At 41.6% G+C, this 136,882-nt stretch overlaps 2 protein-coding genes across 6 annotated transcripts; both read left to right on the top strand.

Moving 5' to 3' along the window:
• Nucleotides 1-42,869: 42,869 nt before the first annotated feature.
• On the top strand, nt 42,870-130,464 carry DHRSX (dehydrogenase/reductase X-linked). 3 transcript variants are annotated; one of them, XM_035114815.3, is made up of 7 exons: nt 42,870-43,005; nt 66,765-66,872; nt 71,825-71,893; nt 100,013-100,114; nt 108,196-108,403; nt 117,842-118,049; nt 129,972-130,464. In XM_035114815.3, exons 1-7 carry the CDS (start codon nt 42,891-42,893, stop codon nt 130,158-130,160), a joined length of 999 nt encoding a protein of 332 aa, XP_034970706.2. In that variant the 5' UTR covers nt 42,870-42,890; the 3' UTR covers nt 130,161-130,464. The 3 variants fall into 3 exon arrangements, with proteins under 3 accessions (XP_034970706.2, XP_088523817.1, XP_088523816.1); XM_088667690.1 differs by lacking the exon at nt 42,870-43,005 and adding an exon at nt 48,206-48,339; XM_088667691.1 differs by lacking the exon at nt 100,013-100,114.
• Nucleotides 42,877-59,350, top strand: ZBED1 (zinc finger BED-type containing 1). Of its 3 annotated transcripts, XM_035114806.3 has the most exons (3): nt 48,203-48,339; nt 48,874-48,929; nt 50,455-52,868. In XM_035114806.3, the coding sequence occupies exon 3, from the start codon at nt 50,465-50,467 to the stop codon at nt 52,592-52,594; it is 2,130 nt and encodes a 709-aa protein (XP_034970697.3). In that variant the 5' UTR covers nt 48,203-48,339; nt 48,874-48,929; nt 50,455-50,464; the 3' UTR covers nt 52,595-52,868. The 3 variants fall into 3 exon arrangements, with proteins under 3 accessions (XP_034970703.3, XP_034970701.3, XP_034970697.3); XM_035114812.3 differs by lacking the exons at nt 48,203-48,339; nt 48,874-48,929 and adding an exon at nt 42,877-43,005; XM_035114810.3 differs by lacking the exon at nt 48,874-48,929 and having other exon boundaries at nt 48,202-48,339; nt 50,455-59,350.
• Nucleotides 130,465-136,882: the final 6,418 nt, after the last annotated feature.

The following is a 136,882-nucleotide window of genomic DNA, read 5'->3' as shown; positions in this document are numbered from 1 at the left end:
CCGAAGTTTGGGGATGCCTGGATTAATATAAAGTTACGAGGGAGTCACACTATAAAGGAGCCATTCGTGTCTCCATTTTGGGAAAGATAACGACAGAAACAGCAGACCAGCTCTCATAAAAAATTCAGAAGCAAAAGAGTCAAAATAACCTTTGGCGAAAGAAAGAAAGATTATACAAACATGCCATAAGGTTATTAAAATCATTCATAACAAGCTGATCAAGTGGGAAATTTCCACTTTCACATCATGCAGTGAAAACATCAAAGTAATATCTCTAATTTATCTCATCTAATGCTGTAAGAAGACATTTTTAAGGCACAAAATTGGAATCAGGTGCCCAATTATCTCACAGGAAAAGCAAATACAGAACAGCTGTTTATCTTGTCATGTAATAAGTAAAACTAAGGAAACACTGTGAAATTAATATAGGTTATAAAATGAGTCAGTTTTTTGTTTTGTTTTTTGGCAGAAAACACCTGGAGATTTCTGTGTTATTTGATGGGACTATGGCCAGCAACATTGTTGTATAAAAACAACAGGCAATTTGATGTACAAAAAAAAATCAATTGTAGCTAAGGTAAATCAGACTGGGCATTTCTTATGTTCCACATGTACAGCATGAGACTGTTAATCTCAGGGTTGTGGGTTCAAGCCCCACGTTGAGTAAAAGATCCCTTCATTGTGGGGGATTGGACTAGTTGACCCTTGTGGTCCCTTCCAACTCTACAATTCCATGATTCTGTGTAAGGCCTGACCTTCTTAGCAACAGACCATTAACACTAGACAGTACACTGGAATGTTTGGCTCCATTGAGGTCAATGGAATATCTTCCCAGGTAAGGGTATATAGGAATTAAGACCTGAGTGTCTAGCACAAGTGAATGGGCAAAGCAGTCACAGGACCAGAGAGATTCTGTTGTTATGTCACCACACTCAGGGCCAAATTTAGGTTTGATGAGGCCCTAAGCTACTGAAGGCAATGGGGCCCTTTGTATGTCCAGCTGTCCTTTGTCAACAACAAATTGTTGCTGTTTTTTGTTTTGAATATATGCTATATGGTAATTTATGGATCTAATAGGTATCTAAAGCCATCTAATAGGTATCTGAAGCCTTCAACTATGGCCGCTGCCGCTGCCACCGCCACTCCCTCGCTGCAGCCGCCACTGAGGAGCTCACAGCATGTCCTCCATAGGCGGGAGGAGCGCAAGCCAAAAGAGTTCAGCACCTTCCCGCCTATGGAGGGGACGCTGTGAGCTCCTCAGCGGCTGCAGCGAGTGAGCGGTGGTGGCAGCAGCACCAGCGCTCATAGCTGAAGGCTTCAGCTACGGGTGCTGCTGCCGCCACCACTCGCTCGCTGCAGCCGCTGAGGAGCTCACAGCGTCCCCTCCATAGGCGGGAAGGTGCTGGCTCTTCTTTTGGCTTGCACTCCTCCCGCCTATGGAGGGGACGCAGGGGCGTCAGCAATGCGTCATGACATGCAACGCATGCGTCATGACGCATGTGCTGGGAACGCCAAAAGGTGTTTTGCCTAGGGCGCAAAAAGCCCTAGCACTGGCCCTGCATGTTTGGTGAAATGGTTCGGCCATGGTTCCTAGAAGATGCTACACCTTGTTTAAAGAGAATGACTAACTTAATTTAATCACTTCAAGTGTGAGAAAAGCCTATTAGTTTTATCTTTGCTTCATGCAAATGTAACACTTTCATAATGGTCTATTTTCAGCAGAGCTTAGTCTCTCTGGATTTCATTTAGCCTGGGTGAGAAAAATCTGATCACTTCATGACCATTGGTGTAGGTTGTTTGGGAGTGCTTTTGTTCTAATTTTCAATAGGATGAGCCTTGCTCCCTGTCTGTAATAATGCTTTTTGCAGACATGGATATGTTTAAAATTGCTGTTGTCCATCTATTCCCTTGTACTCACAGTAAATACAATCTCAGTTGCTGTGTATTTTTCTCCAGTGTCTTAGATGGTAAGATTCTGAATCCCAGTTGCTGGAAATGAACCAGTCCCAAATCTGATTGGCTGCCCGAACTGAGTCTGTGCTCATGCCTTGTTTGTAGGCTTCAAAGAGAAGTACAGTTGCTCACTGTGAAAATTGGATGCTGGACTAGACGATTCACTGCCTTGATCCAGGTGAGCTCGTATGTAAAAGGTAAAGGTAAAGGGACCCCTGACTGTTAGGTCCAGTCTCGGGTTGACTCTGGGGTTGCGGCACTCATCTCGCTTTACTGGCCGAGGGAGCCGGCTTACATGTGGCCAGCATGACTAAGACGCTTCCGGCGAACCAGAGCAGTGCACAGAAACGCTGTTTACCTTCCTGCCGGAGCGGTACCTATTTATCTACTTGCACTTTGAGGTGCTTTTGAACTGCTAGGAGCAGGGACCGAGCAACGGGAGCTCACCCCATCAGGGGGATTCGAACCACTGGCCTTCTGATCGGTAAGCCCTAGGCTCTGTGGTTTAGACCACAGCACCACCCGCATCCCAAGCTCGTATGTGCTTATGTTCAAAGATTGTAAACCTCCAGGCAAGGCTACTGTCCTCTTTTACCTAATGGCAGAATCAAGTTCTTTTGACTTCTTTTCTATGACTTTTCCTCCTCCCTAGCAAATATTACTTCCCTAAGGAAGTGAATGTGTGCTGTAATCCCGTCCATTGGCACATTAATAATAATAATAATAATAATAATAATAATAATAATAATAATAATAGAGATGGAAGATGGAGCAAACTTGTTTTCTTCTGCTCCAGGGGGTAGGATCCAAACCCATGGATTCAAGCTACAAGAAAGGAGATTCTGACTAAACATTAGGAAGAACTTTATGACAGTAAGAGTTGTTAGACAGTGAAATAGACTCCCTCAGAAGATAGTGGGCTCTCTTTCCTTGGGGGTTTTAAAGCAGAGGTTGGATCTGCCATGGATGCTTTAGCTGTGATTCCTGCATTGCAGGAAATTAGAATGAATGACCCTTGGGGTCCCTTCCAACTCTTTGATTCTATGAACAAAATATAGACTGCATGGTGTTCTATAGGTAGAAGCTAGAAGCGTTTACATATAAGTAGCAGTCAGTTGGTTTCCAGTGTAAAGTGTTGTTTATATCAATATTAATCAGATAGAGGCACTGTGGTGTCCAGAAGGTAACTTTGCTGTCTGAGGGTATTTTAAAGGGACTGTTCCCCCCCCCCTTTGCACCCATTGTTAGATCTCAGATAGAGGACAGGCTTTGGGGCATAGGAGCTGAAGAAACATTTTTCTCCGTCAGCTAGGAATATGTATGGATGCTATGGAGCCATGCAGATATCTATGGCAATGTCATTGGCCTGAAAGCACAGACTGCCCCCAAATGCCTGGAAAGCTTCCCAGTGACTCCAAAGTTGACTTGTCATCTTAATTCAAGCGCCTCTGAATGATTTGCCTATCTACATCATGTCTATTGTCTGTGTTTTTCAGTCACTGAACATGCTCATCTGTTGTTTTGGCACATTCCCAAAGATAAGGGAAAATGAGTGCTCACCCTAAATTAGTTTAACTTTTTGAAAGATTAAAACTTTGCAGTTTCTATTTTTGGGAAATGGATATTTGTTCCTCCTCCATACTCACCTGTGTCCATTCTGATAAAGGCTATTAAATCTTCCTAATTGTTCCCTTGTTGATATGCTTCTAGCTTCACCATGCTGTAAGTCAGACATATATGCTTCCCATATTAAGAACTTAACCTTTCTATATCTTTTGTTGCAGTCCTTTTCTATCTCAGTCCACATCCCTAACGCAATATTAAAATAGCAACACCGGGCTAATTTGCAGAGTTGGCTCAAGCCATACTTTCTCAACCACAATACCCCTCTGCAATATGGGTATGCTAGTGATGGCAGTGGAGGAGCTTCATGCTCCGGCATCGTGGGCGGGGTGCGCCTCCCGGAGGGGCGGCGCATACCTTCCGGAGGGGCGGGACACACATTTTGGGGGCGGGGCAGGCGCCCGCGATGGCGCCCCTTGGAGCCTGCCACTCGGGGCGGCCCGCCCCCACCGCCCCTATCTTCCTACGCCCCTGAGTGATGGCTCTTGTTTGCAGTGCATTTTTTAATGTTTACATACGCAGGGTGGGAAATGATATTTTGCATGAAATCAATCCAGAGTTAGAAAGCACATATCTTTGCTGCTACCTTTTGCTTTTGGGTGGACATGCCATAGCCCACTCATAGATGCACAAAAAATCCTGGATTTCCAATTGTTTTATCTGGTAAAGATCACTTATATACCAGAGAAGATTATAAAAAAAAACACTTTAAAATATGTATAAATTATTATTGGAATGGCATACTAAAGATGAGGAGGTAAAATCGGTAATGATACATTGGGCTAAAGATATTGGACATAATATACAGTTAGAAGAATGGGAGAGGTTATGGAATGAAGGTATTAATTTTACAGCATGCAGTATGCTTAAAGAAAATGTTATGAAAATGATGTATAGGTGGTATTTAACACCAGTTAAACTGGCCAAAATGTACAGAACAAAAAATGAATGTTGGAAATGAAAGGAAAATGAATGTCCTTTATACGATATGTGGTGGACATGTAAAGAGGTAAAAGCTTTCTGTGATGATGATGAAGATCACAGGAAAGATAATCACCATCAAAACTACACTGAAGATAATAGCAACAACAGATAACATTCTTACAGATAACTAAACTATTGTAAGAATGTATAAGAATGCATATTTGCATTTATAAATGCAACTGTATCCAGAAAAACTGCTTGGGCTAAGGAGAGAGGCAAGCCTATTAAAAGGTTAAATATAAAAGTTTTACAAAGTCATCTGAAAATAGAAGTTAAAGAAATGTTGTGGGGAGATAATACCCAGAGAATTAATACCGGCAATGTACTATTTCAGGAACTAAGAGTCTATGGTGATAGTGGATTATGAGAAATGTATTCTACCTCTGTGTAGACTCAGAGACTGAAAAGATTCATTGAGTTGTTTTATCTGTGTTCCCGACTGTGTGAGAGTATGACTTCATTAACTTAAAAGATCATTTTTCTAGGCACTTTTGGAAGAACCTGATTTTCTGGAACCATTTCAAATGGGGATTAGGGCTGGTTTTGGCACAGAAACTGCTTTGGTTGCCCTGTCGAGAGAGAGACAAGGGAGACATGTCCTTGTTAATTCTTCTCGACCTCTCAGTGGCTTTCAATACCATTGACCATTGTATCCTAGAGGATGTTGCTTGGGGAATGATTTTCAGCCCCCTGGAACCTTCAGTCTGGGGTTTCACAAGGCTCAATCCTGTCCCCCATGTTTAACATCTACATGAAACCACTGGGTAGGGTTATCCAGAGGTTTGGAGTACTGCACATTGTCAGCAGTATGCTGATGACACTCAGCTCTATTTCTCCTTTACATCTGCAGGTGAGGCAATGGAAGTGCTGGGCCAGTGTTTTGCCTTGGTAATGGACTGGATGAGAGCCAACAGACTGAAGCTCAATCCAGATAAGACTGAGGCACTGTTAGTGGGTGGTTCCCTAGACCAGATGGGTGGGAGGTCACCTGCTCTTGATGGGGTTACACTTCCTTTCAAGGAGCAGGTTCCTAGCTTGGCTCCTGGGTCCTTTGTTGTTGCTCGAGGCTCAGGTGGCCTCAGTGGCCCAGAGTGCCTTCCATCAGCAACTTTATTTAAAATTTTGAATTCCCAATTCCCTTGTAAGTTCTGACTTCTAAAAACATTTCCTTTTTAAGAAGACCTTTAAAATTCCCTCCTCAGTTTTTGTCACCTTATGTTACGATTGGTTAGAGTATGGTGCTTTTAGTGCCAATGTTGCAGGTTCGATCCCCTGCATTGCAGGAGTTTGGACAAGATGCTCCTGTAGAGTTGCTTCCAACTCTACAATTCTATGATTCTATGATTTCAGAATATAGGCAGGTAGATTACATTTAGAGCAGAGAAACCCCTTTTGTCATAAACGAGAAGAAAAGCAAACAACTTAAAACATCTGGCCCTTATATTGGACAAAATGAATGTATACCAACTTATCTGACAGGATGTGTGCAGGATCAATATTTCATTTAGTTTGTTTTCCATTCAGCCTGATACAGATATACACATTTTCTTTTATTTGTTTATTTAAACTATTATTCATGGCTCTTGACAAATTTGTCATTTTTGACTATGTATTGCTCATATTTTCTAGTCACATGGTATATACAGTGATACATCAGAAACAACTGACACTCTGGCTCCTCCTCCCATATATGTAGAGCAAAAATGTCATTGCGAAGCAACATGTATTTTGTGAATAAAATATATGCCACAGACATTGCATTCTCGTCTCCTATCTGTCTGGTTCTCGCTTTCAGAGCTGAAACATAACATTTTAATCTTGAGTTTCATACAGTGTATTCACGCCGCAGAATATCTGGATTTATATCTCTTTACCATATATTGATATTGTGTTTGATCTTCATTTGTGTTATCCTGACCTGGCTGCCCTCAGAAGTTTCTGGTCTTGCTTCGTGGGATTCTGGATGTTTCTGTCAAACACACAAGGTATTGTTTGTTGTTATCAATGAATAGCTTAGCTGAGGATACTGACCACTAAAGTGAAATTATTCTAGCTGTCCTTGCAAAAACCATTGTTGTAGACGAACCAAAAGCTTGTTATTTTGTCCTGCACTGGTCAAAGATATCTGGGAGGGGGAGGAGGCGGCGACCTGAAACAGATTGACTTCCCTACAATTAGTTGTTTCAGATAGTTCATTGCTTTATTTTCCCATTCTCTGCAAAAGTCATCAGAATAAATCCAATTCAGGCTTAAATTATGACAACTAGTGTCTCTGTCTTTAGATCTGTCTGCATGTGGACAATTCCATAAGGAATCTGGTAGTGCATTGGCACCTCTGAACCACAGACCACAAACAAATGAGCCTTTTCTAACATAACACAAGTAATGCTCTACTCTTATGCACACTTACTAATGGGTGTAAAATAATAGGAACTCCCAAATAAATATGAATAGGCCCAGGCTGCACAAAAACTGGTGTTTGGTACTTCTTCAGCCCACACCTCAGAATAACAGATAGGCACCATACTGAGATTTATGTAACTGCTCCATACAGTGCCTGTTATAAGGTGATAGATAACCTGTATTGCAGCAGGTTTAGTGTGTTCTTTGTGCAGCTTGTTTTGGGGCTTTTGTGCTGGTGCAGAGGAAATTTCCTCAACTACAACCCAAAATGTCTTATTTAAGGTAAAGGTAAAGGGGCCCCTGACCATTAGGTCCAGTCGTGACCGACTCTGGGGTTGCGCGCTCATCTCGGATTATTGGCCGAGGGAGCCGGCTTACAGCTTCCAGGTCATGTGGCCAGCATGACAAAGCCACTTCTAGCGAACCAGAGCAGCACACGGAAACACTGTTTACCTTCCCGCTGTAGCGGTACCTATTTATCTACTTGCACTTTGACGTGCTTTCAAACTGCTAGATTGGCAGGAGCTGGGACCAAGCAATAGGAGCTCACCCCGTCACAGGGATTCAAATCGCCGACCTTCTGATTGGCAAGCCCTAGGCTCAGTGGTTTAACCCACAGCGCCACCTGGGTCCCAAAATGTCTTATTTACCTACCACATATTGTCTGCCTCTTAGGTACAAAAGAAGGTGGCAGTCCTAATACCTAGACTGGGCCTTTGCAGGATCAGATGTCATGGCTTTCCAATGAAGCTGCATTGAAGAACATTAATGGATGAGATAGACTGTGGGGGGTGGTTGTTGTTGTTTTAAAAATGTTCTTATCCAATACTTTCTTGTACATCCAAAGTCTCTGTATTCAAGCCACAGAATCCTTCAAACAAGTCAGTCAGATTCAGAGTGGGACGTTACTATTCTAGGCAATATAGGGTTGGAGGAAAAGAAAAGTGGGAAGAAGAGAGAGGGAAGGAAAAGCGGAAGACCTTAACATTTCATTCATTGGTATAGTACCATATGTGAGCTTTTGTGTCAGCATCAGGTAAACAGGTATTTTATTTTTGTTGGCGGTGGGAGAAACTAGAGGGCCCAGGAAGTGGTGGCTTGCAGGATATTTCTTGAAGCCATGCCCAGGCTCTGTCTCTGGTGTTTGATATGAGAGGGATCCCCATGGCTGTTCACACATGCTAGGCAGCAGTGCTTTTCTTCTTTTAAAAAAATATTTAGGGGTACTCTCATTTACCTGCTCAGATTGAAATACCCCCCTAAATGAGGCCAAACTTAGATGCACAAAATGTTTGGGGTATGCGTCCCCATGGGAAAAAGCACTGCTACCGGTAGGGAGCCATTCTCTGCCGCAGTCAACATGTGGCGATTGTGTGTGTGTGCGCGCGCGCCTAAACTCTAGTTGCACGCACGCTCCGCATAAGTCTTTCCTCGGCGGTCGGAAGTGGTGCCCTTTTTGTCTGCCACTCTCACCTGAGCGTGAACCCCCGTTCTGCCCCCTTGAAAGGAGAGGACAGGACTCTCCACAGTCAGGCTTCTCAGGGGAGGCGTCAGTTAAGCAGGAGGTGCCCCCCTTCTGCTACACACTCCCTCAGCATTTCATACTCCCTTGTAATTACAGTCAGAGGCACACAGAGAGAGAGTCAATGACAGCCGAGGTTTCCCCGGCTACACTTGCGGTATGAGGGAGAAGAAGGACTAGACGAGGCGCGAGGGGCGGGCGGGCGAGTGGAAAGGAGGCGGGAAAAAGAGCGAAGGCGCGCTGCTGGGCGGAATACTAATCAGGCGGGTCTCGCGTCTGCGGCGAGCCGCCGGCTGCCTCCGCTGCAGAAGCGCGCACAGACGCACTCGGACAAGCGCAAGCGAGGACACCGCGGCGGCGGCGGCGGGGTGGCCAGAAGGAACTTCCAGGCGCGCGCCCTCCGCCGCTCGCGCCTCAGAGCCGCCCGGTTTTTCTCCCCCTCTTGCGCTGCCCTTTCATGGCTTTCCTCACGGAGCTTCCCAGGAGGAGCCTGGCTTTCCCCACCTGTCCCCATCACCACCACCTGCGGGCTGTCGCCTCGCCGCCGCCCAACTTTGAAGGCGCTCGCTCGGCAGCCGCCGCCGCCGCCGCCCCGCGGCGCGCCGCCTCACCTCAGCCCGCCTCTGACTGAAAGGGAAGGCGACGCGCGCCGGGCAGAGCATCCTTCTTCTTTTAGCCCACCAAAACCCACCGAGGAGCCCTCCCGGCGGCGCGCGCGGGGCGCCCATGGCCGCGCCGTTGGGCGGGCTAACTTCTCGCCGCCTGCCCCCTCAGCTCCCCAGCCCCTTCGCGGCCGCGGCTGCCGGAGCGGGCGAGCGCCGGCTGGTGAGAGCCCCGCGGGGTCAGTCCGTCAGCCAGTCCGCCTGCCTCTTCTCCGGGCGCCCTGACGAGGAGGCGGGAGGGAAGCCCGCTCGCCCGGCGCCTCAGCCTCGCGCCCTCGCCTTGTCTGCTTGGCACGAACTAATGCGGAGGCAGCCCAGGTTTTAGCGGGGCTCTTTCAGGCGACGGGGGGACTTCGGTGTGGAGCCTTTCGCCGCCGCCGCCTCCTCCTCCTCTGCGGGAGAGGAGAGCCTGTCTGGTCCGTCCTCGGCGGGCTTGTGCCTCACTTCTCCAACGCGGGCTGCCGACTGGCGAGCGAGCTCCTCGGGCGGCTCTCGCGCGGGGGTCATGCAGTCCCTCATCTCCCCGGTGACCAAGGCGATTCTGGTGGCTTTGTTCATCTTCGCCATCCTGCTCATCCTCTATGTGATCCTGTGGTACATCTGCCGCGATGTGGATTGCGACCATGGCATCTGATCGTCGGCGGCGAGGCTCCCGGGCGAGGAAGGCTGAATAGAGGGACGCCTTCGTGTTGCCGCACACGGATCAGGAAGGACGGCCAGGAAGGAGAGAAGGCGCGAGACAGGGGAAGGGGAGAAAAGGAAGGGCATCGGACCCGAACCTCCCGGAGCCCCTCGAGGAAAACTGCCATCCAAGCTAGCCCGGGATTGACCTTCAGACAGAGATCAGGACGACCCGGTGAGTTTTCCCACGCATCTCGTTTACATATGGGGGCGAGAAAAGTTCTGAAACAATCATTTGCAGCAGCAGCAAAGGTGGGTTGTTGTTGTTTTGAGTGGGGGGGGGGGCAACCTCAACCATGAGAATAGCTGTCTGTCTGATCCTCCAGAAAGCACTGCAGTACCAAGCTGTTTGGGCTGCTGCTGCTTCATAAATGTCTGTGTGTGAAGATGGGGGGCACGGGTCCCTCGTCAGCTCTTCCTCTACTCGTGTGGTCGGTCTCCCGATGGTTTTCCTTGCGAATTAAATCTGTAGAAAATGCGAAGTAACCTCTTCGTGTCTGCGCTGGCCCCTCTGCATCATCTTACCTGTAATTCAACAAATGGGGTGTTTGGGAGAAGGGGTGTGTGTGTGCTAAAGAAACACAGAAGTAGATGTCTGAGCAAGAGAGGAAGCGTTAGTTGCTGCTGTCTTTTTTTAAAGTAGGGTTTTAAAATGCACACAGGATCTATGTGTGACTGGGAAGGTGCGAGGCTGCGATCAAGGACTGTTAGGTTGTCTTTGCAGCCCCTAAATTGGTATGCAGGAGATAGCTGCACTGCTAAACAGACCATAAAGGTAAGCTCGTGTGACAGAAGGAACGAACGCTTAGTGAATTCAAAAGGTGGAAAATCAAGAAAGTAATTGAAAATTAGACCTCGTGTGTGCAAGATTCCAAGGGCAGAAAATATCGTTCATGGCATGAACACTTGGGAATGATTTTGGATATTATACATTTCACCTTGCATAGATTTGCATTTTGAAATACCCATTGAAGGTTTGGGGGGTTTTTTGGTGGGGTATTTACTATTTAATGGCAAAAGCATTTGAAATAGTCTTGAGGCTGGGATAAGAGGAATATATATGCATCCTTTTTAGATAATAGCTCTGCATTTAAAACAACTCCCCCACCCCACCCCCCTAGCTTTTCTGATAGTGGATGGAATCCCATTCCATTAAAATAAATCAGTAGGGAATTTCCCCATTGAATTAAGTGGGAGGTGGATTGCACTCAATGTGTTTAACTGCAAAGCCAGTAAATGTGTGTGCTGCTATATTATAAATATCAGGAATGCTATAGGAAGTGCAGTCTGCTCTCTTCTTATACAGTATTGCCTGTACAGAGAAGACAGAATGTGGACAGCCTCATAGGAGATTAAAATGATGATGACAATGTGTCATATTGACCTCTCTTACCCTAGCCTTCTGTAAAATAGTGGCAGGGGAGAATCTAAGACACACTGACTAGATGGAGATGATCGAACTGAGGTGTCTTTCTGAAATGGAGAGGGGAAGGCAATAAACCTTCAGGCTGTACTGTAGACAGTAGAGGGTCTAGGAATGAGAGCAGAGACTACATGATGTATTCACCCATAATTGGTATATATGCTGTGTGAGACAGATACACTACCTCTATCTCACACTGCATATGCACCAATTAAGAGGGACACTATGGGGAAGGGAGACAAGAAGGAAATGGATTTTCCTTCTTGCATTGCCTCAAGGTGACTTCCTATCCATAGAGCCTTGTTTATATAGTCTGGAGAGAGAGAGAGAGAGAGAGAGAGATGCCCTTCTATAGTGATATTTTGTTTCTGCTTGCATTGCACCTCAAAGATCTTCTGACCTGGCTAGTTGATCAGTCTTGGTGTTATTGTTAATGCACCCTACGAACTAATGTGATTACAGCAGCAATGTCATCCATGTTTACATGCCTGGCAACTATATTGCTGAATCCATTTGTTTATCATCTTCTCCTCTCTTCAACTGAAATGCCTGCTGCTCAAGACTCTGTGAGCAAGTAAAAGGTCACAAGCAGATGTCTAAAACAACTAGACCATTTTTGCTGAAAACTATTCCCTACAATGGTAGGCTCCTTGTGCCTGAACACTATCTAAAATACCACATGATTTTCAGTAAATCTTCAACAAACAACTCTATTTCTCTCTCTGGCATCTGAAATGTGATGCACATTTCTTAATAAATAAATAAATATAATAGAATCATAGAATCATAGAATAAATGGAGATGCAATTCATAGGGTTTTTTCTCCTGTGCATGCTCACTTCAAAATGAATGGGAGCTACTGAAGAGCATGTTGGTGTTTTTGCATTGCTCTTGTTCATTTCAATTAGGGTTGTACATAACAGATTTCTGATGTATTGTGCCTTTGGTGTTGAACCCCATTGCAGGAAGGATAGTAGGGCTAATGTATGTAGAAGAAAATATATATCAAGCTTTTTCACAAAGTATAAGTTTTATTAGTATAGTTCATTTATTCTTGTGGATGAGCGGGTGTAAAAATTCATATACATGACACATGATTAAACAGCATCACATTTGTACAGGTTGTGAAATGGCAGGTTTCTATATGCAGTATTCATAGCTCTTATTACTTCAGTACATGGTGAAGTCTCTTTATATAAGTTACGCAACAGAATATATTCAAATTGAGAGAAATAATTTGTAACTCGCACTAACTGTACCTCAGCCCTCCAGAAATTTATAGCGTGACACTATGTATAATGAAATATAGGATTTTAATAATTAAAATTGCTGTGTATCACTGAACACCTAACTCCTAAGCAATTATTTGGAAGCAAATTCCAATTAAAATAAATGGAATTTATTGTCCAGGTAAATGCATTTAGGACTATGGTGCTATGATTTTGCAAACCCAATTCTGTGAAATGCTTCCTTGAAAGTAAATCCATGGAACTCAGCAGGACTTACTCCTGAGTGAACCTACATTGGATCAGGCCATTACTATGAATACACAGCAATTTCAGTTTGCAAATGAATATAACACCTTATATAACTTTAGTATGTAGTAGGAGGAAAAACTCAAATGAAGTTCTGCTTTGTCTCCCTGATACGGAAATGTTGTAAGAATGTATATTTATGTCATTTAAAGCAGCCTTTGCCAATGTATCCTGTGCTGGCTGGGGTTGATGTGAGTTATACTCCAACAGCAGCTGGAGGGCATCAGGCTGGTGAAGCCTGCTTTAAAGTCTAAATATATAGTTGCTGCTGTCCCTAGGAACAAGCAACTCTTGAACACCAGTCTCTCTACTTTTCTCTATCATTATTGGGGAGGTGAGTTGGAATCTGGCGCCGGCACTTTTTCTATTCACCCCTGACTGAACCATTAAAGGGCATGTTGATTGAGAGAAGCATACTATTCAGGGTACTTACATTCTCATTTGCATGCATCTTTTTTTTGTAAAATACCAGATGGTATGTGAACCACTCATGTAATGTCCGCCTTATACCGGTTCCTACTTTTTGTCTGTCTTTCCTAGTATTGTATAACAGGTAGTAGCACTCCAGAGTCTTAGGCAGAGAGGTCTTTTTCATCACCTGTTAACCTGGTCCATTCTACTGGAGATGCCAGGGATTGAACCTGGAACCTCCTGCATGCCATGTTCCTTCCCCCGATAGGTGGGATATTATATCTTAACTGACCAATCCTTGACATTCCACAGACAACATACAGTACTGTATTTTTCCGTCTATAAGATGGCCCCTATTTTGGGGGACTCAGATTTAAGAAAATGAAGGGAGATGGCCCAGAGTATAAGACGCCCCCCTAATTTCCAACATTATTTTTTAGGAACAAAACCTAGTCTTATACACGGAAAAATACGGTAAGTGATCTGCTGGCATTTCTAGTTTCTGATTTCTCCCATAGATATAGGGATAAAATGTTGCACTTATAACAGGGAAAGTTGGGTTCAGGTACAACTTGAGCTAAGAAAGTCATGGCTCAGCCATGAAGTTCCTGAGATAAATTTGCCAGCCTGCATCTCTCAGGGGTAACCCATACTATTGTTTAATGAGGATAGTAAGTTTCCTGTACAGTGGTGCCTCGACTGTACCTGCATTAATTCTCCATTGACCACATGGCACCTACTTCCAAATCCCTGCTTTTCTACACTTTCCATTCCTTCAATCCAGATTTTCTCATACCAGGGATACTCCCCCCCCCAAAAAAGGAGAGAGCATGAGAAAATATGGACTGAGGGAGGGGGAGGTGTGAAAAGGCAGTGATTTAGAGAATATGGATAATGGAGAATTAATGGAGGTACAGGAAGCTTACTATCCACATTAAACTACAATATGAATTTGCCCTCAGTCTAACCCTAATTTACAGGGTTTTAGTGACAGTGGGAGTGGGGAGCAGGAGATGCAAAAAAGTGAGATGCAAACGTAATTAATTCAAGTAATTGTTAATGATGCTCTAGCTGAGAAATGAAACGAGTGTTGGTTTCCCCCATCCTGATTCAGTAAACAGAGAGAGGGAAAAGCTGTACCTGTTGTTCCCCTCCCCTTTGTCCCGGACCTGTAAAAGGTACAGAATGTTTAAAACAAAACAAAACAAAACAAAACCCTGGTAATTCTACAATTCCGTAGTCTGTGCGTTGCTGTATGAACTGGAAATGGAGAGAGAAGTTAATTAGATAAGTGCAAAGTAATGTTAGGATTGGGAAATGCTAAAGTAAGCTTTAAAGGCAACTTTTTCTAGTTTTATGAATATGCAGCACTAATAATCAGCCTGGCCTCACATGGATGGAAGAGACTTCAGAGGTCATCTAGGCTAGCTCAGTGAAAGTCCTGCCATGCCTGATGTAACTTCGGCTAGTGGTGGCTAGGGTCCATTAAGACCAGCAGCCCAGAGTCAATGATACCCAGAGCTACCCTGTGACTGGTTGTAAGCAAAATAGCAGAGAAGACTGAGATTCATAGCTGCCAAGTTTTCCCTTTTCTCGCGAGGAAGCCTATTCAGCATAAGGGAAAATCCCTTTAAAAAAGGGATAACTTGGCAGCTATGCTGAGATTGGTGGTTCAGTGCTCCCTTTGCCCTAATGAGCCAGCCTCCACTGACTACAGAAACCCTGTCAGATATTGTCAAGCCTCTGCTTAAACACCCCCAAGGAAGGGGCTGCCACTATCTCCCGCAACAGCCTCCCCCACTATTGAACAGCCTTTACTCTAATGTTTAGTTCAAATTTGCTTCCCTGCCATTTCCACCCATTTGAGGTTCTTTCCCTGTTCTCTGCTCACCTTTTGCATGACAGCCTGTCAGATATCTAAAGGAAGCTATCATATATTCATCTTCTCTAAAACTCTGCTGTGAGAATGATTAAAGCTTAGGCTCTGAAAATATTAAGCATTTTAGCAGGCATTTCTTGTGGATATATAGTGCTGCTGCTGATATACCAAACCTGTGGCACATATTACTTATATATCCACTCACACCTCCACTTTGGACTAACACTAATAATCATAGAATTGTAGAGTTGGAAGGGACCACAAGGGTCATCTAGTCCAACCCCCTGCAATGCAGGAATTTTTTTTGCCCAAGGTGGGGCTTGAACCCACGACCCTGAGATTAAGAGACTCCTGCTCTACCAACTGAGCTATCCAAGTAATCAATACTCACAAACAGGAGTGTTTCATACCAGAAATGTGCCTTGCCTTTACCACTTGTACTTAAAATAGCTAAGTACTTTAGAACTCAATTTTATCCTTCAGTTATGCTAGCAGAGGGATTATCTGTAGAATAGGAAAGAAGCACCACCAACAGCAGGAGAACATGAAACATGCTGCTGCATATCTTGTATACCAGAACAGCTCTGCTGGCCTAGCAGCCAAAATGGGACGGGGACACTGACCATGGAGCTGATGTAAGGAAAATTCCTCCCATTCAACTCAGTGCAACAAAACAAAACAAAACAAAACAAAACTTCCTGTTCCCCTACCCATCTCCTTCCTCATTCACATCATTATGAGGGTATGTAAGATATGGTGCAAATCAGCACTCAGTCACAGCATACCACTACACATACAGAGAGACCATAAATCAGATAATTGGGTACCTAGCATGGACCTATATCTTTCAGGCCTCACTCAGATCATGTACACATAGGGAAAACTCTGGTGATAGGAAACATAAAGAAAGTGCACTTTGAACAAACAGAGAGTGTTTCGTTAAATGGCCTGTCTCCAGAAGAGACAGAGGGACTTGAGCACATTGCTAACACTTCTCTATCTAGGACCCTAACAGGTACTTCACCTTAGGACTCCAGACACAAACACCAACCTGCAATTCCCACTATACTGCCACAGCTGGAACTGCAAGAACAGAGCACTCCACACAGGTAAGAGAGGGGAGATGGCAGCCATCCTACAAAGTGGAATTCCTGCAACAGTTTCTCCCTCTTTGTGTATGGATGCCTTGCCTAGATTGCATTGCAGTAACGCTTGGTTCCCCCAAACAGGCAGGAGCTGTCACTCTCAGAAAGGGCAACAGCAAACACTCCAATCCAGCCATTACCACTGCTGGCCAAAGACTCGTGAGCTCTTTTGCCTGACAGGGCACACGGAGCAGAATAAGCTGTTGCTCCACACAGAGAGTTGCACTGCAGCCCACCAGGGCAAGTATGGCCTCAGTCACTTCCCTTCCCAGGGTGAAGGAGACTGAGTTCTGGCTAAGAACTCAGATACTCCACTCCCACTCCTTCTTCCTCCTTATCTCCTCACAAACACCTACTGTGCACCCACATTCACGGAGTCTGTGTTGCATCTGTTACCTATTGTTTATTACTCTCTGTCTTCCCTTGCTCTCCATAGACTGCGGTAAAGGACCTTCTCCCACACTGCATCCCAAGTGGACCAGGAAGGAGGCCCAATCCATCCTTGTTCCTCCTTATGTTGGCCAGCCCACTTGCACTAGACAAGCTCCTGATTCATTGCCAACTCCATGCCAGCTATGCAACAGGTAGTCAAGTAAGTGTCCTAATGTGGACCTGGACCCACGAGAGAAACAGATCCTGCCACCATCCTGCTGACCATTGTGCTGCTTTCTGAGGCACAGGAGCTCTGCTTGGATGACTGGTTGGCAATCCTCTCCCCCACCCACTTCTCCAACTCGAATGCTGTTCAATAAAGCCTATGATTATGCCACATTCATTTTTTTTTTTTGTTTTCCATTGCTAGGGCATAGTGGATGGAAATGCCTTAGTAGATTGGGCTTCAGGATGGGACTCAATGCAAGGGAAGGCAGGGAACTGGATGCTATCAGGTCTCAGAGGGGCAGTGGCTCTTTTGGCACTGACAGCAAAGGGTGGGCTGATATAGGGCTTCCTGGGCAACCCATGTGCTCCTGGTATACACAACTGAATCTTGAAGTGGTATGTGTGTGTGAGGAGAGAAGCCCCATGATGTTTCTGTTTCCTGTCTGCTTCTATGGCTGAGTGAGTTGGGAATTGCTCAGTTGTGTTTCAATGGGGGGCTTGAGTCCAGGAAGGTCTCTTTCATTTGCCTCTGACTTGACTGCTGCTGGCCAAGCAAGCAAAAGATGAGTGGCATTCTATGCTTCTATACCTCCTGGGGGTGCTTCTTTCCCCCCCCTTCCCTTCCCTAGGAGTTATGGAGTATAGGCTTGCTCTTCCCAGCTGCAAGCCTAAACATTTTGCTTCTAAGTACAAGCTTACGATTGCACTGTTACTCTTGAATGGGGCAGGCCTCTGGTTAAGCTCAGTGGAAAAACATACATTGATCAGAGATGGAGCCTTAGTGAAGCATTTTTAATAAACCTGGACTACTTGTTATATTGTTGGGTAAGTGTGTATGAGTGGGGGGCACGCATTTGATGGAAGGTACAACGCGGGTGGCGCTGTGGGTTAAACTGCAATCAATGGACTTAAATTAGAGTGTAATCCTAACCATGTCTACTCAGAAGTACTATTGAATTCAGTGGGGTTTATTCCCCGGTAAGTGGTGTTAGGACTGCAGTCTTATTACTAACTTGTCCATTGATTTCAGTGGGTCTACTCTGAGAATTACTTAGTTGCATACAACTCTGAACTACAAATTGACATACAGGAATAAAAATCAGCAAGCATTTCTCACATGCATAGTTGGCTTTGTATACCTTTAGGGTTGACATGTGAGTTTTATTCAATTTATAGTCTTACCTTACAATTATACACAAGTCCATGGTCTAACATGTGTAAACAGCCTTCTGTGCAACGAGTAAATTCATGTTTAGCTTCACAATATCCAAGCCCTACTGAACTGACTCCATGGCTGCAGTTACTCTTGTTTGTTTTAACCAAGGTTTGTTGAACAAACCATGATGTCTTGTAGATGACCAAAGTAACTATGACTTATTTTAGCTAATTATAATTTTTTAACCATTTTTGTCTCTGTAGCTTTTGGAGGAAGACATCAAAACAAACCAGGATTAAGCCATGATAGAGGGTTTGGATGTTCTGTTTTGTTGGCCACATTCTGTTTATTTGGCACTGGTGAATTCAGATAACAGTTAAAATAAACAAACCATGGCTTAATGTTACCTGCGAACCTGGCCACTACGTTAGGAGATAAGACCTGATCTCACTTATGTTTGTGGCACTCCAGGTGCACGGAGGTCATTTGAGTGTAAAAAGGTGGTGAAACTGGAAATGGATCACTTTGTAAAATGGGGCTTCATTGCTTTTTAAAGATTATTTACCTGCTGCTATCTCAAAAGATTAGTCACAATATCCTCAAAAGCTCAGTTACATTTTGGAGGTAATATGTTTGTCCTCATAACACTCTCAGTGATAAAGTTTTAGGTTGGTAAATTGTATTGAGACATTCTGACCTAGCAATCCTCATGGCTGGAAATAATCTGGATTGCCAACATAATCTGGATTGCCAACATCCAACTGCTCTGCACCACATGATCTATAGTTCATGACTTGTGAGTTAGAAGTTGTGAACCCAGAGTTCTAAGATACATAGGAGAGAGAAAGTGTGTGTGTGTTTCTCTCTGTGTGTGCCTTTTAAAAATAGGAAATCAACTAGGTATACTATTTCAGCACATTATTTTGTATTCTTACAAGCCACCTGTTGTCCTAAAATCAGCCCACATTGATATCCCAGGTTTCCTATCAGCAGGTGCACTCAGCAATGTCTGCATATTTTGAATTGTGTTGACATAACATTTTCTCAAGTTTTATTATAATTGTTTTATGTCTCCCTCTGTCACTTCTAAATGAACACCAGCAATGCAGTACTAGACAAGCCTGCTCAGAAGTAAGTTCCATTGAATACAATTGGTATGTGGATAGGACTGCAGCCTAAACATTAGGCCCTAGAGCATCATAGTAATGAGAAGCTTCACAGCAGATGAGTTGAGACAGAAAGAAAGGGAACACAGTATCAGCTGAGGAGCTAGAACAAAAATAAATGCCACTGGAAAAGATACATGGAAACATTGATTTAAGAGACATACAAGAGAGGGATTGTGCAACAAAAGTATCTCACTATTTACTGTAGAACTATTAAAAAGCAGACATTTGAACTTTAGTTTTCATAAATTCTTTTTTTTAATAGAAATTGTGCAGACATTTTGTCTGAAAACAAATCTTAAGGCTGCTTCTTGGAATCTGTGATGTATCTCTTAGATCTGTGGAAATGCATGATAAACTTAGTGCATACATAATACAGAACATGCAGTTTTTTCTCCATTTCCACTGTCGGTCATATGTTCATTGAGCCACAATGAACAAAAACATGACAAATATATTTGAGAAATAGACTGACTATACCTACAATAATAATTAAGTAAGGCCTTCATTAATCATGGCCTTTAGGGAAAATAAATTGACACAATTAGCTAACTTGTAGAGCAGATTTCTTTTAAAACCTCTTTTAATTTAATTGCACTTAGAAAGATAACAAGTTATCACTGCCACCCTTATGAGATATGTATATTGAACAAGGATTAAAACCAAGTTGACAATCAGTCGCTGTTTTAATGACTTGTTTTTATTTCATACAGTAATACCATTCTTTTAAGCCTAGTGGGGATTTCAGCTAAGTGGGAGGTTAATGGAAACATGACATCAGTGAAGATAAAATACAATGCTGGGAGCATACAGAAAGACACACACTGGCTTAACTTTACAGCTGAAATAAGTGTTAAGGAATGTGCATTTAGCCACTAATTGCCATAGCAAATCACAACTCTGCACCACCTGCTAAATAGCTGAAGGTTATGCTGAGAAGAATGGAATGGTTATCAGTAGATATTCTTTGTGTAAATATGCTATAAAAGGGGGCCAGATATGAGACTGAGAAATGAGATGTGCTCATTTGCATCCGTACAAGGCTTGTAAATTTACTGCCCTTATAGTGGGCACTATAGTGAAGCTTACATTATTTAAAGCGAGAAGATAGAGCTGTGGCGCTAAAACTTCCCCTAATTATTATTGACCACCAAATTATTAGATTAATAAGGATATTTTGGATACAATGCTTACTGCCTTTAACATAACCATCTGCTCAGTCTCACCATAATCCTTACCAAAGAGTCCAGGAAATAAATGGAAGCATGTGGAACCTTAAAAACAAAAACAATAAGCTAAATACCTAAATAGCTCTGTAGGCATCTCAGCACATCCACAGTCATTAGCTTGACATGCACCTGTGCATTGCTATACCTCACTCTTTGTCTGAAGCAATGAAGATATGCGTCAACAGCACTGTAATAAACCTGTTTATGTAACAAAGTACAGTATGCAGGTTAATGCTGCTACTAGATAAGACAGTTCTGTGGTAGTGGTTGTGGTTCATTCCCCGTTATGGAAGAGGAGGAAGAATTTCCTTTCCCAGCAAAGGAGAGCTTAGCATGAAGTTACGTTGCAGATATTCTTTCAGATGGAGCACCATGGGAATCATACAGTGCCTTTGAAGAATTGATTATTTATATTTGTAGGAAGGGAAACGGTTTTCAGCACTGAGACGGTTAGCTGCCAGTCAGAATTGGTGCAGATTCAGAATCCAACAGGCTCAGAGCATGTCATCAAACTGTCCTTGCCATCCGTCCTGCTTCAGGTTCCAGTATAGCTAATTTTGTAATGATTAATTCTCACTCCTTTTACTCGCAGATACGTACATTCCCAGAAGTAAGTTCCATTGTGCTCAGTGGAATATACTGTTGGGAGGCCTTTAGAGGACAAACCAGGTTATACATCCACAGAGTTCATAGTGCATGATCTTTGATTTTAGAAATTTCTTCATAGACTACTTCCTTGAAGCACCTAATGAGAGATTTGCTGAGTACATGGAGTAGGTCTGTGTTTTGTTTTTGAACTATAGTTGTACCCATCTAGGCTGTCACTTGTGGCATATAAAATAGCTGACTTTGAACCCTGTGTGCTCTCCTGTAGACCTGGTTGCTCAATAAGGTACTAGTTCGAATTACTACAGGGGTGGGAGACTATGGCCCTCCCAATGTTGTTGGACTCCTATTAGTCCCAGCTAGTGTGGGTAATCGTCAGGGATAATGGAACTTGTAGCACAGCAACATCCGTAGGGCCACAGTTTCCCTGACCCTGAACTAATAAATTGCATCCCTAGAAAGTTACATTAGTACAACACTAAAGCATTCAGATTCACAAGCCTTTTTTTGAAATCATTTTTAAAGTTGCTGCCCACAAATTTATATAAAAAAAGTTTGAAACATACCAATATTTTCTTAGTATACTAGAATCGTGATTGGGCCAAATCATGAAAAAAAGATTGCTTGAAGTTTCGAGCAAAACTGTCAGAGCTTTTTATTATTTAATTTGCTTGGACTGTAAATTAGAAAGCGTAAAAGTTTTAAATGCCTGCTTGTCAATGAAAAGACTGGGTTTTCTCATTCCTAACATGGGGCCACTGAAAACCTTTTAAAATTTTGCAGTGTGTAACCTACATAGATTTTTGTAAATTCTGTCCAAGACGTTTTTGAACTTGGTAGACTCCGAAGCTTATAAATGCTTCATCTCCGTGGACTATCCTGAATTAACACATGCCAACTCCCCTCTTGATGTGTATGGGGCTTAAAAGTGCTTTTCACTGGTTGGATCATGCCTCAAGTTCTGCCATTTTAGATATAACAGGAACTCTCATGTTGATAATTGTTGCATCATGCAGAGATAGATCTAGATTTGATCATAGGAAGATGATAAGAACATGTGATTTAAGAATATGCTCTCTTCTTCTCTGTGGCATCATGATTTGAATTAAACTAATGTGAATGGGGTAACCCTGAGAACCAAATTATGTGCTATTCCACCATTTGAAAATGAATAATTTCATTGTTATACTTTGCGTATGTACAATTACATAAGTATTACTGTGACAAAGCCACAAGGACAGTTGCTAGTGTTATTTGTTATTTAGTTTGAAACTGTGAATCAGGGGTCAGAGCTCTTGTAAGGCAACTTCGTTTTAAGAAAAACAACACTGCATTATTCATGGCCCAAAGTGTCCCTGAGTATGAACCGAAGGCGTGTAAACAGTGTTAGGAACCGAGATATGAAAGCTAGGAGCTAAATGGCACCTTAAACCTAGGTTATGGGCACAACAACGGAATGTCTAGGAGCACTTTTTTAAATAACAAGAATACAAATGCAACATTATGTTCATTTTTCACATGGTCTAGTCCTTTCCCTGCCCACCCCCCTAATATTCTTAAGAGGGTCTCTTCTCCAGTCTTCAGAAAGTAGCTGGAAGTGGGAAGGCAGAAAAGGGCCCTCCTTTTCTTCCACTCTGCAGTTTTAATCTGAAATTTTAGGCACAGTACTGTACCCCAGAGTTCAGAAACTGCTCACGCTAATGAAAGTCCTTGTCGCAAAATGCGCCTAGAACAATGGGAGGTTGGTCTTCACGTACGGTCACCACTACATTGCTGAAGCTAAACAGATTTTGGTCTGATCAGTGCTGGAAGGATGACCACTTGGGAACCATAAGTATTCTGCCTTGGGTTCCAAGATGGAAAAAAGGCAGGATATAAATGTAAATGGGAGTGGGGAAGATGCCGTCATCTTTGTGCTACATATTTGCACTGCTGGTGCAAGCAATCTTCATAATTGTAGTGACAAAAGCATAGCTGCCAAGTTATCCCTTTTTTAAAGGGATTTTCCATTATGCTGAATAGGCTTCCTCGCGAGAAAAGGGAAAACTTGGCAGCTATGGACAAAAGATCAACTACCAACCCCACTGTTGTTGTCCATCTTGCATATTTATTTACTAGTGCAATCTGCATTGTCTTTTAGCTATTTATTTGCTTTCTTTTAGGCTAGTTTTAATGTATGCATTTGTTTGTTTGTTTGTTTGTTTGTTTGTTTATCTATTGTAAGGCGCTTTGAGTTACCTTGGTAGAGAAGGGACCAATAAATACAATAAAAAATAAACAATTCTAATTCTTGCTTTGCTTGGGGTAAATCATAATCTTCCAGCCTAAATGCCACCCTGGACTCTTTTAGGAGGAAGATCGACATAAAAATCCAATAAGGATTATAGTCACAACTAAGCTGAATTCTGTAATTTTACCACTTACCATTTACAGCTGCTTTCATAAAACAAAGTGAAAATCTGACCTAGTGAAATAAAACTATGATAATTATGGTAACTTGGGCCTAATTTACACATGCATGGACCAACGAGATAGAATTCTGAGGTGTTAGTGCAGGCTTCCTCAACCCCAGCTCTCCAGATGTTTTTGGCCTACAACTCCCATTATCCTTAGCTAGCAGGACCAGTGGTCAGAGATGATGGGAATTGTAGTCTCAAAACATCTGGAGGGCCGAGGTTGAGGAAGCCTGGTGTATGGTGTGCCATTTTAGAATGCCCTAATATTAACAAAGCAACACTTGCCTGCAAGTACATAATTAGTACATCTGATTGAAAGGTTCCAGTCCAGACCTTTCCCCATTATACTGGTTTTCTATAGAGCGGAAATGTTATCTTCATCTGCAGCCTCAAGTGGCATACTTTATTTTATTATCTCAGCATCCTACCATCTTATTCTGCAAAAAAAACAAAACCCAACCCTCAATGCAATTAGAAAACCAGAAAAGTTTGTATATAATGCTTCCCTCTGATGTGGTAGTTTTCCATTTCTTTTTTCACCTCTTTCACATTCAGAAATGGTATCCCACCCCTCCCACCCCCACCTGCAGTCTAAAGAGGTGGTTATTCTACCAGAGCTCAGCCTGGCACTGTTTCTTTACCATTGCTAAACCAAATAAAGACCAACGATATCATGCAGGCTTTATCTTAACTAGCATCATACAAGTCAGAAGCTATTTTTAAAAATATATATATTGTGTTTCTCCGAAAATAAGACACCGTCTTATATTTATTTTTCATTTTTTTAAAAAAATACCACACTATGGCTTATTTTCAGGGGGTGTCTAATTTTTTTTCCTTCTCCTGCTGCTGCTGCCGCGGCCGGCATTGCTGCTTTGCCTATCACTATGTCTTATTTTCGGGGTATGGCTTATATTCCTTGAATGTTTAAAAATCCTGCTACGGCTTATTTTATGGCTACAACTTATTTTCGGAGAAACAGGGTATATGCAGTTGTAAATGTTTTTCGGTTTTAGTTGGCTGTTGCCTCCGGGGTTGCTCCTGGCTAGCCCACACTGTACGGTTCCATATGAAGAAGACTCTAGTTCAGTGTTTCTCAACCAGTGTGCCTCCAGATGTTTTGGGACTACAACTCCCATCATTCCTGACCACTGGTCTTGCTAGCTAGGGATGATGGGAGTTGTAGTCCCGAAACATCTGGAGGCACACTGGTTGAGAAACACTGCTCTAGTTTACAGTAACAGAGACATCATCGTGTGGGGGTGTGGGGGTGTGGGGGAGAGAGAGAGAGAGAGAGAGAGAGGGAGGGAGGGAGGGAGGGAGGGAGGGAGGGAGGGAGGGAGGTACATTGCTGCTTTCCTTTATATCTATAATACTGTTTTTATTGCCTTGTTGGAAAGGTGTCGCTGTGTCTGTAATCCAGTGCAATTTTTCTAGAAAATGAGGTGCTGGAACTCACCATGAACACTTCCCTCGTTCTCTTATAATGGCAATGGTTGAGGGGTGCCAGAACTGAGTTCCTGTGAGTTCCCCCTGAAAAAAGCCCTGGAGGAATCTGAGGTAGAATGAACTGGAGGCATGCATCAGAAAAATAATCTCAGGAATGTATTAGTTTATCAATCAGCATAAGCTGGAGGGTGCTGGAAGCAGGTTGCACAAGGATTTATGCAACCCTATAATAAGTGTGTTTGCTGAAAGTAAGCTCCTGCTGCACTCAAAGTCTCTCTTAAACACACTTTAATTTGTGGTGGGAATAAGCCCCCATGGTTTTTTTCTTTTTTCTTTTTGAACAAATATAGGATTGAGTTACCACTACATGGCTGCTATACTATAAGAGTGCCCACCACCACTTCCATCCTTACGATCGTGGGCTGCTACACAGATGTCGTTACATGTATATTTATTTGGGGCTAAACTCTGCTGAGCACAGTGGAACTTCCTCCATGAATAAATATGTACAGGGATCTGACTGTAAAGGCTGACATTTTGTGCAGGCTTATTTGGGAGTAAATTCCATTGCAATCAGTGGGGCTTACTTCTGAGTAAACACACACCAAATTGGGCTGGGAGTAACATTGAAGTCAGTGGGACTTAATCCAGAACAAAAATGTTGTTCTCTCTCCATGCCCCCACACCCTGCCCCAACTGGCAAAATGGCGTTTCCATTAGCAATTGCAACTTCAGCGTGAATCTGCAAAAATAACAAGCGTTGCATGGAAAAGGTGCATGGAAACATAATATTTCCATCACAGTACAGTGGACCCTCGGGTTACGTTACCTTCGGGTAACGTAACTTTTGGGTTGCAAACGCGGCAAACCCGGAAGTGTATACTTCCACCACGCGTGCATGCACAGAAGTGCTCTATCGTGCCGCATGTGTGTGCAGAAGTGGGGCCTCATGTTGCGGACTTTTGGGGGCATGTAAGGACCCCCGGAATGAATTAGGTTCGTATCCAGAGGGTACACTGTATAGGATATTGTCCATAAAGCCACAGTTTCATATTCTCTCCAGCTTTGCATGTTTCTTGTTTTTTCCCCTCTTGCAGAAACTCCAGCAAAGTCTGTTGAGTGGATCACTATTCCACCTGTAAATAGTTCCTGCATGAATAAAGCCTTTGAATTCCAGAAACTGTGCTTGCTCCAACATAATTTACTCAAGTTGCAAGGTCTGCTAGCATGTGTGTGTGTGTGTGTTGTGCATGTAGCAAAGCGACTGATAATAAACATTTCCACACCTCTGTGTGTTAATCTCATCAATGTCCACTACTAACACCCCCCTAGAGTATCCCAGTAAGTATAGAAATGCAGCAATTGCCTTATATTTAGCTAGTACATTGGTCCATCTAGCTCAGTCTACAGTCACTATCTAACTGGCAGTGGCTCTCCAGCATTTCAGAAAGAGCCTTTTTCAGCCATACTTGGAGATGCTGAGGACTGAACCTGGGGCCTTCTTGTATTCAAAACAGATGTTCTACCACTGTGCTAGAGCTCTTCCCTGTGTCGGGGACTAGAAGGGAAGTGGTTCCCCCACTTCTTCTTATATATGTGTGTGTATGTACATTCAAGTGGCTGTGAATTTTCAGTGGAGTGGCTGGGGTTGTTTATTTCCTCATTTTATTTGCATGCAAATTGTTACCAACACCTCCACCCCCACCAAAGCTTGCTTTATTTTGTTCAAACCTTCCCTCTTCTGCTATGCAAAACATCATGGAAGGCTTTTGCATCCCAGGCATGGCTCTTTAAGTAACAAGGTAACTTGTGAAATACCAGGGGGAATCTTCTTGCCTTCATCCTTAATTACTTTCCAAAGGGTTCTCTGATTTGTCCAGGAACTGGCCTCTGAGCAGCCACATGTTGCACCTGCAGCAACACACCCAACATTCCCAGCCCTGTTACCACAAATTATGTTCCCCACATTTGGGTTGTTATTCTCCTGCAGGGTGCGGTTTCTGCCACCAGTTATAACATTGCAGCTCTGGGAAGATATAGTGATGCAGCAATAGCAGCACATTTACAAAGCTAAGCAGGGTCTGGTCTGGTTTCAAATTGGAAGGGTATTGAGATTTCTGCATTGCAGGGGATTGGACTAGATGACCCTCGTGGTCCCTTCCAACACTCTGATTTTATATAGGATACTGTTTTTAATGGTGTTTTTTTTTGGATTTTGGTGTCAGCAATACAAGATTAAAGGACACATGCAATATATGAGCTAACTTATGTTTTAAAAAACCCATAACTTTAAAAAGGAAAAAGAGGTAAGGAACCCTCTCTCTCCCAGCCAACTCCCCTCCATACCTCCATTCCTTGCTGGATTTGCTCAAACTATTTCTCCCTTCCTCCTGCTAAACAGATTACCATAGCTTGAGTTTATATATCATCATGTTTGGAGCTATAGGCAACCATTTCTCTTCTTTCTTATTGCCCCATACAAAGTTGAATGTATTTCTAAGTGAGTTCAGGTAAGTGAGTTCAGGGAGACTTTGGGCTTGTCTACTTCTGAACATTAAGTAGCTGCTAATCCACCCCCCCTTTGAATTAGAGCAGAGCAGTCCACACCCCCACACATTTGAATTAGTACATGAGGAGCAACTTCTGTCCTTCCCGTTCATACAAGTAGGCATGTGGTTTTCTGCCGCTTCACAGGTAAGCTTCACCTTCAGTTGTGTAGGCTGGGCGGTCCCTCCCTTTACCTAGCCAATCCCCTGGCAATGCCTCCCCCAGGTGGGATTGGGTGTATGACTGAGGTAGGCGGAGACCCAGGTATCCAGCCTGGGGAGGATGAAGCCAGCCCGAACTACCAGGAGCCACACTGGGGTCCAGGGGGCTGCGCTCGACCTCGCAAAAGTCATGGGGAGCAGTCATTCTCCACCTTCTAATTTGTTGATTCTATTCTGCCAATTAAGTACCACCACGGCTTGCCTGGAGACAGCTGTGCACGCACCTTGTTCTTAAGAAACTTTCCTCACCCAAGAAATGTGCAAAACCACATGAGCAATTTTAAATTTACTTGTGCAGTTTTCTTGTTTGGTGCAAATCTAAGGGATCAAATTTAAAAAAGCCTTGGCTGGTAGGTGCAGAAGAAATTAAAGGAAGTGTAAATTCTCGGCACAGATTTTTCAGATTGCTGCCCAATATATCTGGTGTAGATTTTTTTTTTTTTAATGCCGTTTGCTTGTGCACTGTTCTGGTTTTCTGCAAATCTGTGGGATCAAAATAAAGAAAAAATCCTCCATCCAGGAGCACACAGGAAATAGATACAAGCACAGTCAGAAATTAAATGAAAGCGCTGAGGAGGTAAAGGGCATAGAGAGATGAATAGCAGAAGGTGACAACTGATCCAACCACTCCAAAACCAATCATCTGTGATCTCCAGTGAAGTGGTTGGGCACCCAATATCCCCCAAGGTGGGAAACCTTGAGATGGTTGTTGTTGTTTCGACACTAATGTAATGTGGACCATGCATATTAGACAGGAACGCAAACAGCTGCAAAATCACAGTAAACTCTGGTGTGGACAAGCCCCATCTCTCATATATATGTGCATAGAGTTGCCCCATTGTATCCTTCAATCCACCTGCCTTAATGGGCAAAGGGAGGATGGGAGGGATCCGGAAGGAGTACTTGGCCCTGGAATTTACTCCCTGCTTCAAAACAACATGAAGCTGAAGAAAATCATCCAAATCCAGCCATTATGCTGAGTGTTTGACTGGGAAAACTAGAGTTTTAAATCCCTTCTTGGTGGTGGTGCCACTTACAGGAAAGCAAGTCTCTGTCTCAAAGCTTGGGTTATGCTGAGCATGATGTGGAGTAGCTCATGTGTGCTAACTTAAGCCATTTTGTGGGGTAGGGTAAGGCAAGGAAAATGAAATAAACGTTGAACAGGAAGGTGTTACGTATGTATTTTTCTTCCTATTCAGTGACAATAACCATGAGGGTCTTAGGTTAGCCTGAAAACACTGATGAATGTAGCCACTTCCCTAAAAGGGCAAATCCTTTTGACTTAGCTAACTAACCCAAATATATAGGATGTGACATTTCCTGCATTAATCCTGGATAAATCCACTCAGACATAGGATGGATGGCTTGCTAACAAGGAAATAACACATATAGTTCTGCCTGACATTCTTCTTAGTTTATATTAAAACTATTATGAAGGTTGTTAACCACCCTAAGCTCTTGTGGATATGAAGTGGATAGTAAGATTGATGAGCATAAATGATGCAGCCATCAAGTGTTTTAGTTATGCCTAAAATAAAATAAAATAAACTTGCAAGCGGCTTTAGTTTACCAAGAGCTTTCTGACTTGAAAGGTTGACTCACCACAATATTACATATGATAATCCTAATATCTGACAGTTCTAAAGATGGTGTTAAATGCTTTCTGAGGCCATTTCCTGGATTTATTTAACAGCTGAGAAGCACCTGTTATCTTTAAAAAAAGGAAATGTCAGCCTGCTTACCTGAAGGAAATAGATAGGGTTTAAAAGGGGGGGAAAGCACTGAACACGAACAAAGTGAAACTATAAGATTTGTTGTACTGCTCTCCTGTTGACATATCTTCTTCTATCAATGTACACAGATATTCCCATGGTGTCTGGTATAATTTTGTTTTGATATTTTGTATAAAAGCAGAATGTGGCTGTTCAGTTGCAGGGAGACATTGATTTCAGGAAGTGTGAAGTGAGTCAATGGCTTCTATTTTATTTCTGAGATTACTAGTTGTTCAGAGATTCCATCTTTTGGAAGAGAAAACTTCCTGGTAGTTTCTGTGAAAGGGTCTTTTCCATGGAACCCAGAAGGCATTTCCTGAGAATTGCATGCTAAATCTGCACCTAATTAATGGAACTTGATGGGACTTACTTCTGAGTAAGCACATGAACCTCCATTGTGTTAATTTTACTCAGGGTGAATATCCATTATCTTATACTGTATTGTGGCTGTGGGCACATGTTCTAGGTAGAGGAGGGAGAGAAGATAGCTAGATATGGGAGGGGTGTGTGTTTAGGGAAAAGGGCATCAGCATGAAGGAGACAAGGGGGAAATAAACTCTGGTGGTGGGATGTATTTTTATTTTTTTTAGTATGTATACAGGAACGAGTGGGACCTGCATCAAAATGTTGTGTCTCCTCACACCTTATTAGGAATACTCAGCTAAACACCATGCTGTTCTCTAGGATACCATAAACTGTGAGGGACTTAACCAGGCCAACTGACACTCCCATAGCTCCTTGAGGCCACTGACTGGCTCAATCCTCATTAGCCTCTGCGTGTTTAAAAATATTTTGTATTTCTAAATACCTTGGAGTTTGCTAGAACATGCTCATACCTCTCTATTGTTTCTCAGTTGCCTCATTTCCGTCAACACACAACCGCCTGAGTTTGCCGGTAGGGAATGATAGCCCTCATTTAAACATATTTTATTAATTTTATTAGACAGCTTATTATTCTGTCATTAAGTTAGTATTAGATTACAGCAAATAAAAATATTTCAAATAAAGTTATTTTTTTGCATTTAGTTAAGTTTTTTATTTGGTTGGGTTGACTTACTATGACATGAAAAATAGAATAAGAATGGTGTTATCAACAGGCTCCACATATTAATGATCAGAGCAACTGGAAGCACAACTTGACAGCTTTACTCAATATAGGAAGGCAGCTGAAAATGCACAGCAAGGTGCTAATAGCAAGCAGTGGGAGATATTTCTCACTGGCTTTCAGGTACAGAAAAATTATTACAGGTGTTCCATAATGTAATTTTGGAACTCCTAACCAAACAAAAACCCACAGAGAATAAAAACCTTACCTAAATCTTGCTGTGGAAATATGACTCCCACAATGAAAGTTTGCAGTTGTCTTCAGCACTTCCCTTATTACTGTACATACCTAAGGGGATATAGCTTTTATGAGGCTCAAAGTGACAACCCTTTCCCAAAGAGGGCAATTACAGCATAGCTGCCAAGTTTTCCCTTTTCTCGCAAGGAAGCCTATTCAGCATAAGGGAATTTCCCTTTTAAAAAGGGATAACTTGGCAGCTATGAATTACAGTATATTTTTATTTTTAGCAGACTTACACCCTAATCCTAAATATGTTTTCTGGGGATATAAGTATGACTGATTTCTGTGTCTAGGCCATAGCTGCCAAGTTTTCCCTTTTCTCGCAAGGAAGCCTATTCAGCATAAGGGAAAATCCCTTAAAAAAAGGGATAACTTGGCAGCTATGGTCTAGGCAAGCAAGTTTAAAATTGCAGCCAAAATATAGAATGCATATAAAATGGCCTTTATACTAGGCTATGCCTAGGTAAGGCAGCTGTTTGCAAAGCACTTACTCCAGAATGCTCAATATTGGGTATTGAAGTCAATGAACATATTTCAGGTAACAGGAACAAAATAAAACTGCTCTCTCCACTCTGCCTATCCCAACGGAAGTTTACAGTGTGTGCTTATTGTCAAATTGCAATAGCACTGTGAGAAAATTCGTGATGAAAATTATTTGCGCAAGACTAAAGCTATGAAAGTGATCTTCATGATTAAATCTCGGCCTCCCCTATCCAACACAATGTTCCTGGTTTATGAAAGGAATGCTACCTCAGGTAATTTATCTCTGCGATAACCAGCAGCTATTGCAAGTGGCAAGTGCTACAACCTATGTAACTCTGTTTTCCATTTAATGTGGAACGTTTTGTCATATTGGAGTCATTACTGAAGCACAACATGTAGGACTGGACATGCAGGCTTGGGTATTGGAACGGATCACAACAACTCCTCACCTAGAGCTGCCTTTGATGCTGAATTAACTATGTTCTTTTCATTGAGGGTGCTTCCAGAGAAGGGTTTAATATTGCAAACAGGTTGTTCATCTACTGCAAGTAGGTCATTGGCACTCACTACACAGGTGTGGAATGCTCTCCTCAGAGAGGTTTGTTGCCTGCAAATTTTACAAGAGAAGCAAAAATAAAGGATAAAAACATGAAATAAAATTAAAGAAGAAAGAGAGAGAGGAGAGAAACAATAATGTACAAATAATACTAACAACAGCATACCACCATCAGTTCACATTGCAGATGCAATGATTGTTAGGGCATGTATATTAAGCATATAAATTAATGTAAGCCTTCCAGATCTCAGCCTGATAGTCCTTTCAGTGCTGCATGAACACCTTAAAAAAATTCCCAGGCATTTTAATGTTAAGAGCTTTTAGTGATTACGCTGTGCTATATTAATGTTTTGCTGCTGGTGGTTTTATTTATTTTAATTCACATGTACATTTATTACTTGCTCTCTCTCTCTCTCTCTCTCTCTCTCTCTCTCTCTCTCTCTCTCTTTTGGCTTTTTTATTTAAAAAAAATCTTTTGTGTTTTTAGATTTTCTTGTTAACCACCCAGAGAATTTCAGTTATAGGCCAATATGCAAATACCGTACTTCAGATAAATAAATAATAAACAAACAAATGCAGAAATACACGTTGACATCAACAGGACATTCTTCTGAATGTTGATGCTTAAGCTTCTGCTGTGGTTGCAGGTACCATCTAACATCAGCCGGTGGTCCAGTTAACCATCTCCCCCCCCCCCCCGCCGCCCTAGGCATCCCTATCTAATTAATCTTCTGACTTGCTGATTTAATGGTGCATACCATGAATGTTTTTTCTTAATTTTTTTTTTTTGCATATTTTGTCAGCTACTTTTTTTTTTAAAAAAAGGAACTTGTTGGGGGAACAAACCAAATGTCTAACATATTTGATTGACCTTAGTAGTTTGCTATGAATGTCATTGCCAGAAGATCGACCCCCCCCCTCCCCCATGCAAGTTAAAGGAAGGGGGAATATCTTGTCTCAAAAATTCTACAGAGATTTTTGCTGCTTTCTGCTTTGAAGTACAGCATGAATACAGGGTACTCCCCCGTCCCTTCTTCATGCCTGAGAAGAGTTGAATGTTGATCCCAACTGTTGTGCAGAACTTTGAAGCCACTTGGGAAACACTGAGAGCCTTGCTGCTTTCTCAGTGACTATAAAAGCTTGCAGTGGATGTGTGAACTTTCCGCTTATTTTTCTCTTACAGTGTGCTTGCCAGAGCAAAAGATAAGTCACCACTGAGAATCTGGCAAGTGCACTTGTGGACTACTGGAAACTGAGGCTTAAATCATTATTGAATATTATGGAAATATTGAAAATAATCAGAGACATACAATTAAGGTCTCTTTTGTAGCATGAAAAGCCCCAAGGATACATGAGAATAGGATATCCCAATGGAAGACAAATGTTATATCTGTGTCAGCTACATTGCAACATTGGGTATAGAAACATGAAATAGCTAGCCAGGGAGCAAGGGAATATGTGCTAAGTGGTGCCATTATCCAGTGCATTGATCAGGAAAAGGATTAGGAGGTTATTTAGGGAAAAACACTGAAACCTATCAGACTACAATAAAAAAGGCAAACAAGATAATAGCTTATAGAACAAACATATGCAATGATGCCATGTGAGAAGGAGCACTTCCACCCTCCCCCCCCCAATGAAATTTGCAGTGCATTGATGGCTAGTACAGAATCATACCTGTTGTCTTTGTCCATGGAGTTTGTCCATGGAGTCTTTGTCCATGGAGTTTGTCCATGGAGTCTTTGTCCATGGAGTTTGTCCATGGTGCTGGAGGAGACTCTTGAGAGTCCCATGGACTGCAAGAAGATCAAACCTATCCATTCTTAAGGAAATCAGCCCTGAGTGCTCCCTGGAAGGACGGATCGTGAAGCTGAGGCTCCAATACTTTGGCCACCTCATGAGAAGAGAAGAATCCTTGGAAAAGACCCTGATGTTGGGAAAGATTGAGGGCACTAGGAGAAGGGGACGACAGAGGACAAGATGGTTGGACAGTGTTCTCGAAGCTACGAACATGAGTTTGACCAAACTGCGGGAGGCAGTGCAAGACAGGAGTGCCTGGCGTGCTATGGTCCATGGGGTCACGAAGAGTCGGACACGACTAAACGACTAAACAACAACAACAACAGAATCATACAGTGAGTGCAAGAGGCCTTTGCTAATTTAAATACAATCAGATATATTCGATGTAAGGCTGGCAGAAGTATTGTGGTTGGGTAATCTCAAGTAAGCCATCTGTGGTTGAGTTCCTTGTGTAACATATAAGAGCCAGGGCACACTGTGGGAGTTGTGAGCTCTAAATCCAAATCTTATTGATCTACGTAAGGTTCTCAACCCCTTCATGGATCCTTGCCTTGTTGTGGCGAAGCGGTTTGAATAACTCAGAGAAGCTATGAGCTATGCCGTGCAGGGCCACCCAAGACGGACAATTGACTAAACAACAAGGTTCTCAAATGTGATCTGGGATATACGGTATACTACATTCTTAATGCCAGGCAGGACAGAATGCCAATTGGCCTGGAGTAACCCCCCCCACACACACTTTGACAGACTGTATACATAGCTCAGTTGGTTAGAGTTTGGTACTGATAACGCCAAGGTTGCAGGTTCAATACCCGTATGAGAAAGCTGCATATTCCTGCATTGCAGAGGGTTGGACTAGAGGACCGGCAGGGTCCCTGCCAACGCTATGGTTCTATGACTCACAATATATGCATACACTGGCCTCAATTAACACTGAGCCTGCCCTGTTCTTTTCTGTGCCAGGGAGTGCTCCCTGTCCTTGTCACATGGAGTACAGTTACCTGTTTGTGCAGCACATTTTCTAGCTCAAAACAGCAGCCCCTAGAAAGGTGAGGCTGTAGCTCTGTTGTAGAACACCAGCTTTCCACGCAGAAAGTCCCAAGTTCGATCCCTGGCATCTCTACGTAGAGATGATAATGTCCCCTGTCTGAAACTCTAGAGAGCAGCTGTTTTGTGGTTCCTGGAACCATGCCTTTTGAGATCCTGCTTCATGGTTCCTAGAATCATGCCTTTGTAGAAGTTTCTGCATTAACCATTACTGCACATGTTTCCCCATGGCATTCAACAGCTTCTCTGAACTGCAGCCAATGTGTTTGTTTAAAATAATCTTTAAAGGCATTCATTAGCATGCATCTGATAATCTGGTGAAATGATTCTGCAGAAAATAATATGCAAGATTTTCCCCCTTCCCAGCAGGAGTAAATCTTTATGCCTATAAATTAAAAGAGGTTATTATGGAGCTCTCAAAGCTCTGTAAGTCCTGGGTAGCAGCAGAAGATAATTAAAAGGTGAAGGCATCAAAAATTAATTGCAAGGCCTCTTTCTCCCTCAAGTGTCATAAATAAATAAATAAATTAGAACTAGAGAAAGTGTCAAAAATTACATGGAAAAATATGTTGATGGATGCAGTGGGTGAAAAGGACATGCAGTCCCATGATATACACATTCATAGATAGGTCCAGAGACCCCATATTCTAGTACATAGCTGACAGATGTTCTCCAAATAATTGTTCCATATTAAATAAAACACAGCTTCACCTCCATCTGGACTATTATGTACATTGTTATCAGTCATCATCACACAGAATAGCTTGGCTTTCTGAATGAATAGCAACGATACTACATCTGATAGCTATGGAAAATTTAATGGATGAATAATGTTAGGCAAGCATTTAGAGTATTTTTATTCAGCACTTGTGTGTGTTTTTTCATGCGATTTAGAAAAAACATGAAATGTTAGAAATGTTGCAGGGAGGAGTACTTCCGTTTAGGGAGTCAGACCTCCAGTCATCCATGCTCTCTTCCAGGATACTAAAATTGCTTTCCCCTTCCACCTAGTTTTCCTTTACAGTCAGCTAGCATTCTCTGTGCACTGAGGATATTCAGTCCACATTGACATGTTTGAGTTCCTACTAACCTTCAGGGTTTATTTGTGTAAGAAACTGCCCGCCCCCATTGATACCTCCCTCTTGTGAATGGGTGTTGTTTGGGGTACCTTAGGACCCACACTGTTAGTTCAGTTGCCAAGGCTGATGGGTGTTGTACTCCAAAAACACCTGGAGGTTTGGGTTGGGGCAGGCTGATATATCAGATATGGAGGAAATGGTTATGAATGGTTATGTCTGAACAAAAATGTTGAGTTTTGTTCTCTGAGCTACATACTGTGCAATTGCATTATTCGTTCAGATTTTTGAGTTACTGTACCATTTCCTCAGGGTGGGTGTAAACGTTCTGGTAAATGAAGTGGTTTGACTTGAAATGAAATATATCTCGCAAAATGGAGCAAATTGGTTAATATGGCACCAATGAAACATCTTCCGAGCTGTGGTGAAGAAGAACCATATTGGTTTGCTCTTTCACCTTGATTGCTTTCTCTTTTAGTAAACGGCACACCACGGCAAATGTCTCTGGATATTAGATCACGGTAGCCAATGTGGTGCTGCCCCAATTTTGTTGGACTGCAACTGCCTTCATCCTAAATCATTGGCCATACTAGTTGGGGCAGCACAAAAACATCTGGAAGCACCATGAAAGCAATGTTGTTGTTGTTGTTGTTGTTGTTGTTGTTGTTGTTGTTGTTGTTGTTGTTGTTGTTTAGTCGTCTAGTCGTGTCCAACTCTTTGTGACCCCATGGACCATAGCACGCTAGGCACTCCTGTCTTCCACTTCCTCCCGCAGTTTGGTCAAACTCATGTTGGTAGCTTCGAGAACACTGTCCAACCATCTCGTCCTCTGCCGTCCCCTTCTCCTAGTGCCCTCAATCTTTCCCAACATCAGGGTCTTTTCCAGGGAGTCTTCTCTTCTCATGAGGTGGCCAAAGTATTGGAGCCTCAGCTTCACGATCTGTCCTTCCAGTGAGCACTCAGGGCTGATTTCCTTCAGAATGGATAGGTTTGATCTTCTTGCAGTCCATGGGACTCTCAAGAGTCTCCTCCAGCACCATAATTCAAAAGCACCCATTCTTCGGCGATCAGCCTTCTTTATGGTGCAGCTCTCACTTCCATACATCACTACTGGGAAAACCATAGCTTTAACTATACGGACCTTTGTAGGCAAGGTGATGTCTCTGCTTTTTAAGATGCTGTCTAGGTTTGTCATTGCTTTTCTCCCAAGAAGCAGGCGTCTTTTAATTTCATGACTGCTGTCACCATCTGCAGTGATCAAGGAGCCCAAGAAAGTAAAATCTCTCACTGCCTCCATTTCTCCCCCTTCTATTTGCCAGGAGGTGATGGGACCAGTGGCCATGATCTTGGTTTTTTTGATGTTGAGCTTCAGACCACATTTTGCGCTCTCCTCTTGCACCCTCATTAAAAAGTTCTTTAATTGCTTCTCACTTTCTGCCATCAAGGTTGTGTCATCTGCATATCTGAGGTTGTTGATATTTCTTCCGGCAATCTTAATCCCCGGCTTGGGATTCATCTAGTCCAGCTTTTCGCATGATGAATTCTGCCTATAAGTTAAATAAGCAGGGAGACAATATGCAACCTTGTCGTACTCCTTTCCCATTTTTGAACCAATCAGTTGTTCCATATCCAGTTCATAGCTGCCAAGTTTTCCCTTTTCTCGCGAGGAAGCCTATTTAGCATAAGGGGAAATCCCTGAAAAAAAGGGATAACTTGGCAGCTATGATCCAGTTCTATCTGTAGCTTCTTGTCCCACATAGGGATTTCTCAGGAGACAGATGAGGTGATCAGGCGCTCCCATTTCTTTAAGAACTTGCCATAGTTTGCTGTGGTCGACACAGTCAAAGGCTTTTGCATAGTCAATGAAGCAGAAGTAGATGTTTTTCTGGAACTCTCTAGCTTTCTCCATAATCCAGCACATGTTTGCTATTTGGTCTCTGGTTCCTCTGCCCCTTCGAAATCCAGCTTGCACTTCCGGGAGTTCTCGGTCCACATACTGCCTAAGCCTGCCTTGTAGAATTTTAAGCATAACCTTGCTAGCATGTGAAATGAGTGCAATTGTGCAGTAGTTGGAGCATTCTTTGGCACTGCCCTACTTTGGAATTGGGATGTAGACTGATCTTCTCCAATCCTCTGGCCATTGCTTAGTTTTCCAAATTTGCTGGCATACTGGGTGTAGCACCTTAACAGCATCTTCTTTTAAAATTTTAAATAGTTCAGCTGGAATATCATCACTTCCACTGGCCTTGTTATTAGCAGTGCTTTCTAAGGCCCATTTGACTTCACTCTCCAAGATGTCTGGCTCATGGTCAGCAACCACACTACCTGGGGTGTACGAGATCTCCATATCTTTCTGGTATAATTCCTCTGTGTATTCTTGCCACCTCTTCTTGATGTCTTCTGCTTCTGTTAGGTCCTTACCACTTTTGTCATTTATTATGGTTATCTTTGTACGAAATGTTCCTTTCATATCTCCAATTTTCTTGAACAGATCTCTGGTTTTCCCCATTCTATTGTTTTCCTCTATTTCTTTGCATTGCTCGTTTAAGAAGGCCCTCTTGTCTCTCCTTGCTATTTTTTTGGAAATCTGCATTCAGTTTCCTGTATCTTTCCCTATCTCCCTTGCATTTTGCTTGCCTCCTCTCCCCCACTATTTGTAAGGCCTCATTGGACAGCCATTTTGCTTTCTTGCATTTTCTTTTTCTTGGGATGGTTTTCGTTGCTGCCTCCTGTATAATGTTACGAGCCTCCATCCATAGTTCTTCAGGCACTCTGTCCACCAGATCTAAATCCTTAAACCTGTTCCTCACTTCCACTGTGTATTCATAAGGGATTTGATTTAGATTGTATCTTACTGGCCCAGTGGTATTTCCTACTTTCTTCAGTTTAAGCTGGAATTTTGCTATAAGAAGCTGATGATCTGAGTTACAGTCAGCTCCAGGTCTTGTTTTTGTTGACTGTATAGAGCTTCTCCATCTTTGGCTGCAGAGAATATAAGCAATCTGATTTTGATGCTGCCCATTTGGTGATATCCATGTGTAGAGTTGTCTCTTGTGTTGTTGGAAAAGAGTGTTTGTGATGACCAGCTTGTTCTCTTGGCAGAACTCTATTAGCCTTTGCCCTGCTTCATTTTGAACTCCAAGGCCAAACTTGCCAGTTGTTCCTTTTATCTCTTGATTCCCTACTTTAGCATTCCAATCCCCTGTAATGAGAAGAACATCCTTCTTTGGTGTCATTTCTAGAAGGTGTTGTAAGTCTTCATAGAATTGGTCAATTTCAGTTTCTTCAGCACCAGTAGTTGGTGCATAAACTTGGATTACTGTGATGTTAAAAGGTTTGCCTTGGATTCGTATCAAGATCATTCTGTCATTTTTGAGATTGCATCCCATTACAGCTTTCGCCACTCTTTTGTTGACTATGAGGGCAACTCCATTTCTTCTACGGGACTCTTGCCCACAGTAGTAGATATGATAGTCATCCGAACTGAATTCGCCCATTCCCTTCCATTTTAGTTCACTGATGCCCAGGATGTCAATATTTATTCTTGCCACCTCATTTTTGACCACATCCAGCTTACCATTATCCATGGTTCTTACATTTCAGGTTCCTATGCAATATTTTTATTTACAGCATTGGACTTTCCTTTCACTTTAAGGCATATCCGCAACTGAGCGACCTTTCGGCTTTGGCCCAGCCGCTTCATCAGCTCTGAATCTACCTGTACTTGTCCTCCGCTCTTCCCCAGTAGCATGTTGGACGCCTTCCGACCTGAGGGGCAGATCTTCCAGCGTCATAACTTTTATATGCCTGTTGTCTTTGTCCATGGAGTTTTCTTGGCAGGGATACTGGAGTGGCTTGCCAGTTCCTTCTCCAGGTGGATCACGTTTAGTCAAAACTCTCCACTATGACCTGTCCATCTTGGGTGGCCCTGCATGGCATAGCTCATAGCTTCTCTGAGTTATTCAAGCCCCTTCACCATGACAAGGCATTGATCCATGAAGGGGATGAAAGCAATAGCTGGCTTAGATAAACATTGGGCCTTATTCAACTCCCCAGTTCCATTAGTGGAAGCCAATGCATGGATTCCCGCTAGTGCAACAGGACTCCCTCCCACTCTCTCTACAGCTCCCTCCATTCTGCTCTGGAAGGTCAGGAGAAACCCCCAGAACAGCAGGCAAGAGAAGGAAAGGGGAGATCATTTCACTGGTCAAGCAGAAATGCTTGTGCTGATGGAACAATCTCCTTAGTGCTATGCTGAATTCCAACCATTGTCTTCAGGTTCAACTGCCCAAACTGATTTGGTATCATGGAATACTGTGTAAGCACTTCAGGGACAGGTCTTCAGCAAATCAACCATGTGAGCTAAAGACCCTTCTGGGCTTTGTTTGGCCTGCAGACCATGTTTGCCAAAAGTCAAAGACCATGGGGAAGAGCAGCAGGAAAAGAATAACCCACTTTCTGGGACCAACCACCCAAAATGGACCCCAGCTGCTGAAAAACAGTGTCTCTAAGCCCCAGTCTGGACACCTGCCTCAGAAGGATACAATGTTCAGTGGTACTGGAAATCAATGAGATGTCAAGCAGAATCCAAAAAAGTCACACTCCCCCCAGTGAAGATCATTTTTCAGGGCTACTGAATTAGTTCCCCTCCCAAACTCAGACAGAAAACCACACTGGAATGGTCATCCAGCAGCCCTTGGAGTTGAGGCCAGCACACACTCCAAGATCTTGCTTAGAAAGGGCAAACAGTAATTGAAGTCCCGGATTATCTTTTTAAAGAAGAAATCAGCTTGCACCACTGCCTCTTTTAACACAACAAGGAGTACACCTCTCAAAGAGACATTAGTCACATTTGTGACTCAAATATTTAAACTTCTTTTGGTAGCTTTAATTAGCTACATGGTGCAAAGATCAAGGGCACATATGGTAGCCCGGCCACAAACCTCAAAGTAGGTTGTCCACTTTCTTACTCAAACTACTTAAAAAATGTATCTATTGTAATAGGACAAGACTAGCTGCATTCATCTCAAACTCTGCTACAGTCATGGAATCTAAATTGCCATGAATGTGAATGATTGTATTTTCAAAATGTGTTACAAATTGGTCACCATGAGCTACCCAGTTATGTTTGCAATTGCTGTGTGTATGGGTTAGAGGAAGTGTTTTCCTTTAATAACGGAACAACCAAAGGGACATGCAATGAAAAACATTCTGCAAATATACAATTCCAGTTTTATAATAGAGAGTTTTTGAACAGGAAGATAATTTATTCCATCTTGACCCAAACAGTCAAAATCACCGTATATGCTAAACAGCATTGGGGAGAAGATTGTACCTTGTGGCACACCATAGCGCAAAGACCATGCAGCTGGAACCCAGTCTCCCAGTGCTACTTTCTGGACACAACCCTCTAGGTAGCAGAAAAACCACTGTAAAACAGTGCCCCCCTCCCCCGAGTTGGTACAGGAGGATACCATGGTCCATGGTACCAAAAGTTATGGAGGTATCAAGAAGCAGAGTTGCACTCTCCCTGGCCCTCTCCTTGACACAGGTGCACCCCTGCCTGTTTAAGGACAATAGGCACCACCCTGTCACATAGCGATGTATCTACCGCATTCTGGACCCATCCAGTCAACCCCTCCTGACTGCCTTTCGCCAGCCAGGTGAGGCAGGGGTCAAGAGAGCAGGAAGCTGGCTGCATGACTGCAAGATTCCTGCCCACATCAATTCCTTCCAGGGGCGTACCCAGGATCAAAACTAGGGGGGGGGCAAGAGAGGGGAAGAGAGGGGGAAGGAAGGAGGGAGGGAAGAGAGAGAAGGAAGGAAGGAAGGAAGGGGTGGGTGAGAGAGAGAGAGAGAGAGAAGGGAGGGAGAAAAAGGAAAGAAAGGGGGGGGGAAGGATGGAGCTCCCGTCCACCCAACCAGCTCAGGCTGCTCCGCCCCCCCTCCCACGTTCCTATCGCTCGCTGCAGCCGCGGAGGGGGCGAAAACAGCCCGATTTCAGGCTGCTTCTCACGCTCCCCATGTTTCTGTCGCTGGCTGCAGCCACGGAGGGGGCAGAAACAGCCTGATTTCCATAACCCACAGCGACTTTTCCCCTTCAGTTTTTGGAGGGAAAAAGTGAGGGCTATAGTCCGTAAAATACGGTAATTTTTTTGCTTCGGGGGGAGCTGCCCCCCCGCCCCTCGCTGGGTACGCCCATGATTCTTTCTATTTGTTACTGAGTCATAGACTCTACTGAATGAATGCCATGAATGTGTGTGCTTTGAAGGATGATTTGGGTACCACAGGCACCCTTGATGGATTGAATACAGGGAGTAAGAGCAGGCAAATACAATTCTTTTAATTTAAGTACTTCTTTTCATGGGTTCTTTTAACCAAGCTTTGTCTTCCCAGGTCACCTTATCCAAGGGCCGCAGCAGCAATATATATTCTAGTCAGGGCCCTCCATCCTGGAAGATAATTGATGTAAATAGATTGTGAAGGAGCCAGTGAAAACATTTTAACAAGAGGTCTGAAACCTTTAAGGGAGAATTGCATTAGAAACACCAGACTTTAAAATAAATATACCCTCCCTATTGCTTGATGCCTTTCCACTGGGCAGAATTGCAGGCAGATTTGAATGTCACCGTTGAAAGGTATTTTTCAATCATGCATTTAACCAACGTTTATTTTATTTTTAAAAATCTACTAGTTTCTTTATTACTTTTCACCGTAAGGTAGTCAGCGGCTGCTTCCTTTGAATTAGAAATGCGTGTTCCAAAGCAAGTGAAAAAAGCGTTATGTTCTCTATTGTTCCACATTCCGGCAAGTGACCTCATTTCACAGCCTAGGTGGCTGAGAGCCCTATTTCAAAGCATGCAAATTCTTACTGCCGAAATTAGCACGGGGTAGGAATGGGAAAGTGTATGTAACCGCAGCCCAGTTGCACGCATGGTGTGGAAGGGAGGGTGTAAGAAAGGGAGAGCGAGAGAGCCGGATCGCGAGCGAAGCGCGCACATGCCCGGAAAAGGACTTCTCCTCCTCCTCCTCTTCCGCTGGGTGTAGCTAGCGAGTGCTCTGAGCCGAGCGCTCCGGAGCCCGGGAGGCGTGTCGCTTGTTCTCCTTCGAGCTGAGAAAAAGCACAAGGAAGAGCCGGAGGCGGCGGCGAAGAAAGAGCCATGTCGCTCCTCTCGCTGGCGCTGCCTGCCATACGAGTCTATTGGATCGGCTTCCGCGTCGTGTTGCACCAGCTGCTCCGCCGCCTCCTCCGACCAGGCTGGCCTTTGAAGCCAGGTTAGTAAGGGCTGCGGGTTTCTGGGGAGGAGAGGCTGGGCAGAGAAGCACCTCGCTCAGCGCCTGCCACCTCGCCAAGTGGCGCGGGTGGCGCGCCGAGCTGGGGAAAGGAAAGCGCGCGCGGGGGGGGGGGCAACACGAGCTCGCTTTTCTTCCGCCCGGGGCGGCGGCGGCGAGGAAAGGCTCTTCCTTCCTTCCAGGGATTATCATTATGAAAATCACACACCCAACTGGCAGCGGTGGAGGGAAGCCAAGCCAAATTTTTGCTTCCGCGGAAGGAGGGCACATCTAGGCGCCCGCTTCCCCGGGCTTTGCTTTGTCGCTGCCCGGAGGGGGATCTTATTCTCTCAGGCCTGACATCGCAGAGCGTAGGCTCGGCCGTGTCAGTGTCCTTCCAAGCCCTCACCCGCGGCTCTCGCCCCCCCCCCGGAGGCATGCAGACCTCTAGCAAATGCGTACACGCCCCCTTCCAGCCGCAAACCTGTGTCTCTTAGGTTGGACCGACCTGTTATAAGTGCATTCTGTTACAGTTGATAATAGGCTACAGGTAGTAGGAACCGCGGACAGTGTCAGGGTTCGAAGTTGAATAATACCTAGTGCTGTGGGCAGAAAAGGTACGTTGCAGCAGGCGGCACACCCAAGTCAAGAGGATCACCTTGTCCTAGTAAGCCCAATGGAAGCAGTAGGCTAACTTCTGAGTCAGTGTGCTTAGGGCTAGGATTTGTTTGTTATCTAAAGAGAAAAAGCAGATCGTCCCTGCCCCAGTGATGCATTTCAGAGGTGCAGTGTGAGGCCGCAGGATCCAAGAAACTACAGAAACCAAACTGGACACCATCTTCTTAAAAGTAGAGAAATCCATAGCTTTTGAGTTTTCACTTTTCAATCTGTATTTTATGAAGCTCAATACAAACATGCCAGTTTTTTTATGTACTTTCTAAAAATGTTGGAGTAATATATTTTGACTGTACCAAGGGGGTGGAGAACCTCTTAAGTTCTAGAATTGTTAGCAGTTCAGATTTCATAATGTGTCTTCATTGGATAATGTTGCTCTGTTTTGCTCAATTTCTGATTGCTTTTCATGATCTACTTATTTCTTTAAAGCAGACAACAAAAATGCAATAAAGTTCACAAGGTAGATGTGACTAATTTTTGAGTCAGAACGTAATGTTTTACTTTTCTGTAAGAATAATTAGGGCTAAAAATACATTGTGCTGTCATTGTTGATACAGTGAGGAAAAAAAAGTATTTGATCCCCTGCTAAATTTGCCTGTTTGCCCTCTGACGAAGAAAACCCCCAGAAACTCAGAAGGCAAAAGTCAGAGATTGGTGTGCATTGTAATGAGTGAAATAAGTATTTGATCCCTTTGCAAAAGATGCCTTAGTACATGGTGGAAAAACCCTTGTTGGCAATTACAGAGATCAGACGTTTCTTTTGGGTGGCCACCAGGTTTGCACACATCTCAGGAGGTATTTTGTCCCACTCCTTTTTGCAGATCCTCTCCAAGTCAGTAAGATTGCGAGGCTGATGTGTAGCTACTCGAACCTTCAGCTCCCTCCACAGATTTTCGATGGGATTAAGGCCAGGAGACTGGCTAGGCCACTCCAGGACCTTTATGTGCTGCTTCTTGAGCCACACCTTTGTTGCTTTGACTGTGTGTTTTGGGTCATTGCCATGCTGGAATACCCATCCTTGACCCATTTTCAATGCCCTGGCTTGAGGGAAGGAGGTGCTCACCCAAGATTTGACTATGCATGGTCCTGTCCATCGTCCCTTTGATGCGGTGAAGGTGTCCTGTCCCCTTAGCAGAAAAACACCCCCAAAGCATAATATGTCCCCCTCCATGTTTGACGGTGGGGATGGTGTTCTTGGGGTCGTAGGCAGCATTCCTCCTCCAAACACGTCAAGTTGAGTTGATGCCAAAGAGCTCGGTTTTGGTCTCATCTGACCACAACACTTTGACCCAGTTCTCCTCTGGGTCATTCAGATGTGCATTGGGAAACTGCAGACGGGCCTGTACATTTGCTGTCTTGAGCAAAGGGACCTTGTGGGCTCTGCAGTCCTTCATGGCATAGTGTGTTACCAACTGTTTTCAGCTGCCCTGAGATCATTGACAAGTTCCTCCCATGTAGTTCTGGGCTGCTTCATCACCGTTCTGATCATTGCAACTCCACGAGATGAGATCTTGCATGGAGCCCCAGACCGAGGGAGGTTGACAGTTATTTTGTGTTTCTTCCATTTGCAAATTATTGCACCAACTATTGTCACCTTCTCACCAAGCTGCTTGGCAATATCTTGTAATCCAGTCCAGCCTTGTGCAGGTCTACAGTCTTGTCCCTGACATCCTTGGACAGCTCTTTGGTCTTGGTCATGGTGGCAGCTTTGGAATCTGCTGGATTGATTGCTTCTGTCTACAGGTGTCTTTTGTACAGGTATTGTAACGAGCTGGGATTACAGGTACTGTAAGACATCTCCCTTACAGCAGGTGCTTCTAATCTCAGCTCGTTACATACAGTGAAGATACCAGGTAGCCTGACATCTGGCTGGTTGATAGGGGATCAAATACTTATTTCATTCATTATAATGCACATCAATCCAGGGGCGTGGGGGCGGGGCGCCCTGGGCGGCGCGATTCTAGGGGCGCCATCGCGGCTGCCCGCCCCACCCACAAAACACCCACCCCACCCCTGCACACGGCATGCCCCACCCCAAAAAACGCCCCCGCCCCGCCCCCAGAACGCATCCCACGTCCCTGGGGGCAGCGCACCTGCTCTCCGCTCCCGGTGGCGGAGCATGAAGCTCCACCGCTGCATCAATCTCTGACTTTTGCCTTCTGGGTTTCTGGGGGTTTCCTGTTGTTACCTCGCACAGCTACAATAAACCTACCATTACAATTATGGACTAGTCATTTCTTTGTCAGAGGGCAAATGGGAAAATTTAGCAGGAGATCAAATACTCCCCCCCCCCTCACTGTAGCAGTGTTTTCTTTATGACATGTTATATTAAAACTTTGCAGCTGGGGTGCAAGAACCATTCTTGATTAGTTCGTGCCTGGGTGGGTTAAACAGTCCTTATTTTGAATGATGTTTCTGCCCTGATGTGGTACAATTAACCATGATTAGGCTGCAGAGAAATTCCACATGAGTTCAGCTGCTTTCCGCATGCTAAAGGGACGCTGTGCTAAGTCTTATCTTCTGCTTCCTCCTTGCAACAGAACCAGTAGCATTGAATTCTTCATTTAAATTAGTGTTTGATATGTAGAATGTAGCTTTCCTTGGGACTTAATTGCTGACCGTGTGCATAAAATATTTTTAGCCGTAAAAAGTTCTTACTGTATTTAACTTTTGGTTTACATTTTCAGAAATCTGTCTCATATTTGATTGCATTTGATGATGCATTAAATGCACTCTGCACATTTATTTTCTATTTTGATTTACAATGATATTCTAAACAGGCCGCTAACAGCACAAACCTATGTGTGTTTCTTTGGAAGCAAATCGCACGTACGGTAGTTTGTTGGGGCTTATTAAGAGTAAACACAAATAGCAGGTGTAGGGAATCTTTGGACCTCCCAACGTTGCTGAATTCTAACTCGGATCATTGACCATGTTTGCTGGGGCTAATGGGTGTTGTAGTTCAGGGCTGAAGGTTCTCCACACACACCTGGATTACATCCACACCATGCTATTAAAACACTATTATACCACTTTAGTGGTCAGGCAAAATTCTGGGAACCATAGCTCTTTAAGGGTGCTGACCTCACAGAGTTGTAGTTCCCATCACCCTTAAGCAACTACAGTTCCCAGGATTCTCCATGACTGTTAAAGTGGTATAAAAGTGCTTAAAGTGTATGATATGGGGGTGACCCTGGTGCACAGGATTGCAGCCTAAAGACTTCATCCTTTTTCATCTGAAAAACATGTCTGCTGTATGTGTAATGTGTGCTTTTGTATGTTGCTTTGGTACTGTCCAGCATCATTAGACATAGATATGAGATTTCCATGTGGTTTACTTATTGCTAGATAAGTAAAATCTACTAGATTTTAAGACCAAGGGCAGGTGTTGTATACAAGTCCTAGTATCAGACTTCTGGCAACTAGTTGAATTAAGGGTGGGATGGCCCTGCACAACATAAGGACCCAGGGCTGACGGCAGCCCACATACTGTACTGATTATCTCATCCCCTTTCCCCACCTATTTGTGGGAATATATATCACCCAGGCAGGTTTATCAACAGATGAAAATGCTATGTTCTATGTTCTACATTAATCCTCTTCTAGCATTTAGGCAGATAGTGGAGTTGGTGGCAGCAGTAGACCAAAACAAAGGCGGACTTTAATCTTTCTCCCTTCCTTCCCACAACACCTTCCTCTAATGAAGGTTTTACAGTGCAGTGGACGCTTGGGTTGCGAACGTGATCTGTGCGGGAGGCACGTTTGCAACCCGCAGCATTTGCAACCCGCAGCGCTGCGTCTGCGCACGCGTAGGTCTCAATTCGGCAAAGCGTCGAAACCCGGAAATAACCCGTTCCGGTACTTCCAGCTTCGGCTCGGTGTGCAACCTGAAAACGCGCAACCTGAAGTGTCTGTAACCCAAGGTATGACTGTACTAAGTTTACAGGCAACTCCCTGTATCTGTGGGGGTTGCGTTCTGGGTCAAAGGGCACGTCAGCAGAGTGTGCATAAGCCTGCCTGTTCTGCCCACACCACACCTCCATTCTGCCCTCTTCTGGGTCCAAAGGGACCCATGCTTTGACAATCGCACATCAATTGGACTTGCCTAAAATGGTTGCCACATGTATAGTGGCAGGATGAATTCAGGGAACACCTGAACTCTGAACCTTTTATTTGGCAGCAGGCTTGCTACATGCCTAAGGATTATTATTTTCAAAAATTATTATTGACTTAAAAATATATGGATCAAAATTCTTGTGGATTTTTCATGCATTTATTTATTCATTCAAAAACAATTTTTAGTCCTCTTGCTTCCAAGCTTCTCTGTATTCCAGGAGAAAGTCTCTAGGCCTCAAACCTCTGGACATTGGCCCTAAAACAGTGGCACTTGAAACAAGAGTAGATACTGATAAGAATATCAGTGTTTCTCTCTCTCTATAGTATACTGTATGTAACAATTTGAATCTATATATGTTGCTTCATGTTTTGTTTCCCTTGTCAGTTAGGAGTTGTGAGACAACATATTGTGGATCTTTTAAACTGCTGTCTCTTTGGGAATGACGTGGCAGAACAAGATTGGGTCAATAATTTGCGCTGACAGTTTCAAAGCATGGATATTAATCACAGTAAAGGATGCATCAATTTCTAATCAGCGAGGTTTAGGTAAGAATTGCTGCTTCTTATTCAGCAGCAACTGTAATTGCAACTCTTTGAAGATTAGTTTAAACCAGCCAGGCACTTTCTTAGGCATCTTAATTTTTTCAGGATTGACTTCTTAAATATTCTTAGCCTTGAGCATCTCATTAATGAATGTAAATTATGTAAATTTGAATATGTTGAGTAATTAAGTTGCATTCCAAAAATATGGATGTTTGTGGTGCGTATTGGAGTGTCTTAGGGGAATGTAAAAGGGAGTCAGCATCAGGATATGTAGGCAGACTGGTGGCCTGAAGGAGTCTGATGGGCACTCATGAAAGGGGCAGCCAAGAGGCTTTGCTGGATGACCTGACACTTATTTGTTATCCCCAAGGGAATTAGTAGGGCACTAATGCAAGGATTCAAGAATTGCTTACACACACACATCACATTTGCATAGAAAATACAGAAAGATGGCATAGAACATAAAAATCACAATGCAACAAAAACAGTAGAAAAAACAATAACATACTAATAGTTGTATTTTTATTTAAATTGCAGTATTTTCAAACACAAAACAAGACAGAAAGAGAAAGGAAGTTGAAGATCTATGGGTGGTGTGTATTTGTGAAGTCCCACTGAAACAAATTAGATAATGTGGATTATTTAAATTCAGGGACTTGGTTTAGGGTACATTCCTTCAAAGCTATGCATGCAAGAGAAGAGAGTGCACATTCAGAAATGTCTATAGCTTACAAGACTGAACAGGGCAAGCCACTTTTCTTGCTTGCTGATCTTTTAAATTGGCTTGCCTGTTCAGCTGTGGAGCAAATACAGTGGTGGTTCTGCCACCACTAGTTACGTGTGGCTTCTGCCCTAAAATGTATTCAAGATTTTAAGTTGCATTAAAAGCAGCATAACATTTGTTTACATATAATCTGGGGGGAAACCTAACTCCATTGACTTAAACTGGGTCCCACTCAATAAATATTCTTTTAAATTATTTGCAAGAGGATGTTGAAATCGAAAGTTACAAACCATTTGGGTTGCTATAAAATTTGGTAATGTCTGGGGCTGTGGAAGTGCTTAATCCTACCCTGCACATAAATTCACAACATTTTTAAAGCCCACAAAAATGTCTACTGGCCTGCCTGTACAGCCACACATACCTATTTTAATTAACTGTAGTGCACTGATAACCTCAAAGGGAGAGAGAGAAAAGACAACAATCAACTAATTTACAAAAGCTCCCGTTGAGGCAATTCTTAATCAGACAATTGACTGCCCACAGTGCGTATGTACAAACCTGAATTAATTAGGGCTTAAATATTGTCAATCTCGCCATGGTGAGTGTCTTTCCTCCCATTGGGAAGTGTCATGAATTCCCGACCACCTGAGCTTGGTTATGGGGAGGAGAGTTCCTGCAGCAGTCACATTGTGCTTTGAAATTGTTATCAGGCCTTCTAGAGGTCAGTATGACATAGGTCAGCCTGCTTCTCCTTGGGTCCTCAGCTGGTGATAGACTGCAGTTGTCATAACTCCTGACCATTGGCTAAATTGGCTTGGGGTGATGAGACATTTGCAGTCCAACAACATCTGGGACCCAGAGTCGAAGAACAGGAGCAACCTTTACTATCCTCCTGATCCAGGAGCAGAACAAGGCAGGAAATCATCCTTGACATTATGCTGTGCTTTGGAAGTGCTCAGAGTGCCATCAGGAACAAGATCATGCTGGGAGATAAGCTTCCCCTCCTGCAGAGGAGTGTATTTGTGGCAACCCAATTTTTGGTTGGCTGTCAAGGCCAGCCAAAATGTATGATTCCCTTAGTATTTTGTCATAGTTTCACTGCTGAAATGGCATAAGCCGCTTGCGGTAAGGAGATGAGTGCAAGCTAAAACTGAGCTAGTTCCACATACCATGTAACTTTTAGTTTTGGACAGGTCTTTTGTCGACACCCTGAATTTGCCATATGGTGTACAGATACATAGGCTGTGGTATGTCCTGCTTGCAGAGTAGGAGCCACCCTCAATCGTATTCAGATAATACTAAGTATATTGTGCTTGTTCGCAAAAGCACTGATTTCTCATATTTGATCAGACCTACGCTTTCTCATTTTATGTTTGTTTGCTGCCTTTTATCAGGTGCTCATTAATGAGTGAAGAACCAAAAGGTTGGGACTGTGGCCAAGAAGCAATGGAGAATAAAAGTTTGGAGACTTCCCCGTCAGACCTAAAGTTAGTGGCCCACCCAAGAGCAAAGAGCAAAGTGTGGAAGTACTTTGGCTTTGATACCAATGCGGAAGGATGTATAATGCAGTGGAAGAAAATCTACTGCCGCATTTGCATGGCACAGATAGCCTATTCAGGAAACACGTCTAACCTCTCTTACCACCTTGAAAAGAATCATCCAGACGAGTTTTGCGAGTTTGTGAAAAGCAACACTGAGCAAATGAGGGAGGCCTTTGCCACGGCGTTTTCAAAACTGAAGCCAGAATCGTCTCAGCAGGTTGTTCAGGACACCTTAATTATGAAGGCAGGTCACAGTTACGAGAATAAAAAGCACCAAGAGCTAACATTGGCAGTGATTAGCTTACTATGTGAGGGGTTATATCCTCCTTCCATTGTAGATGAGCCGACCTTCAAGAACCTTTTAAGAACGGCCGACCCCAGATATGAACTTCCTTGCAGAAAGTATTTCTGCACAAAAGCGATTCCTGAAAAATATATGGCTGTTAGGGATGTTGTGCTAAAAGAGCTGACTGATATCCCATGGTGTGGCATATCCTCTGACATGTGGAGAAGTGGGAACCAGAACAGATCCTACGTAACACTGTCAGTTCATTTTCTCAGTAGCGGCGCTTCCAGCTGCCTGGCTGTTAATTCCCGGTGTTTAAAAACATTCGAAGTGCCCGAGGAAAACACCGCAGAGACTATTACGCGAGTACTTTATGAGATATTCATTGAATGGGGAATCAATACAAAAGTTTTTGGTGCTACAACAGATTACGGGAAAGATATTGTGAAAGCTTGCTCTCTTCTCGACATTCCAGTGCAGATGCCATGCTTAGGGCAAACTTTTAATGCAGGTATACAGCAAGCTTTTCAGCTTCCTAAGCTGTGTAGTTTCCTGTCGAGGTGTCGGAAGCTGGTGGAATATTTTCAGCAGTCTTCAGTAGCCATGTGCATGCTGAGCGAGAAGCAGAAGCAGCAGAACACTCCGCCCTGCATGCTTGTGAGCGATCGTGTTTCCTGGTGGGGAAGCACTCTTGCCATGCTGCAGCGACTCAAGGAACAGCAGTTCGTAATTGCCGCAGTTCTTGTGGAGGACAGCAATAATCACCATCTGATGTTGGAAGCCAATGAGTGGAGTACAATTGAAGGCTTGGTGGACTTGCTCCAGCCGTTCAAGCAGGTTGCTGAAATGATGTCTGCTTCCAAATATCCGACAATAAGTATGGTGAAACCTCTCCTTCACATGCTGCTGAACACAACACTAAACATCAAAGAAAATGACTTGAAAGAAATTAGTATGGCAAAGGAAGTGATAGCCAAAGAATTGTCCACAACATACCAGCATGCACCTGACATAGACATGTTTCTCAATGTTGCAACTTTCCTGGACCCCAGGTACAAGAAACTTCCATTTCTTTCAGCATTTGAGAGACAGCAGGTTGAAAATAGAGTGGTAGAGGACGCAAAGAGTCTCCTAGAGGAAGTAAAGGAGAACACATTGAGGCCTGAAGAAAAGTTTTTTGCTTTGTCTGAAGAGCCACCAGTGAAAAAAATGGTAATTTCCTCTACCCCTCCTCCTACTAGCGCCATCAATAACATGCTTGCAGAGATATTTTGCCAGACAGGGGGTGCTGAAGACCAAGAGGAGTGGCATGCTCAGATTATTGAGGAGCTGAGTAATTTCAAATCGCAGAAAGTTCTTGGACTAAATGAAGATCCACTCAAGTGGTGGTCCGACAGGCTAGCTTTATTTCCTGTTTTGCCAAAGGTACTTCAGAAATACTGGTGTATTGTGGCCACAAGGGTTTTCCCCGAACGTCTCTTTGGTTCCTCTGCAAACATTGTTAGTGCTAAGAGAAATCGGTTAGCCCCGGCCCATGTAGACGAACAAATCTTTTTGTATGAGAACTCTCTCAATGGGTCAGAAGCTGAGCCAGAGGAAGAAGATGAAGGTGAATGGGGTTTGAATCGGGAGCACATCACTAGTCTAAGTGACACCACAAATGTAAACAGCAGTTTCTTTAATATGCGAGACAGTGGATTCATGTAGAAGGAACGCTTAATGGTACATTTTCAGAGGAAAGGGTGCTTGTTTTAGGTTGCCATTACCAAAAAATAGTTTCACATGAAGATAGTGTTGTAAATACCAAATGCTTGTAACATAGCTTTGTTTTGTGTGTGTGTGTGTGTGTGTGTGTGTGTGTGTGTGTGTGTTGTCTTAAATCTTGAGTGCAACCTGTGACTCCAAAACACAGAAGTAGGCTTGAAAGTTATTATTGAATTCAAATCCATATTCAGGCAAACTTTTAAACATGTTAAATGTCCTCTGTTGTTGTAGTTATTATTGTTACTATTATTTACTGAATTTATATCCTACCCTTCTATCTGATGGAACCCAGGGCAGCAAACACTTCCATAATAAAACAATACTGTTTTTTTTTTTAAAAAAATAGCAAAACAGCTAACAACATTAAAAAAATTTACAGGTAAATTTACAGTTACAAATAAAAAGTTTCTTTCATTCAGGGATCCCAGGGTTGCCAGGAACAGTATCAGGGTAAACAGGAACATGGATCAAGGCAGACTGGATAGCTCAGTTGCTTAGAGCACGGTGTTGATAATGCCAAGGTTGCAAGTTCGATCCCCATATGGGACAGCTGTATATTCCTGCATTGCAGGGGTTGGACTAGATGATCCTCAGGACCCCTTCCAACTCTACATTCTATGATTTTCAGATTCCTTCTGAAAGTCAGTAATAATATTGGAGACAGACCCACCTCACCAGAAAGAGCAATTCCACAAATGGGAAACCACTACTGAAATGGCCCTGTTGTAGGTCAACACCAACAAGGGAGCCCCAAGTGGTGGCACCATCAGCAAGTCCTTACCTGCCAGTTGTAGAATCTGATGTGGTTGATCCTCAAGAAGGTGTTCATTTAGGTAATTGGGCCCCAAGCCATTTAGGGGTTTATATACTGGTACTAACACCTTGAAATGGATCTACTAGCTCACCGGAAACCAGTGAAGCACTTTCAGGACCAGTGAAGGGCTGTGTCACTTACCAGCCTAGCAGTCACATTCTACAGCAGTCCAGACAGGTTACTAGAGCATAGGCAACTGAAGCCAGGCTGTCCTGGTCCAAGAGTGCTGTAGCTTGTGAATCGGCCTAAGCTGGACATCAGCACTCCCTCAGCACTCCTATCTCTTGAGAGTTGGTGATGTGTCTGAATCCAGGAATGCTCTCAGACCACAAGCCTGTTCCTTCAGGGGCAGTGTAGTTCATCCTAGAACAGGCCACACACCTAATTTCTGGACATGGGAGCCACCAAACACAGTACCTCAATTTTACCAGTTTATTGCTGAGCAGCAATCTCCTAGTAGTACTTTCTGGTAGCAACCCTACAGGTAGTGGAACCACTGAATATAGTAGTTCCAACTCCCAGCTCATGGTTAGTGGTGTCAAAAGTTGCTGAGGGGTGAAGGTGAAACAACACAGTCACCATCCCCATCTCTCTCCTGATAAAGGCAATCAAGGCTATTCTTGTGTCCAAACAAGATCTGAAACCAGATTGGAATGGATATAGATAATTTGCTTCTGCTTGCTGGCCACTACCCTCTTGGTCAACTTGGCCTGGGAAGGGAATATTGAGAGACTGTAGATTTTCTAAAACCTTTGGAACCAGGTAGGATCTATTAAAGAAGAGTCAAACCACTGCCTATTTTAAGGTGGTGGGATTAACTTCTTCCCACAGTGAGGCATTCTTTTAGGAATAGAAATAAAAAGATTCCTTCAGTAGCACCTTAAAGACATCTGATGAAGTGTGCATGCACACGAAAGCTCATACCAAAATAAAAACTTAGTTGGTCTTTAAGGTGCTACTGAAGGAATTTTTTTATTTTTGTTTCGACTCAGACCAACACGGCTACCTACCTGTAACTAGTTTTAGGAATAGGACACACAAGTAAAAAGGGTAACTTCTAATCTAAGCAATTAATCAGCCCTTCTGCTACAGACAGTACTAACATGTTGAATGGTCAAGCCTAACAGATGGTTTAACTCCATTGCAGAGTTTATTTGCTGCAGGGGTTTGAAGTCTTAAAAGCTTTGATCTGAGCATCCTCAAGTGTTTAAATATTTAAAGTTTTAAAGGTAAGATCAGAAAACCAAGGCTTTTTTTTAAAAAAAGAACCTAATTCAATGGATTGCTTCAAATATTACTCTCCTCAATAGATTAGTTTCTGTGTTGGAAGCAATATGTGTCCTCTAATATGTTAAATCAAAGATGCTCACACTTCCATTCTTTTTTGCCCTGATGGATGTAGTAAGAGTCCTGATACTTGAATGTGCCCTTAGAGAAAGTGTAGCATGAAATGACTCATTAAGATTTGCTGTACAGCAATTAAAATACTTAAGCTGAGTTGTATTGCTGACTGTCACAGTAAAATATAATGGATCATGAAGTTTGCACATACACAGAAATGTTGAGCATCGTGAGTTAAGGAGATGCTTGTTTAATGTCTTCTCCAGTGCACACGTTTAGGATAGGGTGACAACCTGATTCTTCACCTCACTTTCCCCCTTCAAATAAGAGTCAGTTAGTATAACACGCCAACATTGCCAGTGTTGGCCAGTGAATGTTGGTCATGATTCAACACAAAATTCAATACAGAATTCAACATGTTTAGGCTTAGCGATTTCAGAGCACTTCAGTATGTTTACCTCTGCTGAATAGTTTCCTTTGTATGATATAGTACCCTCGTAAAAGATTAATTAGAGCTCCAAGGGAGGCTATATATTTTATGAAATTAAAGGCTTTATTTTTTTTAACCAAAGGACATGCAGGGATGAAACAAGTTTTAACTTGTGCTTGTAAAAATCCTGGCTGGAGGGAGTGGGTGTTACCCTTAGCTCCTGCTTCAGACTCCCAAGTTCTGGTTCTGGAATACAATTTTTGCCATGCCTGAACTTTCAATTGCCCTCTTCTGTAACTCTTCTGGTCGAAATTCAAGGATGATTTTTCAAATATTTTGGAGCTTTATGTACTGTTTCATACATGTCTAAACGTTGGCTGGATAGAGATGTCATGTTTTACATTATTTAATGTTATAATATTTAATGTTATAAGAATGGGCTTCAGTGTGCCTTGGGTTCAACACACACTCTTTCCCATTCCTACTTTATGTGTGAGGTGTGGAGATTGAAAGCTTTCACTTTTGGTTTCAAATAAACTACAGTTTCATATTTTGTCTGAACTTCAGAAGCTGTCTTTCATTCCAACTCCTCCTAGTTTGAAGTAAACCAGAATCAAACTGATTTCAGATGGTTTTGTTTCCTACCTGGAGGAAGGATGAACCACACATTCCTGAGGTTGGATGTAATGGGAAACTGGTTTATTCAAAACAAAATAGATGCTTTCAGTGGTCCCCCATCAGGTGTGAAGGAGGAGAAGGAACGAGTAAGTGAATGAGTTCAAGTGGCTCATTCTCAACCATAGTTTTAATGTAATGTCTAAATTTGGCCAATGGTTCTTATCATTACTATTGAAGCAAAAATTGTCTTGTATCGGTCAAAACAATATGGGTTTAATTTGAGGATACTGATATGTCTAATGCACATGTACGCTTAATGGGCTTAAATTAATACCACTGTTATTATAAAATTTAAGTTGGAAATAGTCTGACGGTCCTTTTTGCTGAATAGAACATAATATTTATATTGTGATGATTTAATGTGACTGACAATTGTTTTACCTACAGACAGTAGAGCAGGCAAGTCCAACAGGTAGATCGTGATCTACTGGTAGATCACTGGACATCTGTGGTAGATCACTGGTAGATCACTGGCTCCCCCTAAAGCAGCTCAACAACTTTTGCTCCCCTATTAAAAGCTCAACAACTTGTACCTGAACCCCCCCCCAAAAGGGCTTTCCTTCCTAAAGAAGCACAGCAACTTTTACCTGAATACCTGAACCCCTTATAAACAGGGCTTTCCTCCTCCCTAAAAAAAGCTCACCAACTTTGACCTGAAACCCCCCCCCCCAAAGGGGGTAGATCACTGCCAGTTTTTAACTCTGTTAGTAGATCGCAGTCTCTTGGGAGTTGGCCACCCCTGTTTTAGAGCATTTCTTGGTAAAACTGGTGTACATTAATACATCATTTTATTTGTATGCCGCCTTTCCATAGGCAAAACCATGCTCAAGGCAGCTTGCAACATGAATATTGCATAATTACAAACATAACAAAAGTAGTCATAGACAACAAATAAAACATGAAACAGTACCCAACCAAATTGAAACAATTTCCACATAAATCATAATAAGATCTAAAATAAAGATACAAATAATAAGAATATCAATAACAGCAACAACCTCCCTGCTCCAAAAAAACCCCCTAAACAATACCCCAACCCAAGAGTCTGTTGAGCAGCCTCAGCTTTTATAGTTGGAGTCACTCAGGTGGAAAAAGGCCAGCAAGGGAGGGAGCAAGTCTTCCAGGACTCACAGCCAAGATGGTGTATGGTGTGAAGTGTAACCATTCATGATGACCTGGTTCCATATTGGTCTGTTTCATTTTTGTCACTTCCTGTTGAGAAACCAGTTAAATGAATTGGCCCCAGTTCTTACCTTGCTGTAATATGCAGGTAGTAAAACTGCGTCCACAAAGTATCTCAAGTCTAATTTTATGTGGCCGATGATGCCTCCTGAAGCTGCCCCATTTCATTCTTCCCTCTCATGGACAGAATCTATAGGTAAGATAAGATCTATAGCTTGTTGTGCCAGTTCAGTATCACAGAATTTGATGCAGCTTCAGCACAGGAGAGAGATTTTGACCACGTAACTATTTAGACAATATGGCATTTTGGCCATATTGGAATTACTAAGTAGCCGCCTGAGATGGCTTAAAACCTTCGATTATTTTGTAGACATAAATATATAACAATGTTCCGTAGTTCTTTTAGTCAAGCAAATCTTTTATCACTAGCTCTAGTCATATTAAGAGGAGATGATGAATAGTTCTTAAAAAGTTTCTTAAGGATATCGCCAATGAACTACACTCTCTAGTGCAGTGGTTCTCAAACGTCTCTGGGCCAAACTTTAGAATTAAAAAAAATGGCTCCATTTATTGTTGGAAAACAAAAAGAAACAAACAAAAAGAAACAACTAGCAGTGCTTGATTTTGAAAGAGTATCCACATTCTGCAAATAAAAATTATTATTTTGATACTTTACTACACTGAAATATTTAAATGTTACTTTGATTGTCCTTGAATCTTGCCCCTATGCTTGCCATCCTTTCCTGCCACACCAGTGTGGCACACCACACCCCTTGAGAACCACTGCTCTTGTGCTTCCTGGGCTTCTCTAGATAGCACAGAAAGCAAGACAGAAGAGTTCTGATATTCTATATACCCACACAAATATTCACATATGTTGTTGGTTTCCTTGCTGACAATGAACCTTCATGTTCTGTAGTATACCTCCTATACATGAATTTGATTCAATCAATGCAGAAGGCACTTATTTTTAAACCACTATAATACAGAAGCACCCATTATTGTTTGACTTTACTCATGTAGACACATACAGGGTGTAAATTTATGTGTGTATCAGCCATGTACAGCTCAAATCAGTAGAACCTTCTGACACAGCCTGCTGAAAATGCTGTCATAGCATGGGCATTTTTAAATATAGCTTGGTGAATCCCATTATGGAGCATACAGTAGTTTCTAGAAAGTGATTGAAAGCAATATGTCAAAATACATAATAAGCCATTTAACCCATACTATTCCCCCCCCTCTGATTCTCAGCTATTGCAGTGTTGACTAGCTAAAGGAATCAAGGAAGTACCCGATGAAATGGCGATATTAATCTGATTTGAACTTGCTGAATTTTAAATCCATGGAAGCTCAAGATGAAATTTAAACAGCAAATTAGACTTATGCTGTTGTAAGCTATATTTGTTCCACCACACCTAAATACAGTAATCAAACACCTAAATGCAGTAATCAACGTCTACCTACTATCAATGTTATTCCAGCTACCATGACTGAAAACATGAAATGTTTGGCTATGCCTTTCCCATATCCTGTATTCTGGCCCAAGAAGTAAATTTTGTCAGAGCTGTGGTTGAACTGAAGGTATTTCCCTTTCACACAGCTGACTTCCTTTGGAGCTGGCACTAGGTGTCATTGGAAGATAGGAAACAGTCTTATATAGAGGTCTGGTCCATGTAGCCATACACTATTTACTGATGAGCAAATACGTGTCAAAGGCTTTGTTCCAACCTGGCTATCAGAAAATACTTAATTGGAGATGCTGGGGAGACAACCTGATACCTTTTGTGTCAAAGCATATGCTCATCCATTGAGCTTAGCCACTTCGAAAGTTGTATTTTAAAAATTGTAAAAAAGAACAAAAAACAAATCCCCCCCAAACAAAACAAAAAACCAACCAATTGTTTTCTACTTACAGAGCTAATTCTGTCTTGTCTTCCTTGCCTTGTATTTTCAAGTGTTTCAAACCCTTCTTTTTTCTAAGTTCATTTCTTTCTTTCTTTTAAAAATGTCTTTTTCAGAAAAGGATTTGATATCATTACCTAAAGGGTTGCTTCTAGAGTTCTTGGGGTGGAATGGGCATAAATGTGACTTTTCAAAGTGAAATGGAGCATTTGAGGATCGAGATGGATAGAATGTATTCAACTGTAGAAGTTCCACTTGGCCTCATACAATGCATTTCTGGCTTTAAATTTTTTTGGTATCCAAAATAAAATTGTACATGGTTGAAATGACATGTTGCTGTGATCTGAAACAGTTGTAAGTACTTTCTGTTCTGCGTGATTTATTTGATGTTTTAAGCTCAGACTTAATAAACCCACAGAAAATTGTTCCTGTAATTTTTCAAACAAAAAACAACTTTCATTAACATGTTTCTGGAGCTTCCTGATTGAACTGTTCCATCTTCAAATTCATGTATTCAGACTAGGTGTGTTAATGGTTTCCCAATGGGGAGTCAACTTAAAATATTGCTAAGCAGTACCACTTCCTTTTTCACTGCTCATTGCACCAGTAAATGTGCTGACTTCTTTATGTCTACATACAAATGTACTGTCCTATGTGAGGGCAAAAGCTTCTGTTCCAGATTTGCATCCTACTTGAATTGAGAATGGTCCTCCATGGAAAAAAGCAACATTCTGGAAATACTTCATCTCATGTATATAGTTCCATTACAGCCCAAGGGTTTGCAGCTGATTTTCTTCTTGCCAAAGGACCTCTACATGGACATGATGTGTCCTGCAGGCACAGGTCTGCAAGAAATTTGTACCTATATGTTTCAGCCAACGAAAGCCTCTCTGTGATATGTACCTATATCAAAACATTCTCTAAAATATATACTGTACTTGAATTTTCTACATGTTCTACAAAAAACTATGAATTTATACCCTGATCCTGAAAGATGTGTGCTTTCCCAGACTGCACTGCCTTTAATGCTGCCCACTACACATGATTTTGAAGTGGAGTATCAGAAACATTTTGTGATATTGCAGGAGGAGAGGTGACTGATTAAAAATACCAAAACAAGCTGGCAATGGCGACAGGAATGGGACCCTGGAATTTCTCAACCAGTTTTTAAGCTTTAGGAACTCTTTAGAACTTGTGTCAGGTTTACCAAATATGCTACAGATGCTAGTAACATGAAACACCCTATCCCTGCCTGCTTTGAGCCATAGTAGTTTCATGTCTTTTACATAACTTGTTCAGAAGCTCATCCTGGCACATATAATAGGGACCGATCTCTTCATTTTGTGTTGTTTGGCTCATTGAATAGTTAGGAGACGGTTTCATAAGCATGGATCGACCTTCCAACTGGGGTCTGCTGAGTAGAAGTCAGGGGAGTGATGAGTGCACCAAAATTCTTGACTACAAAGTGCGAAGATATGAAGTGATGTAAATTAGGGAAGCCTGCTGTGTACATCAAAGTATACAGCACATAATCAGTCCTTCAGTCTGTCATCAATATATGAGATGAGCCTGATTTTTGAAGTTCTGAAAATGCAGCTTTGGAAATTCATTCCGTCAGAGAACAAGACAAGGGTATAAATACAGTCTATATTAAGTATATTAACAATGGAAACTAAAAACCCAAGGGTTTCCTGGTATTTTATCGTGTATCCTTGTGATTTTAATTACAAAAAGGGGAATTTCCCCAGCCCTGTCATGGGGTATGCATGGCCTTCCAAATGTTGCTGAACTACAGTTCACATCATTCCTGGGTATTGACTATGCTGGTGGATGTTGGTAGAAATTGGTTGCAGGTCTTTCCCCTGCCCTGCAATATACAGAAGAGCTGCTTTCCATTAGTTTCCCTTTTCTTCAGTACAAATTGAAATTAGAATAGCAGTATTATAATATTAACATCTTTTAAAATGATTTCTTTTAGTAAAAAATGAAAATGCTGTTGGGAACTTATTAAAACAGGAAGCAGTATCCTCTCAGAATGCTGTGGTTGGTGTTCAGTGCTGGTGGCTGTTAAATCTTATAATAGATAACGGGTCTGATGCTAAGCTGTCAGGAACTGGTTGGACGCAAAGGAATGGTGGGAGGAACCTGCTTTGAAACCTCCAAGGGAAGAAGGCTCAGAGCCCAGGGATTGGTTGGTGGGACAAGTGGAGTGGAAAAGAGAGGAAAGACTGGGAGGAGGTGTTGGAAGCTGAAAAGGTAGCAGGACTTAGTGAGCTGGGAAAGTCTGTGGCAGAGAGCAGTCTAGAATCAGACATAAGCTGAAATGGGAGGAGGAAGGCCAAGAGGCAGAGATGAGTTAGGCTTGTGAAGAGTCACAGGTGTTTCCCTTTCCTGCTGTGACAAGCTACTGCTCCCCCTGGTCCCCCAGAACCAAGAGAGTCATGAAATGGGAGGGGCAAAGACAGGCACACAGGCACAGTCTCCAACTGCTTAGAAAACACTATGGGGAGAAGATGGGAGGTGGGGACCTTTAGTCTTGGCAACTGCTTCATGGGTGCAAGACCTGAGTTGCTGTGCTCATTAGGCCTGACACTCCTGTGCAGATCCTATTTTGCTAATAGAGAGTTAACTCCAGCTTGCTCAGTGTGATGTACTGCTGGTTCGCTCCTGCCATAAGATCAGCGATCCCATTGTAACAGTGCCCCTGGTGCCTGCTAATAGAAAGGAGGGGAAGTGATTTTTGCCAATTCCTCCCCTGCAAAAGAATATTGACTGAATATTGAAAAGCCCCCCTTTTTGGCGGGGTTAGCAGGAGCCTTCACTAGATCAAATGCTCTTATCTTTGTGGATGGGCATCTTTGGATCCAGCCCAGTGAATATTTGTTGAGTGAGTGTAGACTACATACAAAATTTACATTGGGGAACAGTTTGAAGGCAAAGTGACATTGTTGTGTTATGGTGCTGGGTTTGATTCAGACTAAGGGTGGTGTCCATCTTAGCAATTCTACTAGCACAACCACTTTGTGCTGTGCAGTGGGACTTCCACTCCCTCACCTCACCACACATGCCCTTAATCTGCTCTAGGTGGTTTGGGGAACTCCAGAACCTATTTAGAGAGTGTTGGAGCAAAGTGAAGGGTTCTGTTATGCTTTCAAAAGTGCTTATGCTAGTAGAAGTGTTTAGTTGGATACCTCCCAAAGTGAGTTTCGCTCGAACCCCATTGAAATCAATGTAGAGAGTTAACAAGCTCCAATGAAATCAAGGGGATTTATTAGCAACACCCTGTGGCTTTAAAATTATTGACCAAACATTGATATTTGAAGGTCCCCCCCAATAAAACAGCTATTATTCCTTTCCCTGTGCATATTTGTTATATCAAACTTCTGATTTTCGTTTTAATGAAGGTTCACTTCCAAGTGAACTTAATCTTGATTTCTTTTTCATTCTTTCACTTTTGGAATATAATTAAAGTAGCTCTAAACTGATTGTCCAGTTCAGAAGTGAAATGATTGCCTTATCTTCAAGGGTCAAGAACTTCCAGCAGCGTCCAATCACTTTATCAGCAGTCATCTAACTCGTGGTGTTATCTGATTTTTTTAATAAAAGGCCTCGTTTTCAGGGTACTTGGAAGTCCTGCTGGCTTATTCAAGATGAGGATGAAGCACACACTGCCTGTTAACAGACTTTCTCTTGATTATTACTTTGCATGTCTAAGGGCTAAGACATTGTGAACGTTACATGGATGATGTCGCAGGTGATGAGTATTCATTGCTGGTAACTGAAATTCTAAGACTTTAGAAGGCCGACTGAAGCTGGCAAATTGTCAAATAGGGATGCCTGCCAAATTGTATTTGGGTTTTCTCTTTCTGGAAGGGAATTCTGGTTGAGCGTTTGAGCTTTCGCCATGTTCGGCAGATGAACAATTTCCAAGGTTTTCCTGTGTTAATTGTTTGTATTCCTGTTGCTTACTCAATGTTACGTTGGTTACAAAGGCAGTACAGCAGAGCTTTCCAAACTCTGTGTCACGACATGTCAGTGTGTCGGCTGCGGTGTGTAGGTGTGTTGTGCGAACACGCTCTGCTCTCCTCCTGGGGCTGAGAAGGGAGTGGGCAGCTTGCTGGTTTGCTAAGAAAACTGAATTACTGTGTCGCAAAATGATGCATGCCTAAAAAGTGTGTCACCAACATGAAAAGCTTGGAAAGCTCTGCAGTACAGTGTGAACTGAGTTGGGGTGTGTCAAAGAAACCCGTTGACTCAAACAGGTATTGCAGTGAATAACCATTATTTACAAAGCACCTAAACATTTTTCGGCAGTGTACAGAGATTTAAAACAAAAACAAGGCAAGCTCATAATCTAATAGAAACAATACAGAAGGAGTAAGGGATGGGAACAGAAGATGAAAACAATCAAATGCAGCTAGCAGTTCTACAAAATTACATAAATGCTGTTCCAGTCACTGTCTAGTGAGGAAAGAGAAGGAGACGGCAGTTGGTCACAGCCTCCTCTCTCCTTGATACACACATACTGTACTTTGGAGTGGGCTCCTTGAAGTTAAAGGACACATTGCTGGATGATTCACGATATTCAGGTGTGTGGTAGGTTTTATCCTACCACACACCACTTTCTGCAGAATTGGTCTCAGTTCTGAGTGGTGATGTTGATCTGTAAGCTGGACAGCTGTCCTCTTAACGGCAGTGTGCGGTTTATAGGGAACAATTAAGAGATGAAAATTCTCCTACATCAGCAACAAGACCGGCATGCAGCCAGTGACCAAATTGCTGCTTTGACGTAAACTTTAGTGTACCTATCTACCCTCTGATGCAGCCAGATGGAAATGAATGGCTGCTGAAGAAAACGGGTTCTGGGAGAAGAAAAGCCAGTTCAGAGAACAGGTTTCTCAGTGGCAATCAGCCATAATAACTAACAACAGGACCTCTTATTACAGGCAGCACATGTCTGATTATCACATGCTGAGACAAAACCAGGGATGGCTATTTCTAGCACGGCCCGGTTGGGATTGTTCATGGGGCGTATTGCTGAAGGCAGAATGTTTGACTAGATGGACTTTGGGTGTCATCAAGCAACACAGTTCTAATCGGTGGTTGTCAGCTGGAAGTGCCTTCTCCCCTTTCTCTCCTAGGAAGTGGGCGTACACTTGCTACCATCAGCCTGAGCACAGCTGGCTGGGGGACATAAGACATATGAAAAAACCTCAAGCCAGCTGCTGATGCTCCATCAGTTTCGGAGCAATACAGTTCCTTTAAGTGTATGCAGGAAGCTGCTTGGAGAATTTCATCTGTTGTTTTGCTCCTCGTATGTCAAAAATGCCAGCAGCCCCCTGCCACTTCCTTGTTCCTCTGATCTTTTGTGCTGCCGTCCAATGCAACCTATTTTATCTATTGTTTCGGGGCTGCTCTTGTCTGACATTACAAAGATTTCTCCCAGCTGTTTCCCCTTACCTTGTTTCATCCTTGCCTTCAAAGGCTATACTGCTTTTTGTTGTGTACACCTGCTTGTTCAATGAGATCAGAGTCGCTCCACCCCAGAATTTAGTACAGTTTATGTTTTTAAACATGTAGTATTACTAATAAAATGTATGTAGGTCTTTTTTTTCTATTAACGTGTTGGCCAGTTTTCCCCATGTGTGCATGAAGCTTGTGTGTGTGTGTAAGTGTAATCTTTACAAAACTATAAAAGTGCTTACAATGATCAGTAACCCAAACATAATGGACTTATTGCTTCTTATGTTGCCAAATCATTCTGCAATGCGTAATAAATAAAAATTGACTGCTTTATGGAATGAACCTGGCTCACAGATTGTGTAGTGAGGCCTATTATTGTTATGTTATTATGGTGTTATGGTATAATTCCAGGCCAATGAAAAAGAGGGAAGCAAAATTGTGCATGTGTATGCATGTACTGTATGGTGCTTAAATAGGATATCAATTTCTAAATCAATATTAACCTTCCAAAACTTAGAAAATATTTTAAATTATTTATGTTTTATTTATTAGTTTGTAAACTTTTTATACTGCCTTTTCTCAGCAGAGCTCAAAGCAATGTAGATGGCAGTTACCTTATATTATTAGCCATTCAGTTAGATTCATGGTTTACATGGTTTAGAACAGGCATCCCCAAACTTCGGCCCTCCAGATGTTTCGGATTACAATCCCCATCATCACTGACCATTGGTCCTGTTAGCTAGGGATCATGGGAGTTGTAGGCCAAAACATCTGGAGGGTCGCAGTTTGGGGGTGCCTGGTTTAGAATGTGAACATTGGTTTTGCACATTTACACCCAGCTTTCCAGCTGTTACTCATTAGGGCTTCTTTATCTTGTCGACCAATATCGCCAGCCAATTTTGAAGTGGTTCCAGCCCTATGCTTAAAGGACAATTCTTCTGGACCTCTCACTGGTTTTTGATACTACCGGCCATGGTATTTTGGCCCTAGGCTGTTTTTGCTATGAGGTTCCCTCTTGTCCCCCTTTCTTTCCAATAGCTACATGAAGCTATGGTGAGGGGTGCCAAATGTATGCCGATGATTCCCTACTTTACCTTCTTTCTTTCTTTTTTACATCTGAGTTAAGTGATGTGTTGACAGTGCTGAAATTGGTAGTGGAATGGATGAAGGACAGTGAACTGAAATACAACCCTGTAGAGGAAGACACTGACTGTAGGTGGTTCATCTACTGGAGGAGACCACGTTCTTCCTGTTTTGGGTGGGATTGCACTCCTCTTAAGGGATCAGTGTTGTACCTGGATCCAGATTTGTCACTTGAGATCCCTGTGAAAGAATGTCTTTCCTCAGCTAAGGCTGGTGTGTCAGGTACAACTTGTCCTAGACTGGGATAACCTTTGCTAGACTTCTGTAATGTGGAGTCACCTCTGAAGCTACAGCTATTTCAAAATAAAGCCGTATTTTCAAGCACAGTTTGAAGTGCTTAGACCTTACCTTTAAAAGCCTGACATGATTTGGGGCTTGAATACTGAAGGATCACCTCCCTACTCTAAGATGAAGGTGGTTATGTATTGTGGACACTTCTAGTGTTCTTCCACAGAGTTCACCCTCCCGAGGAGCAGTGAGTGGCAACCAGGATAATGGCCTTCTCAGTAGTGGCACCTTAGTTATGGAATTACCTTCTTAGGTAGCCTTGATTTGGGACTACATTAATTTCTTAGCATCAGGTACATGTACAAATTAGATGGGCTTCATATATCTATCGGCATACAATTTCCCCATTTTTATAAGTTTTAGTATGTAGCCTATGATTTTCTTTTGGGTTAAGGGTTGGCACACATCACCTTTATGAATGTATTATAATGAGTGATGCCTAAAATACAATAAAAATAAATCTGAATATGAATCTCAGCACCAGGTGATAACTCGATAATTCTTCCGGACTTTATAGGTTTGGGTTGTGTTTTTTTGAGCTGCTGCTTTTATTGTTTGTTTGTTTGTTTTAATTATTATTACAGCTGATTTTTCTGCCCTTGTATTTTTTATTGTGATTTCTTTGTAAAGTGCCCTGGAAACATGGATAAAGCCACTGTTTTGTGTTTTTAATTTTATAGAAGAGGAATGTTTTTTTTATGTGGTGGTTGGCTGCAGCAACTGTATGCTACTGGTGTTCCTCACATGATCCATAAAATAATACCTTTGTAACATGAAATGGCTGTAGCTGAATATTTTGTTACAATGAGTAATGTAAGCATTATAGTAAAATAGATCTTAACCTGAATTACTTTTCTCTTTTCATGCAGTTTTTCCTCTTCAAAATGGGAATGTTGCCATAGTGACCGGAGGCACTAGAGGAATTGGTTACCATACTGTGAAGTATTTGGCAAGACTTGGCATGCACGTCATAATAGGTAATGTTGGTATTGCAATGATAAAAATATTTAGTAACAATATAATGCCATGTAATGTGATTTAATTATTAGTTGCCTTTGCATCACATTATTTCCCTCAGAAGCTCTGAGTAGCATTGCAAGCCTAGCTATCACCATCACCCTCATATGTTGGTTCGGTTGAGAGATGATAATGATAACTCATAGTCTGTTCCATAGACATAAAGCAAAGTAAAATTTAGCACCAACAGTAATGCATTGATGTTATGGAACATTGGCCAGGATCCTAGAAGGGTTGCAACCAGTAGGGGTTACGTCTGATTCGAAAATAGATTCTTTCAACAAAATTTGATTTTTCCAGGTGCAACGTTCTTGCAAGAGCTATCTGGAGAAAATAAATAACAACAAAAATAATTGCTGTGCTTGCAGAAGCTTTTTTTGCGGGTACCAAAGATATAGATCAGGCATAGGCAAACTCGGCCCTCCAGATGTTTTGGGACTACAATTCCCATCATCCCTGACCACTGGTCCTGTTAGCTAGGGATCATGGGAGTTGTAGTCCCCAAACAGCTGGAGGGCCGAGTTTGCCTATGCTTGATATAGATGGAGTCGAAATGAGTTCCCCTATTAAAGTAAACCACACCTTGTGTTCCCTGGTCATTATGGAACAAACGATAAAATTAATGCCATTGTTAATGAAGTTGGTTAAATTGGCCCATAAGCTAAGGACAAGGTTTGGAATTTCGAGTACAGTGGCATCTCTCTGACCTCTGGGTTGTTGTTTTTTGGGCTTTTTTTGGAAGCTCGTAAAAAGCATTAAGTTCAGTGTTTGTCCAAATTTGAATTACATGTAGCTGAGTTCCATGGTAGCTGTGATTATAGTTTGTTTTTGGTTTTTTTAAGCTGAAATGTCGTTCATTTGCATTTCACTCTGAATGGCCTTATTTTAGTTCCTTAAAATGTGCCAGTTTGTTTGTGCATTTGAAGAAATGGCTGGCCTGACTTCCATGTCTGTTTGGGTTACCTTGTCAGTAGTCAGGGAAATTTCAGTCTTTGACTTGGGTAAACAAAATGTCTCTTCTTTACTTTCTATGCAGCATTAGGCTTGACAGCCTGTATCATCTGATAGACAATGCACTGCTTTACATGTCTTCTAAATGTTCTAATATAACTGTCCCTGCTGTGATTGCACTTCAGAAGATGAAATGTTATTTTTTTATTACCTTTTCCCTAGCTATGTAACACAGTGAGGCTAGAAAGAGTTTAGCATTTCATCTGCACAGGGAGATCCTATGTGACTACGATCAAATATAGTTGCCAAGGCTTCGTGCTACAAATAATTATAGGCGCACATCTATACTCCCTCTGCTTCATAAATAGTAGAGAAGGAATATGGAAAGTTTTCCACCATAATTCTTATCACCAATGAAAAAATAGGATCTGGCAAAAGAAACAGTTGTTTATGTTTTACCAAGAGAGCGTGTTCATAGAAATAATGATTTTGAGATACTGATAACAAATCATCTTGGAAAGTACACTGAGAAAAAGGAAGACCTTTGGCTGGGTTTCTATGCACAGATACAGTTTTGCATAGCTGAGGAAGATGCTACAGTGAGCAGCATTCTGAGTTTCTTGTATGAATTTCAGAATTTAAAAAGCTGCCATCCATCGCTTTTTACCAGCTGATTGCTTTGAGTAAACCCCTTTACCTTGTCATTTTAGTGTTGATTTATATGTTCGACATTATTTATATTTAGCCTTTATTGTAAAGTAAAATGAGTGTTTAATCTCAGCAATTTATGAGCCTTTGAATTGCAATTTCTTTTTGCATCCCTTCACATGTAGGCTTCCCATCAATACATTCATCCACTACATTGACAGCAGGCCAGCCTGTAACAAAAACATTTGTCCTATGGCCTTTCAGAATGGTTGGTTTTCTTCTGCTTCCATATTTGTGGAGACATAGCCCTTCGGACAATCCTTGCCACTTTATTTTTTAGCAATATTTGGGTGAAAACAAAAAGAACTACAGTTGCAACCAGTTTTGTGTGCTCAACAGAGCTCTGGGTTTGGTTTGATTTTAACAGCAGCCACCTCCACTCCATGGCAAACTGCTTTTGGAATAGTGGGAGGGAATGCAATGAGACCCGTTGATCTCCAACATCCGACTGTGACGAAAGGCTAGAATGACTGGTAGATCTACTGCCACCCAACTGCTGGGACTGTTGAGGAGGTATAGTTTTGTCAAACCAGGGGTAAACCTGATCTGAGTCATAATCCTGTATGTCACAGGAAAAATTATGTGACAAGACCAAGATTCCAACTAGTTCCCACTATTCCAAAAGCAGTTTGCCATAGGGTGGAGGTGGCTGCTGTTAAATAAAACCAAACAGAGCTCTGTTGAGTGCACAGAACTGGTTGCAACTAGTTCTTTTCGTTTTCACCCAAATGTTGCTAAAAAATAAAGTAGCAAGGATTGTCCATAAGCAATGTCTCCACAAATAAGGAGAATCAAACACAGAGCAACACGCGATCATACATGGGAATGCAATGTCAATTCTAAAAGAACTCTTTATAATGTCAACAGGGCAGCAAATAGTATTATACAATATAAACAACTCATAGAAGATACTCTTCAATACATAAATAATAAAGCAGGATTCAATAGTCTATGAAAGTCTCTGCTGGTCACAACTCAAAAAGTCAATTGTCGAAAATCAAATAGGAAGGTAAGTGGTATAATGTTCCAACGATGCTGAAGTATAATAAGTTGTCAAGATGAACAGTATTTCCGGATAATTCACTTTTCGTCATTATTTCATCAGAAAAGTCATTATTAAAACTACTTATTTGTGTTTTTATATTGTATTTTTATGTTGTGAACTGCCCTGAGATCTTTTGATGAAGGGCTGTATATAAATCTTAATAATAATAAAAATAATAATAATATAGAATTTTATGTATTCATTTTAAAATATATATGTCACCTTGATATATTAACATAATAATTTAAAAGTGCAGCTTCAGCAATAATAAAGCAAAACAAATTAAAACAAAAATAACAGAGGAAGAAAATACAATACAATTTCTAGAAGACGTGATTAGAAATGTTATTCATCTGGAACGGCATCCATATGGAAGTGCTCGGGTTTTCTTTAAAAAAAAGGATATGCAACATGAAATATGTTAAAATGCAATATGTTGTCCAGATGAAATTAATATTATCATGACTTAGACAAGACTCTGGAGGCTCTTAATAAGCCTGCTTGCTGTACCGCAGTTGATGGATAAGGAGGGAGATCAGATGAAATTCTTGCAGGGATTATCATAGAAGCTTCCTTTCCCCCCAGCATAGCTACATCCAGTACTATGGCACACATTGGATTTTAATTCCCTGCTGTAGAAAATCACTTAGGCTGAAAAAGCGAGGAGATTTGATCTCATGCCCATAGCTTCGCTCAGCGAGAACTCCATGGATATGGCAGTTTTACTGGAGGGTTTGTTCGTTGACACTGCATCTATTTTTAGGGATTCAGATCAAACTGGATGTTTGCGCTGTGTAACCCCAAGATTATTTCTATAGTGAAAACAAATACCGTTAAGAGTTATTTTCCCTCTTTCTTTTGTTTAACTTTCTTCCTGCCGCCCCACCCCACTCCACCGTTAAATAAAAGGAGATCAGCCAGGCAGTGCTGATATAATTGAAAAGCTGATCTAATAGATGCAGAGTCAATTGCAGACCAGTGATCATGTCAGGAGTTTGCAGAAGGAAATTGCTGTCTGTCTATAACTTTTAGATCTTATAAAGACTGCCCATTTGAAATGGTTACACAATATTTTACTTGGGAAGTGGGGTGTGTGTGGATTGTATAGGAGAATGAAAGCTATTGTGAATGCTAGAAAATTTACCAGTTACAAACTACTTCCAGAAAAAGCACAAGGAAAATGAATGTGTGTGTGTGTGATCTTATTGGTCAGCTTTACATTTACCTATAGGCATTGTTGCACAGCGATCAGGACCTAAGGGATATTCTTTAAAATCTGTGGCAAGTAAAGAATGATTGTCATGAAAGTGGAGTTATTAACTGGCTTAGAGGAGTTCAAATTAATTTTGAAGGTTTGGCTACAGGCTTTTCTTTTGGGTTTGACATGAAATATAGAATTTGTCCTAAAAATTCAACCTGAACATTCATTTTGATAGCTCACCCTTCAGTGCAGATATTTCATTTCAACATTTTCCTGTTTTGCTAATGGTCGTAGGGACCAGCTTGATATTCAAAACTGAAATGTAGAGTTGTATCCACAATTTATGCCAAATAATCTTTCCATGTTTCCCCACACCTCTGCCTTCAAGGAAAGTAGGACATATATTACTGTTCTTTCTATTTCCTCCACTCCCAAGCTTGAAAATGAATGCAAAAGTTGGTCATGTATTTGAACATCAGTATATTCTGCCTTTAACTACATTCCCTGCCCTCACCTCACTAAAATTGATCAGAGGTTAAGCTGCTTCAAATACAGAAATATGCCATAAATTTACAAACCAAGTTTCAGTCCTTAAGTGAGAGAAAACACATCACATTTCTCCCTTTCTGTCTGTCATAGCTTAATTGAAAATAGATGTGCAGTTGGGCTGATATCTCATCTGAAGCATATATTTATGTTCTGAACGTGTACCAAATTTTATTCCAGCATCTCAGTGTTCAAGGGAGATACTGTGTTTTTAAGCCAACACTGAATGGGCAATTAAGCTTTTCTCCACTAAGACCTTATTTCACTCAGCCAATAACAGAATTCTTTCTTATATTTATTGTAACTCCCCCCTCCCCTTCTCTGCTTCCTTTGCTTAAACATTTAAGAATTTCAGGTGTAGATTTTTCTTTTTGCAGGATTTATTATTGCGCTGTAAGTCTGCACTCCACAATATTGACAGTTTTTCACAGTTATTTTTCTCTGTCTTGATTTAATAACAGCTGGAAACAAGGAAAAAGAAGGCCAAGAAACTGTGATGAAAATAAAAGAAGAAGCTTTAAATGCAAAAGGTACTTCTATATGCCTTTCCCAGCAAAATTAAAAATCAAACCTCTTCAGCAATGTATTTTTCTCATGGGCACTTTTCAGTTCAAGGTACTGATTGTGTGGACGTTTCACAAACATGTATGTGACACTTGTCATTGAAGTGATCAATTGACCGTGTATAGGGCAAGGTGATCTTGCAAGGAAACTGGTCACAAGCTGTTAAGGGCCTTAGATACAAATAGTTATGCCTTGTCAGGGCAGATCTAGATGTAAATAAATGATAGTTTTTCTGACTAGATAAGTGTAGTGACACGTTCTAGAATCATAGAATCAGAAGAGACCACAAGGGCCATCCAGTCCAACCCCCTGCCAAGCAGGAAACACCATCAAAGCATTCCTGACAGATGGCTGTCAAGCCTCCGCTTAAAGACCTCCAAAGAAGGAGACTCCACCACAATCCTTGGCAGCAAATTCCAGCAAATTCATTCTGCCTTTCTTCTTTCCCATGCACCAAGATCTATGTGCCAGTGCCCCTTCAAAGCAGATCTTGCCCATCCATGAGGCGGGGTGAAGCAGCCTCCTCAGGTGGTGGAAGCTCAAGAAGTGGTCCACCACTTCTGATGCTGGCAAAATGCTTCCTCTCACCAACTTTCAGTGAGATGGAAGGCATTCCAGCATGCAATGTTGCCGCTCCCTTGCAGAACGCCCCCCTCTTGACGAATTTTGGTGAGGGGTGTGTGTTCTGGCAGTGGGGGCAGGCAGACATGGTGGGGGAGCAGGAGGTGGCACATTCCCATTTCGCCTCAAGTGGCGAAATGGGACAGGCTGCCTCTGCTTTATAGTTTGTTCATAAGAGCTTGTGCAGCCCTCTGATTCTCACCATAGCTGCTGTTGTTTCTAGCGACGCTGAAGAAGGGAAAATGGGGCACTTTTTCCCCAGCCGGAACTCGTTTCCGGCACCTCTCAGGTGGGCACCATTTGCCATTCTAAGAGAACAAAGGTGGCGTTTGTGGTGAGTTCCGGCACATTTTTTCTGCAAAAATAGCACTGGGAAAATGCACACAGAGGCCACGTGAGAGATGTTTAGGTAAGTGGGGAATTGCATGGTTCATTTGGGATATTTGCATAGATAAGCCATTGCTTTTTACTGCAAAAATTGACACATGGTTCACAGTTGCTTTTTTGTAAGAAGACTGCAGACTGTAAATTAGAACAGTAGTGGGAATAGCACAGTTGATGTTTGTGTGTGTGTCAGTGTGTGTGTGCGCGCAAAAACAGAATTTGTTCATAATTAAACTTGGGAAACAAACCAGGGCAGATGGTTGAGAGTGGTTTGTTGGTTTGTTTGTTTCCTTGTTTTAAGACCCAAAAGGGGGCATCTGCCTATGTGGCAAAGGATATTGTTTGTGAGTAAGGCAGAGTTGACATTTAGCCTCCATTTTCTCGGAAGATGCTTTCAAACCACGAGAAGAGAATATTCCATATGTAATGCAATGAGCACAAATATTTCTACTGTAAGATAGCAGTTATGACAAGCCGAGAGGGAACAGAAAATCTGTTTGACAGTAAGCAAACCCTGGTAAGATTCTCCTGAAACCTTTTAAAATAACTTGTCTAGACAATTTTTATTTTTTAAAAATTCTGTACCATCTAAATTTATTTGCATAGATAATTGGCAAAGGATTAAAAGAAGTGTTAGGTTTTTTAAAAGTTAGTCTCCTGGTTTCAGGTAGTATTGCAGAGCTGTACAAAGATGCTTGTGCCACCACATTCTCCCTCCCTTTATCTACAGCATCTTCATTTTCTTAGTATGCTAAACAAACATCTGATGAACAGTGACATGATAGCCATGTAGGGGGCAAGAGTGCAGCCTTTCAGATGTCCTTTGTTGTTTGTTCTTTGACTGGTCAACTCCTTCCAGGACTGTGTATAACACTGCTTGGTCCCAAAATGAGGCTAGTTGTTCTGTGGTTCCAGAAGACTCTCTTAACTAAAGCTACCCATGACTAAGAGGAGCTGACTTGTGCAAGCCAACATTCCCAGTGAATGAAGCCATGGGCAATGCAGTCTGTAGGACTCGAGTGAGAGGGGGCAGTTTCTGATGGCTGTACTGTAGATGCTTAGCCAATAGTTAGGGTTGATTGAGGCCTCTGGTCTGTAGCCATATGGACCAGTTTAGTCTTGGATATGGAGCATTGGCCCATGATCTTCTGCCACCAGGAGCTTGTTCAGGCAGCACACAGCCCAGAATATAATCACCATCATTTTATTTTATTATGCATTCATCTGCAGTGCTACAGTTCTCATAGAGTTGTATCCAGTTTTGCAATACAGTAGTAGAGTTCTACTTGTGCAACAGTATTTTCTCTTCTCCCCACACATGCCCAGAAAAAGCTCCAGAGTGCCCCCTGACCCTCTGGAGCAGATTTTGAGGGTCCTATTTGGGTTGCAGAGGAGAGGAGGGAAAAATTTCGTTGCACAACATGAAGTCTGCTAAGTGAACAGAGCAGCACCAACGGTGCAACCCATAATTTTAAAATTATAATATTGTGAGAGTTGCGCTAAAGTATAAAACTAAATCCAAATCTAAAGCATGTCACATGCCTTCTTTCCATAGGGCAAAGGTTTGAAATGAAAACACACTTATTAAGGCGTCATATGTGGCAGACATTTGATTTGCATGGACAAAGATTTCTATTGTGTCCTAGTTTTTTCTCCCATGGAAGCAAAATGCATTGGGCACTTGCATACCTCTTGGACCACTTTATTTGCATAATTTCCCTGGAGCAACAGATCTCACCAGGAGTAACCTGCAACTAATGTACCATTGATTTAAGCTGGAGACTGCGTCCTTTGAGGAAGATGTATTTTTTTCACACTATGATTAGGGTGTCTCTCAGTTTTCTCAATAAGAATATTTTCATCAGTGCAAGATCAGAGGGAGAAAAGGAATTACATATTGCTTTTTTCGCAAGCCTGGCTTGTGCAGGCTACTGCTTCCTTCTTTTAACAGCTGTTTCAGTACAAGGTGAATGCAGAATTAGGTATTATGATAATGCTGATTTTATTAGTTATTAGGTATCTAAATATGATATTCATTACACAACCTCCTTGTTAAGATGCTTTCGATTAGCATGTCTTTATGCTTAATTTGCTACCTGAATTTTACATTTGTCTTCTGGGATCTAATTTTTGTAATTCTATTTCCAGACTGCGAAGTTCCCTTAGCAATCTCTTATTCCAAGCACATCTATAATATAAGCAAGACTTTGAGTAGCATATAATATATATTCATTAATAATCTGTGTCTTGATAACTACCGAGACAAAAGCTGATTTCATGTAAAATGCATAAACCAGAAGAATCTGAATACCAGATGGAGTTGGTGTCTGAATGAGCATAGGTGGTTGCCATAGTAAATAGAAATGGTTTGGACTGGGAGATTGATACCACCCAGTAGTCTGTCATTTGAATGGCTGCTACTGTTGAACAAGGGAGGAGCAAACGGAATACTATTGTGGATGGAGGACAGGCCAGCATCAACAACCCAATAATACAGAATTAGTGATATATACATTTAGATTTTAAGTGAAGGGATACATGGAAGGGTTAAGTCAAGAGCTGGGAGCTGGAAGTCAGGTGTGAAGAGCAAACGGGATCAGAGGAGAAACCAGGAGGCAGGATTGGAGAACAGGCTTGCTGGACCTTGTTGCTCACTGAGACAGGAAGTTCTACCATGGTCCAGGATAAGTCAGTCTTTGTGGTACCAGTCTGAATATTGCACTGCCTTTGCTCACCCAGAAAAAAACAAAAACAAAACAAAATTAAGACCTTTTGTGGATCTTAAACTCTGGTTTGGCTGAAGGAGGGATAGAAAGCAAACCAGAACAATTGAGAGTTGATAGTATGTATATTTATGAAAGAGAATTTCCGTTGCCCTGGCAGGCTAATTAATGTTAACTGTGGTTTAACTTTAATGGGCTTCATTACAACATTATTATAGAATTAATTATTATTTAATAACTGTTTATGGCAACAAGAAAGATAGGTTCTCATTGAGTGTTCTCATTTTCAAGTCTGATCAGTGACAGTTTTATTTTTTCCCTTCCAGTCAATTCAGCTGAACTCCAGGGGAAGTAGGAGGAGGAGGGATGTTTGTAACTATTGTAATTTTCTGTTTATAGAAGTTAAATTATCATTGTTGCCTAATTTACACATGTATGCTCATTGCATTACGTACCTGTTCTGGATATCAGTGTCTTGCTTGTACAGTACACAGCTTATGGAAATAATAATAATAATAATAATAATAATAATAATAATAATAATAATTTCTCTCAAATCCTGGTTTAAGGCTAGGAAACCCTGGTTAAGGCTAGCAGGAAAAGTCTGAACTGAATACGGTGTTTACACTGGCCTACTTGCCCATATTGCTGAGCCATGATTCATCATCCTGGAAGTTTTGCTTATGTTCGGCATAAAATATACAGTTCAATGAATTTATCATCAAAGTCTGCACCAGTGTTTTTGATCCTAGTAATTCCACATCATATTTCTGGACTTCCTTTTTCTCTTTACTCATACTTTTTGGAGGGTAAGGTGAAGCTTCTAGAAACTTGATGGGATATAATTTGCCCTGGGCTTTTCAAATAGTTATGCTAGGGCATTTTGTTGTCTTGTAGTGTTGGTGACATTATTTGTCACGATGGCCTGCCTTGTTTCCCTTTCATAGCCAACATCCATGTCCTGGTCCTTTATTTAGCTTTCTGTCTACTGCTATGTTCTCTAGCAAAGATTACTATTGATTTTCACAGAACTTGGGAAAAGAGAGAGCTTTTCAGCGATTCTCACTTCAAGTGACCAACATATTTTATTTTTTTAATTTTATTTTTTTTAAAAATCCTTCCAAACATTTAAGCTGACCTAGTTTTATTATTTATTATTATTTAGTTCATTTATGATTTGCTTTCCATGAGGCATCACAAAGCAATTTACAACATAATTTTACAAACAGTTGAAAACAGTTGCATATTAAAACAATTATGAAAACAGTAAATATAAAAACAGTTTAAAACTGCAAATGTTAGTATCCGAATTGTTCATGTTGGAACAAATGGATTTTCTTTTTCATCGTGTCATATATCATCAGTGGTGCTACCTGGATGCAGAAAAGGGGAAAATGTCAAGCTACAATAGTTCAAGTGCATATTGGAAGAAGGACCTTTTGATCACAGCTGCTTATTGATTAATTCAATAAAGCTCATGGCCCTTACTGTTCATATCCTAGGTAGGCGTACAACTTACATGCATGGTTAACATTGAGTTATGCCCATAAAATTCCTAAACAAGCTAAATGCCCCACTGATTTTGCAAGACCAGTTCTGATCACTTGCAGTTTTATGGGGTGGAGGTGCACTATTGGAGCACCACAATTATTTTGCTTTGTGTGACACACACACGTCATAGCTTTGACCCTAGGAAGATGTCTGATAGGTTTCCAAAGCTTTATTTTTGTTTATTTTTGTTGAGTACTCTCCATAGAGCTCGAGATGATTAAAAAAGAACCCAGGGGCATTCATGTCCCTATGCTTCAGTTCTGAACTCAGTGGGGATTCCACCCAAGTAAATTTATCATTAGGATACCAGATACAGAACATTCTGCCTGACACATTTCTAAGTAACTCCATCTGCTTTGCAAACATTGAGATTATGTACACTGAATTTTGATATCGTACTTTAAAAGATCCACTTGGAGAGCAAGCTGGCTGATTTTTCTATGGGAAACATATGGTAATAGTAAGAAGGAATCTGTGCACACAACAGTTGCCTTGAACTTCACATGCACTGTGGGAATTTCAATGGGTAGTTATTGTGCCTATTGAAATAATAATTACTTTTTATGTTTTTTTAAAAAAATGAACATATTGAACATATCAAAAAATTACAAAATATTGTATTTAAAATAATATATGTGAGCTTCGTTCTGAGCAAGTTCTGATTCTGATTTTAAAAAATGACAGTTATCTGTGTACATAATTTTAGTTAAATATGTCATCTGCACAATCTAGCAAAAAATTTCACAACAAAAGCCTGCTGGGAGAATGGAATGGAACTTCACAACTAAAGTGAATACTATGAATGTGATAGGAGGGTGTGATATACATTTTCCTAAACAAAAAGATACTATTTTCCAACTTCTATTGATTTAATGTCTAGCCTTTGGTAGATAGTGTTTTTTGTGAGCAAAAGAGCAGTCTTACCTTACCGCAGATAGGTCATAAAATCAGCAATATCTAGATTCCAAGTGGAATCTGCTATGATCAGTCTAGAACCAGTGTGTTTTTTCTCCAAAGCTCCATGCATTGCTCTTTTAATGGGACACTGATTGGGATGATCAAGCCATATTTTTTCCTTGCTAGTTGGAGACGAAGGCAGGCCTAGGAAGAATCCGTATCAGCCATTTATACTTTAATCGGCATCAGACCTGCACAGTTTGTATGCTGACAGAGTGCTTGCCTAACCTTTAGGAGAGACTCTAGAGAGCTCAAAGAGAGGATTGTGGCAGTAAGGACTGAAGGAGCTGAAATAAAATTAACCCAGAATAGATGTGTATCTGGGGGTGCTGAATCAATATTCTAAGACCTAGATCCTAAATACCTATGCCACTGGGGAGAGAGAGAGAGAGAGAGCGCTTTGCAATATAAATAATCATGAAGGAGGAGTAGAAGAAATAATTTGGGCTGTTTAAGGTCCCTGAACACATGGAGGACAAGAATACTGTTCAGGGACATTTCTTTCTTTCTCTCTCCCCACCCACTAGCTGACAGATATTTATTTACTGAATACTGCTCAGGGAAGTTTACTTCTCTCTCCTTTTCCACCCCCTAGCTGACAAATATTTATTTTCTGGATGCTGAGCTTATGTACAGAACTCTACAAGCTTAAGGCAAAAAGTGTCAGAATCTGGGAGCTATTGATATCCTTCTCAACTTCAGAATCAAAGAAAATTTTCTGGATAAATCTCATATGATATGGAAAACTCATGGATGTGGGTAGGGATGCAAGGACTGTGTTGGAACAACGTCACTGTTTTGAAGTTGCAAAACCCCTGTCTGCAGTGGAGTGTTTTCGTGCTCCTGGAGTTATTGATCACTGCCAGATCATTCCTGAAGTTATTGACTATTGCCGGATCATTCCTGAAATACAGGGTGAGTCTTTTAAAAGAGGCCCCGTGGAACGTGAGTACTCTGTATCCACCGGGCCTCTTTTAAAGGACTCACCCTGTATTTCACATATGTTAAATTCTTTTGAGTTCGGTGAAATTCTCACAGCAGTTTAGATTATATATCACCTAGTTGACTTGCACAGTCTTTATTTATTGTTGCAGAGTTCCAGGTTCATTTTGTCTGCCTCTTTCTGGGCTTCCTACCTATCTAGTTCCTAAGATCAACTTAATTCTCAAACTTTAAAAGAGTATTTGTTTGTTTATTGTGATCATAATTAATAACAACAACTACATTTTCAAAGGACTTACAAAGAGAACAACAATTACCAGACCTTTAGAAGGCATCTCAAGGCAGCCCTGTTTAGGGAAGCTTTTAATGTTTGATGGATTTCTGTATTTTAATGTTTGATGGATTTCTGTATTTTAGAATTTCTGTTTTGTTGGAAGCCGCCCAGAGTGGCTGGGGGAACCCGGCCAGATGGGCGGGGTATAAATAATAAATTATTATTATTATTATTATTATTATTATTATTATTATTATTATTATTATTATTACACATGTTTAAAGAACTCCGCATGCATTATCCACTTGTAATCCTTACAACGACCCTGCATGTCATGTCATTATTTATTTTATTACATTTCTCCTCTTATGGGGCATTGAGAGTGTGAATTTGATATCTAACAAAATTTGATACATAACAAAGAAACGAACCACACATAATGGTACTTAATATGGCTGACAGCTTTTCCTTTTTTTTTTGCGGCCAAAAGTATTTGTGTTTTAATGCATAAAATCTGAGGTTGCATTGAGGCCATCACATCACACCATGCTTCTCTTTCTTTTTCTGACATGTTTGTCATCGAGCCCAGATGCCAAGTTACAGTAGCAGCTGGCTCCATGGAGATCCCTGAGGCTACAGCTGTGCGAAGTTCTCCTGGTTATACTGTGGGCCAGATCACGTAAATGAATAGTGAAATGCTTTGTCTCAGCAGTACTGCCCTCTAAAAATCTCGGTTTCTCATTTCCCTTCCCTGAGGTTGAGACCGCAGATCCTCAGTTAGAGTTTTGTGGGCAAAGGAAGATGTACCGCCATCTGTTGCTGTTATGCTTAGGGACAAAGGGGTTTTGGGGAATGGTACACAGCGAGATTTCAAAAATATTTTAGGAATCAATAGAATATACAGCACAATTGTTTCTCTTATCCATATCTGAGGGAGATAATAAGAGCATCAAAATGAACAATCTGTTACAGCATTTGCTAGTGATACTGAGGCTGAGAGTCACTCAAAAGTGGAAGGTCCAGAAATGACCTGTGGTATAAAATATTTGGCAAATTGCCATAGGTGCCAACTTCCAGATTGAAAAATCCAGGATCGGCAGCTGCGCGGAACTGGAAGTCGCGCTGCGGCCATTTTGGAACTGGGCAGAGCGACACCGGAAGTTGCTTCTACACATGCTCTGCCCATTTCCCAAATGGCCACAGCGCCAGAAATTGCTTCTGCGCATGTCCAGAGACTCCAGACATGTGCAGAAAGAGCCTTCCCGGGCTGGTAAGAATCCGGGGGATTTACGGGTTTTTTAAAAATCCGGGCTGCCAGTGGGAAACGGCTGGAAAAACGGGGGGGGGGGGTTTCCCGGGGAATATGGGAGATTTGGCAGCTATGCAAATTGCTATTGTAGAAAATATAACCTGAGAGACGGGTCTTGAGGGGTATTGAAAAGTCAGAAACATTCTGTGATACATGGTGGGACTTAATTTTATATGCTAATGATGTAGGACTGAAGAACGTCTTGTTAGTAGTATCACTACAATTATTGCCTTCAACATCACAAGTCTAGTTGTTTGTACCTTTTATGGTTGGGGGGTATACTCCTGAATATTCAAACTGTTATGGGACTCCCTTGGAAGTTAGATAAAAAAATATACTGAATTTCTATAGAAAAATAAAAATACTTCATTGACCACTAGTGACTTGTAATATTGAGAGAGGGGGGATTGGGAAGATTGTTTCTTTTTTTTCCTGCCGTGCTTGTTGTTGCTTACACAGCATTAGAATGAACAACGACTCTCAGTGTTCAGTGAATGGTCTGAGAACACTCAGCACAGTTACCTTGTTGAAGCTCAGTGTGGCTGTCATCTGAGCTTAGCTTGGTGGCTACTGAGAAGCTTATGCAAGATTGAGGGTGAATCCTGACAAGACAGAAGCATTGTTTTGGGGGGAATGGAGGCATGCAGGTGTGGAGGACTCCCTGGTCCTGATTGGGGTATCTGTGCCCCTGAAGGACCAGGTGCACAGCCTGGGAGTCATTTTGGACTCTCAGCTGTCCATGGAGGTGCAGGTCAATTTTGTGTCCAGGGCAGCTGTTTATCAGCTCCATCTAGTACGCAGGCTGAGACCCTACCTGCCCGCGGACTGTCTCACCAGAGTGGTGCATGCTCTAGTTATCTCTCGCTTGGACTACTGCAATGCACTCTATGTGGGGCTACCTTTGAAGGTGACCCGGAAACTACAACTAATCCAGAATGCGTGACTAATCCAGACTGGTGACTGGGAGCGGCCACCGAGACCACATAACACCAGCCTTGAAAGACCTACATTGGCTCCCAGTATGTTTCCGAGCACAATTCAAAGTGTTGGTGCTGACCTTTAGAGCCCTAAATGGCCTCAGTCAAGTATACCTGAAGGAGCGTCTCCTCCCCCATCATTCTGCCCAGACACTAAGGTCCAGCACCGAGGGCCTTCTGGCGGTTCCCTCATTGCGAGAAGCCAAGTTGCAGGGAACTAGGCAGAGGGCCTTCTCGGTGGTGGTGCCTGCCCTGTGGAATGCCCTCCCAACAGATGTCAAAGAGGAAAACAATTACCAGACTTTTAGAAGACATCTGAAGGCAGCCCTGTTTAGGGAAGCTTTTAATGTTTGATAGATTACTGTATTTTAATATTTTGTTGGAAGCCGCCCTGAGTGGCTGGGGAAACCCAGCCAGATGGGCGGGGTATAAATAATAAATTTATTATTATTATTATTATTATTATTATTATTATTATTATTATTATTATTATTAACAGCAACAAAAGAACCCATAAATATAACATGTGGGATCAAACATTTTGCTAAGATTACCGTTCCATCAGTGCATGCATTTCCGTTTGCGTGATGGAACAATTTCCTTCCCTGATATGTTGTTCTGGGGTTTTTCTTCTAACCCCCAATAGCCATACAGGAGGAGGAGGAGAGGGAAAACTACACTGAACTAGTAGGACTCCTTGTGCTGTCTCCTGCTAGCACAACTATTTAGTTGAATCCAACCCAATACCTTCTTTTGCAGGAACGGGGTTTCCTTCACAATCTGTTCTTGATTACCTTTGCCCTTTTCAGACTCCTAACGGTGTGACAAACTTTTATTGTTCTCCATTTAGTCCTGCCCCCCCCATTTTGATAGAGTTAAGTATAAAGGTGAAATAAGAATTTCAGTTCTGATCTTCATGTATTTCGACAGTTTTGATTTTCATTCGGAGGAGTATACGTGGAGCAGAAATACTCTCCATTCGTTGTGATTAAACTTGACAGGGCCTGTCCTCAAGTCATCAAATGCAGACCCACGTTTTCCAAGAGCATCTAACACTTGCAACCAGTTGGTTTCAGGGTTGTATAACTGTCTCTTAGGCATTGTGAAAAGCTTTGCTTGATTTTTGTTTATTAAATAAGGCATCTCAACCCATTGTTGAATATAATGCAATGCAATGCAATATAATAATATATGCAAGCAGCACTGTAAGCCAGGCATCCCCAAACTTCGGTCCTCCAGATGTTTTGGACTACAATTCCCACCTTCCCCAACCACTGGTCTTGTTAGCTAGGGATCATGGGAGTTGTAGGCCAAAACATCTGGAGGGCCGCAGTTTGGGGATACCTGCTGTAAGCCATTGATCACTAGTCACTAATGAAATCAAGTGTGGGCTGAGCCATTTGGTTCTAGGAATACCTACCCAGTACAAACTTAAGTAGGCTTAATGCTTATTCACCAGTTCCTCCAGCCGGTGCAGATTGCTGCAGCCAGATTTCTGATAGGAGCCATAGTTGCCAAGTTTTCCCTTTTCTCACGAGGAAGCCTATTCAGCATAAGGGAAAATCCCTGTAAAAAAGGGATAACTTGGCAGCTATGATAGGAGCTTCTGATCAAGAACACGTGACACCATTGTTAAAGCAGCAGTGCTGGCTACCCAGATGCTACTGAGACAGGTTCAAGGTTCTTATATTGATTTACAAAGCCCTGAACAGCTTGGGTCCAGAATAACTCAGGGATTGCCTGAACTCGGCTCAGTTACTAAGATCATCTGTGGGAGCAAATTTGATCATCCCCTGAGTTGGTGAGGTTCCCAGTCCTGTGGAACATCCTTCCAACAGAGGGTTCCTTGAGTATCAACTTTTAAACACCTGCTGAATTTCCCCCTGTTCCTCTAGAAAGGCAATTAAGAGTAGATCTCCCCACAATAGTCTACTGATGTTTGCTTTTAAATTTCTTGTTGCTTTTAACTTTTTATGGTTTGGTTTTATGTTTTTATATTGTTGTAAACTGCTGTGATAATATCTTTATGATACATTGGGATATAGGTACCCTCTTTTTATAAGCAAACAAATAAATCACCATTCACAGTTTGATTTGCAACGTGAGAATTTGGATAGGGTTTAAATATTTACCTCTCGATCCTGTTACTGAGGGTTGAGACTGCATTCCAAAATATGCTGAAATGGAAGCAAGTCTATTTAAAACCAATTGGGGGTTTATTTTCATGGAATTACTACTTCCTGGGAAAAACAAAAGCCACCACAGTTTGTCAGTTGGAGAAGAAATCTCTAAAAAAAGAGAGGAATATGAAAAGAAAAAGGGAGGTATGCAGTGGGGAAATTATCGCCCTTTATCATTCACGAAGAGAGATGGATTTTCAAAAGTCACTGGATCATTTATTTCACGACTGTTTTGCTTGCTCTATAAGGGTCAGAGTTCCCATAGATTCCTTTTTAGCTGTATAATTATATATCTAATGTATTGTCATTTGTCATTAAAGTAGAGCATGGAAAAGCTTTGAAACTAATTCTAGAGGAGTGTCTTTACAGGGAGAGCTATACTGCGACAAAAGTGCTAAATTAATGTGTTCAATAATGTAGACTCCACATCCCGCCCCCCCCGCCCCCAATGCCATTCCATCTGAATTCCCTCTGCTCATTTGATGGTAGTTTTGAAGGAAAAAAATGAGCTGTTGTTTTTGACTTGCATTGTTGCTGCTCTCATTATTTTTTTAAAAAGCCCTTCTGTTTGTGTTCCCTTATGAAACTGGGGTGGAAACAAATTAAGGCTGCAGTCCTATACACATGAGGGGATGAAGCAAGTTGCGCTGAAGTGAATGGGAATTACAGCATACAGTTCTGCTGTGGAAGTCTTTGTTCATCAGATTTTCATGGTGGTTTGGTTTTTTTACTAATCCCCCCCAAATTTCAGACAGGTTTCAGAGCTTTGGCACAAAACTGTAAATAGGGTTGCAATGCAATGGAGACGTGCATAAACAGGGTGTGTGGAACTCTAGCCCCCTCATTCTGCGGTGGTGAATATGGGAAACTGCAGTGTGAGCTTTTGGACTGTCTGAGAGGGCATCTGTTTAAAAGTGTCAATACCCTTTCTGGTCTGCAGCTTTGCAATCCTAACATGGGGTAGATCTTGAACCAAGGAATGTCATTTTCAGCATCAGGGCATGATTAGTAAGATTGAACTTTGTAACTGTACTCGGTTTCATGTTATATATAGGACAAGAACAATTGCTTGACTGAATTTGAGTCTACCTAGCCTTGAGTTTGGTCTCCATCTGTGGAGCACGGTGGCAATGGTTACCATTTGTTGTTTCTCCAGTACAGTATCTAGAAATCAGGGAGAGACTGACTCAAAACATAGGACTTAGACCTATCTAATACATACTGTGTGTGATTTCATTTTAAATTGAAGAGTCAACTTTAAAGTGACATTTAAATGCACCATTAGCAAATACTTTGGTTTTTAGATTATTATTATTATTATTATTATTATTATTAGTAGTAGTAGTAGTAGTGGTGGTATGTGTGAGGGGATTATCTTAATTTGGTTTTAAGGGTTAACTCTTTCCCCTTTGGTCAGAATCTATGTTCTACTATTTATAATAATAATAACAATAATTTATTATTTATACCCCGCCCATCTGGCTGGGTCTCCCCAGCCACTCTGGGCGGCTTCCAACAGAAAAATAGAACACAGTAATCTATTAAACATTAAAAGCCTCCCTGAACAGGGCTGCCTTCAGATGTCTTCTAAAAGTCTGGTAATTGTTTTCCTCTTTGACATCTGTTGGGAGGGCGTTCCACAGGGCAGGCGCCACCACCGAGAAGGCCCTCTGCCTAGTTCCCTGCAACTTGGCTTCTCGCAATGAGGGAACCGCCAGAAGGCCCTCAGTGGTGGACCTCAGTGTCCGGGCAGAATGATGGAGGTGGAGAAGCTCCTTCAGGTATACTGGACCGAGGCCATTTAGGGCTTTAAAGGTCAGCACCAACACTTTGAATTGTGCTCGGAAACGTACTGGGAGCCAATGTTATCTTTCAAGACCGGTGTTATGTGGTCTCGGCGGCCGCTCCCAGTCACTAGTCACCAGCCTTCCGGTGGGGTTGGAGTACCAACATAGCTGCCAAGTTTTCCCTTTTCTCGCGAGGAAGCCTATTCAGCATAAGGGAAAATCCCTTAAAAAAAGGAATAACTTGGCAGCTATGGGTACCAATGAAAGCTGTTCTTTTAAGACTAATAGCTCTGTTGGCCTCTATCAAGATCATACAACAGGAGGGAACAATTAAGCCTCCTCTCATCACACACCACAGTCCCAGTTTAAATTAGTTTTAATTCCTTATGACACATGGAAAAGAAACTAACCCCCCCTCCCAAAAAAAGTTTTTATAGGCCTCTCACAGCCCACAGATATTCAAAGTATATTCCAAATAAGAGTAACTTCTGATTGTTCTGCTTAGAAGTATGTAATGATGATAATCAATCACCTTGAAAATATACCAAGCCAAAAAACTGACTCGTAAGGCTATTCAGATTTAAATCACATCATTCTGAGTTCATGTACAAACATAAGGCTATCATGGTTAACAGAGGACCATTTGCGCAGTATACCTGTTTGCATATAATGATGCAATCTAAGAAAAAAGAAAGCCCACACTGCATAATTTCTGGTGGTTAGCTTAAAACAGCAGGCAGACTTATGTCAATGGGATGTTACGTTAAGCATGCTATATGCACATGACAGGCTTTAAATCTCATTCTAAATAGCACTCCTCCTTACGGTCTAACCAGGTCATTCACTAACCTTGAAGAGACAATTTTCCTCTCTTGATAAAATGTTTTGAAAATTGGAGATGTGATTTTCAAGCAGTTTGGCAATCAATCAGGTTTATTGCTTGGTTCTTTCTTCCCAGATCCTGGCTGCTTTTATTGCTTTCTTTCACACACAGTGGGCAAATTCAAGTTATATTCTAAATAAGGAAGACTCAAGATTTGGTTTTTGGTTGAAATATCAGAGCCATGGTCTGTTCAACTCTTATTGGCTCACTGTGGCAATGATTATGAATTCATTTCAAATGAGAATAGTTGGGGGAATCTACTAACATCTTTGAAATATTTTCTTTCTGTGACTGCTCTAACCTGGTTTTTCTGTAATGTTGGGTGATGTGATGAAGATCAGGAGTTCTCAGGGTTTTGCCTGCCTGCCCATATAGGTCTCTTCAGTATTTCTTCAAATGAAGGAAGCACAACATTTTGGTGGCATGTCTGTTGACCTGGGATGTGTAGCTATTGACTCTCCTTTGGGTCATAGCAAGTGGGGACTATTATTATGAGCTCTTGTTATTATGAGCTCACCATTGTTTCTGGTTCTTTAGTAAGACCAGAATTACTCATCCTTGCACTAAGTATCAACCTGATGGCCAACACACCAATAGATGGTGCTAGGAGCCATCAGTCTGGAAGCAGTTAAAGCAGGCATAGGCGAACTCGGCCCTCCAGCTGTTTGGGGACTACAACTCCCATCATCCCTAGCTAACAGGACCAGTAGTCAGGGATGATGGGAATTGTCGTCCCCAAACAGCTGGGGGGGGCAAGTTTGCCTGTGCCTGAGTTAAAGGCACATGCTGTGTATATTTACCTGAATATCATGTATATTTCCTGAATATAATAACTTGTGAAGTTACTAATCTTTCACAAATGCTTGGATGAACTACATGAATGGATAACCATACTTGTGCTGTTCAGAATGGGGAAGAAATTTGTTTGTTGCATGTTTTAATGCTTAATTCACACTTCCTAAGTCAATATGAAATTCTCACTTTGCTGAGGTTTATGTCATTCTCCTACCAAAATGCACATTAAAAATGCATGCATTGGGAGAGTGACACAAATATCAGTGAAAATAAGGTACAAAATGCATTATAATAGGAAACATTGCTTGCCCCAAAGTATATATTAGGAGAAATGCACAGAAAAATGCATATGAATTTTCATGTGGAAGAATATGGGGAAAGCTTGCTAGATTTCCATAGATTTGGGGTTCTATCGTTAGACTTATATCCTGTCTTTCTTATGTGGTGTGGGAATCCTGTAACCCTCCAGATGGTTATGCATTCCTGTTTCAACTGACCTTAACCAGTGTTGCCAGTGGTCAGGGATTGTTGGAGTTGTAGCCCAACAATATCATCTTTGGGGCCACAGGTTATCCAAGTAACACAAGTTATCCAAGGAATTTACATGTGGTTTCCAGGCAACTTACAGGACCAGACTTGCTTAGCTTCATTACCCGAAGTGGGCTATGTCCCTTTGGAGACATGGAGATGCCTTGGCTCAAGCTATGAATACTCACAAGAATCCACTCATACACTAAATCTAAAAAGAAGTTAGCCTAATGTCATGGAACAAAAATGTAATGTTCCATAAATGCAGCAGAGAGAACATTTTATTAATCTACTCTTTTGAACAGTTTGCAATAAGGTAAAAAACAACAGGGATGCAGGTGGCGCTGTGGGTTAAACCACAGAGCCTAGGGCTTGCTGATCAGAAGGTCGGCGGTTCGAATCCCTGCAACGGAGTGAGCTCCCGTTGCTCGGTCCCAGCTCCTGACAACCTAGCAGTTTGAAAGCACGTCAAAGTGCAAGTAGATAAATAAGAACTGCTACAGCGGGGAGGTAAACGGCGTTTCCGTGTGCTGCTCTGGTTCACCAGAAGCGGCTTTGTCATGCTGGCCACATGACCTGGAAGCTGTATGCCGGCTCCCTCGGCCAATAATGCGAGATGAGCGCCACAACCCCAGAGTCGGTCACGACTGGACCTAATGGTCAGGGGTCCCTTTACCTTTAAAAAACTACAACACCCAGTTTTGGTTCTTTGGTTTGTCAGTCACGTGTTATGGAAATAAATGTCTTGAGAGGTGCTGTTGATCCATTAAATATAACTCTTGCAGTTTATGTATAATTAGCTGTAATTTTCAGATAACTAATGCTTGTTTCATCTGTGCATTTCATTATCATGCTTTCAAACACGATGGAATTTGATTAAAGGGAGTGAGAGGAGGGAACGCCACACTTAATAACAACTAAATTTATGTGGTCTCTATAAACCATGAACTCACCATGAAATACTTTATATCCAGCATTAGGTGACACAGTACTGTTGATAACCTTTCCCCCAAATTCATGGTTGAGAGAAATTGTGGTGACATCCAGTATCATGTGCTCTGGAGGGTCCCTTAGCCACCTGGATCAGATTTGGGGGATGCACTCTAAGCTGCCAGAGGGAGGAGATGGGGAAATAGTCTCATTGTACAAGTGAAAACCCATTAGACAAGTGATCTGACACTGAACTCACCCTGGGTATTTCACTTATTTTTTTATTGGTGCATGTGTGTGGATTTACTACATATTTGTTTGGCCATTGGATGAAAATCCAGTTTGGTCATGTAGTCAAACCTGGATTGTCCTTGTTAATTTTCAGAACCGTTAGCAGCTATGTGGGTAAATTGAGCTACAAATTACTGGAATATAACAATTATTTGATAAAATGTTTTTAATGTTTTATTTTATTGATGCCTGTCCTTTGCTATTATTCTTAAGGCCTGGGTGGTTTCACAAGGCTGCCACTGTCCATATTTCTGTTCCCTAAAATGCTGTTACAAGATTTTAAAGGAGCTTAATACATTTTCCATGCTTTTTCATACTAATCTTTTCATATTTCATTTAATAACGTCAAGCAGCCAGGTGGTATTTAATGGGCTAAATCAGGAGGAAAAGAAACCCTACTGCTTTTCTAATAAAGTACAGCTGATAGCTAATCTTGAAATGGATTGGATCTTTGAACATCAAACCTTTTAGCTTCCAGCATGCTGACAAAAATCTCACAAAATATAAAAAAAAACCAGCAGTTGTTGTAATAGGTGAAGTGCTGAGATGTGCTGTACTAGTTTCAGATACTACTACTACTAGGCAGCAGATTGCTTCTCTCAAAGCACTCCCTGTAAAACATGAACTTTGCACTAACTTTGCACATAAAAGTGAATAATCCTTTATTTTATCAGCCTGGTACTATCTTAAAATGTAGCACCCATTACACACACACACACACACACACACACACACACACAATTTCCTAGCACTGATAAAGTGCATTTGATTGCAGATTGACTGAGGTCACAAAATTCTATTTCATTTATAGTTGAAAAGAGATACATATCACCTCTTGTCTTACCACCAGTTAGATTCTGTCAGGTAATGTTTCTTCAAGCAGTTCACTTGCAACAAATGGTGGGGAATTTGCTTTTACCGTTATCATTTTGTATATATGTAGCTTAAAACATGAAGATAGCTGATATAAACTTAGGAGTGTTCTTTAGCTGTGTGTTGCATTCATAAGGTGCTGTTTTGATCCTACTTGTTTTGCATGCTCTTTGGTTTGAGGATTTGCAGATTTTTAGTAATAAAGCTAGATATGCACCAGTATAGAAATATATCCCTCCCAGTCCTAACTTCACTGTGCTGTTATTGTTACTCTCTCTCTCTCTCTCTCTCTCTCTCTCTCTCTCTCTCTCTCTCTCTCTCTCTGTGTGTGTGTGTGTGTGTATGTATCTTGAGACAAATCTATGGAATTGTGAAGTAATGGGGAAGGGGTGTGTGTGTGTAACTCCCTCCTTCCTCTCTACCCTAGGAAAAAATGTATAGTACAGTGTCTGGTGAAAGAATGTGAAAGAAATTTGAAAGAAGAGGAGAATTGACAGTGGCGAAGAAGAGGAATATTAGAAGATGTGTGCTCATACCTGGATAGCTCAGTTGGTTAGAGCATAGTGCTGATAATGCTAAGGTTATAGGTCTGTATTTTATTCTGCATCTATGTTATGGGTCGTTGGACCACTATATATATATATATATATATATGTTGTTGTTTAGTCGTTTAGTCGTGTCCGACTCTTCGTGACCCCATGGACCATAGCACGCCAGGCACTCCTGTCTTCCACTGCCTCCCGCAGTTTGGTCAAACTCATGTTCGTAGCTTCGAGAACACTGTCCAACCATCTTGTCCTCTGACGTCCCCTTCTCCTAGTGCCCTCAATCTTTCCCAACATCAGGGTCTTTTCCAAGGATTCTTCTCTTCTCATGAGGTGGCCAAAGTATTGGAGCCTCAGCTTCACGATCTGTCCTTCCAGGGAGCACTCAGGGCTGATTTCCTTAAGAATGGATAGGTTTGATCTTCTTGCAGTCCATGGGACTCTCAAGAGTCTCCTCCAGCACCATAATTCAAAAGCATCAATTCTTCGGCGATCAGCCTTCTTTATGGTCCAACTCTCACTTCCATACATCACTACTGGGAAAACCATAGCTTTAACTATACGGACCTTTGTCGGCAAGGTGATGTCTCTGCTTTTTAAGATGCTGTCTAGGTTTGTCATTGCTTTTCTCCCAAGAAGCAGGCGTCTTTTAATTTCGTGACTGCTGTCACCATCTGCAGTGATCAAGGAGCCCAAGAAGGTAAAATCTCTCACTGCCTCCATTTCTTCCCCTTCTATTTGCCAGGAGGTGATGGGACCAGTGGCCATGATCTTGGTTTTTTTGATGTTGAGCTTCAGACCATATTTTGCGCTCTCCTCTTTCACCCTCATTAAAAGGTTCTTTAATTCCTCCTCGCTTTCTGCCATCAAGGTTGTGTCATCTGCATATCTGAGGTTGTTGATATTTCTTCCGGCAATCTTAATTCCGGCTTGGGATTCATCTAGTCCAGCCTTTCGCATGATGAATTCTGCATATAAGTTAAATAAGCAGGGAGACAATATACAACCTTGTCGTACTCCTTTCCCAATTTTGAACCACTCAGTTGTTCCATATCCAGTTCTAACTGTAGCTTCTTGTCCCACATAGAGATTTCTCAGGAGACAGATGAGGGGATCAGGCACTCCCATTTCTTTATATATATGTTCAATACCTGTATGGGAAAACTTCATATTCCTGCATTGCAGGTGGTTGGACTATATGATCCTCAGGGGCCCTTCCAACTCTACAATTCTATAATATCTAACAAAGATCCATTGCAGGAAGACCAGCAAGGATGTGAAATTTCACATATACATGCACCAACTCAGGGGTGAATTGAGGGATAAGGACCGACTGCAGAAAGCTTGTAGGGTGCTCATAGGACCATAAGGACAGAAAAGTTGCCTTGTTGGGTGTCCTTCCTATATTCTCTGTTCCAAACACCAGGTATTTGGTTTCATGAATCATGTCATCCTTGGTCTTCCGGATAACTGGTGCAATTGATGCAAGCAGCAGATACACAGGCATGAATTTTTGCTAGCATCTGGATCAAGCCTTTTAAAAATACTTCACAATTATGTGCAAAGCATGTGCAGCTCTGACTGAGATGACACTAGGAATTGTGATGGTGTGCTGAGAAAGCAGGACACGGCTGTTATTCTTACAGATTTCTTAGGAAAATGTGACTACTAGGTCTGAGGAAACGAAATAAAAAAGAGGTGACGAGAACACTTTGTATTAGTAAATTAGAGAACAAGCTTGGAGTTAAAACGGGGGAAATTAACTCATTACATTAGACCTTAGTGGCCTTGCTGGCTAATGCAGATTATTAGACACATAAAATGCTTTGACATTAGGCCACAGTTTATCTGAAGGTAAGAAGCTAAAAGAGTGGAGAGCTATAGCAATTAGAGGGGGGATAGTCAATGTGGTGCCTTTCAGATGTTGTTGGACTACAATTCCCATCATCGCTGATCACTGGCCGAGATGGCTTAGGTTCTGCAACTTCTCCTAGACTAGTGTTACCATTCAGAGAGAAAAAGTTACAATGTTTTTAGCTGGTTGAATGGTTCTATTCCTCTCAGATTTATTTTATTGTTGACTGGTATTGCAATTGTTCTTACAATTGTAAATTTCTTTGAAAGAGCACATATTCAGTCACAAAGCTCACTGATTGACCTAGGTGAGTAGACTGACCCACAAATCTCACAAAGTTGTGAGATGCAAGGAGGTTATGCATACCATCCTGAACTCTTTGGAAGAAAGGTGACGTTAAAGAAAGAAAAAGGAAAGTAGTTGCATTAGTGAGTATAATATTTGCAAATAGAAATTGTTTACTTCTGTGCTAATTAAAAGATCCCTTAGGTTGAGTTTACATGTGTGTGTGCATGAACTTAATGAGGCAATTAATATTTTCTCTCCCTCAACCCACCTCTTTGGAAACTGCTCTTTAAGCTCCTCAAATTTTAAAATTCAGCTTGCTCTGCAGTGGGACTGCTGTTAAGTATTGCTCCCTTCCTAAACTGTTTACAGTATGAGAGTGAGTAGTACCCATGCTAAAGAGGTTTGTACTTCTCTCTCTGAGGGCTATCAAAGGGCTAGGATCACTTCCTCTTTGCTGTTAGGAGTGCTGTGCATTGAATAATTAATAGGTGTTGCCAGGTCCCAATTTATTCCTGTTTTTCTATTTTCACAGTTGTATAACAATGGCATTATTTTACTGTAAGTTATTTATCATTTTTAGTGCACCTTGGAGGCTGGTATTGCAAAGTGGGATAGAAAGTCAATTTGGTTATTTTTTTTGTTGGCAGCGAAGTTATAAAAACTTTGTTTGATAAAAATAAGTAGAATTGGTTATTTTTGTTAACAGCAAGATGTATAGAGAATAGCTGTGTTCGTATTGTTTACAGTTATATTCTATTGTAAATTCAAAATTAATTCTATTGTGTTTCATGTTTGTTTAGTACAGTATGTGGATCTGGTCTGGGACCATAATAAATCATGAGACTTGTAGTCATTGTGGTCCCTCACCCTCTAGAAGGGTTGCTTTGAAACAGAAGTACAGTCTTGGGTGCTTTAAAAAAAACAGCCTTAAAATATACACGGTGTGGATGTTTTGGGCCATCTAAAGAGAGAAAAATGCAGCTTTAGTTCAACAAAACTGCTGTGGCTTTAAAACCATATGCTGTTGGTTGAGCATTTAAGCCATTTTCCAGAAGATACCCTGCCAGCTTCCACTGTGAATCATTTAAAACCATTAAAAGGGGAACCTAGCTTGTTAAAAGTATTTAGGCAAAATACCAACTGGATCAGAGCTCTAAGACGTGGGTGATGTATAGTGCAAAGAAATTTGATACAATCTCATGTGGCTTCTTTATTGGTTTCTAACTTGTCATGGATTTTATGTCTGGCCTGCAATTCTCATTCAACGGCAATATTCCCTTGGGTAAAAGGGACAAAGTCCTGACGAGAAACATGGTGATCATCTGTTGTTCACTATATAATTCTAGAGATTTGGGTTCTGGAGAGGAACTTTTTAGAAACAGTTTAATGTGTGAAGCACTACAGTTATTTTAACATATTCCCCTGTAATACCATCTCACATTCAGTTCTACATTGGTGTACATTGGGTGCTTTAATTCTACAGTTAAAAGTGCAAATTATGAATGTGGAACCTATATGCAGTAGTGTGTCTCTTATAGATAAACTCGGCTTGATAGGAATTGCTGCCAGGAGTGGTAGACTCAGACTTGCAGCTAAAGATTATGTACACTCCTACCTGGATTCAATAAGAATCCCCAGCCTTGCTCCCTGTAAATGAAAACAATGTCTTAATCCGTCCCTGGCTATTTATCTTCCACTTAACCGAATGATGTGGGCTTCCCTGGATGCCTTTCCGCTTGTACTAAATGCCTCAGAATCCTCTTGTCCTGGCAGCTTGGATTTTCAACACTAAGTAAATTGTTTGCTTCTTGCTTTAAGTAAATAAACATATTACATCAATAAAACAAATGTAACTATGTGGACTCTCTCTCTCTCTCTCTCTTGTTCCGGAATTCCGTTCGACTTCCAAAATGTCCGGAAACCAAAGTGCGGCTTCCGATTGACTGCAGGAAGCTCCTGCAGCCGATCGGAAGCTGTGGAAGCCCTGTCGGACATTCAGGTTCCAAAAATAGGTCGCAAACCAGAACAGTCACTTATAGGTTTGCAGTGTCACTATAAAACAGATACATTCAACAGACTTTGGTGGGAAGAATTTACCAGGATATCCTTAATATGTAATTCTTAGTGCCTGTAAGATGGGAAGGGGAAAGGGGAAAGGAAGGTAAATCCCTAGATAGTCTGTCTATCTTTTTTTATCAGAAATATGTCCAAGCTTTCCTGGACTCAGCTAGATTTGTAAAGAAAAAGTGATTTATATGTGTTGTATGGGTCATATAACATTGTGCCACCCGATGGCGCTGTGGAGTCCCGTTTTTCTCTACCTGTTTCCCCTGTTTAAATTTGCAACGCGTTTAAATGAAACACTTCTTTGACGTGTCTAGATCCAGCCCCTCTTTTGTTGCAGATCAACAAGGGTTTGTTGGCTCCCAGTGGCAACAATAAATATACTACAGTCTTATGTGCATGCAACTGATTCATCAATGTCACATCTTTGAGCCTCAGTGCTCCTCAGATGTTAAATGATGATTCTGTGCTGAGACAACTTGGCGTTAGAATCGTTAGTGTAAATATATATATATGAAAGATATATCCCACTATGGCTGTCCAGTTTTAGAGTTTTGTGATAGAATCCCTGTAGTATCACAGTTATCCTTCAAAATTTGCATTGCTCCACATTTTGTGATGTTGCTCTCCAGCCAAAATATGTGGGAAAACAGTGTATATTAGTGGAAATAGCGTGAAAGTGGAACAATCATGTACAAAATGTATAGGAGAAATATGCATGAAAGTGCATGTGAATTTTGCTGTATTTTTTTTTAAATGAACTGACACTGTAATGGAGTGAATTGAATTTAAGATTGCAAAAATGAGAAATTGATGGTTATATACAGAATAGCACTATGGGGCACATCTTATCAGTGTAATGATTTCTCTTAGTGCATTGAAATACAACCACCACCTCCCCCAAACTATTCCGGGGCTTATTCCAACTCTGGAATAGATTTGGGGATGCACAGGGGGAGGAGAAGGGGAATCTCCCTTTCACAGGTGGAACTTGTTATGCTTATGCAATAATTTAGCCAAATACCACCCTGAGAAACCAAAATTATCATATTAATGTGTTCATATACTCCAGTGGCATAACCTTGTCCTCTCATCTCTTGTATAGGTACCAAAGGTCTTTCATTAGCAGATGGCTGTGTGTGTTAGCTTTGATGTTGGATATTACCAACATATTGCACAGTGCTGTTCCATAAGCACTGTGACTAATTTATCAATAAAAAAGACACTTGATAATCCTTTGCTGAATCCTGACACGTTCATCACCCACATAACTCATTTGCAACCTTACAAACTTTGCATTAAGAATATGCATGCCAAAATAGAATCACGATTACGGAGCAGTTCTCTGAACAGTCTATTTGCTCTTTTGCATTTCCTGTCTACAACAGTTGCTTAATAAATGTGATGGGATTAAGAATGTCTTTGAAGATTTCATTGCAAATAATGTGGTGCTTCAGTGGTAAAATGGGAGTTACTAACAACTTGTTTGAAGGCAGTGATCTCTTTATTAGGTGAGAACCCACAATCTAAGGTGGGAGAAGTTGAATGGCTGAAACAGTGACGGTTAACAGATTGCACCTTTTGGTTTCTTTTACAGTTTTTCAGTGAAATATTTTCACAAACTAATTTAAACTACCGGTATATGTTAGGTAGAAAGTCAATGTAACCTAAAAATTGAACTGATTCCTCCCCTCAAGGCTGGCCTCTCTTTTTTCCCTTTCCCTTTTCTACATAAAGCTGCTCTTCAATCCTAGCTGGTATTTAATATTATCATGTGTTTGACATGGATTAGCATATGCAAGTAGACGTGGGTGTTTTTCGTGGCAAACCCAATTTATTCCTTTTCCTTTTGAAACAGAAAGCTTTCAGATAAAACTGGAAAATCTTGTTTTGTAATAGATTGACAAGTAATCTCCTTAAAAGTTTGACATGGCCACCAAATTCAGAAATAAATAGGGCGATAAACGTGCAGAAAATTATGGCTGTTGTTGACATGGCGGCTTTTGCTACAGCTGCAAAGTTATTTGACAAACGGGTCTTGTTTAAACACGAGCACTTGGGTGTGGGAGCAACACCATGCTGACCAGGTCTCAGGTCTTATAAATTTGGCTGCTGAGCCAAATATAAGAAAGCTGAGGACCTTGGCATTCATTGTATTTTTGGGGTGGTAATTCTTGTGCACCATCCCTTCACCTTTAAAAATTTTTTGCTTTCCAAAAGAAAGACATCACTTGTATTTCCTGAGCTGTTTTCTCTTTTTACCTTGCAGTTCCTTCCCTGGGAAATGCACATTAAGTATCAAAGTGGCCCCATGAAACAGGAAGGGAGGTTGGATGGTCTTCACACGGCAGGGAATTTTATTTTATTTTTTAAAAGCTGGCAGAAGGTTTTGTTTGTATTTTGAAGCCTCAAAAAAGAGTGTCATGGAGGCTGGATATTGTGTTTCAGTAGAATGCTGAATCCCACAAAGAGGGAGGTGATGCAAAGTAGGACAAAACTGGTTAGAAGTTGCAGGACCATGGACAACTCCCAGTGAGTTCCTGTGACAAAGGTTGGGAACAGGCTGAAGCCTTTGAGGTCTCCATCACTTGACCACTTCTTATAGGCTCTATCCCTTGTGGAGAACTTCAGAGCCTTTAAAGGGCAACTCTTCTGGCCTGAAGATGATCACTTTGCCTCCATTTCATAGCCTTCTTCCTGGGACCACCTGGGACCACCCAGCATATCTGGATTCTTCCCACCATTGTTGCAAAGGAAAGGATGGTGCCTCAAAATGGTGCTAAGGATTCAGTCTTTTTAATATCATTATACTGAGCTTAGTAGTCCAGGAATAGCAGCAGTATATTCAGGGGAGAATATATTTTTAAAATATGTTTCTTCTAAATCGCTAAAAAGCCAAATGCATTTCAGAAAAAAAAGCCATTGTCAAGGGTAATCATCAGGAAGCAGGTTCACCTATCAAGTACAATGTTGAATTGATCAGAGAACCTTATTTTCACTTAAGTGCTTCTGCAGAATGATGTTTTCAACCAAAACATAGGTCCTTTTAAAAAAAACACAAGTACAGTACTTTATAATAACTGTATTTGAAAAAGATTGATTTATTACTACAGTTTTCTGGCTGTGCCTCTTCCTTTACTTCTCTTAGTTTTTTTGTTTTGTTTTTTTGCGCTTCCCCCTTCCTTTTGTCTTCATTCGGTTGTTGTCAATAACAGGAAAAATTCCCTGTGGCACCATTCTGCAGGTAAGGATCTGGCAGCCTTACTCAGAAACCTATTCCATTCTGCACACTTTCTTGAGAACAAGTTGTACATAGATTTTTCCGCATCATAAAAACCTTGAGAATCTAAACTCTTTGCTTCTCCTCGGTATCTGACAAAGTTGTAACTGTGCAGCTTTTCTTGAGCATGTTACCTAGGTAGAATTACAAAAGCCTATTAGCACAAAGGGGGGGGGAAAGCAGGCGCATTTGTTGTTGCCTGCTTTCATGTCTGAATAGAACTGATTTTCGAAAGAACAGAGGATAATTTGCCAGCATGTATTGCTAGAGTTTCCATATTTAGATTTTAATGTTATCAGCTCTTGTTTTTTAGTTTCTCTTTGGGAGGGGGGGAACCCCATTTGGAGCATAGACAGAATTGCTATTACTAGGTATTTTGAAGACTAATGGGCAGCTATATTGAAGCTGCTATGCATAAATTGTACTGGATGGTAAGAAGGTATGGTTTGAATTTGTTTGTATTCTGTGATTTCTCTTCTTTTCTTTGCCCAGAACTGCTACACATTCAAAAATCTTGTGATAGCTATTCATATATTGATAAGGAAAAGAATAAGACACATGCTACATTAGTAATGGCTAATTTAGATCTGATCACATTCTTAACCATCAGTTTTGAAGCCTGCTTACTCTGAAGTAAATCCCAAAGAGTTCACTTGGCATAAACTAGCCATGGTTAAGCATTTACCTGGGGGGAAGCTTTACAGACCTTGGTGTGTGTGTGTGTGTGTGTGTGTGTGTGTGTGTGTGTGTGTGTGTGTGTGTAGGATTCCACTGTAAGTCTGACTGATATCCACAAGGAAAACCTATGGGTTAACTTAATGTAAAGGTGGGACTTTAAAGGGTATGCGAATTGTGTCCCAAAAGATTTATCTTTTGGTAAGCATATTTAGGATTATGGTCTAATTCTGACATGCAACCTATTATAATTGTTATAATTATAGCCCCTCCATTAGCTCTGTACCTATTAATCCTACCCTTCCTCCAAGGGACATCCCGTGTTTATCCTTGCAACAACCATGTGAGGGTAGGTCAGGTTGGCTGGGAGCTGTTGGTTGGCCCACATACAACATACAACATCATAGGTGATGAGTTGCGATTTTCAGATGAGTAGTGTATGTCAGATACCAGAGTCTGCAAACGCAGAAAACAGGCAGCTCTATCTGTAACAAGTATCAGTGTGCTGAATGCATTTTATACTCTGTTATGCAGCAATGTTTATTGCATGTTGATCTACGGCTGAGCATGAAACGTCATTTAAATCTCTCCAAGATAAAACATATAGGCCTACAATATTTATAAATGTTTTTATTTGCTACCATTTCCCATGGTTGGTAAGTGATCGTAAGTAAAAGTGTCTCTACTTATTTTTCTGCAGGTGTCTAAGAGAGGCTGGGTGAAAATATTTCCAAGCCCTCCTAAAGAAATAACTAAAGTCCAATGTTTTCAGACTACTTCTAGTGATGCATCCTGACTGGCACATTTAATGTCGCTTCACATTTGTCCTTATTGTCCAGGAATTTTGGCTTTGAGATTCTCCCCTGAATATACTGCTGCTATTCCTGGAATACTAAGCTCAGTATAAGGATTTTTCTTAGTAATGCTTAGTAATGCTGACCTTGGCTAATTGCATTTATACATCTGTGAACATGAGGCCACTGAAATCAGTTTCCTGATAATGGGAGGATAGGTTTGATATGGCAATGTAAATGTGCATGTTTCTGGCATTGTGGTCAAATACCCCTTCTGCTAGCATAAATTAACAAAATGTCCTGGTCCAAAGTGAGCTATAGTATTTTTTCTTAAATGATCCACTAATGAAAAACCTTTTTTTAAAAAAAAAGTCTGTCCAGACTCCTAAAACAAAAAGTGGAACACAAAGTAAAATATTAAAAATATGTTTATCATGTTATATTGTTAGTAGATTATGTGGAAATGCTGCTGGTCTACAAATAACTTAAAGGTCAAGTTGCAGGCACTCAAACCCAGTATGAATACTTTTGTTTTTCACTTAATTGATTGGGCCATTGTTTTTCTTTTCCCTCTTTCAGTGGAGTTTTTATACTGTGATTTGGCTTCCATGAAGTCCATACATCAATTTGTTCAAGCATTTAAAGCAAAGAATTGCCCACTTCATGTCCTGATCAATAATGGTAAGTTTTCTTAAAAGTTGCTTTTTAGATGAGTGCTCACCTATTGGGATCCATACCCTTGTTGTATATTTTACTCCCGTCACTTAGCAAAAGAACTGTGCCAGTGGGCACAAAGTTCTTGAACCTGATAATTTTGTCCCCTGACTTCTAAGCTAAAGGAATCGTTTGTGCAAGAACCTGATGTGCAACAACAGTGGAAAAGGGCTAACTTGATATCAGGAATTATGAGGAAGCATCCAGTATCAAATTGTCTTTATATTCTCTGGCAATCTTCCTAACTTCATATGTTCTGGACTATAGTTCTCACCAGCCTCAGCCAGCATGACCAATGCTCAGGGATTATGAGAGTTGCAGTCCAAAACATCAGTCCAAGCACACCATAAGCCAAGAGGGTACAGTAAAGAACCACCATGACAATCAAGGGATGGAGCAACCAATGAGCGTTCCTTGCCTACTGAGCATGCCCAGTCCTAACTGGGCTAGAACATGGGGTTTGAGAAAAGGGATTCCCCTTAAGACTTCTAGTACTACTGTAGACCTAGGGGTTCACCCAGATCTGCTGATAATTTCTTTTGGGGCATGAATGCTGCCATTCTGGCTAGATAGATATATAGATATAGATATAGATATACAGTAGTACTGTATTGGTATCTAGGAAGTTTTCACATTCTACACTGCTCGGGACAGAACAGTATCTGCTCCAGATTGTACCCCAGGTGACAGGTGGCAGTAGAGAGAATGTTAATGGGAATAGCAAGGGACAGAAAATGCTCCCCAGGACCAAGAAATGGGCTTCATAAGTTGATAGAAGCAGGGGTGAAAAAAGTTATAAGTAATCCAGGTAGCAGTAGGGGAACAGGAGAGCTTGAAGGAATGAGCTTCAGTTGGGCACATGGATTATTCTCTTCTTTTCGTTTGCCTACCAAACAATAGATCCAATTCTGGCTGAGGAGGGAAGGAGGAGGATAAGTCTGTCAAGTTTAAACCATGAAGCTCCCTTGGGAGAATGTAACAAAAGAAAAGAGATGGTGAAGAATTGAAAGAAGTTTTGATTCAGTCTGACTTTTATGTAGTTGGGCGTCTTGCTTGTTTTCTGGAAAAGGGAATCAGGTTCAATGGAATGAGAAGGAAAAAGGAGGAAAGCCAAACGTTTCAAAGGCTTGTCAGTGTTTCCACACCTCAAATAGTGTCAGTAATGAAATTCATGTCCTATTGCCACCACTGAACATAAGTAAGTTGCCTTGTTGGTAGGAGATGAGATTCTGTGCCACATGAAAGTTATTCACTGGGCTTCTTCTGATAGACTTGTTCAGTTGTGGTGGGATCTTTAACCAGAACCTAATCCTTCAGAAATTATGTAGCATTTCCTGTCTTTGGCATCAGTTTAAGATGCATTCCATTTTCATTTTGTACCACTGGTAGAGTAAGTCTAGGCCAGTCGTTTCTCTTCTATTAAATACGGTTTTTGTTTGTTTGTTTTTAAAAAGCATAGACTTAATAACTAGTAGCATGTAACACTAAGCACTCCAGTTCTGATCTCTCTGGTTGAGGAACTCCTTGCGAGTCGAACGTCTTAGCTCCCGAATGCCGCAAACCCGGAAGTGAGTGCTCTGGTTTGCATATGTTCTTTTGGAACCCAAACGTCCAGCGAGGCTTCCGCGGCTTCCGATTGGCCACAGGAGCTTCCTGCAGCCAATCAGAAGTCGCGCCTTGGTTTCCAAATGTTTTGGAAGTCAAACAGACTTCTGGAACAGATTCTGTTCAGTTTCCAAGGTACTACTGTATAAGAATAGCCTGCTGGATCAGGCCAATGGCCCATCTAGTCCAGCATCCTGTTCTCACAGTGGCCAACCAGATGCTTGTGGGAAACCAGGAAACAGAATCATAAGAATATGTACTGCTGATGCTGATGATCAATTGTCACATTATGGACCACCTTTTTTAAGGAGAAATATTCCCTTTTGTTTTGTTTTAATAACTAAAATATGGTCATTATTTCAGCTAGATTTTTTGGGGGGGAGGGGTTGATATGCTGTTAATTAATTTGATAGAATGTTGATGAAAGCCAGAATAATTTTAATCCCCAGGAGGATTAATTTGGGCAAAAATAAATTGCATACAGATTAATCCAATAATGGCTGCTGCAATTATCATGGAGGGGGGGTGGGGGGAATCATGATTCATTAGTTTGGCTTTGGTGGGAAAAGCCTGTTCATGTGAATAAGCTCCTAGGCAATGATGTTCTCAACTTCTACTGAATTTCTTGCAAATGCCACGCAAGACATGAATATTTGCAAGCATGATGGGTTGATTTAAGGGCAGGGGTGTAGGTTCCTATATCTCCACGTCTGTTCCATTTAGTTTAATTGAGGACCTGAAGATTTGTTGAGCACACTTTAAATTAATGTTCTCACAAACGTCAGGCAAAAGTGTGCAGTTTCACAGAAAGGTCAAGTCTTCTCTTTTTAGGCTTTCATTTTGCTTCACAGGAACTATTCTTCACAATGCACAATGTTCATGTGCACTGGTTACATTTTCAAAGCAAATGTGTAAAAAAAAGTGCATAATAAATGGTTAATTTAGGTTAAAAAAGCAACTTGGTTTTGTATTTCTCCATGAGTGGCAGGAGAAAATGTATTTTATTTCTCCTTGATTTAATACGCAAATTAGTGCAAGTACTGCTCCTAAGCTCAGTTGCCATTACCGCCTTTAAGGTACCAAAGGAGAGAACACTGTGATTTAATAGTGCCAAAAGAAAAAAAAGAGCTGCAGACTGCATGAGAAATGTATGCACACTGTGAGCCCTTTTATTTATTTTTTGAAACTCCAGACCCCCTTTCTTTCTTATTTAATGCAAGGTATTGTACAAAGCAAGTATTAAAACCTAGCTGAATGGAAAATAGCAATATATAAACTATTTTTTTTTAAGGATGGGTGAATAGGCATGCAAAGTAGTCTGTTGACAAAGGTCTTGCCGTTAAAAGCATGGAAAAGCACAACATTCCTCTTCTGTTGCCCCGGTTAGGAAATCCTTGTGTGGGGCTAAAAATCAAATCAAATCAATACTGGTCTGCTGAGAGATGTTAAGTGCATTCCCCCAAGATTCTCAGCATTTTACTCTGTCAGACTTTTCAAGGACGTCACTTTGCAATTTTCTGGTGTATGTACATGTCAATTCCATATTTGTATCTGTGGAGGCTTGCATGACTTCACATGCTGGGCTACCTTTCTAACCTTTCCAAGTTGAGTTGAATGGTCTGAAGGGTGGTTGTAAATGCGTTAGCCTGGTGGCACTTGCAATCCTCTCTGTGGCATAACTGACAAGTCTCCCGTATTCCCTGGGAAACCCCCGTTTTTCCAGCCGTTCCCAGCTGGAAAAAGTTTTTTTTGTTTCCCCCCGGTTTACTTACTGCCCGGGGGAGGCTCCTTCTGCGCATGTCTGGAGTCTCTGGACATGCACTGAAGCGATTTCTGGCGCGACGGCCATTTTGGAACTGGGTGGAGCATGCTCAGAAGCGACTTCCGGTGCTGCTCTACCCAGTTCCAAAATGGCGGCAGCGCTACTTCTGGTCTGCCGATCCCTTATTTTTCCGGCAGGAACTTGGCAGGTATGCTCTGTGGTCATGAACCCTGCACTATCTCCATAGATGCTAATTAAGAACACCTGAAGAGGACTATTATGCCCATGGTGTGTGGGGGAACCCTGCTAGATGGCAGGCCGTGACTCTTGCACACCATTTGCATTAAAATTGTGAGAGATCTTTTCCCCCTCCATCAGATCTGGCAGATGCTCAACATTTTAAGATGTTGGGCTTCATACTGTTTCTGTCGGGTTGCTAATAAAATGCAGAAACAGCCTTTTCGTGTGTTACAAGTAGGGATGGGGGAGGATTTCGGTTTGGAGCAAACTCTTCTGGTTAGTATCTGACATACCATGCTCACATCTGAACATAGACATGTGGGTTAGATTGCACACCTATGAACATTTCCAAGTATGGCTTCTTCCAGTTTACAGTTTTAGGGGTGTCTCCCACCCCGGGCATTTTGAGGGCTTCAATTTATTTCTGACCTAATGAAAAAACATATCTAGGTGACTTACATGCACAATCTACAGTGCAATCTTAAATGGGACTAGGAAGGGTGAGTGCAAAATGGCAGATTGTCCACCATCTCTAAAGCTTTACTGACTTATATGCCTGAACAGGCAGGAGGTTCTATAAGGGCATCCTACCCCCTTCTCCCCCTGTGCATGGATCTTTTTATAGTTCTTTAGTTCTCTCATCCCCCCCCCATGCGATTTCAATTGGAGATAATTAGTTGTGCCATCTCCAGTCTGACATAGGTGGCTGGTGTGATCCTGGAGCCCCTTGGATGAATGAAAGGGCCTTGGATCCAGTGTCTTCAAAAAAACACTCTGTTTGGGGACTAAAAATGGGCCACTGCTGACAAAAGAACCACTAACTGCAGCCCTATGCTCACAAATATTATCCATGAAAATAGAGGAAGCTTCCATGACAGATGCACAGTTCGTAGAAGGCAGAAAGTCTTCTCTTCTCTTTCCTAATCCCCCAAACTAGAGGATTTGGGGGTTAGGATTGCTGCTGTTTTGTGTCAATTTCTACTATCAAACTTGAAAATTCAGAAGAGATGTTGTCTTTGGGAAGCTTCTTTTGCTATCTAGTTTTCTAGTTGTGCTGCAAACTTCTGTTTGAGAAATATATTTACTTGTTGTCATAATGATATATGATTGCTTTGAATGAGAAATTGCTGCTCGTAATCCATCTCTCTTCCTCTTCCACCCACCCACAAATATCTACAATTAGGCCTATCAGCTAATTTATGTTGATGGCAATTGTTGTAAAACATTTTTTAAAACCCACAGATCTTGGAACTGAATTTTTCCTCTCCAGAAATTAAGCTCTGTTTCCTTTGTCCCAAAATCAGGCTTTATTGTTCGAGTGACTGGATACATAAATTCGTTTAATTAAAGTCATGGGCACATACACAATGTAAACCCTAGAAAGTTTGTTGGCATCAGCTTATATTGGATTGAATATTTTTATCCAAGATTTAGCTACTAATTAAGGAAGTTACTATTTTCAATGCAAATATGAACTCCATAGCAGGATGTCATTGGACTTTTTGGTCACTATATTCTTAGTTGTATTATTCAGTAACTTTCACCCTCTTCTAGAAATCATGGACTGACATTTGAGATGTTTTATGGTTCACCAGGGTGGATAATATTTATACTATTATTTGTTTGTTGTTTTATTTGAAGTATTTTAAGGCTGCCTTTCGGAGCAACCAACCCTCTCAAGGTGGCTTACATAAAAGCTTACAATTAAGGAATAATTTTAGTTTTACATACTTCCATGTATCAAAATGCATAGAGCGAACCTGCAACCAGTCTTATCTTCTCTTGTTGCATTTCCAAGGGATACCTCAACAGTATCACATACATCACTTTTTATTTAATGAAGAAAGTAGGTGGTTTTACACACTTCCATTGTTTCTCTTCATTCCCCCCCTCCCTACTTGGTATAGATTCTTTCCAACTGAAGCTTTCCAAATGTTCCATGCACTTAAATGCTCTCTCTCCAGTGTGGATTCCCTCATATATCATAATGTTTCTCTTTCTGTGTATACTTTCCTAGGAGCAATCCCAATTGAAAACAGTGGGCTATAACAGAGTAAACATGCATAAGAATGGCCTGTTAATCTGTGGATTTGCTAAACACTTCACCCAGGGCAAATCTGGGGGTGGTAATACATGTACACACAGAATCCCCCTCCTTTGAAAATGTAATTTGCATTGGAAGGAAGAAAGAAAAACCGTTGACCCTATTGCAAAAACACACTTAACATTAGTTTGGCCTTAAGTGTGGTGAGGAGGCATCTGTGAATAAGGCAAAGTAGGGACAATTTATCAGAGATGAGGGGCAGATTTTTCCAGTTTGTTTAAGATTTTGAATTCTAGAATGTTGCTTTCCAAACATCCCCCCCCCCCCTCAATACCTGGAACATTCTCTTCTCTGATGTTGGAGCTCTATTATTTTTCTTGCCATCCCTTCTTGCTTCTGTAAGAAAGCACACATCAGCCGCGTATCTGAGCTAAACCATAGGGTGGTTTGAGTGTGAGTTTAATGGCCTAGTTCATACAAAACCCAAAGCCAAACCATGGCTAAGTGTAACCACAGCAGTGTTCAGGAAAAAAAACGTGGTAACTACAGCTTGTGAGGCAAATCACAAGCATCTGGTTTAGATGTAACACTAAGCCCAACCATGGTTTAGCTTGGAGCAGTGTGGCAGAAGCAGAAAACCACCAAAGTGACTGTAATTTTCCTGTAAGGGTTCATGTTCAGCCATGGTTTGGGTGGCTTTACATTACATTTCACTGCATCTCAGTGAAATCTTTTTTTATTGCAGTTAATTTTTTCCTCTGTTTGACCTGGCTGAGCCATTCCTGCCTCCTTCCCAAAAAAACATCTTAATTCAGAGCCAATTCAAGTACATAATTCAGAATGGATCTTGCTGAATGTCAGAGTTAATGTGCAATTATATGGATTGCCTCGGAATCTTGATATCTACTTGCATGTACACTAATAGGAGATCGGAAATTGCTAAACAAAATATGCATTGGCACACACTGTACAGATTATTCATAAATGCACTTGCTGCTGCTTTACTTTTTCTATTGATGTCTGCTTAATCAAAAGCTTTTGAAACCAAGCTCGCTAAACTAAATTAGTAGATTGCATATAAATGACAGTCCTATCAAAACAGAGAGGGTTGGGTTTTTTTAATAATAAAAAGGTGTCACTAACATTCTGTCTGCTGCCAATCCTTGTTCCTGAACTTGCTGCCATGTGCTATCAGACGCTAGGGAACATTAGGAATCCAAAGGCAATTAGCAGTGAAATCTATTCGAAAAGTAGTTGATTTGTAAGAGCTCTCTTAAGAAAAGTTTAGCAAAAGAATTTTCAGAGTGGGCAAAAGACGAAAGTGCATCGTGTTCTTGGCAACAAATAGTTTCACAGTTATTGGCAGTAGAAAAATAGAACAGCTTTTGTTGCTCAAGTTCACCCCTTTAGGACCCATGAGTAAAGCTGAGGACATGTTTGGATGCTAGAAAATCAATAGTCTACAACTTTTAGTGCCTGGTGAATGTTGTGTAGTTAATAATTTAAAAAGAGGAAGTTGTTCTTCCAAGGCTTTCCCTTTTATCTGAAAGCAGGTCTCTGTGTATGTATGTTTGCATTATTTCCTTCATTTCCTTCTAGCGCTCAGCAGGATTAAAATAGCACAAACATACATTTCAGGAAATACTTTTTTGGGGAAGCAGTTGTATCTCTTTGGAGACTAAAGACTGTTGGAGATGGCGAGAAAAATATACAAATAGTGATTTATTTGGGCAGTATGTGTGTAGGAGAACATGATGAATATGTCTACAGCATAAAGTCAGAGAGAAACAATAGTCTGAGTTATTCTGCCAAGTGGACTGAATGAACTAAGTGTGCAAAATGTATACAGTAGAGGCAAAGCAGGCTTTCCCTGCCTCTAGGAATCTTTGAGCTAAGCTAGCTTAGGGCCAGTTCCCAAGGCAGAAATGAGGTGGGACAAGGTCTTTCTCCATTGTGCAATGCAAAAACAGTTCAGTAGTGAGAAATGGAGTTGCTTGGAATTCCCCCTTTTTTGTGAAGGAGCTCATTTTTTTTGCAGGTACTAGGAAGTTTATAAGCTTATATATATGTATATAAACACACACAGAGAGAAAATGGATGAATTCAGGTAGTTTTTAAAAACATTTTTATTATTATTTATTAAATTTATATACCACCCTTTGTGTAGTGGTGTTAAATATATCATGTTTATGAATAAGTAGTTTGTTAAGGGTGTTGGGAATTGTAGTTTTGTGACTGGCAAGCTACAGTTTCCATGTCTCTTTGAGGGGAATTATTTGCTTTCAAATGTATGATGTGTAGTAGCTTATATAGTGGTTGTGGTCAATGGACCACAAGCAGGCTCCTGTATACCACAAACTTCACCTGCACTCTTTCTTTTCTTTTTAAACTTCACAGCTGCAGTGATGCTGGTGCCTGAAAGGAAAACAGAGGATGGGTTTGAGGAACACTTTGGTATTAACTACATGGGACACTTCTTGTTGACTCACCTTCTCTTGGAAACACTGAAGCAATCAGGAACCCACAGCCACAATGCTCGAATTGTCACTCTCTCATCAGCTACCCATTATGTAGCAGAATTACGTCTTAACGATCTGCAAAGCAGGTATATTAAAATAAAATAAAAAACTTCACTATACCTCAAGTCTACAAAAAATTGAAACCAGAATCCCAGAATTTAGCTCATTTGCCTTGTAATTCTAGACTTACTTATTCCATGTTTGTATCCCATTCCCTCCCTCCCTTCAGGACTGGACAACTCTGAAAAGCTTCTTGCCTTCATGGGCATGAATTTTGGGTTCTGCACATCAAAGAATTTGCTCCCAGTACCAGCCTATTCTTCCTTCTAACACACACCCCTTGGAATGCACTGTAATAACATACGAGGGCTGCAGTATTTAATTGGGTGAAGCATTGTGTCCTGCTTAATCAGGAATCAGATTTTTAAAAAAATTAAAAAAGATTCGAAATAATTATTTTTAAGAGAAACACTTATGAAGACTCCAGATGGCAACCACCATCTTAAGGGCCATTCTGTTTTGTGTGTGTGGAGGGGGTAATACCTCTACAAAGATGTCGGCTGGGCTCTTCACCTTTCAGGGATGCTGTGGTTGCACCCGTGGGTTGAGGTCCAAAGTCCCTTCCAGCCCCATGATTCCATAAATTCATCCTCTAAAACACACACAAAATGACTTTTTCTTTAGGACAAGCTTTCTTATATGCAAATTAATTCAAGTTTAGTTGGTTTAATTTATTGATTACACAAATCGACATTTCTCTAATTGTGTGACAACCTTCCTAGTTAACCTTCAGAAAGGGGGATGTCTGGGAGGGTTTGCTAGGCAGAAGTTCTCACCCACAGCTGGAAATGATGCCCTTGTGACATGTTGAGGACTATAATTTCCCGCTGGGGAGCATGGGATTTGCAATGTCCTCTTACCTCCAAATTCATTAAGCCATGCAGAAGAAGAAACTACAATTTCGTGCTCCTCAATATTTCCCAGATTCTCTGTTGTCCGAGATGCTACCCTTGCACAGTTTTATTACAGCAAAGACAAGTAGGGAGGAAAATATTGTAGAAGGGCCATAGCTCAGTGGCTAGCATCTGCTTTGCATGCAGAAGGTCTCAGGTTCAATTCCTGGCAACTCCAGGAATGTTCCCTGCCAGAAATCCTGGACAGCTGCTGCCGCGAGTCAGTCGACAATTCTGAGCAAGAGGCTCCCTGTTGTTTGGTTTTCCAACCTACACAGAGTCTAGCACTTCTCCACTGACTGTCAGTTTCTCTCATCAGTTTTGCTCTCCAATTGGCAATATCCCCCTTCAATACCCTTGCCAATTGGCAGGCATTCTGGCATGTGTTGGATATCATTTATTCTATTTAAATGTTGCCAGATTTCTGTTCATCCACCTGCCTGCTCCTCAACCCTTTTCATTGGGTTAATCTGTTCTTCCTTTGCTCTGTTTTGGAAGAATCATAGAGGGGGAATTTATAGGTCTCTAATCCCAGCCCCTCCTTATTATACCCTATTACCAAGCCACTTTTCTACCCAGCCATTCCTTTTGCATTGCTAGAACTGTGTTGTCTTCTTCACTTGCATGGTGTGACTTTGGAGACTGATAACGGTAAAGGGACCCCTGACCATTAGGTCCAGTCGTGACCGACTCTGGGGTTGCGTGCTCATCTCGCATTATTGGCCGAGGGAGCCGGCGTACAGCTTCCAGGTCATGTGGCCAGCATCACAAAGCCGCTTCTGTCGAACCAGAGCAGCACACGGAAACACCGTTTACCTTCCTGTTGTAGCGGTCCCTATTTATCTACTTGCACTTTGACGTGCTTTTGAACTGCTAGGTTGGCAGGAGCTGGGGCCGAGCAACAGGAGCTCACCCCATCGCAGGGATTCGAACCGCCGACCTTCTGATCAGCAAGCCCTAGGCTCTGTGGTTTAACCCACAGCGCCACCTGATACTGGCTGCTAAATTCAACATCCTGACAAACTTGGACGGATTAAAGGAGCTAAAAAGTCATGTCGGGGTAATGCCTTTTTAGGTGTAAGAATGGAATGCATATGCTGTTGTCTTCTCTTCCATGGCAGCCTGATAGAACAGCCTCTGTGTTTCTACTAATGTAACCCAAGGCAGATTATGAAAGCCACAGAGTATGAACCTAGGTATATTGTGGAATGCCTACAGAGTGGAATATCTGAATATATCTGAGCACCTGTATGAAATCATTTCAGCTGAAAAATGCACAGTGAGTGTGTAGGGTTCAACCAGGCAGAGTGCCTTCTCAGTAGTGGCACCCTCCCTGTGGAACACCCTCCCTTCAGATGTCAAGGAGATAAAGAACTCTACAACTTTAGGAAGACATTTAACACAGCCCTGTATTGGGAAGTTTTTAATATTTGATGCTTTAGTATGTTTAACTGTACAGTGGTACCTCGACTTACGAACGACTCGACAACTGAATTTTTCGACTTACGAATGGGGGTAATGGCCGCACGCTTACGAATGTCTCGACATCCGGAAAAAATCTGCGGCGGTTTTAGATAGGGATTTTTCGACTTACGGATTTTTAGATAGGGTTGCTTCAACTTCCGATTTTTTCCGTTTTCAATGCATTCCTATGGGAAATCGCGTTTCCAGTGGCGTTTTCCGACTTAAGAATTTTCCGACTTACGAAGGTGCCTTCGGAACGGATTAAATTCGTAAGTCGAGGCACCACTGTATATATTCTGTAAGCTGCCCAGAGTGGCTGGGGAAGCCCAGCCATATGGGCGGGGTATAAATAATAAAATCACCTGTATTTGAAGAAGTGTGCATGCACACGAAAACTCATACCAATGACAAACTTAGTTGGTCTCTTAAAGTGCTACTGGAAGGAATTTTTTTATTTTGTTAATAAAATCACCACCACCATCATCAGCTAAACTTTGGTTTTGTAGCACATCCTTGCATTGTGAGAACTCATTCTGTTTCACAAGCCTGTTGCATGTGAGCTACACATTACCAAGGTCATGTCCTCCTTTGCTGAAGCACAAATCCAAAGCTCACTTGGAGCAGTTTTTTTGAATCCTGGCTTGCTTGCACAGTGTCAGTGAAAGATGCATAGGCTTAATTTAGGGGTGCCATTTGGAGAGGGTGGAAGGGTAGTGAACTCTCTCTTCCCCTGCTATTTCAGGGCTCGTGAGTATTCCTTTGGGTCACTTATAGCTTTGGTTACTTTAGAAGTATTTATTTTTATACTGCCTTTTGACCCTGAGATGGCTTCCCATGAGGCTCATTTCTCTCCCCCCTGCTTAAAAATACTGGGAACTGTAGTTTATCCCCACACACCTTCAGCAAACTACAGTTTCCAGGACTCTCTGGGGGATTCTTTAACGGCATGCTGGGTGTGCAGCCACGGTTTGCAAAACAAAACACCACAAAACCAACTTTTAGAATAATCAAAGAGCAGCGTTAAAGCTTTTACATCAAAAAACATTTCAGGACAGGTGGAACAAGAATTGTTTTCATCTTTCCTGTTCACCTGAAGGTCTTCAGGAATACCTGTCCAAAATAAAAAATAAAAAAAATCCTGTCCTACATTGCCACAAACCACATTTATTTTGTTTTGGTGGTGGGACATCTGACAGGGTCGCAGAAGATAACAAAAAGTAAACACAACAAATATCTTTAAGATTTATAACTTCTTAGCAATTTAATCTTGTACAGGTTTCTTTACAGTGCCGTGACTCATCTTCCCCCATTCCCTTTGCAACGCATACTACTGAAACCTGTAATAGTGCTCTGGTTTCCTCCTTACGATACGATAATCTTTATTGTCATTGTCCAATGGCTTAGCAAATTTCTTAAATGGCATTTCAACAAAAGTCCCATTTTAGCATGCAGTGTTTTGATAGCCTTTCTTCTGTGTTCTCCTCTGAAATTGCGTGGACACGAGAGAGCAAAATGTAGGTATAATCATGCCAGCTAGAATTTCTCCTGAATGGGCAGCTGTCTTTTCCTGCCTATTACAAAAGTCCATCATTTTGCTTCAAGAGAGGCATCTCAATTTGCATCCAGGGCTTCCATATCTTTGAAATATCACCCTCTTTTGTGGGGAAAACAAAAAGGAGCAGTATCTCCTTAAGATCCTGATTATAAAGCCCTTGGAGAGCAGTTGGACCAAACAGAAGGCCCACATTTTGTTAGTGAAGTATTGTATGAACAGTGATTTAAACAGTTCTTTCTTTATATGTTGACTGTAAAATAGAGCATTGCACCTACATTTGCTTATACTGCTCCTTAGTAACTTCAGTAAACACAATAAGGTATTTTAAGAGTAGCCATTACATTACTAAATATTAATCTAACTCACTTGTTTTCCTGTTTTCCACTGCTCCTGATTACCATTGTTACAAGTGAAATTGCCTTTAGACAAATGGCTGTAATGATTCCAGCCCACATATGCAACATAAGTCTAGGCAGTAATTTCATCCTGAACTTACCTTTTTTGCCTGAATATTTATTGCAGTGCTGTCAGTATAACAGCATGATAGATTAGGAGGTTTTGCATTAAAATGATTCTTAAGTAAAGTAGACATGAATATGTTGAATGAGCCCCTGGAGAACCTTTTTAAAGCTTCTGAAGCTTTCTTTGTTTCTTGGATACCTCATTTCAAAAGTTTTAGATCTTGGAAAATTCAAATAGTGAATACTATAAGCCTGCTTGTTCTATGGAATTCATTCCTGTCAATGTCCATTTAAACATTATGGTTTTTTTTACAGTTATGATAACCTCCATTTGTTTTCCAGTCAACAACACTGGTAAAATAAGCACAGATGCCACACACTGGCTAACACAAACAATACATTTTGTATGCTATTTTCTAGGCAAGATTTGCCTAAAAGCTCATTTGATGGAAATACTGTTGTGATTTGATTTTTCAGATTGTTTGATTTCCTTTATTTTTCTTGGTTTGGGATTTATTTCCATGAGGAGAGGGTTGCAAATCACATCGATTTGGGTGACATGCTGATTCAGACCATGGCCTAGCTCACAGCAGTGAAGCAGAAGGAGGACCACAGGAGCAGCATCATGGCCACAACGTCCTCTCCAGAAGCCCACACACTTCCTTATTTGCACAAAGCCATGATTTGTCTTGGTGCCCCATTTCTCTGACTTTGTTCTGTGGAACCCTGGGGTTCTGCAAAGCAGTGCAAGGGGTTCCGCAAATAAAAAATTGTAATGGTGGAGAAGCATGCACAGTGTGTGATTTCCACTGAGTTGCAGCCATTGAGATTAAATACCCTTCCTTTTCTTCCTTTCCAAGAGCTAAATCAGTAGTGGCCAGTGTAGGCAGGGCTATGTTGGGTACCTGGCTTCCCAAACCCTGTGCTTTGTTGTTCGTTACTGAAAGGGGGGCCTTGAGGCAGCAGGGAACTTACATTTGCCATTGCCATATCCCTCCTTCTCTTTGTTACTGGCAGTAACACACTGCATTGGGAAGCCCAGTAAGCAACACCCTGTCCACACCATACCACTACTGGGTTAAATTGGCCGTTGAATCACTTGTCATGGGAATTCTTTGTGCCCCTCTTAGCACCTTCCATTGAGCTGCAGCCTGCAAGCAAGGGTTCAGAATGCTACTCCTTTTAACACTGACTCCTTTTAACACTAGGGGAGTCTTGGCTTTGTCCTTCTCATTAGATCTGGGAAGTATCTGGGCAGCCGTTTCTACATACCGAGGGTTAAAGACATTCTGTGTTGGGAGTGAAGGCTCTTTATGAGGCAAAAAAAAATAGTTGTCCAAGTTACCTATATGTTACCTATATCATTGTCCTTCTCAGAACACCTGCGTCTTTTTGCTCTTCTAATTTCTGTTATACTTCTAGTGTTATCCAGGCTGTGTTTCCCAGGTCGTTTAATTGGGTCCACAGTCTCGTCAACAGTGAGTTGATTTATGACCAATTTAGGGGCATCTTGATGATGAGAGAAGACAAAGAAGATGGACAGGAACAAGCCCCCCAAAATCGGAATGTTCCTTCCACACTGTCTCTTCAGTACCCTGCTGTGCTGCTCCTACAGTTTGTTTGTATTGTGTAAAGAGTTTTATAATTTTAAAAGGATAAAAGCCCTAATAAAGTAAAAAAATCGAAGCATATAGATGTAATCACCAGAAGGTTAAGACGGCGGCTGTGAGGCTGATTAGCTCTTTGGGGTAATTTACAAGGCTGGCTTCATAACATTTTACAGTGTTGCTCGCTGGGGGTTATCAGAGCATATAAACAACCTTGCTGTTAGCAGAAAAGAGGAAAAGTGGCCAGCAGTCAGCCCCCGTGTTACAGTTAAAACAGAGTTTAAAAATAATCTGATAAGCGTGTCTTACCTCTGTGCCATCTTAAAGGAAACCCTTTGTTACATACTCTAACACTGACAGAGATAAGGACTCTTTCTGGTGAGAGCCAAAGCCTAAAGGATGACAAGCAAAGCAATGGCTTCTCCCATCAGTGGCTATCAACAGCAGAGTTTTTCAAAGTCTCAGAGTTGATGCTTCTAAAAGTTGCAGCTCTGGCTGGCTCCTCCAAGGATCAACTCCATCCCTCCTGTTTATACGGTCTATAGTTTTTAAAGTGAAGGGTTCCAGCTCTGCAGAGAGAGAGAGAGAGAGAGAGAGAAGCACTGTCTCAGTATTGCGAGCAAGCAAAGTCAGTACTGTATGTAACAAGATAGCTTGGAGAGCTTTCTGTTGAGGGCTTCATTCCATAGAAGAATGCCTCTGAATACCAGTTGCTGGAAATCCCAGGTGGGCTGAGTGCTGTTGTAGTGAAGTCCTGCTTGCATGCTCCCCACATGAATGTAGCTGGCCACTGTGAAAACAGGATGCTGGACAAGCCGAGCCAATGGCATGCTCCAGCAAACTATTCCTAAAGAGAAAAGATTCACATTTGACTGTGTTCTTGCCCTGTTTATCTGCTGCCGGTTAGAAATAAGTGTCTAGACAGCTTTAATAAACCCTAGTTTGCTGGCTGCTCACCAACTGTTAGAGAAATCTTGGCAACATATATAGACGCTAATATTTCTAGACTTGTTGCCAGAGGAACGTCCTGCCTGCCTGCCTGCCTGCCTTTCACCCTGTTGTCTCGCATATTGTGTTTGTGTGTCAGCCATACATATATATATATACACACACACACACATGTGCATGTAAAGATCAAGATTCAGAGCATCCACTGTGTTTTAAGGAAAGAAGCAAAATAGCTAAAGGAGGAAGATAAATGGAAAGGACGCCACTTATGAGCATCCTTAGTATTTAAACCACAATTTACGGATAGTTCTGCTGCCAAATGTGTGAAAAGCTTACTTAAATCAATAGAAAGTGGCCATCTATAGTTGCACACAGGATTATTGTAAGCACAGGACTCTTGATGTAATGAAGCTCTTTATGGTGCCTGGAAGAGCAGCCCCATTCAGACATTCTTGAAAATTGGAAATTCCATCTGAGGGTTGGCACAGAGATTACCATTCCAACTCTATCCTGTCTACCATCCTCAATGCGTTCTAGCAAAAAGCCTGTTTCTACCCATTTAGGCTCTTCAGCTTACAGAGGGTGATGGGAATTGGGAAGCTAGCATGCTCATCTCTGTGTATGGAATTTCCATTTTATAATAATGTCTTTGATAGGACTACCTTTTCTCAATTAATAGGCCAGATATTCAATCTAAAAGGATGATTTTTAAAAGGAATAGTGCACCAGTCTTGCACATAATGGCAAATTGGCCACTGAGCATAATGCTAGAAATTACACAAATAATTCCCACATTCCATGCAGCTAAAAACCTGACGTCACCAGCTAAAGGACTGAATATATCTATGGCTGTCTGCGGGTTTTTCCTTAGCCTAGACAACAGCGATGTTTTACAAACATAAGGCACAAATCATTAAGAAAGCTTTATGAGTTCTAGAGTGCTTCTGTTTTGCTCACCAAGTGCTGAAGCTAAGGTGTATTGCAGCATTTTAAATGCAGCCTTTTGTTAGAAGTCACGTTACGGTATGCAGAATAACAGTGCTTTTGTTGGAACATTTAGCAATCTGCCTGCCTCCGAGTACGGTACATTCTTAATATACTGCTGTGCCCCCTAGACAGATCAACACCTTGGAAATTGGAGGGAGGTAGATTGGGAAAGGAAGTGCCAATGGTTTTTGACGTGTAGAATATACAAGTGGTTTGTGGCAGCCAGGAAATCCTGGCTTCTGGCAACATTGAGGTGAATTATAGCTGTCTTTTGTGAGCTGTGCACAATTATGCGTCTCTGAAGAATGAGCCCTAACAAGAAGGCAGGGTAGGGGGGGGGGGGAGGCCACCAGGAACCTAGAAGTGACATCAAGTAGCCACTTGATGTATTTTTCTGACCTTGTGTCAATCAATATGCGTCATTCTCCCCTTCAGGTGTAGTGCATTTGTCAGCAGTTTTTTTAAAAAAATGAATAAAAGAACATGGCACAAAAGGAACAGAAGGTGAAACATAGGCCTTGGTAGGCTCATGTTGTTCTCTCTCTCTCTCTCTCTCTCTCTCTCTCTCTCTCTCTCTCTCTCTCTGCACAGTGCATACCATCTTGTGCTCAACTGAGCATGATTTTGCAGTATTTGGAGCACAACCTAAGCTGCTGTTGCAGCCAGAAACAGGAGGTCTTGTCATTTTCTGGAATAAGGTGTAGCCCTTAAAATGTAGTGCAGCCAGAAACTGAACAGTGTTAGAGGAGTAACTGATCCAGAAGTTTGGGGGGGGGAGCTATTTTCCCCTGTACCATCTCCAAAGTTCCACCATGCGACCCCAGAACAGGTATTAGCGTTTCATATCTAGAGAGACGTGAAGCTATGCTCTTCCATTGTGCAAGTCCTGTGCTTTAATCGTGCAAGTGAGAGAATGGGCTGTGATCACAAAAGCGCACTTGAGCATCTGTACTATGTATCTTTTTGTTAATATGTGGCTGTCAGAATTTGCAGGTAATTTTTCACTGTGTCCAGATAACTTTTCCACATGCTGGAGGCTCTTTATCTCTCCTATTTTCAAGTTTGTTTTCCATATTACAGTAATCAAGCCATACAGTACTTACTTTCCAATGCTAATACTGTAAGTGCAACAGTCCTTTCTTTTGAGATCTGTGAAGCAGAGGCTGCCTATTTTTAACCGCTATCAATCCAAAACGAGACTTCCGGAAGTCACAGGAAATAACACATATGGTGAGAGTCATAATTTAATTCTCCCAAGTGAGAACAATACCAGTGAGGTGCCAACACTACAGTTTATATTAACAGGCAGGTTTATCTAAAGCACTTTCCATAAATGACACAATGAAATCTACTGAATCACTTTGGCTACTGCAAGCAATGTGTTTTGAGATGATAAGCCCATTTTGAGGGCCATTTTGTCGTACTGCTGCTTTTCTTATCCACTTTTCTATAATTTATTAAAACTTGTAACCAATCATGTGTCCTATAGCACTCATCGCAGTTATCTTCAGAGAATTAATTCGATTCTGTGTTTTTCCACCCCGTGCAGTTGCTTGTATTCACCCCATGGAGCCTACGCCCAAAGCAAACTTGCCCTTGTTCTGTTTGCCTACCGACTACAACATCTCCTGACAGCAGAAGGGAGCCATGTGACTGTTAACGTTGTAGATCCTGGAGTAGTGAATACCAATCTCTACCAACATGTCTGCTGGGCAGCAAAAATGGTCAAGTGGATGACAGGCTGGCTTCTCTTAAAGGTACCTGGGGGTATTGTCAGAGTGTCATTTTGTGACAAGGTCTCCTGTGCATGGCTAAAGATGTAATCAGTATTGCTAGTGGCTCACAAATTTCTCATCTCTTCTTGTTGTGTTCATCCTGTGCTGCTAACATGTATCAGAAACACCTGATGATAATAATAATAATAATAATAATTTATTTACACCCCGCCCTCCCCAGCCAAAGGCTGGCTCAGGGCGGCTAACACTAGATATAAAACAGCTGATTAAAATACAACTTAAGAACAAGATTAAATACATTAAAATTGAAATTAAAATGCAGCCTCATACGGATGGAAAAGGAAAAGAGGAAAATGGGGGAGGGGATCAGGGTGGCTCCAGGCCAAATGCCAGGCGGAACAACTCTGTCTTACAGGCCCTGCGGAAAGAAATCAGGTCCTGCAGGACCCTGGTCTCAGGAGACAGAGCGTTCCACCAGGTCGGAGCCAGTGTTGAGAAGGCCCTGGTTCTAGGTCAGAAGTTAATATGGCACACAGGTGGCCAACTGGCAGCCCAGCTAGTCCCCAGCTGGTTTTTCGCTTCCCCCAGACCTGCCAGGTCAGACTTTGTGCTCACATGATGCTGCAGGCCCAGGCAATACGTCTTTGGCCAATAGCTTCACACAAGGCGCTGCTTCTACATTAGCTGTCCAGCTTCCAACTCCGTGACATAAGGCTCCAGGGACATTTCTCTCTTTGCTCAGGAAAGGTTGAATGCAGGCCTCAAGGACTGCCTCTTTCCAAATGAACCTCCCCAGAATCAGATCGTCTTCTGAGACCCTTCTTCATGTGCCACCTCCCTGCTGTTTGCACTAGTGCAACGTTCTTACTTTAATCCTACCTTTGTGAATTTCAGAGTGAAAGGGCATGGTTGGGATAGCAAATTGTTGTACAGTTTATAAGTCTGACATGTACAATATCTCACAATCTGAAAAGCATGACAGACTTCTCCAAAAGACCTTTGGTCAAACCCTCATATTTTACTTCTTGTACAGTAAGGTTGTCCCAAGATTATTTTTACCTTGCCATGTGGAGACTTACCAGTATTTCTTATGTATAACAAACAAATGATAACAGCTGCTGTTTACCACATGAGATGCTCTGTCTCTTTCCAGCCTTTTACCCTAAAACCAGCTGTACTTGCCTTCTGTGTTGCTTCTCAACCAGAAGCATTTTCACATGTGGTATAACAGCTGTTTCTTCATCTAGAGCCTTCTATGTACTGCTAGTTTTACATTGAAAGAAGAGATATGATTTAACTGTCACCTCTCAATAGGCCCTAAGAGTTTATTCAGCTAGAATCCTAACAGTGTCTCTAAGGTGCTTCTGGAAGGAATTTTTTTATTAGTGTAATCCTGTGTGTGTCTGCTCAGAGGTAAATCCCACTAAGTTCTGCAGGGCTTACTCACAGGTTAATAGGACTGTAGTCTGAATTCAGTGGGTGGTAGTCAACTAGGTTTTACTCCAACTTAGACCCATTCAAATTAATTAACATGATTCCAATAGGTCAGTTGATTTTAGTAGGTCTACCTTGGGTAAAACTTAGTTGACTACCACCCAGTTAACATCTACTTTTAGATAAAATTGCAGAAATAGTTACAAAGGGAAAAAATATCTGTCTGTCTTTCATATATTTGAAAGAGTTTACTAAAATAAAGTTGTGTTACACTGAAATCTTCCCTAATGTTGGATTAGGGCCTAGATTGTCCACACTTGGCAGGTGGATTTAAAACTTTGATATGAATATACAACCAATATAGTGAAGTGCTTATAATCTGAAATAGTGTATAAAACCAAATTCTTAATACAATAAAACCATTCATTGGAAATACCTGATAATACTGTTTAAAAATACTACTTTAAAAGAAAAAGTGAATTGTTGATAATACACCCGAGGGGAGGGGGGACACAAATTTCTGAAGAAAAAAGTATCTGTTTTATGACTTAAGTATAGACTGGTTTTTTTCCTAGTGTGATTTGCATCCAGTGGCATATTCTTCCAGTGGCAGATAATGCAAAAAAACCAAAAAACTTCAGCCTGGACCCACCATAAGCAAGTTGATTGGAATCTGTCAATGTGATTCTAGTAGGCTGAATTAAATTATGCCCTTTGTGCTTTCAAGTATGTTTCTTTTATTCTGGTCAGATAAGCTCCATGTCCTGGCCTGATTTCGGAGAGTCCTGTTGCAGCCCTCTGGGAAATAATTGGGCACTGATCTGCTGTAACGACGGCTGTGATCCGTTAACACTTCACAGAATTACTGATCTATGCATGTGGCCCCTGATGTAAATCCACGCTGAAATTCAAAAACAATGAGAATGCTGAATCACATATGTGAACTGTCAGGAAGTAAATGCTACACTGGACTGAAACATAGGTTTCTTAAAAGTGCCCAGCATTGGCTGTAATCTCTCATTCCCTCTCCATTGCCGTCAACAGCCTGTAGGCTTCTTTCTTTCTTTCTTTCTTTCTTTCTTTCTTTCTTTCTTTCTTTCTTTCTTTCTTTCTTAATGTCTGTCTTTATATAATGCTCTGCGGTTCAGTCTCCAAAGAATTAGGCAAGTAGGCAGCATTTCTCCAGCAAGAAACAACTATAGCACACACCCCTTTTTTTAACCAGCCATTTCAGCCCATGTAAGCTTCTCATTTAGAAGGAGATACTGAGATGAAATGTGCTTGAGAAGAAAATGTGTGCATTTGCTTACTGCATGTTATGGTATTATAGAGCAACCTTGGTTGAAGACATGCAGTATTAATTGTCCATGAAGGGAAAATTTTTTTTGCAGCAGAGTACTGGGATACATTTGCTCCCTCTCCTAAGATGAGGTTTCCACTTTTTAAATTATGTACTAAGGATCCTCCAGCCACAGGTTTGGGTTCCAGTTCCAAATGAGCTGTATACTCCTTCCTGCTTCAACAGCTTCTTCCTGGTCTCTTCCAGTGGCTTCTTGTCTCTCCTGCGGTTTGCCATCCACTTTCCTATCAAACTCAAAAACACAACCCCTTTCCATCCTCAAGTAGACTTCCCACACGTGTATCCTATCCCTGTCCCTGTGGTCCTTTCAGATGCCTGCTTGACATGTTCCCTTTAATCCCAAGCATTTCCCTTTAAAAGTCAGGGCACTGTTTTGTATAGCAGTTTCCAGGAGCTGGCTCAAAGCATTCTAACCCAGGATCCATGTACCTCACCCGTAGGGACTTTTGTAGCCCACAACGCTACATACAGGAACGTGAGTGATCATCCTGATCTTCCTTGCCAGTAACAGCTTTTTTTAAAAAAAAAAAGAGGGAAAGTGAGTGAGAGAGAGAGGATCTTACCGCACATGTAGTTACTGCGCTGAAGAATGACAATGCTTTGAGAAATTTGGCAGGTTACAAAAAATTTCCACTTCTACCTATTATTTGTCACTGTCAGTAAAGTGCAAGCAGTAGACAAGAAACGTTGCAATTATCTTCCAGTTAATACTCTCCCAAGTCAAAAAGAGGGCAGGGGCTATGGCACTTCTGACAAGCAATTAACTAGCCTTCATTCCAACACCCCAGGGCAGTCCCGGGATGTGAAAGACAGCAGCAGTCTTTCTTTTAAGACAGCAATTTTAAAGATGGACAGGGAAGTGGGAGCATGTGTGATCTTTCTGCTGCATCCTCCATGTTGTAAAATTCCATTAAAATAATACATTGGTGGGGGGAGGGCCAGCCGTTGTTCACAAATGGTCTTACGTTTATATTTCAAGTATTCTGCAAGGTGTCAACAGGTCTCTTCCCAAGGGTGGGTGGTTTTTTTAAAAATAATTAGAAATGGACGAGCAAAAAAAATAATTCTGGAAGTGGGCATGGTTTTGAATAAAAACCCTGGCTCTTGTCCAAAGAAGATAATGAAGGAAGTACTTTCCAGCTAATTAAGACTGCTGTCCTATACACGCTTGAAGTCAACAGGACTTCTGATTAGTCAGGTATAGGATCACACTGTAAGGCTGCCTCTGAGGAAGGCCTTTTGAACCTTACAGTAAGGCTAACTGAGCACAGTGGGGCTTCCTTCTGCATAAACATTTAGGGCTGTAGATCGCATCTGTGCATTCTGCAAACACAGAGACAAGCTCTTGAGAATAACAGTTATCCAAATGTATTGATTCCTGTATATAGCTCCATCTCCCCCTTCCTCTGTTCCAATGATGTTGCTTGTGATTTACCTATCTTAACATATTAGATGAAGGACACACACCATAGAAAACTTGATATGGAATATCTGAACACACTTAAAATTGCTTAGTTTGTCCTACAGCCTGAACTACTTATATACAGTAGTAACTTGCATCCTGAACGCCGCGGAACTCAGATGTTTTGGCTCCCAAACACCGCCAACCTAGAAGTGATTGTTCTGGTTTGCGAACATTCTTTTGGAACCTGAACATCCAACGGGGCTTCCATGGCTTCTGATTGGCTGCAGGAGCTTCCTGCAGCCAATCAGAAGCCGCAATTTGGTTTTTGAATGGTTTGGAAGTCGAACAGACTTCTGGAACGGGTTCCATTCAACTTCCAATGTACAACAGTGTTGTTGTTGTTTGTTTGTTTTCATGATGCACCTCTATTTTTAAGGCTGCAGAGCGTGATGTAGGGCTGAGAAAACGTGTGTAGGTTTGCACTGCAAGGGAAGTGTTTTTACAATTGTCTCATTAATGAATTGTTAAATGGATTGTACATAAATTTTGCTTTTATAGTTGCCCTGAAGGAAGAGTAATAAGACTTGCAATGTGCTAGACTCATAAATCACCCCTTTCCTCTGTTTCTTTTTGCTTGCTTTCACTTCCCTCTCGGTTTCCCCCACCTCCTGCATTGCTCTTTCTCTGGATCAAATAAAGCCCAGTTAACTTGTTTGCATCACTTGAGTAAGTTTAAAAATCTGTACCATGGAACGTGTATAGATTAGTGTTTACTGATCTCAAAACAAAGAGCATGCTGGAATTCTTGTGTCTGAAAAAATAGGCATCCATTGCTTTATGGCTTTAATTAGTTAGTGGCTTTCTCCTAAAATTAGGAATATTCAGTAGCAGTGTGTAGGGCAAGGCAGAGCCACCCTCCTCACTCCTTACCTGGACTGGGAAGGGAAGGGAAAGTCAGCAAGGAGGTTGAGGCTGCATGGATGAAGCAGATGGAGCACTGGATTAGCAACAGTGCTTGTGCCACTGATCCAACAAGCCACCTTGCCACTGCCCTGCTCTGTCCTGCCATCAGCCTATTCTAGGCAAGGAGCAGCAACACTGGTGTCAGAAGTGTTGCTTCATAGATCTACCATGCATGCCACTGCTGGAAATATTGTCTAGAAGGCATGCATTCTTGGTAACAGGTCTGCAAATTAATGGTGATTGGTCCTATTTTCATTAAGCAATGAAATACAATGAAGCAGAAAAATGTTATTTTTTAAAATATTCCGAAACGGAAATCTGAATTGCCACATGTTCTTCAATTTTACTCTTAAGTACCTACACAATATAAGTCAAATAACAAACATCTCTCTCATTAGCCTTAAGTGCTTTTTGTCACAACAGCACTATGGAAACTCATTCTTGTCTAGGTTTTTAATATTTTTCTTTTGCCTCTCAGTGTTTCTAGGACCTTCCTTTCACCCTCACTTGAGTTGATTGTTTAAAAAAGGCCAATATACAACTTACTTGAAGTGATGAGAGCACAGGTTTAGCAAGCGGGAAATAATTAAAGCAATTTATCTCACTGAGTGATGCAGCCTGTTCAGTTTGAATAAAAATTAACTTAATTTTATTTTTCTCCATCTGTGTTCCAGGCCTAAGGCTTTGCAAAGTTCACAAACAATTGTAATCCTCTTAGTGAGCGCATATTTAAGAACCAAAAGGTCAGCCATCTTTCATTCATTCATCAAAGTTATTGTACAATTAAAGAAAAGCAAATAGCTGTTTTAAGTTTTGTTTTCAAAGGGTCCTGATCAGACTAAGGCCCTATGAATTCCTTCAAAGGCTTAAAGCTCATCCACACTTCCTCTTGTCACACTGCTTTCCTTAGAGGAAAATCGTTCTTTAGTGCTCAGACAGAGCAAACCAGAGGAGACCAGGGGGAAGGAGAGCTGGTCACTGCAGAAGAGAGAGATAGCTTGGCTCCCTCACCAGCCTGACTTATCACTGCCTCTTAGCCCCACTCCTCTCCAGCCTCTGCTTCTGCATCTGATTCTGAACTACTCTCTGCCACAGACTCTTCCTGCTCACAAAACCCTATTACCTCTTCAGCTCCTGACACCTCCTCCTCCCCCATGTCTGCTCCCTCTTCAACTTCTGTTCACTCATCGTCATCCCAGCACCACTCCCCTGGTTCTGAGCCTTCTTCCTTTAGAGATTCCCCAGCTGCCACCTCCCACCGCTCTTCTGCATCCAGCCAGTCCTTGACACTGAGCATGCTCAGTGGCCATGGAATGCTGAGAAGACAGAACATGAAACTATGGGGGTGGGGAAGATTCTCTGGAAAGAGGGCATGACTGGCTGGAACCCTGCACTGCAACATTTTGTTGCAGGTTCCACTTCTACACTAGTATTTGCATTCTTTTGTACACTACAGAGTGTTCTTCATTATTGGTTTTTGTCCGTCCCGTCCCCCCCAGATATAGCCAAAGTACCTTTTTAATATGCTGCACTTTACATCTAAACCATCTTCTGCTGCTTTATTAGTACAGTTCTTAATGAAGCACCATGGAGGGAGGGGGAGAACCATATTTGCATTATTTATTAGATCTGCAGCAAATGCTAGTCCTTTAGGAGCAGGCAAAACATTTGGAGGCTATGTAGCTTATTAGGAGAAAATGCCTTTATGCATGTAGTTAATCTAGTGGCTTTTAAAAATAGTTTATTCATGTAAATGACCAATATATACAACTTTTTTATATATAGTTGATATCAACTTGAGCACTACAATAGTTGCCCTTCTAGGACTGGGGTAGAAATAAAGGAGAGAAGCTGTGCTGATATTACTGATCAATGCTTATTTTATTAAAAAGGCTATTCTTCCTCCTTTTTTTATAGAAAAGATATAGGTATGATTTTTCTAAATTCACATTGTCTTGTTTGTGGTATATTCCTATAACATCTTAAGTATTTTGGCCAGATAAAGGATTTAAAATTGGTAACAGAGCTATCTTTTCATGGATGATTGCCATTCGGATTGCCTGCAAAGGAAAGATAGCCACAGAAAGGAACCTGGACAATCTAGTCTTTTGTAATCACTTCTTTCTCCTTTAAAGGTTCGTTGTTGAATGAACCTTCTCTAGATGAACAATGCAAGTAACCTTGAGACTAATCATATGCAGGACAAACCTTTTTATGGAGAACCAGTAGTTTATTTCTCTTGGGTCTTCTGGGTGAACATAGAGGATTTTAAAGGAAAGAAATAAACAGAAAAACAGAAAACGGGAAGCTGAGAGAGAGAAATTATCGACAATGTTTTGAGAGATGAATAGCCTGCAGATTGCTGTACCGTATTGTCTGTCATTTTCTGTTTCTGTTGACTTTGGACTCTTGTCTTTACTTAACCGTTATGACATTTGCACAACATACAAAATGACTTTTAAAAAAAATTCTTGTGTCTTGAGCATTCAAAGATTCTTAGTCTTTGATAATGCATAACAGTACAATGTGTGCAAGCAGCATGTCTCGGTAAGGGACATAGTTTTGTAAAGGGGAAAGAAAACATACCCCTTTTCATAATAAATGCATTTATAGCTACGTCTTATGTGTGCCCAGTATCATCTCTGTAGTCTTCAGTCTTCAAAGAGTCTGCCTAAAGATTTCCATGGCTTTCCATGCCACTGATTTTCTTTCATCCTGCCTCAGTTGCTATAGTGATTCATCTTTCATTGGTCCCTCTCCATTCCCAGGGCTGGAAAAGGTTATCAATAAGATAGGCTTAGGTAATTAGTTTTCACAGGAGTAGGAATTAGACCCACGTGGGCATGTACTGTGTCTTGGATTATGCTAGTCTGCAGTGTCCTGTAAAAACACGGGGCACCAACTCAGCTCTGGAAACAGATCGTAACACTTGCTCACACCTTTCACATAAAAATTATGTTTTTGTCTGAACATTTCAGAAGGACAGGAGTCAAAACATTCAAACAGAAGTATCATAAGCTCAACATGAATCTACATGAGCCAAGTTATCATAGCAATTTCCAGAAAGGGAGCCACGCTAATCCGTTGCAGCAAGGAATTGTGTTGCTTATTTACAAAAGCTTTCACATGATTGCAATGTTCATATCACCCCAGCGCTTGCTGAGAATTGCAAAATGCACCTGCCTGACGTAACATCCAGTTGTTGAAGCAGTACATGGTGACATAAAGATTGATGATGCACTTCAGTCTTTAGTTCCAAGTAAGACCCCCACAGTTGTGGCAAGGTCTAAGCCAAAGGCATGAGAGAGGAACCTTCTTGCCATGTGTGCTTGAATCACTTGGTTCAGGATCAGTGTTTGATAGGGGCTGTTGCTGAGCCTACACAAGAGGAAATCCTTAAAGGAAACAGTAGTTAAGGAGCTCATTTTTGGATTGGACCAGGTGATATTTGTTCCACATTTTTGCAGCTGTTAGTAGTGTTTGGCAAGGCTCAATTTTCTATGTGGTGGGATTTATCATCCGTATGAAACCTGCTGGTGGGGAGATTGTCCATAGCTTTGTTCTGTATTTAAGTGGTACTTTTGGGTGTTTGGAATTTGTAAATAAGGGGAAACAAGCTAAAATAATGTTTTTTGGATGCCAAGTGCTCTAAGAAAAGTGAGTTTTCCTGTAGTTGTCTGGGCATTTGTTGCTCAGTGAAAAGTTTCACACAAGTTTCACAGAAGAGACTGGTTTTGACCTTTAAAATCCTTGATAGTTGGGATTTGTAGATCTTGGAAATGCCATAATAATAATAATAATAATAATAATAATAATAATAATAATACTTTATTATTTATACCCCGCCCATGTGGCTGGGTTTCCCCAGCCACTCTGGGTGGCTTCCAACTGAATATTAAAAACAGTACAGCATCAAACATTAAAAACTTCCCTAAACAGGGCCGCCTTAGATTAACTCCTACCTTCCTTCAAGATTGCTGGGTAAAACCCTGCTTGGAATCCCATCCGGAGATCAAGATGGTGGCAGTGGAAGAAGAATGCCTTTTATGCAGGAGCCTCAAGGCTCAGGAATGAGGTCCCAGAGGAGCAATGTTAAACATAACTCTGTAATGTTCAGAGACCAGTGCTTCTGAATTTGTTATTGTAACTGTTTTCAACGGGTCTATAGATTTATTTTTTTCCACTTCTATCCTGAAAAAGCAGAATATGTATCTGATGATGGCCCACCATTTTGGTATGGATCTTTTTATTTTAGGAGTATAGTCACATTTGCAAGCAGCTTCAGATGGTAGGGGAGGTCAGGTAACACCTTTTAAGTACAGTCTCAGTGTGTTTAGGTTCCTTGTTTTCCCTGATGAAACGAGGCAATTATTGAAAAATAGGGGATCAGTGGGATCAGTAATACCGTATATGAGGCTGGGGCTGGGGCATTCAAATCTGTGATTAAAAATTTAAAACTTTGTAAGAATGCTTTTTGTAAAGCCTAGGAAGTAAATCTGTTACCGTAAATGTGGGACAAATTATATCATATGAATACAAAATGTTGCTTTTTGTTTGTTTGACACATACTAGTTTTCTCTTTGACAGCACAGCACTTTGATGATAATTATTTGTGTCAAGTGAAATCCTCTAGTTTACCTTGCTGTACTGGATTAAGCCTCACAATCTTCATTTGCCATCACCCCTGGTTGTTGTGGTCTTTGGCTCATACACGAGCGACACTGACAAAAAACCCCCACATTTATTAAGCAAAATAGAAACATCGTCACCCGACCCCACCCACCATTCGCCTCTTTTTCCCTTTCTTCCCCATGTCTCAACAAATGAAACTGATTTGTAAAAATGTTATGAGAGACGTTGCACATATCTTTGTAAACCAAGAAAACCTTTAATATAAATAAATAGCATGTTACTCAACAGAATGCATTATACACACGCATGCACGCACACACGCACACACACACACACACACACACACACACACACACACACAACTTGCACCTTCATCTGCTTGTGGCAGATTAAAGGACATTTCATCCTAGTAAAATGAGTAATTACACTAGAGATTTCAATGTTGCTGCTTGCTTTCAGTAACGCATTAATTCTGCTGCTGAGAAAGGAATGACTTGCCAGTTCTGTGTAACGCTGCTGTATTGAGATTGGAAAACCTTGGATCAAACCCATGGCAGTGAATAAACCACAGTTTCAAAATCCCTGTAGGCATGCTATGACCTCAAGCTCTAGCCATATACAACTGTAAGCAAAATGCCAGAAGCTGACATTTGCAAAGAGATTAATGATTTTGAAAAACTTCGTGTTGCTTTAGCCAGCTTGGATCACCTGAAATAACCTGATATTCAGACTCGGTGATATTTCCCCCCCACAGCCTAATGAATATGAAAGTGTTACAGGTAGCTTAAGGTGAAACAACAGTGATGCTTACATCCAAATTGCTCATCCTCCAATAAAATGACCCTGTCCCAGATTTGAAAAACTGTTTCTTGGATTCCTTAAATTTCCGGCCTCCTGTCTTTCCTCCCTTTCTCTTCTTATCTCTTCCTTCCCCTCTTCTGTATACTGAAAGAGGACGTGGTGTATGCAGGGGACAGTCGATCACCAGGAGAATAGGTTGCTAATCTATTTCTAATGATGTTGTAATTAACAAGATTAAACAACTAATTTGCAGTTGGGGAAAGAGGAAATCAGGTCTCACAAAACTAACTCGGGGTTATATCATTTTGAGGACAGATGTCTAAACATAACCTTGAAGCACAAGATGCATCTTTCTACATTTGCAAACTTGACAAGTTTGGTTCTCATTGGTCTCTCCCAACAAAATGTGTGTGTGTGTGTGCGCGCACCCATGTGCACAAACAATGGTGATAAATTCAGTGCTTTTTTTCTAGAAAAATCAGTGCTGGTACTCACCATGAAGTTATTACAGTAAGTGCCACACTTTTTAACAACAACAAAAAGAGGTGCCGGTACTGTGTACCCTTGAATACCCCCTGGGGGAAGCACTGGTGATAATTCTTGATATATCAAGATTTCTCTTCATAGAATGATAGTTTCCAGAGTTCCTTGGTCAGAGTGCTGAGGAATGGGGGCATATCTAGTTCTTGCATTGTTTTGTAAACAGATGCTCTATGTAGTAAAAACAGTAGCAGAATCTGTCTTGCCATGTCAGGTCCTAAAACTGAAAGAACTAGGTGGTTTCTAAGCAACAAAGAACCCCCATACCTCTCCCCCCCCACACACACAGTTATAGAGGGGAGTGGTGAAGGCAAGATAAAGGCAGAGATGTGATACATTTATCTTTGCTTAAAGTCCTTGAGATACAGTACTACCATGTAATCTGCCCTTGGGGATCGTTCTGTTCATTGTGGTGTTATATTTGTCAAATGTTACTACACTATGTAACTTGACAATTGTCTCTTGTTCATAGAATAACTAGCTCATAGAGCACTTTTAGCAAGTCTCAAGGGAAGAAAACTTGCCCTGAGTGACACACAGTCTCTCCCCATCCCCTCTCTCTTCCCACCCCCACCCCCACTCCCTCTATCTCTGCCTCCCCCCCCCAACTCCATCTAAACCAAATATATTTGGGAACTGGGCTTATATGGTTTCCTCATACCCTCCCCACCCCCACCTACCAATTAGCCAGTGCTTGAAATATGTCTTTGAAATAAGCCCATGGTCATGTCTTGAACCTTATTCTGTGCATTCCTCTTCTACTTGATTGATTGATTGATTGATTGATTGATTGATTTCTAATCCACAGAGCCCAGAAGAGGGTGCATCCACATCAATCTATGCAGCAGTTTCACCAGAGCTGGAAGGCGTTGGCGCCTGCTATCTTTGCAATGAGCAAAGGACAAAATCTGTGGACGTCTCCTATGATGAGGAATTGCAGAAAAGGCTCTGGACAGAAAGTTGCAGACTTGTTGGGATCCCTGATACAGCACCGTAGGAGGTCTAGGAAAATAGCCACAATTTGCTGTGTGAATGCAATGTGTCCCACCGGCCTCTTTTGTGTGGCATCACTCATACTTCCGGAATTCACTGTTCAGTCACGCCGGCAAATAAGAACTCTGTTTGAGCTACCAGCCTGCTAGTGGTGGCAACAGCAGTGGTGGCAACAGCAGTGGTGGTGATGATGGGCGAGAGGTCCCCATCCAGAATTGTGTGTATGGTGGTTTTTGAACTTGACCATTCATTTTGTAACCATGATGTTTCAGTCTGTGATTAAATATAGATATATATCTTTAACCTTATGTAGAATTAGGGGTTTTCTTTCACACAGAGACGGTGAACCGCCAAGTTCCCCAGATGTTGCTGGACTAACACTTCTATCATCCCTGACCAATGGCCATGCTCGCTGGAGCTGATGAGAGTTAGAGTCCCAAAATTCATGGAGAGCCACAGGTTCCCCACCCCTGCTGCAATATTAGTAAAAAGGTACTGTTTCACGAGGCTGAAACATATTCAACTTAAGGCAAGCTCTTCAAAGCTCTAGCGTAGGTATTTTGTGTGCCTTTCAGCAACTCGAAGAAGCTGGAGTTCCTTTCCTTTAAGTGTTGACCTACAACAGGGCCTTTTCAGTAGTGGTTTCTCATCTGTGGAATGCCCTTTCTGGTGAGGTGGGTCTGTCTCCATAATTATTGACTTTCACAAGGAATCTGAAAATCATAGAATTGTAGAGTCAGAAGGGAACCTGAGGATCATCTAGTCCAATCCCCTGAAATGCAGAAATATGCAGCTTTCCCATACAGGAATCGAACCTGCAACCTTGGAGTTATCAGCACCATGCTTTAACCAACTGAGCTATATATGTGTATAAAATGCTATGTATGATTAAGAATAGTTTAGGACTCTTGCCATGTTTTAGATAACTAACCATTTAACTCGACCAAGCTGTTACATAGAATCTTCGGGCATAGAATCTTCTATGATTCTAAGAATGTCAATCTGTACTTCATTTCATGCCCACATAGGCCAGGATCCAGAGGTCCTCAAGATCTAGAGGCACCCAAGGTCTTGAGCATGCCCAGATGAGTTTATTTTTTTCTTCATTTGATGGAATTATCATGTCACATCACAAATACAAGCCCATACCTCCCTTGGCCACACACGCAGATAGTTGTGATCTTCTTTAGATTGTTGTAATAATTATACTCTATAAGTAGCTTGTAGCAGTAAAAAGGGTGTCACATTCCAGAACAATTCATCCAAGAAATGCAAGAATCTATGAAGATGGGAGAGGTTTCTCAGGATGGAAGATAGGTAAAAAAAAAAAAAAAAAAACCAGTGTGCAAAAAAAGCTCCCCATTTTCTTAGCGGAATAGCTTGCTATTCCATCTCCCAGGTGCAATGCACCTTCAGATTTTAAAAATGGAAACTTTTTAAAGGAGGATTGCTAGTTGTCCACATGACTGCGCTCTGCAACATATCTGTTCCCGTTTCGAGATAAAAGGTAACATTACTTGGACCATGCATTTAGAAATCATAAGTAAAACACATGGGAAAATATGCTTCAAACTTCAGGGCTCTTTTACAGGCTTTACTATGGGAGTATGTGTGTGTAATCTCATCTTCTGTCCATCCTTTAAAACTATACGGGTCTCTGTGTGTTGGCTTTGCAGAAAGGGTTAGGGCAGGCATCCCCAAACTGCGGCCCTCCAGATGTTTTGGCTTACAACTCCCATGATCCCTAGCTAACAGGACCAGTGGTCGGGGAAGATGGGAATTGTAGTCAAAAACATCTGGAGGGGCGAAGTTTGGGGATGCCTGGGTTAGGGTGACGAGGGAAGGAGGGAATTGAACTGCACTTGATTTGGGGGTTGTTTGGGGTTTGTGTGTGTTTTCCTGGGCCCCCCAGATTGGGTATTTTTCTGGTGAGTGCATTTTGCAACACAGCGTGAATGCAAAAAAAAAAAAAAAAGGTGCATTAGTGGGGGATTTCTGTTGGCCTGTACATTTATCATTTCACTTTATGAGTTGCTCTGCAGTGCTTCCCCAATGTAATTCCATTATTGCCGCCTGGAGGGGCATTCTTGCACTACAGTGCAACAAAAGCAGGTAAAAAACAGCAACCCCTTACAGATCATTTGTGGTATGAAGAGTTAAAGGATCTCAGCAGGGAGGTATGGGGCATGTCCTGATTGGGAATGAAGGTGTACGTCCACACCAAATCTTCTGCATGCCCAAACAGTTTTGAAAGCAGGCTCACATATAACCATCCCAGTGCCATCATGGGCACAAACGGTGAATGCACAAAGAAAATGATATCTGGAGGTACCTGCAGTGCCAGAACTTGATTGCTCCTCTCCATGTTTCACTGTGTCAATGAACAGATGTGGAGCAATAATCAGGATGGCAGCAACCCTGTGGAAAATCACTCCTCTGAAAGGATTTGCTTTGGGGAGAAATCCTTCATTGGTGGCAGTGAGGAAGTACCCTCCCCTACAGATCACAGAAGGAGAGAAAAGGGTTAAATGTCCCCTCCATGTCTGCTATGATCTAAAAGTTTTACCTTCTCTTCCCTCAGCCCCCAGCTGATGCTATTTGCATTTAAAAATAGCCGCATGTTAAATGCAAAGATGCATTTAAGGTCGCATGTGGCTTAGCCATCATACGTAGAATGACAGTTCCCAGAAGGAGTTGCTATAAGGCCAATTTAAATCTGTAATGCAAATACACCCTTAGACACGGATATATCTCTTTAATGTTCTTTTGCTTTATGTTAAACTGAACTTTCTGCTGTTCATTAAGGGAAAGGAACACAAATGAATGTAAGAAAATGTGATGAATGACTGAACTGTGGTTGAGTCATTCTACAGTTTCTCCATTTCATTCAGTATATGAACGCTGCCATTTTGCAACCACAGCAGACAGTTAATAAGTTGGCTACATAAGGTGTTTTTTTAATAGGTTCTGAGCTGAGTTAGTACTATAAAACATCGCCTACATTTCAGCTGTTTCCACTGTGATAGGGTTACCCTTGCTTTGGCTTAATATGGAAGCTTAGTGTATTTCAGCTGTCATGTTGCCTGCCTTTTCCTAGGTGTTGTAGTGCCATAGATGGGTAGAAGGAGTGAATTTGCTGTGAAGATTCACTAGGGAAACATACATGGCTAACTGAATGTTGTTGCGGCAGATCAGCTGTATAGATGCCCAGGGCCGCGAACACCACAAGTGCCTAATGTCAGTATGCCCACAGTGCGTGAGTCCGGTGTCAGTCACACCTCAAGACAGTACACCCTGCAGCCCTAGCACAAAAAATTGTGGGTGCCTGGCCCCTTAATAGGGAATGTTGTGTGGGGCTGAAGCACCCAGCACCCACCCCGCCTATGTGTGTACCTAGTATAATTTTACACACCGCTATTACGCCACCTCCTTCACTTCACTTTACTTTAAACTAAAAAGCCTCAATTGTGGAAGCTTTTCCTCCTAGGGGAATCCCACCCCCTGCAGCTGTTTACTACAAGCACAAGCTAGGACAGCGTGTGCTGATTTTTCTGTACATCAGGCATAGGCAACCTTCGGCCCTCCAGATGTTTTGGACTACAATTCCCATCATCCCTGACCACTGGTCCTGTTAGCTAGGGATCATGGGAGTTGTAGGCCAAAACATCTGGAGGGCCGAAGGTTGCCTATGCCTGTGCTACATCATTTGCTAGCATGGAAAACTAAGCGACTCACAGAACCAGTTCACATTGTTCCACACACACACCCTGCCCCAGTTTTCAACCTAAATAAAAGGATTCACTACCCATGTTTGAATGTGCCCTCCGTGGCCGTGAGAATATGCCCGCAGGCTCACAACCGTGAGTAGGCACTGCATCCACAAGGAGCTGTGCATATCCCTTGATTTGGTACTTGAGCACCACCTTCACTTAGCATTATCCAGAAGTGCTAACGTGAGCCAATCATTAACAATGTTTGTATGAGAAACAGTATGTGTGTGAGAGACCTGTTGAATCAGCAGAGCAACTCCTGATTGGGTATAGGAGGTCCTTGACCAAGAGTCTGGCAAGAACAAACATAGATGCCAAGTTTTCGCTTTTCTCGCGAGGAAGCCTATTCAGCATAAGGGAAAATCCCTGTAAAAAAGGGATAACTTGGCAGCTATGAGAACAAATACTGAACATTTGGTTCAAACAGTCCATAACCATACCCTTTTCCAACAAGCACATTCTTCTTCATGGATTCTATTCTGCCTACTTGACAGTTCCTCTCGTTTTGGTCCTTTCCTTGGGAGTCTTTACTTGTTAACTCCTCCCATCCTTATGTCTTGGATCCATGGTCCTCTGGTACCAGATCCTCTGCTCTGCCACCGAGTCCCTTCTTGGTTCATAAGTTCCTACATCCTGATTTGTGAGCTCCATCTTCAATGCCCAACCATTGACTGCTGCTTCTGTTGGCCTGAACTATGCCTGCAAGCATTTCACAGATTTGTTCCTAATGTGTTCTTAAGCAGGTGTCACAGTCGAATGAAGCAACAGCCAGGTTTTTCTACCAAGTGGATGTGTTTCAGCAAGAAAAGGAGAGAGGAGTAGAAGCTGAATGTTAAGGGAATATCACCAAGTGAGGGGCAGTAACCTCAAGGATTAGAAGATCTCGTGCATTGAATACAGTGTATTTACTCTTGCCTAGTAACCTTAATGTGCTTCTTTGGTGCAGTTCACAAATGCATTTTAACAGTATTATATTCATAAGATTTAAAGAAAAAGAACACTCCAAAACAAATTTGTTTTTTTGTTTTTACTTTTGCTTCATCTTACCCTTTGTTACCTTTCATAACAACCAGGTTCCCAGCATATTGTACTAGCAGGTTCCTTTCCTTCTATTATTAAAGTAGCTACTAGTCTCCATGGTTTCTTTGCTTGTTCCACATTCACTGCCTTGCAACTTTTGCTTCCATTCCTGTCCCTTTTCTAGCAATGGTTTGGCTAGTTGTTCTCCCCATTCTTCTCCACTTTATCCAGTAAACATAGGCCCCATTCACGTACATTTTAAACCATGGTTTCAGACTGTGGCTTGTTAACGAATTTTAGTTACAACAAACCACTGTTCCTTGTTTTCTGGCATTAGGTAGAATTGTGGTTTGTTCTAAAGTAAAAACAGGTTTCACTTTTCTCTCTCATAAGGAGAGAAGAGGAAACATCTGAACCTCAGACTCACTGCAGCTCTTTCTCAATAGGTGGTCATCTATTATATAGTGTAGCAGAATAGCATATCTGAATGCTATGTCTATGTCCATAGAAAACTAGAATATTAGGAAAACTCTTCACTCACCAACCTAGAGAAGCTCCATCAAGCAAAAAGCCAAATTACTCAAAAGCTGAATAGAATGCTAGCTGTCAACTGTGTGCTGTTCCCAGCCAAAACTTACTGAGACAGCTGTGAAAGTTTGTTGGAAGTAAGATTGCATTGGCACACTTCCCCTGCTTCCCATTTGTTTGTACAATGAACATGGTTCTGGTAGCTTGCAAATTCCTAAGTACGCCGTCCACATTGGTAGCTGGTGCCAGCTGGGAATCATCCATGCAGACTTATCTTCACTGGGCTGGTAGTACCAAGGCAATCTACAAGCATAAACAGTGTTTTGCAAATTTGAAACAACAAACAAGAACAACAAACAATCTCTTCTTATTCTGTAGAGAGAGTCTACACTTGCCAACTGCGTAGAACAATTCTTCCAGGTAGGAGTTCAAAGACAGCATGGCAGTTCTGAAGAAAGCATTCTTTTCTGCTACTATGGTGTGCAGTCCTCTGAAATAAATTCTTTTCCACAGTGGTTTGGACTAAGGCATTGGCTGAACATCACATTGGCTGCTATTCTGCTTTTCTGGTTCAGTCATTATCATGTAGCTCTCTTCATAGATGCATCCTATTTATATTAAGTAAACAGTCAGCTGACCCATAACTCTTTCCTATGGTTCATCATGCTGTCTCTTCTGTAAATAGCAGATACAGAGATCTGTAAAGCTAGAGGATAGAAAGGTCAGTGATCCAAAGCTTAATCGGAGGCAGAGCATAACATCCGTGCTTCATTTGTTCCACTACCGCTCTGTGGAACACAAGTTACATAGCCACGGACTGAAGGCAATGGCTGCACGAGAAATGGTCTCAGGTACCTCGGTTGAACTTTCCCCTTTACACTAGCACATTGTTTCTAACCTTATGCACCCGCATTTTGACACACAGAAAGAAATGCTGCCTTCTCTCCAATGTAATTTCACAGAGGGGTTTATTAACCTCTAATTACATTCCTGATTTTGTGGGATCAGAGTCACATTACACGTTTCCAGGCATTCTGTGGATACCTCATGCACACCTGCAAAGCAGATGCTAAGACTTCATTTCCCTATACAGTGGTACCTCTACTTACGAATTTAATGCGTTCCGAACGCACATTCGTAAGTCGAAAAAAATTGTAAGTCGAATCCCATAGGAATGCATTGGGAGAAAAAATTCGTAAGTAGAAGCAACCCTATCTAAAAATTCGCAAGTAGAAAAAAATCCTATCTAAACAGCATCCAAGATGGCGGATGGAGCTCCATTCGTAAGTAGAAACATTCGTAAGTAGAGTTATTCGTAAGTAGAGGTACCACTGTACACATAAACTGATGGGATGGGGAGAAAAGAGAATGTAATGATTCCCATACCATGTACATATGGAAAAAAACA

This window comes from Zootoca vivipara, chromosome 4, assembly GCF_965207765.1.
Source record: "Zootoca vivipara chromosome 4, rZooViv2.hap1.1, whole genome shotgun sequence".
Taxonomy (NCBI): Eukaryota; Metazoa; Chordata; class Lepidosauria; order Squamata; family Lacertidae; genus Zootoca; species Zootoca vivipara.
Note: the sequence above shows the minus strand (reverse complement) of the source record. Positions and strands in the feature narration are given on the sequence as shown.

Coding starts and splice junctions, on each gene's coding strand:
- DHRSX (XM_035114815.3), top strand. CDS start 42,891: ATGTCGCTCCTCTCGCTGGCGCTGCCTGCCATACGAGTCTATTGGATC. Junction 66,873..71,824: donor TGGCATGCACGTCATAATAG/GTAATGTTGGTA, acceptor ATTTAATAACAG/CTGGAAACAAGGAAAAAGAA. Junction 100,115..108,195: donor TCATGTCCTGATCAATAATG/GTAAGTTTTCTT, acceptor TAAACTTCACAG/CTGCAGTGATGCTGGTGCCT.
- ZBED1 (XM_035114810.3), top strand. CDS start 50,465: ATGAGTGAAGAACCAAAAGGTTGGGACTGTGGCCAAGAAGCAATGGAG.